This window comes from Serinus canaria, chromosome 1 (genome assembly GCF_022539315.1).
Source record: "Serinus canaria isolate serCan28SL12 chromosome 1, serCan2020, whole genome shotgun sequence".
Taxonomy (NCBI): Eukaryota; Metazoa; Chordata; class Aves; order Passeriformes; family Fringillidae; genus Serinus; species Serinus canaria.
This window is the reverse complement of record NC_066313.1, coordinates 42,911,907-43,033,675: the sequence shown is the minus strand read 5'-3', so window position 1 is coordinate 43,033,675 and position 121,769 is coordinate 42,911,907. Positions and strand designations below refer to the sequence as shown.

Here is a 121,769-nt window from a genome sequence, read left to right as displayed (position 1 = left end):
TTCACAGCCCAGAAGACACGTGGGACCAGGACCCACTTGAGCATGTGCAAAGGTGAAATGCTGACTGCCTTGACATCAGTGGCAGGTCTGCTTCTGCTTTCCACCAAATCCAGTTTCACTCCTGGCTCCCGCCTTGACACAGGAGTCACTGTTCATCCCATGCAGTGTGGCACTGGCAGTGACTCCCACCTTTCCCCCCGGTGCTGACTCACTAACCTTGATTTAACTATCTAGCTGCTGTGCCATGAGGCTGTTACCTATAAATGCACGAAGGGTTTTAGTGCAGGGAAAGTGTGTCCTTACTGGGGATAGTGTGGGGTGTCCACTGCATTTGAAATTCGCTGATTTGCCCCTTCTAGGAATGTTCACAGTTCAGCACGCAGAAGTGTAACTCAGTTCTGCACTGAAAATGTACAATGTACTAAAGGCAAGTCTGTCTAAACATTGTCTCATCCCATGAAGAGGCCAGGGCCAGATTTCTGAGAAGTTTTACTTGTGGAGATCAGCAATGTAGGCAAGACTAAGTGTGTCTTCCAGAACTGTTAAGTATGAAAGCTTTGTAAAATTTTATTTTATCTGCAGCACTTACAGGGACTTGGCAGATTAAGATAGTTTCTGCCCTGCAGTACTGAGTGCCTTTCTCATGGGAGAGAAACAAGCAGTCAAGCATATTTTTTTGGTGCCTCCTTGTGCTCAGGCAGTGCTGTCTCTGCTTTACCTGATGTGTCCATATGGTAAACCAGACTGCTCACTGTCTCTGATGACTGGCAGCCTGTAAAGCAGACTCTCAGGTGTATAATATGAGTAGTACTAAGATTGCTTAGCAGTAATGAGCTGAGGAAGTGCATTAAGTGGTATGGTAATACTAGCTGATAACTCACTTGCCTATGACCAAGAGCACTTTTTGCTAGAAATATGTCTGGCAAGCTTTCTGTTTAGATGCATATTCACCATTTTGTCACTTGAAGAACAGAGAGATACTCCCAAGGGAGCTGAGAGCATCAGCAGTGCAGACACTGCCTGGTCACGGACTCTCCCTCCCTTGGGACAAAGCCGCCCTGCTGTCACCTTCTATCCACTGTCTCTAAAGAATTTCTGGCTGGAGTAGGAGATACAAGTGTTGCTACTCTTGGTCTCTGAAGGCCTTTTTGATGGTGTGGGTACCTCTTGCTGCCACATTGAGCGAGGTAGCTTCACGTGAACTTCTGGAGAAGGCATGAGAGGGGTACCCTCCTCATCCACAGCTATGTCAGGGCACCCTGAAGATTCTGATAGCAATGAAAAGAAGTGTGCTGTGGGAAACTCTCTAACCTGCTCCAGTAAGTGTCTTTCAGTTGTGCTGAAAGCCAAATGAGGAGCATTCCACACACCTCTGTACTGCTGCTGCTGTTCCCAGGGATTTGGCACAGGAACAATCAGCTGAGCTTTAGCAAACATTTTCACTGGGGCTCCACTAATAATGGGCTTTAACTAACACCATCAGTGTTTCCCCACACTGTAGCTGGAATAGGAATGAAGGCAATACATATTGCCTCTCAAGGAAACAGATGTCAGATAGCAAGATCTTAATAGCTCTGACATTTTGATCACTTTTGGCAACTCGATGTGTATCGAGTCTAATTGTCTTTGAGTCTATTTTCAGCAGACAATAGAGTGAGCAGATGCTTATCCAAACACACAAAACTGAAGAGATCTTTCTGAAAAAGATGATCTAGGAAAGACTGTTTTACTTAGAGTTTCATAGTTGAGGAAGACAGGGTATTTGAGGAAGTACACATCTTAGCAGGTGCAGATATGTGGTATTATGCCAGAATTACAGGCATCATTAATTACTGTTGATGCATTAGTAAGACAGTTGCATTGCACCAGCTTTTCTTCATTGAGCAAGGTTTGTTTTAATTTTTAAAGAGAGATTGGTGGTACATAGCAACAAAACACTGCCCTATGTGGGTAGTCACCTCCTTTTCTTTTTTGTGCAGTATGTATATCTTTGAGTCACTAGCAGTCGTACAGTGCCTGTCAGGACTTTGTTTAGTCCCTAGAGAACAGTATTCAATGTGTGGGCTTTTGCCATATTTTTACCTTATTTTTAAGGGAGCACTTATGACAGTGCCTACAGTTGTAGTTGAGGTTCCTGGTGCCATAGACAGTGGCAGACTGACACCAAAGTCACAAAGAACTGCCTGGGTTCACTGTGTTTGCATCACTAATGTAGCCATCTCTAACCTTTTTTGAGCCAGATCTATGTAATTTCAGACATTGTCTCCTGAGGAAAAAAAAAATCAAATTCTTGCCGTTCTTCACCATTTATTTGTCCCATTAAAATATGATAAAATATATTAACCTTTGCATTTCTAAGTAGCGTGAGACATGTTTTTTTAAAGAGTTCCTATGGTTTCTAGGGAATTTTTTTAAAATAGAATGGGCTTCACAAGTTCAGACTCTCAAAAAGACAATACATTTTTTATTGGGAGACATTCTTCTTGTGTTTGCACAGGATCCACCAAAGTGGATCTAAGTGAACAAAAGAGTTCAGTGAATTAATAATAATAAAGTGAAATAAATAAAGTGTAATAAAGTGGAATAAAGTGAAATAAAACCTTTCCTTTACATGTGAGAATATAGATTCTATGTCTATACTCAATTTAATGAAAACTAAAAAGGAAGAGCAAACAGTTGTCACCTATCATATATCTCACTCTCCTGTCTGAGAAGATTAAACTTTCTAAAGGAAGTTGTTTTTCAGCTTTAAAGCATGTTGTGATCTTTTGAGCAGAGACTAAGGGATAATTATGGTTGAACTATCCTGCCCCATAGAAGAGCCTACTGTTTGCTTTGCATGTCTTATGTAGTGGGGTTTGCTGTATAAATTCTGCACAAAATGCAGAAGTAAGCAGCTAAGGAGGTTTTGCCTAAGCAAGCTGACTGTGTTTGGATTTTGGATACTCTAAGGGGAAAGAATCATTTTCATTATGTGATAAAAACCTGTAGCAAGGCAGCCTGGCTGGGATACCAGAAACACACACGGCTGATTCTCTGGAATTTCTACTCCTGTAGTCTTTTAAACTCTGTATTCAATTAAAGTGGTACAGCCCAATGCTTTGAGAGCAAAATTCTTGACCAGAATTATACCAAATAATGTCTGCATTTACATTTGTCTGTGAATGGGACTGTACTAGTGACTGCAGTGTTTTGGGATTTTGTAGCATGGAGAAGGATGCAGTCTGCACCAGCCTCTTGCTGAGGCATACATGAGAATTCTGTGTCTAACTTTCAGGATGCATTTTTAAAATCTCTGCTCTTTACTGTTTACCAGAGTGGAGCCTCTTTCTAGCATGTCTGTGGCTGTAGGTGAGGCTGCAAGTGCCTGCCCTTGGGCTGCCTCCATGCCATTCTCCTTGCAGCAGGCAGCATCAGTCCTTCTGAGCAGCCTGCCAGCACAGGTTGCTCCTGACTCATTCAAGCTGTGGAACTTAATTCAGGTTCAGAACTTCCTTAAGACTAGGAAAGAATTCTTGTCTTCCTGTGTAAGATGAGACCATATAAAATGCCTCAGTAATTTAATTTATAGTTTTGTTTTAGACACCTAGTTATTTTAAACATTACTCCTTCATCCATCCAGGTGGCAAAATAATTCCATTGCTGCCCCATAAGTTGGAGAGAGTGTGGACTGCTTGCTGTCCATGCATAATGGAAAAGCTTAAAAGTATTTGCTTAGATGCTGAAATCTCTTACAGCTAAAGCCATGACCTAGCTTTCTAACAACGTTTTGTGTATCAGGAATTCCTTTTCCCTACAGCTGCTATAGCAAGTCATGCATGACACTGAAATGTGCATTACAAGTTTTTGGGTGTATAGGAGAAGTGCAGTGATCTGCATGTAATTTGGGCAGCTGTCTTTATTTTCTGCTGAAAGAATTCTCTCCGTTGCAACAACGTAAATCCAGTATAACTCCACCACACCGGGGTAGCGCAGATAAGACTTTCTTTGTGTTTAAATGACTGCAGTGAATAAGATCAATTGCCAAAAGAATAGTTCTCTTTTTTTTTTTTTTTTAAGAAAGAAAGATCTGCAAGTTTAGTACATAATGGGCCAAATTAATCTCTGTTGTAAGTGCATTCATTTCAGTGGTGTTGCAGCAGAAATGAATTTAGCCTGAAGCAATTTTACAATAACCCATATATAAGCATGCACAACTAAATGTAATACACTTTAAACAAACTCAGCATTGTCTGGGGCACAGTTGGTCTGCTGAACCTCTGAAGTTAGGAACTAACAATTGTGTGCTGAGTTTGTTTAGACAGTACCATTTTTGTTCAATTGGCTACATCGGTGGTATTTTAGTGACAGCAGGAATGTTCCCTCTAGCTACAAAGTGACATTATGGCTGTCAGACACAATTTTTATGCCTTAACTCTTTTGTTCACTTAGAAATAGTCTTAGAACAAACAGAGAGAAAGAATTAGTTTCACCAGTTCTGAAATATTTCAGTTTAATTCTTTGAGTTATTCCTTTAATTCAAAAGGAGTTGAAATGCCCTTATGGAAGAGACCTCATAAATATAGAAGTAGTCAAGGAGTGTGAAGAGAAAACCAAATCAGATCCAGAAAGTATTAACTCAACTTTCAATAAGTTAATGTGACATTATTTTTCTGTGTTTTCAGGTTTGAATTTTGTGTAGTTTTCAGTTACAAATGTTATGATACAGACATTGCTACAGCTGCTAATTCCCCCAGCCAACAGTGCACACAGTGTTTGCGGAATTGTCTGTTCACGCTCTACTAGAGGAACACAGGGGCTGAATGTTTTAGGCAGTCACTATGTGTCACAGTTGCATAAATACCTTTTGCTTCTTCATGTTTTTGCTACTTTTTACACTATCATCTGCCCTGGACAAGAAGAGTTTGGCTTTATTGTGTTTGTAACCTCTTGACAACCTGTTTTACATTCCTGTTACATCCTCCCTCAGCCTTCCCTTCACCAAACTAAACCCATCTCCTACAATCTCTCTTTGGGACTTCAGGGCCCTGATTCTCTTTACTGACCCTTGCTGCACCTTCTCCAGTTTCTCCACATTCTCCTTGAGCTGAGGGCTGTGAAACTGGACACAGTACTCCAGGTGTGGCCTTGCTGGTGCTCACATAAAATCAAGCAATTTGCCCTCATTTTCCTCATTGAGATGATATTTCCCAGGGCAGCTGCAGCCTAGCAGTGAGCACTCAGAGAGAGATGCTGTGAGCTCTCTACTGGAGCAAGGTTAGATTTCTCATTCATTCACAGGTAGATTTGAAACAGACCTTTAAAAAAAACTTCAGCAGCAAGAGGAGGTCAAAAACAAGTGAGCCCAGAAGAGTGTAAACTTTTCTTTTTTTTTTTTTTTGGTGATGTGATGTGATGTGAAAGCATTGCCAAGTATACACTAGAAGAAGTACCCAACAAATACTCCTGTGGAAAACTGAGTTTTTATAGATGTTTTGTTTCATGGTTAGGGCCAGATTTGGACCTATTTGTGCTGTTCCTAGCAATAATCTTGGTACTTTGAAGAATATAATCTTTTATGCTGTGCATTGTCCATTTTGCTGCATTGTCTGTCTAATGTCCTGCATCTCCTCTTGGGTTCATTGACTGTGTATGGTGGTCACATATCCAGCTGTCATCGTGTCAGATACAAAGATTGAGGTGTAGACTGTGATGGTGAGGTCAAGTCCTGAGCTGCCAATGCTGCTTTTAGCTTGATGGGGTGGGGACAGAGGATGTGGCTGCTGAAGTTCCAGTAGGCCAAGGGTGATTTCCATTTTTACTTAGTTGTCCACTCTAAGAATAATAAGGGCATGCTTATCGCCCTGGATATTTATAGGGTTTCCTACAGCAGCATGGTTTATAAATAACTAGGGATCTCAGGGAAACTGTCAATAGCAGAGAGAAAGGAAGATAGCCTTTCTCAGAGTTTAAAAAGTTGCAGTTTGTGATGATTTTTGTATGATTAGAGCTGCAACCATAGTGTCTGTAGCCCAGCAGATCTCTCCAAGCAACCTGCTCACACTCTTTTTTTTAATACCATGAACTTTTCAGCACCCTGAGACAATCTTGCTCAAGGGTTAGTCTCATCTTTGCAATGCCAGACAATATTTTCTTGCAATTTGCAGCCCTGCTTGCAGTTAGGTTAATGGACTCACTGCACTGACGTGTTTGGACTGAGCTGCATTCCAGCCTCTGCCTCATCATTGGCTTGGCAGATTTTCTCCTGCGTGGCTACTGTGACAAGCTGGAGTTTAGGCAGGAATTAAAGTACTGATGGTTCTTGGGAATTCTCAACAATATTGTCCCACATATTTAGAGCTTGGCTGGGAAATGACCAGGGTGTACTAAAGAGGGCAGATACCTTGGGAATATTCTCTTAAATGGAAAGGACCTGTCTGTCAAGGACAGAGACAACATGCCATAAAGCTTGGGGGACTGCTTTTAGTGGCTGCAGTTGCTAATTATGTAGAAATCCATTAAGGGGAAAAAGAAAATCCATTAAAACCAGGAGATCTCTTGCTGTCCAGAGATTGTGGGAAGTTCTGATACCCCTGGCTGTGGGGTCAGAGTTATTTTGTTGTCCACCTAATGAAATGTCAGAGCCTTCTGGTGACTGGGTTTGTGGGCTCTTTAGCCTTGGTGCTGGTTCTGGGTGCTGGCAGTGGCACTGAGGCCATTGGGCAAACACAGTGTCCTCGATCTGTAAAGAGGACAAAAGATCCCCAGGTGGAAAGCACTGTGGCTTTTGCACTGCTAAACCTTTTTTCCTTGGTGCCTTTACTCCTTGGCATCCTGGAATGAGATGTAGAATCCTGTCCCCATTTCAGGCAGCCCCTGAGGGCAGTGTGGCTGAGGGACTGCTGATGGCTCATGCTGGGGGCAGGCACTGTCCCCATGCTGGGGCTCAGGTGAGTGCCAGCACAAGTAGGGAGGCTGTCATGCAGGGAGTGAACAATCTGGACACGGGCTCTGCACAGCAAGGGCAGAGACTGCTGGGCTGTGTCTGGTGCTGCCTTGGCTTTACCAATGCCATAAGAATGGAGGTGCCCCGAGAGCCAGGGCTGGAGGCTGGTCTGCAGTGACTTTCTGCTCAGCATCTAGCCTCTGTAAAAAGCCTGAGATAATCTGTGAAAAGGTGATGCTTGAACCACCATGCTAAGTAGCAGGAAGTAAAACCCTACTAAGGAAGAGAGGGAAGATGTAGAAGATTGATTGGAACCAACTTCCAGAGGGACTGGAGTCCAGCTTTGTTGGTACAAACTACCTCACCCCCACTTAGGGAATTTGTAAGCACTCCCTGCAGCACTGCTATAGCTTTGGGATCTACATCATCGCTGAAGAATTCATTATTAAATGTAAGGTTCAGAAAAAGGGAGCTTATTTCTCAGTCTTGGCCTTTATTTCTTCAATTTAAAATTTAACCAAACCACATGATATAAAATTGATCCTCATTTTTATACTTACAAAGGAACATTTTAATTTTAGGATTGCTTTATGCAGTACAGAAGGGCTTTTACAGGTTTGGTTCCCCTAAAATTTGGTACTGTGTCATGTGTTAGGAGATTAAAGAAGGGCTCATTTAAGAGAAGCAACCAGTACTGGGGCTGGACTGAGATTCTGTGTGAAGCTGCAAAGGAGCCCTTAGAGGATCACGTCATCACATCCAAGGATGTTCCCAGTCTGCTCAGTCCCTCCAGAGGCAGAGGTCACTGCTCCTGGCTTCACAAGAACAGCTGAAAATGTCACACTGACAGACTTCTTTAGAAACCTTATCAAGGCTATTCTTTTTGGTTCCTGCTGTAACTCTGTGGCTTTCTCCTCCCTTTCCTGTCCACACATACCCAGCAGTCTCATCCCTTTACAATTTTTCCTTTGCCTGCTGCTCTTCTACCTTCACCTTAACAGCTCAGAGCTAGCCCACATCCCCATCTTTATGCTGGTAAGCACCATAGCCATTCCTATTTCTGTCCTTTCTGCCTGACACTCATCCTCACTATTTTGTGATATGTCCATTTCTTCCCCACCTTCTGCAGTCTCTGCAGCACCCAGTTCATGTCTAAAAATGTCACTGTAGGCTGCAACACTCCCCTGTGCTGTCCTTGGTAACTCCTCATTCTTCCAGATAAATATCTCCCCTTTCCATGAATCTTTTGGCCCACTTCTCAGACTATCCTTCCATCAGATATTTTTCCTCATGAAGGATCTTACCAGTCCCTTCAGAATTATTCCCCCAATTTACACCTCCACAACTTCCCCCATTATCAAGCTTGTATTTCTTCCTCCTCTGCTGAGCAGCCAGCAAAAATGTAGTTTGTCTTCTGCTCTCTCCTTCTAGTAACTCCATTTGCACATATGGTCTCCTGTCATCTCCTGCCCTCTCCTGCCCAATTTCTTATTCTTCCTTGCTCCATCTCAGCTCATTCCCTTATGCTGTTTGCCTGTCCTCCAGCTCTTTCCCCATACACAACAAGCTTTAGCACATTCCAGCCTCTAAAAAAAAGAAAACCTTTGGGTCTCTACTTTGATGTCTGCCACCCACCTTCCTGTACTTTGAAGTTCAATCACTGCAGTTCAGAATTTGTTCCTGTAATTTTTTTTTTTTTTTTTTTTGGTCCCACTCTTGCCTTCCTTTCCTCTGTATTTTTCCCTACTGCTAATTCACCACACACATCAAGCTGCCTTTAATGCCCTCTTCCTGGCCCAAGTCTGACATTGTTCCTTCCTGCTTACACTCTTCAGCCCCTCAGGAGCCATTCTGGCTTTGGAATGTTGTCTTCTTTCTTTCTGAAGTTCTTTAGCTTTCGCCTTAACCTCTGTTTACATTGCTGGTAAGTCTTCCACATTTCTGGTAAAAGTCAAGGTTGATTTCTGCTTCTAAATTATCTCCAGCTTCTTGAAATCCCTGCTTTAAATGTGCTCATCAACTTGAAAATATGACTTATTTAGGAAATGAAGAGATTAATTTCATGTAGAAGCAGGTGCTAGTCAGCCTTTTTCTAGAACTAGCCCTCACGTAAATGTGCTTACATATTGATTCAGTTTAATGCTACTGTGAGCCTTCCCTTAGCATAATTTAAGCAGAATTTCATGGGCATTTTCTTGAGACACACTTAAAATATATTTTGAAAGATAACTGTCTTAAAAGGTGTAAACTTGAAAGGTGCTTGGGTTGCACTCTGTAAGGTCAGTCATGAAAAATGAAGCAGGGCCATGCATATTAAGTATCTCACAGATAAACACACGTGATGAAGAGATCCAGACATAGAAAGCTGTTGGGTTCTGAGACAGATTCCAAGGACAAACAGAGCACTTTGCCTGTAAAAATAAATATTTTCTCCTGATAGATTGGCTAGTATCACCTAGACATGGCAGACTAAAAGCGTATTTTCCCTTCTTCATGGCTCAGAAATATTTTTTTTCCTGAATGAAAACTTTCATTAAACACTGAGTCCTTGAATTGACTGTTGTTCTGGTTCTGGTCTTTAAGTTATTTTATTTAATTCTCTAAGCCATCCCTGCATTCTGCTGCAGCCAACAGTGTTGAGACATCTCCATATACTGGAATCTGCTCCCTTCAGGATGCTGATCTGCCTGCAGTAGGAGCCCCGTTGCCCTGAGCCCCTGTTCCACAGTGCCTCTGGCCAGGTTTTATTCTAACTGTAGGTCTTTCTGCATTTTCCCTCTCACTGATGATGGAACAGTATCTTACTGCCTCTGTGGACCAAAAGGGGCAGACTTACAGAATACATCAATGCTTGGCTTGCAAACATTTTGAGCTAGAAAAAAATAACAAATTACTGTCTGTGATATGCACAGGGAACTTGCTTATATTTAATAGTTTTCAGCTACTGACAAAGAATGAAAACTTTTTCCTACAGGGAATTCCAGCTGCTCTCCTCACCAGGATTTCATTCCTCTTTGGTGAGGCAGACAGAGCCCTCTATCCAGCATTTAGCTAGTGGGATGATCTTTTGGCCACTAGTGGCCAACTGAATTTTTCAAGCTCTGCTTTCCAGGCTAAATGCCTAATTTTTACATGTAAGAAATTAAATTCAGTCTGTTAGTGTCAAAGTGCAATTTATCAGTTGTCCATATGTATGCATCAAACATGGATAAGCCCAAAGAGGAGAGCTGAAGGGTTAAATATAAAATGCAGAGTGGTCATGGAGCAGCTATTTTCCCTTCTGTGTGCTGTGTTATCACTATGCTGCTCAGAGGCAGGCGTGAGTGACACAGTGAAGGGGGCCTGGGAAGCATAATCAGCTTCATGTCCCTTTCTCCTGCAAGCTCAGCTGCTCTCTTTAAAGAAAGACTGAAAAGTACAGGACACCAAGCCAGAAAAGCACATTCTGAATATCAGAAATCCAAGTGATTGTTGACTTGACTGAACATTTTTCTGTATGTCTGAGTTCGTGTCCTGTAGTGAGGAATTACAAACTGTTCCGTTTCTGAAGGTTTCTGCTCTGGCTGGATTGCCCTTTTCTAAAAATGATCTCCTGCCAAGACTAGATTCACGCTGCAGGAAAGCTTTGGTGCTCACTGCCCTTCTTATGGAGTAAGTGTAGTACCTTACCTTTTATACTGACTTTCCTCCTAAATGATTCCCCAGCATTTTAGTGCGTTGTACTCAGAGTTAATCCAGCAGCTACGAAGCCTCACTTCTCTTAGCAATGCCTTCATGCTAACCTTGAGGGAATCCTGTCACTGCCCAGTATGTCCCTTACCCCATCTGCAAAAGGGACCCATGGCATTCATCTGCTTTAAGAAGTGCTTTCACTTCTGTAGATGAGATGCTTTATGTTGTACAGAGATACTTTCAGTCATGGGAAAGGATGCTGAACTTTTAAGAACGGACTGTGGTAATTAATATAATCTTTCTTTTATGTGCAAATGTACAATCTTTCAAAAAGGCAAATGTGATTTAGCAAATTAAATATGGTGGGCAAAATACAAGTCTTGCAGGAAACAGTCTATGAAAAAATATTTATTTCTAATCATAACACTGCTGGGTCTGTATATCACTTCATCCCTTACCACAGCTCTGAAAATGTCTGCCATGTGTCTCTAGCTTCACTAATTAGCTAAAGACATCTTGAAGTGTGCCATCTCATTCCATGACAATTAACATAGTCATCTTTCATATGAATTATGTGTCAACAAGTCCCTAAGAAACAAGCCAGGGTTTGTTTAGAGAGAAGACCCAAACTGAGGAAGAATTTGAAGAGCAATGGATGTTCAACATAACAAAGAAAGCACCAAAATGTGGCTGAGGGGGATGGTGCTACATGGCAAAAGGAGCTGAGAGGCAAACTTGTGCTTTTCCACAAGTCCATCCTGAGAAGGAAACTCAGCGTGTTACTGGTTATCTGTCTTAACTATTATTTCATGCACCAGAAAACAGCAAGAAACTTCCCACATTTTGAAAGACCTGGATTTGTCAAGAAGGGAGGCCTTATTTTTGAGGAATCCCTATCTATGTCTGACACAAAATCCAAGCACAATGGCTTCATGAAACTGGGACAACTAACACAGGCAAAAGGAGCTTATGGTCATGTCTGAGGGGATTACTGCTGAAAATGTATTTCAAGATCAATACAACTATTTTTATAATGTTTAATTGATCCTGCATTCTTAGCCTGTCTTTTAGATCCTATTAACACTGTCCCAGAATCTTTCAGTGGGAAAGATTCCTACAGTCAGTTTCAGAAAGCAATTGCAGATGGTCATCTGGTTTTGGAGGATCGCAGAAAGTGGAAAACAAGTGCTTTGGAGTAGTCTTGGGCAAGAACTAGACCTGGGACAGGATGGCACTGGGGGACTGGCACCTCTGGGCTGCGGAGGTGACTCTGTCTAGCCTGCAGCAACAGAAATGGTGCCCAGCTGTTCATCTCCCCAGTCCTGAGCAGATGTTGACAGCTTGTTGACAGCACTAGCAATGAGGTCAAGCACTGAAAGTGCAGCAACACTCAGTCCTTCACTCACCCTCCTCTCTTATGCTGGCCCTTGAGAGGAAGTACTCTGAGCTGGTGTGGGTGGAAGAGGATGCCTCTGGTCTGTTGAAGAAGACTTGAGCATCATCAAATGGCTGTTCCCAGCAGACAGCAACTTTCAGCTTTGACAGAACACTAGAGGGAAAATGGTTAATATAAAGAGAGCTGAAATGTTTTAGTATCTTGTTGGGAAGTTATTTTGGCATTGGATTCAGATGGCAAAATATGTTTCCTTTGATGCTGTGCCACACAGAGGGGGTTGGAGATGATTTGTCCCAGAAGAAATTAGCAGTAGATCCTGCACAGATCTGACTGGTGTGCTGCAGCTACAGGCTGATGTTAAACTAGAGCACCAAGAGAGGCTGAGGGATGCAAGGATGAATAATGCAAAGACCAAGAGATGCAAAGCACTGAAAAGATGCAACGATGAGAGATATAAAGACAGAACAGATGACAAGTTGGATGGCAGCACAGGAGGTTTGGAAGTTATGTTGTGGCTACTGCCCAGAAAAGGAGCTGTTTGTTTCAGCTTCACTTTTGGAGAAAATAAAAAATTATTCAAATGAGATAAAAATTAGGATGTTGTACCATTTTATCATTTTCATGCCTAGATCTCATTTAACACTATTGTGTTTACTACGCCGGCCTCAGGCAGGTTGCAAAATAAATGTCGAAAACTGCTAGAGACAAAGCAAACAACATCATTAGGGCAATTAGCACTGGCTGTCCTGGCATTTGGACATTTGGACTGATTTACTGAAACATCAATACCACAATCTTTTTGTTCATAGTCTGTACACAGGATATCTGCTGCCAGGAAGATACTTTAAGATGGAACAAGTTCTGAGTGTCTCAGAGAAAATAAGTGACGAATAAAAGAAAACTACAATCCACAAGGGTTTTCAGTGAAAATAAATCTGGTCTCCTTTTTCTAAACTGTTGGTATATTTCAACTTCTCAGTTGGCTTTTTTCTGTTTTTTTTTTTTTTTTTTAATACACTCTATGAAAATCCCCAAACAAGTCCCTAAATTAATTTTTGCTTGACAAAGCACACGAGGCCTCACAGAGCTGTTGTAAGGTTTCTCCATCCTGCCCCAGCCTAAGTAGAGGCACCTCAGAGTCACTTCAACAACCCCCACTCAGAAAAAGATGACCCTCTGGTAAGAAAAGAGAGTCAGAATATTGCAAGCAGGCAACTGAGTCTCCAGCCCTGCCATGATCAACAATTTTTTTAATTTAATAATCTATTAAGCTTTTGTGGGGGATCCACTCTCTCAGAGATTTTATTATTGATACCACTAGGTGTGCTTAAGCAAAGAAAAAGAAAAAACAAAAGAAAAAAAAAACCAAGAGAAAAACTTCATCTGCTAGTAGTATTTGAGCTTCAATTAAATTTGCAAGATTTTTATTTGTATAAACCACACAAAGCCAGATAATTTCAGGAAGAATTAATTTAGTGTGAAATGACTCAACATGGCAAAAATGTGTGAGATGCAAAGTCCCTGTTTCTGTTTCTTTTTTCACAAATTATCTGCATGTCCTGTGTGTTTGAAAATCCAGGCATCTGCAAGGTCTTTCTAAAATTATAACACCCCCCTCCCCCCCAGATGCTCCCTTATAGGAAGTTCCAAAATGGGATATAAGCATGAAGAAGGCATGTGTGGAACACTGTCCCAGTAGCCAAGTGTGGAACAGGGTTAGCAGACATTGGTGAATTATCTTTAAGATGGAAAATAGCTTTCCAGATTGATCCAGAAGTCTTAAAGGCTTTCTCACATTTCTGCAAAACTGGGAGCAAACTGAAAAGTTATATGCCAAAGCAGTAAAGCTGCTTTTAAAATACAGCCAAAAGATATGTTTCCACACTCTTGATTTCTTCCGTTGTTTCTCATGCTTTGTATGTATTCACATTGCCAAGAAAATAAAGAATTATTCTGAATTTCAGAAGAACCTTCCTGCTGGAGGCCTGAACAAACTTTCCTGTACTGGGAAAAGTAATTATTCTCTCTAGTTCTGGTCCTGCCTGGCTTTTCCATGTACACAAAGAATAAGTCTGTGTTGTTCTTCTTTTCACATCTCAGAAATACCATAATATCTATCTGATATTTAGGGTTTTGTGTGTCTATAGTCCCATATGGGCTGCTAGGCTGCCACTTCTCTCAGAAAATGGCAAGGAACAATAGTAACCCCTTTCCTGGAAATTCCGTGTGCTTTACTCCTGCCTCCCCAGAGAGTTGATCACATCTGCTCTGGCTCCCAAAGGGCTCACTCAGAAGTCCAGGAATAGCTGACAGTAAAGCCCAGAGCAGTTCATCAAATGCAGAGCATGACTGGACTGGGGGATGGCAAGTAGCTTTCAAAAGGCCCAGCTACACTAGACAAACCTGTTTCAGGCACAAAGATATGAAAGTCTGGTCCTCAGGTGTCTGTCTTACTCCTATAGCCCAAATTCCTGTGTGAAGGGTGGAACACATCCCATCCAGCACTGCTTGCCAAAGTTGCCCCCTGGTTGGCACTCAGCTGGTCCACCCCATTCAATCAGGCTCATCCAGCAGCCAAAGGGAGACAGGGAGATTTCCATACAGTAATTTACTCCTTGGTCCTCTGATTCCCCAGGCCATCACAAACTCTTCATTTCTCCCCTCTTTTCCTCTGGCAAGTGCTTTCCTAACCTAGGGCAGAGATATCAGGGGTTTCCCAGGGTTGGTGAGCCATGGGCAGGAAACCCACCCAGCTCTCTTAAAGGGTATCCTTTGAGAGAAATAGGAGCAATCCTTTTCCAAGGCCATATTTAATGAATAAATAATTCACTTTTCTGGCTCGTTTGTTTGCTTGTTATGGAGTGATTGCAGTTTTAGCGCTTTGCCTTAGTTATGAGGCTCTACAGGCATCATTCCTGCCACTTAAACTGTTCACACTGCTTTTGTTAATCCCTGTTGTGCAAAGGTCAGAGGTTTCAAAGACACTGATATCACACAGTGCCCCCACCCAACATCAGCAGAACAGAGCTGCCAAGAGCAAGCCAGCTGGATGTGAAGGCCATGGTCACTGTAAGGACGTCATGTGAAGCTACCCACAGAGCAGTAAGTGCTTTTCTCTGACAGAGAACCCTGTGCTGAGGCAAAAGGGTGCCAACTGCTGAGTGATCAAGGCAGCCCTTTTTAGTTCCCCATGGAGTATCTGGGTTTGTAAAGTTCTAATCATGTGTAAAACAAAATTTTTGCTCTTGAGGAGGTAATGAGGATAAATCACCAGGTGTCCTCTGACATTTCCCATCCTCCAGCTTCAGAGGGCAACACCTTGCCTTGGTCATTAATTCACCTGGGAACTTTGCAGGAATAAAATGTTGCACACTGATTACCCAATGAAGAACAATCTGTTGTTCTGCTCTAACTTTGAGTTGTTCAGAGAATTTTTTTTGCCCCCGTCTGATCTTCCCTTTAGCTTCTTTAGGCCTTTCCAAATCTGTGTTTTCAAACACAAAAAAATTTCCATGTTGACCATTTAGATGGGACACTGTATTGCAATGTTCTAGCAGTATTGTCTTTAGTTCAGCAGTAAATCATGTAACTCCAGGATATGGGAAACTGTGGACGTGATTTCTGGGAACACAGAGTAGTATTCCTTTCTTGTTGACCTTAATTTCCCTTTCCTTGTAGCAGAGTTGTGTGTAAATGTTTCTGATCTGAAGCCATCTTTTGAACTCCTGTTGCTGTCATCACTATGAAGGAGGCAGAAATCGATGAAGCAGAGAAAGTACTGTGGGCACAGCAATCTGCAGCCACATTCTTCATTCCATCCATGCTTTTTGCAGGCTTGTCCCTCAAGCACAGAATCTTGCACCATGCTCTTGCCAGGCATTGATGAAATAATGGTAGAAAGGGATCTCCATCAAGAAAAAGCCCATATGAAAAAGGCAAATGATACATAGCTGACATGTGAATCATATTTCCTGGCTGCAGAGCTACAGATTTTCTGATGTGCAGCCAGATCCATGTCCATCTTCTTTGTAATTCCTGTTTCACCATAGACATCCTGCCTGCACTTTCCTGTCTCCAGGGAAGACCGTAGCTCTCTTGGATTTCAGAGATTTCATATGCTAACTTGACATAATGATTTCCTCTGTGAATTCTGGCACACATGAATGTTAATTAGTTGCAAACTTTGTAAATATACTCTTTAAAGTATATGATAAGTGTTCTTAAAAGTATTTGATGGTAGTCAGCATAAAAGACATCAAGAACTTCGAGGAAATTTTCCATATTTAATCAACAAAAGAATGATTTTATAGTTGTGGAACTAGAGAAAGGCTCAGACATGGGTTTAGGCTCCAGCTTTGCTGCTGGCTCCCTGTTCAACCTGAGCTGAGCAATTCACTGTCTTTCACTGCAGAATTACTGCTTTTTTCTTTCCTTTTCACTCTCCTGTTTTGTCCTGATTTCTCCTATTAGAAAAGCCTGAACTTTATAATTCTCTTAATGTGCATTTGTAAAGCTTGAATGTGAGAGGATGCTGAGGTGCAGCGGTATTACTCATAATTAGGACTGACTTTGTCAGTCTTATACTTCACTTAACAATAAAGACAGTGCTGCAGAACACCCAGTTATGCTCTGGTATGATTTGGTTTATTTATAGCTCTTCAACAGTTTTGGAATAGCAAGAGTTAGCAGGTGCATGTGAGAAAGAAGAAAGAAAACCTTCTGAGGATGTCTGTCCACCTTGCCTGCTGCAACCAAAAGATCATAGCTTCAAGGGGAAGTAGTGTTTGACCACTTGACAAACTTCTGTGATGAAATGAGTGGCTTGTTAGGAGGGGCACACAGCAGTGGATGTTGCCTCTCTAGACTTTGGTAAGGTTTCCAACACTGTCTGGATCTGCAGACAGTGAGGTGGATGGAAAATTGCCTGACCTGCTCTGGCTGGACCCAGAGGGTGGTGACAAGTGGGAGAAAATCTAGCTGGAGGGAAATAACATGGTGTGACCCAGAGAACAACAGCAGGGTGCACCTTCTTAACACTTCATTAGTGATCTGCATGGTGGAGCAGAGTGTACTCTCAGGTTTGCAGATTACACCAAACTGGAGAAGTGGCTGATAAACCTCTGGTCTTTCTGCCATCCAGAGGAACCTTGACAGGCTGGAGAAACAGGCCAGCAAGAACCTCCTGAAGTTCAACAAGAAGAAGTGCCAAGTACTGGAGCTGGGGAGGGACAAGCCCAGGTGCCAGCATTCACTGGGGACCAGAGAGCTGGAAAGCAGTTTGGGAGAAAAAGACCTGGGGATGCTGGTAGACAGCAGGTTGAACAGGAGCCAGCAGTGGAGCAGCAAGGGATAATTCTGGGCTGCACTGCCAGCAGGTCACAGGAGGGGATCCTTTCCCTACACTCACACCTGGAGTGCTGAGTCCAGTGCTGGGCACCCCAGTGAGACATGAGAGAGACATGCAGGTACTGGAGAAAGTCCAACAAGGGGCCACAAAGATGATGAAGGGATGGAAGCATCTCTTCTGGGAGGGAAGGCTGAGAGAGCTGGGACTTCTCTGCCTGGAGAAGGCTCTAAGGGGTTTTATCAAATAAGGGAAAGTACAAAGCAGATGGAGCCAGAGTCTTCCCAGGAACAAAAGAGGCAACAGGCACAAATTGAAACACAGGAAGTTTTCTCTGAACATTAGGAAACACTTTTTTTTTACTGTGAGGGTGATGGAGCACTGACTCAGGCTGCTGAGAGGGGTTATGAAGTTTCCATCAGGTGGAGATTCTCCACAGTCATCTGGGCATGGTTTTGGGCAAGCAGTTCTAGGTGGCCCTGCTGGAGGAGGGGGTTGAACCAGGTGGTCTCTGGAGGTCACTTCAAACCTTTCTGTGACCCTGTGGTGTAACAGAACAAATCTCTGACAATGCTTATATCATCTATCAGCAAAGATCTTGTAACAGCAAAGCCAGACAACAGGCAGAGCTTTCTTTCACAAACCAAAAATGTAGTCACATGCAAGAAAGGTTAGCGCAGGAATGGTGATATGTTCTTATTTATGAACCTGAAGCTCTGGAAATGGAAGAAACTCTTGCACTTTGTCACTGCAGTGTTGTTCCCCACAAGACACTGCACCATGGTACACCTCTTCCGAACTTAATTCTCCTGGTTCATATACTTCTAAACCATTTCTTACAAAACCATTTTACAGTACAAGTCACAAAGATTTTTTTTGCCACTTTTTGTCTTAATCAATGCACTTTAAACCTGTGAAACCAGTAATGTCCTGGTGCTGAGGTTCCAGTGAAACACAGGGTCATGGGAGGCCAGTCTTGGGGACAATCAGTAGCTTTATAGCAACATTCAGTCAAATCCTGATTATTTGGGAGCAGGGTGAGGAGGTGAGCAGTGCAGATTCCTGCTCCAGAAAGCTGAGGAATCAGGGCTGTGCCGTGCAGAGGGGAGGTGTGACAGCATGGTTTAGGGTGGCAGAAGGCAGAGAAAATCATAGCAATGCTTTTGTGCTTCCAGTCAGGACTTCCCAACAGTTTGAAAGGCCATCCAGAGAGATGCTGCCCCCAGTTTTATTACCAAAGAAGTTTACCTGGCAGCTGAGTATTTGAGTTGAGTGCTTCCCACTGATAGTCCCACTACCCCCTGCCAGGAGCTACTGACCTTTCCTGGTCCTATGAAAACCAGGGAAGAAATAACTGAATTAGTCATGCAAAGCAGGATACGTTCAGCAAACCAGGCCTGTGATCTGGAGCAAAAGATCTGAGGTGGCTGAGCAAACTGGCCTCCACTTTGGTAACCATGTAACCATGATCTCTGAGTGATGACAAGGCCCTGGAATGCCTCACCATGCTCTCTTCAGGTACAATTCTTTTTGGCTGTCTTGAACACCAGAAATATTTTGTAACATATGCACCTAGAATATGGGATGGACAATTGAAGATGTGTCAAAATTGGCAGTATTTTCAGACTTTTCCTCTGATGTTTTGGCATGAAACAAAGTCTATAGCTTAAAACCATTATGTTTAAATAACCATTAGAAATCATTTTAGAACAGAACCGAAGTTAATTTTTTGTACTTATATTTTTTAAAAACACATCTTGAATTAACTTTTAAATTTTCTTTAGCATAATAACCAAGTTTAGTTTTCACTTGAGCTCAGAGAAGCTGGTGGATACTGAGGGCATATCCCCTTTCAGGGAATAAATCTTCATGTCCTGAAAAGACACTTTTTTTAACCAAAACCATCTGGAAATACTTGCACTTATTTTAACTTCACTTTTTCCTAGTTATCTAAAAAGATCACACTGTACTTGCTTAAACAAAACACTGAAAAATGCAGTTGTCATCCATTCTATCCCTCCTGTAGCTGAACACTTTGTTGTTTTATAATAAATGGTGACATTAGTTCATATCATGTGATTAAAAAGGATTCATGGCACATTAGAGCCCATAATCGCAGCCTATAGTCTCATTTTAACATTTCTCACTGGCATATCCTACTTGACCCTGCTTACTGCAGCACTTCTATTATGCTGTCTAAAAGGACAAGAGGCTGAACAGAAACAAAAATGCAGGGGTTACCATTGCTTTCACACTCCCAGCTATGTGTTCAGTGCTGTTATAGCTCTTGATGAATAGAAGAAATCTGGAGTCTGGCCAACGCCGCTCGATAGAAATCTCCACCTTCCAAAAAAAAAGTCCTGATGTGTTTAAAATAAAGTGACCAGATAAACCAGTGAGCAAGAACTTTCTTTCACAGAACTACAGGACACCACTGAAGACAACCTGATTTAATACAGTATCAGCTTCATGCTTTATGCACTATCACTCTTTAGCAGTTTATTTTTGTTCTTGGCACACCAGTAAAGTATGATGAGGATAAATATCAAAAGGTTGAAGGTTTCACATTAGATCTTTCTGTCTAGGTTTGCAATAGGTGATGCAGCATTGATGTACAGCTGAGGAAACAAATCAAGATATAATAAAGCAAAAATGCACCCTTGTGGGTCAATTTTGTTACAGACGAACATGCAAATACTTGTCATGTCTTTATTGAGTGATATGAACAACCAAACCAGACCTTTCTTGGTTTAGCTCTTTCTTTTTGCTGTCTTACAAGAGATCAACATATCAAACCAACATGAAAATAAAAGGTAGGGAGGTGCTGTCTGAAGCTGAGAAAACAGTTTTGCCAGAGCTGAACCGTGGCAGGTGTGTGCTGAGGGCTCCTGGGGAGGGCAGAGGGGCAGGGAGGCTGCTGCTGCTGCTGCTGGAGGGCAGGCAGCTCTCCCTGCTGTGGGACAGGGAAGGATTTCACCTCCAGCCCACAGGAGTGGTGCCACAGCCTATTAGCCTTGTGTTGCACCAAGAGCTCACAGATGGAAATACGGTGAGGAAGCCCAAGCTCAAAAGAGATCCCAGCCTGAGGTTTAGCTTCGACATTTCTGCTTCTCTGCAACTTTCACTTAGTTATCATTATTTGTCATATCCACACTGCTTTGCTATGGGCTCTGATACCCACCCTCTCCATGGCAAGCCTGCTTGAGATGGGGCTGGCTTGGGGCACTGTGGGCACTGTTTTCCTGGTGCCTCAGGGCTGGGGATTTTGTCTTGATTTTTTTTATTTAGCATATTTAGAATAGCCTTACAGCAGCAGGTAGGCTGAGTACCTGGTGTGGCACAGTGTTGAGGCAGCAAACATCCCCCTGCCCTTGCACCCTGCTTCTGGGCATCCATCTGCCCCTTTCTGAGCCACACCTCTGGCTCAGCCAGTTTAACTACTCTGCTGAACCAAATCTTCTCCAGCTTTGCTGAAATTCAGGGGCTCAGTGATGGCCAGTGTCCACCAAATGGCAGTTCCCCTTCCTGAGGGGAAAAAATCCCAATCTATCTGAATCACAGAACTTCATCTTCTTAATTTTAAAACCCCACTCAACAGCCTACTGCTCCTCTCTCAATTGCTCCTGTTTTCTTCTGAAATGAAGAGATAGTCTGTCCTAGTGGCCTCTTCTTCACTTGGCAAAAGCAAGGTAGGTTTATGCTTTCCCCGAATCTCTCATAGCCCTCAAAAAATGTTGTGTACAAACTCCCTTTGAGCACAGAAAAACCACACGAGACATCCCACGGTCCAAAGTATTTTACATCTCCCATGGGGGTCATTGCTCAGGTTTTCAAATTTAAACAAAGTCTTCTCTGCTCATTTTTGCTGAGACTGGTTAACCTGACAGGGACTTTTTTCCCCATTGTTTAACATATTTTTCATTATATCTTCTAAAGTTCATTTTTCAGGACTGCCTTATGGTGGATCTCTTTTAATCTCCCAGAGTGGCTGATGCTATGCTGCCCTTGCACAGTTTTCACAGTTCTCTTTCATCGCAGCTCTCCTCCTGCCTGGATCCAGTCCCTTTGGGCAGTCAGTGCTGCCCCACTTTGCTCCCACCTGGGCCATGGAGCACACGTAGGGTAACACATGAATGGGGTCTGCTGGGAATCAGCATGACCATTCCTGCTGCTGGCAGAGGTTCCCTTCCCGTGGGAAAGGAACCTGCCCACCAAACCCACATCCTTTTGCTGGCTACCACAGAGATCTGCTGTTTCTTCCAGAATCCATCCCTCACTGGTTCTATGTTACTACTGAATCAGCATTTATTCAGCAGAAGTAATAGTTAAAGAGTTAAATGATAATTTCCAGCACTTACAGGGAGGTGCTTACTGTCCTATCCAACCTCCTCATCCTCTGTAGCAGCCAGGTGACCAAGGAGAATTTTGTTACTTTGATTTTCTGGTTTTGATTTTGTTTGCTCACAGCCATGCAGAAAAGCCACAGTGTGGCCAGCTGAGGAAACTCAAGCTCACATGGGCTGTGACAACAACCAGATGAGATATGGCCATCTACACAGGAATAATCCTCCAGCAACCCTCCATGACACTGGTACCAAACAAGTTATATTTCTTTAAAAAGGAGTTTCTGCAGCAGTGGGGGAAGATGATGGAAAACTCTTTAAACTTTAGCACAATAGTGTTTGATCCCTATATCTGTGGTTAATGCTTATTTTTGTACCATATAGTGCTTAGTACAAATGCCAGAGATTAATGTGGCTTTGTATTAACTCCCTACATCTGTGACTAATAAGTCCTGTGCCAGTTACAGCTTCCTTATTTACCTGTATCAGTGATTAGTATGTACTGGCAGAGGACTTAGCTTGGAAAACAAAGATAGTGTGCCAAAGCAAAAAATGATAAGAAAAGTACATCATGACCTGACCACATATTTGAGATACACTTAAGAAGAAAAGATTCTTTAGAAGATCTGGAACTATGAAAAGGAAATTTAGGGAATGGGATGTTCCCAAACAACCACCAATCACCCTCAAGAGACCCCTACTCGTATGCAAATAACTCCACAGATATAATTAGCACATATGGATGTATTCAGGAGATGTAATGAATATGTAAGAGAAATGTAGAGAATTTGTGTTGGTTTCATGACTATAACCTGCTCCATTGGGCTGCTGGGTGTGCACGTGAGGTGGAGTGATCCCCATGCACCCAATGGTCTCCAAGTGGACTTGGTCTCCCAACACCTCTTCTCCTTCCATGCTGAGGGATTCAGTGATGAAATCACTGCTGCTTGGTGGATGTGGGTGGCAGCAGGCTTCCTGCAGTGCTCTGCTGCCTCACTTCATTTCTCTCTTGTCTGTCAAATTAGGAAGAAAAATGTACACTGTAAAATTCCCACCACCCTCCGACTGCTTTTTAATCATATATTTTTGTTTGAATTTATCTGGTTCCACTGGCTTTGCCTTGCCCTGCTTTATCATAGCACATCAATCTGCCTGGAAACCAGCAGCACTGAAAAGAAAGTTCAGGAAAGTAACAGAGTTGAAATTAGATAACCATTGTCTCTATCATTCTTAAATGAAATTGGTCTTTTTCTTGAAATCTCTTGCTTGTTAACAGCACTATGTAATTATTACATCTCATTTCCCTTTAAGATGAAACTCTCTGGGAGCTGCATTGTCCATGTTCCTGAGTTTTCAGAGAGTTCACAAAAATGTGGCTACACCAAGCTTTCATTGTGAGGGGTGTCAGGGATGCTCTGCAGGCTTTGTCGGGCGCTGGCCGTGCGCGCGCCCACGTGACCCTCCCAGACACCTCACACAATGGCATAAAAAGGCTCTCGTCTTGTCAGCAACACCAGCCCTGTCAAAAAAACTTCAAACAATTGTCTTCTGTTGGAAGAGCATTTATTTTACTAAAAGCTCTGATATATCATTTGTCTTTTAAAGCTCTTTTTCCTCAGTGAGAAACAGCAAAGGTTGCACTGTGCTCTGCCTTGCCTCACTTGGAACACTGAACAACTGAAAATTATGATGAAAAGTACTACAAATTGTGGAGCAGCATTATATAAACTACCTGCCTGCTGACATATATTCTTTCTTCTGTGAAGATGACAGACAAACTTCTAACTCAAGACATATGGAAGTCAAACCTGGTGGTGACTACAGCAAACAGTGTTAATGTTCCCTGTTACAGGGAAAAAAGCTGATTTAATTCATACTGTAACTGAGAAACAGAATCACTCTACTATGCCTGCAGATCTATGTACAAAGCTCACGGAAGCCATTGTCACTGCTCTCCTTTCCTGCAGCCACCTCTGACTCAGGACCTCTCAGCAGCAGGTGATCCAGCTTAAAAAGGCTAGGAGACATGCAGCATTTTTGTGTTTAAGAAATACTGTTTGGCATTGGGGGAAAATGTCATTATTACACAAAATGCTTAATTTGAAAATACTATTTTTTGTTAAAAGAAAAAAGCTGATTTGTCTCAGGTGTGTTTTAAGTGCTCAGAATTCACTGACAATTGTGATCCCAGTGGGAGAAACTGCTTAGAATCACAGAATCATGGAATAGTTTGGTTGCTCAGAGCCCCACCTAACCTGACTGTGAATCTTTTCAGCAATGTGCTACCAACCACCTCTCTGGGTAACCTGTTCCTGTGTTTCACCACCCTCATCATAAAAAGCCTTCCTTATATCTAGTCTGAATCTACTCTCTTAAATTAAAAACATTTTCCTTGTCCTATCACTACAGGCTAAAAAAAATTGTTCCCATCTTTCTGGTAAGGCTCCTTACACTCTCCTTAAGAACCTTCTCTTCTCCAGTCTGAGCAACCTCAGCTCTCTCAGTCTTTCCTCAAAGGAGAAGTGGTCCAACCCTGAGCATCTTTGTAGTTCTCCTCTGGGTTTGCTTCAACAGGTCCATGCCTTTCCTGTGCTGAGGATTCCAGAGATGGATACAAACCCAGTTGCTCATGGGCTGAAAATGATGCATGAAAAGATTGGTTTTCTGTGCCTGATCTCCCTGCTGTACCTAAATAAGGTTTTTCTCAGAAGTTGAAATATTGTCCTGATGAAAACTTTGGGTTTTCTTGAATTGGACCCAATTACCAGGTACCTTGCTGGGCATCTTGGGTTAAGTCCTGGGTTAAGTCCTCCCTTTGACCCTGGCAGTTCTTCACCTTTCTTAACCCCAGACAGAGAAACAACAGGACCTTTTACAGAGTCCAAACCATGACTTGCTACAGTCACGGTCTCGATTTCCAGAGCAGAAAAGCTGTTTCAAAGGCCTTCACTCCTGTGTTGGTTACCTGCCTGAGAGAGAAGTTTGGATCTATTGATTCCTCTAGCAACAGTTCAGCAGCGACTGTCATGAACCAGAAATTATGGGCTATAAATGCTCATCTTCAAAACCTTTTCAAAGAAAAAGCAACCCCAGCCCTTAAAGGTTTCCTAGGATGCTCTCTGGTAGCTGCATTTCCCAAACGATACAATTTGGGAAGCTGAATGCTGATTCCCCCTGGGAAGTTGAGAATCACACAAAAAAAGGTTCCAGCAGTTTCCAGAGCTGCATTCAAATGAGCCAGCTTATGCCAAATTCCCTGTCCCTCCCATGCACTGCTGGGATGTGCCAGGAACACCACAGATAGAGGAGCTGGCAGGGTTCTGCCAGAGGCACGAAGATCAGGAGTTCTCAGGCATGACTGGTGCAGCTGCCACTGCTTCACCCCCTGCAACTGGGACATTTCCAGCAGGATGTGGGAATTACTCTGTTAGTGAGAAGGAGCAGCCAAACACCAGAACAAACACTAAACTGGGCTGGTGTTTCCTAGGACAGGCACATCTGGCATCAGCAGCAGCACCTCAGCCCCCAGCCTCCTCCACCAGGCCAAATGCAGCCCCCGTTAGCGCCTCTCTGGTATGTGGAGGATGACAATAGCACTGAAAAATCTCCTTCCTCCTGGTGATTTTCATCTCAGAAGAGGACAGCAGCAAGACACAACTCCCCCTTAACTCAGGCACCTCCTTCCCTATGCTGGTAACAATTGTGCCTTTGGGAAGGCAGAGAATAACTCATAGACAGTCTTGTTTCCCTGAGGCTCTTTTTGCTCTTTTCTCCCTGCCCTGCAGAAATCTGTCCCAAGATGCTGCTGAAAGAGTAGAAGGAGGCAGAACACTTGCTGCTACAAACAAACAAACAAACAAACACAAAATGTCACTTTCTTTAATTTTAAAATAAAAAGAATCTATACAATATTTCTGTGATGGCACAAATTCTGATGCAAAAATACATCCACCCTTACATAGGAGACTTACTTGTGTTCCTCCTCTCTGAGATCCCATCCCAATGGATTTCTGCACAGTAACAAAATACTGTGAAGGAGGCACTGCTCTTCTTGTTGATTTTTATTTCATTTGCTCAACAGTTTGTTCTAACATCCCTTGCTATTCACTCCCTCCCTGCTGAGCTCAAGCAGTCCAAATTGTTCAGCCTTGCTCCAGGAAATCCTTTTCACACCTTTGCTGTGCTCAGGTCCTTAGTAAGTTCAACAACTGCAGCACTAAATCTGGCCCCTGGTTAAAGTGACTGCAGAGACACCAAGGAATTTCAGAATCACAGAACATTCTGAGTTGGAAGGGACCCACAAGGATCATGGAGCCCAGCTCTTATGTGAATGGCCCATACAAAGATCAAACACATGACCTCAGCATTATTAGCACCATCCCTGCTATTGCACACAATTCTCACTTGTTCTGGCAACCTACTGAGACTTATCTCACCCCTGGCCTGTGGCTCCAGAGATTCAGTTGATGTGAGGAGTCACTTTGAACCTCCTCCTCCCTTACTCTGGGGATTTTCCACTTGAAGCTGGAGAAGAGACCACATTGTATCTTGGCGAGACACCAAGGATAAAGATGAGAATATTCTCCCTTGAGGGTGAGGACATTTTTTTCAAAATACTCCAAAATACATGTTGGATGGCCCCTCTGGGGATGAGGTGGAATTTTGTTATAAGAAATACTTTTTGCCTGAAGGTCCTCAGAGATCACTGCTTCAGCAGGAGCTGTCCAAGATACAGGAACATGTGTATGAACAAGTCTGTCCACTGCTAGAGGTGCCTGGGCTGCTATCCTCCAACCAACCTGAACTGAATGGACACACTGGTAGGGAATTCAAAGGCCTTTTCAGTTCTGTCAGCTGACATTAGGGACAAAGACTGCTCTTCCTCCTGTCCTCTTTCAAACTTATCTTTCCTTATTTACTATGTTTTACAGCTTTCACCTTTAATCCCTGTTGGTCACTGATACACAGCCAGAATTCATCAGAGGGGGGAAAAAAGGAACAAAAAAAAGCTTTATTTCTTAAGTTAACAGAAATCAGATTATAAATCTTCCTGTAGTTATTCTTTTTTTTACCACAATAGAATTACTGCATACTAATGTGGATGTCACATATGGGGCTGGAGAAAAGACAAACAGAAGATATTTTAAGATATAATGAGGAGGGAAGATTTTTGGAATTAGTTTTTTTGCAGAGGTGCCAAGGCTGATGATTTTGCTATGATGGTGAGCCCCTTCCTTTGTCTTAGTGACATAGATTTATCCTGAGCTGAAAAGCTCTCTCTTCATTTCCAAGTAGGGTATTTTAAAAAACATTAATTAAAGACTAGAAATGCAAATACTACACATATTGCCTTGCATAATGTGTGCTGAAAGCAGAAATAACCTTCATGACTGGAAGCAATCTCCATGACTTATTCAGCTAACATACTAAGAAATAAAATAATTGTTTATATTTTAAACCAGTAAAGCATTTCCAGTGTTTTGGCACAAATAAAATGTCATCAGTTTAAATTACACAGATGACAAGGATGTTCCTATTCCTGTGCCTAAAAGGAAACAAAGGTTTCATGTTTTATGAACCAGAATTTTAGTATAAAAACAAAAAAGAGTAGGTACTTACAAATACCTAAGCACATCATACATGACACAACCCTCTAATGCTTTGAACACTTCTCTTTTCTGTGACTGTGAACCAGGAACAATTATTTCAATAAATAAATCAACAAATACATAAAGAAAGGAAGAAGATGCTAATAACCCCAGCTCTCCGTGTAGTGGGCAGAAGACCCATCCTTGAGTTCTTCTGAGAGAAGCCAAAGCAGCCTGCTCCTGCCTGGGCAAAGACCTAGCCACCAAAACAAATTTATATACAAACTGAAACCAGGATAACTCATAAGGCATAACTCAAAGAAGGAGCTGATTTAATGTTGGGTTTTGCTCTTTCCAGACCTTTCAAGTCCAACCTATTGCCACTCCTGCTTGGCATCCATGGGCTTTGCCTTCCAAGGCTTTCACCTCCTGCACAGCTGTAGGCACCCAGTGACAGAGGGACACACATTTTTAGTTTCTGTACTTCTGTCGAACTCTCAGTAATTTGGGCCAAGTAAAGATTTAAACCTGGGGAACAATTCTAGGAAGCTTTCAGCTCTCACGTCAGGAAGGTGAACAGCAGCTTTGCCTTGATATTGTCCCCTGCCCCAAGGCAGGGTGGCAGCCAGAAATGCCCCCAGCAAGTGCCACCTCTCCAGGAAATGCCACATCTCAGAGAAAGCAGAACTCAGATCATGTTCACACCTCATTCATACTCACATCACTGGGATTTGAAAACATAGTTGAGTAAGAAATCAAAGTTGAGTTTGATCTTCTCATTTTCTGTCTCTATTTGGTTTTTGTGAACATCTGCAGAAGTTGTTCTGCTCAGAAGTGTTTCCAGGACTGGCACTGACATTGGTTTGGATGGGTAAAACCATGCTTCATGAGGGGATCAGCAGAGTCTGGGCATTCATGGCTCTTCCTAGCTATGACAAACAAGAGGGCTATTCTATGGCTCCTTGCCAGTAGCCACCTCTCACATCCTCCTGCCAGCAACAGAGGAAATGGCTGATGGTGTCCTTGAAGGATTTTTCCAAGAACTCTGTCATCTTCAGAGATTTTCTTCTTTCATTTCACACATCAAGCAAAACAAAACCAAACCAAACACAAATAAAGGAAGGGGGGTGGGGGGGGGAAGCACACTGGAGACAGAAAAACACGTCATGAAATAATCAGCAGAAGTGCTGCAATGCCTCACCAGTACCTGGGACACAGTACAGAGTTAACTGCATCCTTCCCTACTCAAATTATGCACTTGCAAATGTGTCATGCATGACTGCTGCATCAGTAGCCTTATTCCATAAAGATAACCAGTTCTTGGGTGAGGAAACAATTTTCTAGATATATGTATTTGGAAACACTGACACACCAATTTCCTGAAAATAAAACTTGCCAGACTAAAGCCTTTTACATACATACCTACCTCTTTTCCACATCCACCATGTGTGCAGCAATGGCTGAAAAGCTTTGAGCCAGGCTATGCAGGATGTTGTAACAGGTGTCAAAAGCTCAGAAGGCCTCATCAGAAAGTACATCTTAAACCTGCAACTTTTAAACTCTGGTAGTTGTTCAAAGTGGACACAGTCACCCTTTTCTATCCTGTTTCCCCATGTCACAGATATAAAACACCAGCCTGAGTTTCACATCACAGGCCCCATCACATGCTGGTCCCAAGTGCTGTGGCTCATGTGCTGAGGCTTTTGGGTTTCAACACTTCAAATTCAATGCTTCCAAAACGTAACTGACCTTTGGCATTATAATCCAGAGACTCATTTCACCTGTGATGGCCAAACACCCTCTTACATCTCAGTAACTTAAACTCCCACTCTACTTCCTTTGCCACATTCTCAGTCCTGCACATAATGTGTATTATATAATGCACAACATGAGTGCAATTAACTGAAGAGTGGATGTTAATAAAAACTGGAAATTAAAATATTTAACTGCCATTCCTAAGCGTAACAGAAGGGGAAGGTAGAACAGAAAAACTCCCTCCTACATAACAAAACAGGTCAGCAAAAATGGGTATGGGGTGAGTTTTCCTACCACTACTCATGCCTTTTTCTCTTCCAACTCACACGCCACCCTCCTTGTGGGACTGCAAGGTTTATGGACCACCTCTCCTGTGTTCCCCATCTATTTACACAGCCTCTCATAGGACAGTCACAGATACTAAGAAAACAAATTTTGCTGCACTGTAGAGTCCCACTGAGAGTGCTTTCAAGGTAATTAATATTGTAACTATTTCACAACCACAACCTTTTGTTCAATAAAAATCAACTGTTGTAATTTGTGCTTAGTGCCCCAATTACAAAAAGCTGCATGATTCTCACTGACTGAACACAGTCACAGATAAAAAAGATGACTATCAAAATAAATTTATTTTCTGAAAATGGCACGAATTTTTTACTGTTTCTCACACTGAACTATATTTTCTATGTGATTTTATTACTGCTGCCATCTAACTTTCTTAGTGTCTTATGGCCACTACTTCACCTGGAATTTTTCAAAGTTTGATCCGATAGCAAGGAGATGCAGAGCACATGTTGGCACCAATGGAGAAGTTAAGAAAACCCTGCCAGGACTGGAGTGCAGGGCTGTGTGTGGACAGAGGGGTGTAGTCCCCACTCTGCATTTCTGAGGTATTCTCTGCCAGAGCTCACAGGGATGCCCTCAACAGCCAGGGTGACACTACAAACCCTCTTAAGGAGGAAAGTGAGGGCAGGTTTCTTAGACACATCACTACCTGAAAGCTGTGTGTCTGTGTAGAACAGAGCATCATATTTTGTCCTGCACAGCATGTAATTCCTTGACATCAACCTTATTCTACTCCAGCTGCTGAGAGTTTTCCCAAAGGAAAAAAAAAAAAAAAAGCAAGGATTTGCCCTGAACTCCTAATTACTATAAAATTGCATATCTTTATTTTTGCAGAACTAAGGTATTTTATTGCATTTTGCATCACCATTCAAATTTAGGAATAAAATGCATACATCGAACCATGATGCAGGCTTGACTGCAAGATCTCTGCAGTTTACAACGTTCAATCTGAACACATGAACCACTCAAAAAACATTATTGCTGATGATGGAATAGCTCCATCTTCTGGAATAAAAGTTATTTTCTTAACAACCATCTTTACATTTCCAACATGGATCTATATGCAAAAAAGTTTATTTCAAAACCCAACTTGGATATTTTTACTGATGGCAGATGAATCTTGGGTAGAAAATGGAAGGAATTTTACAACAATAATGTGGTTTCTGATAAAATTTAAGAAGTATTAATTATTTCCTCCTGGTGCTGAAAATGCCTAGATTGTTCAACATGCCATACTAAAGACTGACCTTACTATTTAAGAAATAGCTGTAATCTGATTATGAGAACAAGAATTTAAAAGTCTTGCTGAAGACAAAACACTCAACACATATCATTAACTTTCAGCTTCACATTAAAGGTTTGCAGTTTTGCAAAAGTGTTTTTGTCATTAAACACAGTTATAATCAGGGAGCAATTGAAACCTCTGCTGAAGTCCCCAAAGTCTGAACTATAGAGAAGGGGCTGCAAGTGACCCTTACTGCTATTTATCAAAACACTTAAAAGTTATGTTTAAATAAAATATTTCAAATTTCATTGAACACAGGTAATTAGTAATGATCCCCATATGTAAATTTAACTTATGCTCAAGTCAGGTGTTGAAAAAGCAGGAGAGACCAGAACAAAACAATGACTCCAGTTCCTGATTTCATCCCTTTTATGTATCACGGGCATATTCTATGGCTGCTGTTTGAAAAAAAACAGGTGTTAATGAACAAAGTTCTTAAGTATTCACTCACAGAGGGAAATGTGCATTGAAGCTGTTGGTGATCTACTCACTGGTGCTGTGTTGTGTTTCTTGATTTCACAGGAAGGGTAACGCCACCAGAAAGAAATGAAAAATTAAACATGTACATTTCCATCTCCATTTGAAATAGTGGTATATCTAAAATTAATACATACTCACAGACACACCAGAATAGCAGAAATTTAAATGAACTTGTTTAACAAAACAAAGCAACTGAAGCTTTATTTATCTATATAGAAAGATGCATCCTTATGTGCATTCTTTTAAGCTAAGGAAAATGAAAAAGCCATGCAGCCCTTGCAAGAAATAAATCCTCAGGTGGTAATATATATACATAGAAAGTTTCTCCTTTAGTAGCTGATTCCTCTCAACAGATAATTAATGCCATTTAGGAGAGACTTAAGCTTATGAGTTCTTTATAGTAGAATACTCTACTACATTTTTTTCAGTACAACAGCAAAACCATTGCTTGAACCACCATATTGTTTGTATTAGTTAAATAAGAGCAAGTAACAGAACTTAAGCAGTTAAACATGTATCTGGAAATCAGACTACTTAAGTAAAGTAAGCACAAGGAAAGGATATAGAGCAAATGAAAGGATTTTTCTTCAAGAAAAATTATGTTTCGACTTGTTGCAACTTCACATCTCATATGGCTTTTGAATGGAGGCATTAGTTAAAAGAATCTTTCCACCCATAGTCAAGTATTGACTGTATTTAAGTACAGCAATGCAAGGACAAACAAGTTAAAAATTTAGCATACCATATTACTTCATATAATATGGCACAGAACCCCTTTCTATAAGGCTACAAAGGACAAATTTACATTAATATGAGGTACTGGCATTTATGATTGGAAAAGTAAAGATGAAAAAAGGATTATACAGCATTGTCATCAGACATCTCTTTTTTTTCTTTTTTCTTTTTTTTGAGGGGCTTTTTGTTTTAGTTTTCCATTTTACAAAATACGTGTCTTGATGACCACATGCTCTAAGCTTATATTCACTTATTTTTACATATATATTTTATTTGTAGGGGCAATTGAGAGAGAGTCACAAATAATGAAAGGACACTAAGGTTTTAATAAGGGCAACAAAAAAGTGTTTTCACCAGAATAGATTCACATTACAGTACACCAATATTGACAGCATTCTCTTTTGTCTATTTTTGGTACATAAGATGGAATCTCTCTACATAACCTTATAAGGCTTCAGTAACTAAAAAGTAAAAAACCTATTAGTTTACAATTCATTTAAAAATTCTGAAAGACACAGCAAGTTCTAAACTTTAGTAGTGCTACCCATACACAACCATCTGGTTTAAGAAGCCATTAAAAGAGCCTCCTCCAAGGGAGCTTCCAACAGCAGAGTTGTGCAACATGGATGTATCTTACTACGAGGGGAAAAAAAATTACACATGGCACATTCTCATTCATATTTTGCAATGTAAAAAGTTACAAACATACCTAATCAAATAAATAATAAAAAAAAGAATCTGAAATGTGTTTGTTATGTATCCTAAAACCACTACTTAGAATAATGGAGACTTTCACTCACAAACTATTTACATGGTAATACCCGGGTGAGGGTACACACTGCTACAAAACTCATAAAACAAAGGGTAAACTTGAAATGTTTTCCATAGTAAAGGTCTAGCAGCATGACTATATCTAATGCTGTTTGTTGTCTTGACAGTTTTTGGAAGTTTGTTTTAATCTATGTCTTCATCCAGTTCATAATTGTCTTTATCATAAATATCTTTTACTAAAAGAACCCGTACGAGCATATTTTCCAAAGTGTTGCGGTCCAGGGAAGTGGCAGTGTACCAGATGGGGCTCTCTGCCGACACGGAGCACTCTGGCTGCAGATAGAACATGTCTGTCCTCTGGTTCAGATTCTGTGGGCTACCAGGAAGGAAGCACAGGGGGTTAGAAACACAGCCTCACAGGACAAAACAGTACCTTAGCAGCTCCAAAATCTTGCACAAACAAAATTCTAACAGCACCTAGGCAAGTTACTAAAAAAAACCCAAACCAACCAGAACGAAAAGAATAATGGGAAATGTGGGCTTGTTGATAGAAGGAGCCATGCCTGCTCTGGCCCAAAAACAGCCAGTCCCACATCCACAGAGCAAGCATGCAGGAGATCACAGACTCTTCAAAAACCTGCACATCCAGGTCTTGCTAAACCAGAAAGTACTTTCCATGATTTGCAAAGAGGTCCAACACTAACTACACCAGTTACATCAATACGTGGCTACCTCTGAACGTAAAGCCTGGGGTTCCCTTGAAAAGCCAAGGATAGTAGCTCTGAGATGCACAGAAGTGAAAGCAACTAAAATCCCTCCTCCTCCTTTTTTATTTAAAAGGTCGGTTGTTATAAATTTTAATCCCTTAATTCCTTAGCTGCTATATTATGGAATTACATGCAGCTCAGACACATCCTTTAAGACATTAGAGAAGACTTCTTTCAGGAAATCCTAGCAGCTCATCCATTTAGGCAAGTCTCAGAAAAGAATTTTCAACTCTGGATGAGCAAGTGATCACTCAAGCTCCCTCCTTCACAAACACTGCAGACTTCAGGAGTCAACTATATTTCATGTTTCTTCAGTAAAAATAAGGATTTTCACCAGCTCACCTTCCCAAATTGGTTGATAAGATTTCAGGTGATTGTCAGATTGTTTTGCTCTCATGTAAATCAGATTAAGAGTCAGATAAGAAGTAAAATATGGTTCTTTAAAATAGTCTACTAATTTAAATATTTTAACCTGCTCCCTACTTGCTTGAAACAACAGTACTTTACAGGAACAAGCAATCACATAATCAATTAGGTTGGAAAAGAACTCTGGAATTATCGAGTCTAATCTGTGGCCAAATGCCAACCAGACCATGGCACTGAGTGCCACATCCAGTCTTTCCTTGAACATCTCCAGGGATGGTGACTCCAGCACCTCCCTGGGCAGCCCATTCCCATGTCTAATTACCCTTTCTGTGGAAAAATTTCTCCCTAATGTCCAACCTAACCCTCCCCCCCACCAGTTTGAGACAATAATATAGTCTTTCATAGCTGTGAATGAAAGCGTCCTGAAATTTCAGCTACAGCTGTCCACAGGTTGCCAGGTATATTTCAAATAGCTGCCATTACCTAAAAGTTTACAAGAGTTTTTACAGTGTAAAGAATTCCATTAAAATTATTTCAACAAAATTAAGAAGCAGAACCAGGAGAAGCAGTTTTGCTGCTTTAGTTAAAAATGGTGACCAATATCTGCAAGACAGCATGGCTTGAAACCACATCAGAACTGATGCTCCAAATGGGTTTAAGAGCATTCTTTTCCCCAAAATTGAGATGTTCCTCCTAAAGAAAAAAAAATTATGTGGTCTCTCCCCCAGTGACTGTGTAACTCAGTCCAAAAATCCAACTTAGACTTTTTAATGACAAATCCTCTCCAAATCATGAAAGCAGAGAAAGTGAAGGCAAAATGCCCCTGCAACAATCAGGATCAACTGAGTTTTTGAAAAACAGGAGGTGGTGGCATTAACAGACCACAAGCTCCTCTTTACTTTTTTCTCTCTGTAACATCATATGCTTGTACTTCTGCTGATGCTGTGTGTGAGCTCCTTCTTCACCTTTCAGACCGTGATGCCGTTTCCTAACACACATTGAGTCTCATACTTAATTTATTGTCTTGTATACATCAGGTGATTTTATTTCTTTGGTAACACTTGCCCTCATTTCCCTCAGAGTTACACAAAACATTAAAATCAGTCACTTGAAAAGGCATTTCAGTTAAGGAAAAGTACTTTCCAAGAAATCTTGTTTTCAAGCTTCCAAAACACTTAGCTAGTAAATTATTTTTTTAAGAGTTGTCTAAGCTTTTTTTTTAAATGTAATAAATTTTGCTTCCTTCCTTCCTTCCTGCACAATTAATTGTGGAGATTGGAAGGAAACAAGCTAATTCTACATACTGGGTTACTGCCAGTAGTCGTTTTCCTACTACAAAGTATTTCAAACATCCTTCCCTGGGTACTTCAAAAGCATCTACATTTCAGAGTCCTGATAACTCCTAATAAAGCAAATCCATTGTCTTAACCCAGTTCCTAGTGAAGAGGTGGGGACCTCACAAACAAAACCCTCAGTAGCAAACCCCTCCAGAATCCTTGCTGCAGAATTCTCTGCAGAGATATTTGGTATTCCTAGGTAAGAAAATTGAATTGTATTGTTATTCCCAGATGGAGCCCTTGACAATGAACACTGAAGTACTCCACTGCTCCCACACTCAGTGTCCAGATACAGACCTGGAGATTTCATTTAGGTATTTTTTCAGAAGATTTCAATCTGTTCCCTTTGCTTGAGCACATTTCATGTTGCATCAAAGCAGTTTCTTTCTGGACCTAGTTTACTCTAGACCCTTTCTGCATTACCCTGTATCACACTTACCTTTTAGACAGATAGCACTCAAACATTTTCACAGGGCATCTAGCTGGATCAGATGTGTTTTCAATTTGTTCAAATACTGGCACATCATCTTCATGTTTCCTTTTTCCAGTAGTAATTTTATCTTTAAGAAGAAAATCAACAACATCTAAGCTATAACTTGAAGTTATTTTATATTTTTCAGTAAAATTCCCCATAAGCAGCCCACCAAGTACCACAAGGTGGCTCACCACAACTGTGGAAATCTGCAAACTGAAATTGCCACCCACAGCCACAGCAAAGTCACAGCATTTCACATGGAGACCAGTGGGCTCAAATTAACTCAGAGACACTGCAATCCCCATGAACCACACACTCCAATTAGAGTTCTGGGAGCTGAGAGCTGCTAGACTTTGTATGCAAATGCAGAGCTCTGGCTCCTGGCCAGGTGCCCAGATGTCCCTCCTCAGTGCCATGTGGATGCTCCTGCAATACCAATTCTGAACTGCCTTAGTACCTTCATTATCAGCTCTGCACAGGGAAGACACTTGATATCGAAGACAAGCTTTGCTTTCCATTGTTAGAGGATTTTTCTTCCACTGTCTAAAAACAGTGCCAAAAGAAAGTCTTAAATGCTGCTCCACTGTTTTCAGGCCAAAATATTTAGTGTTAAAGTAGAACAGAGTATTCAAAAGAGCAACAGGTGAATGGGATCCTAGCTGTTTAATCCTCCAAAGGTAATCTTCTTCAACTCGAGAGAATATTGATCCTTGGAAAAAAAGAATAGTAGAGAAAATACAATGGATTAGCCCATGAACTGTCAAGGTGGAAAAAAAAATATTTTATTTTTACTGTGAAATGCAACAAAATGATCATGACAGAAGCTGCTGATAAACTTATTTATTTTCATGTCCACACTCCCCAAACCCACCTATTAAAGACACTGAGACAGTCAATGGGAAATCTCAGTACAGGCAATTTCAGAGAGAACACATTTCTGTTTAGTTACAACAGCATTTCGGACATGCAGCTCTCTCACACTATTTCAGAGAAATTAATGTTCAATGAAGTAACCTTAATTCTGTCATAAAAGACATATTTTTAAGTTCATTTTATTCTGCTCAGGTTAAGGCCTCCAAACATTGTACCTTCTTCTTTCTTATTACTAATGGATATCTCACTTGGAAAGCATTCCTGGACCATAACAGGATGTAGGAAGGGCCCAACACAGAGGCTCTCTGGGCTGTACTGAGAGAAGCCAATAGTGAGAAAAGAAAGGAAAGGGTCTGGCAAGGACAAGCCTTCACTCAAGTGAGGATTGTGAAAAAGATGGAAGAAGAACAGCTGCGTCTGCAGTTCAGCACCAATATTGGTCTGCTGGGAAAAATCTGCTTTCTCCATGAACAAAAATGATCCTTCTGAGCAGAAGACTCCCAGCAAAGAGTCCTCCTAATCCAGGTGAGAAATTCCAAAATACATCACTTGTTAGCCCTACCTACATATAGTGCAGCCTGCCTGCTTCCATCTGGGGGAAAAAAAATAAGTTCAGCTCAGGTAAAAACTATAGGTCAAAGAGCTTTTTTTAACTTTCTCTCCTTAAGATGGGTAGTAATTTTTAAGTGAGTAGCAAAAACAACTCTTCTAGCATGGATTACCCAGAAACAAGACAAATAAAAACAGGTACAGTTTTAAATTAAATCTTCGAAGACATGTCTGTAACTCTTCATCAGCTGCTATTGCAATGCATAACATATATATACATATATATATATATATATATATATATATATATATATATATATATGCATGCTTAAGAATACATAACTTTTAAGAGATGAAAACCATACATGAGCAAAAAGAAAATTACCATCTGGAAGTATGCTTGGTTGCCAACTTCGAAGGATTTTATTTAATTCCTGTTCAAAAGTCTGGTAGATGGGATCAATGAATATGTTGTCTTTCCGATTACTCCTATATAAATACTACAGAAAAGAGAGAGACACAGTATTTACAATTCCAGATTAGAACAACTCCTGTGCTACAGGGCTCTTTTTTTCATAACTGTGCAAGTGTTGTACTGAAAAGCAGTATCTAAAAATAAAGCTATGCCATTTTTCCAATATCTAACAGGTAACAGTTACTTCCAATATAATTGTATGTTGTAAATTTATAACTGGATATGAATCATAATTTAATTACAACTAATATTTTTCTCTAAGATTTCCTTTGCGCAACATTGTATCAGTGAATGGGGAGTCATTTAAAAAACCCCTAACCACAAACAACTAATTTATCTTTTCCTACACCTAGGCCTTCAAAAAAAAGCCAAAACCAACTCACATTTAGCAAGTGTCTGCCCTTTTAAATGTGAACTCCAGACAGTGACAAAACCATCTTCAATACAAAAGTGGGAGAAAAAAAACCCACCCATATCTTTGTGGTAATAACATATAGCCATACAAGAAAGATGAGAGGATGGTGCAGGGCACTGGCCTATTCTGCAATCTAATTATCTTACACCTCTTGACCTTACAGACAAAAATTCTTTTGAACCTTTACCAAGAATTAATGGCTGAGGACTACTATTTGACATTATCATCTCTGAGACATTTCTAAGAAAGGGAGGATTGGCTTCTTAAATTTTCTACTCCAGCGTTATCTTTGCAAGAATACGCCTGTTAGTGGATACAATAAAAGTGACAGACAAAAAACACATTTGATTCTGGAAATGACACCTATTTCTGTACCCATGCTTGAAATCACATTAACCTCAACACTTACAGGTGATTATGGTTCAGTACATCCTAGCCTCCTTATCTTTGCACTTAATTTTATAATCAGGGCAAATGAATGAATACACTTCCTAGAGGTTTTCAACAACACTTTCATTTAGATAATTATTTTATATGATAAGTTTAACTAATTCCTCAAAGCACAGTATTCCCTCACATGTGCTTGTTTATACATACACCAGTTTTGATTTCACAAAGCAATTCTAAGTCAGATAATACAGCTCTCTTTAAGCTACATGGCATTCTCCCTTCCATTCCCTGGCACATTTTCCACCACATATTTCTCTCTGGTTTGCATTAAACACTCACACTGAACTCTGGCAGTGAAAATGAAGACTGAAAACTGTTTCAAAACCAATCCACACACAAGCCTGTGAGAACTCAACTAAAAATACTTCTTCCTGGTTCAGAGTGAGTGCTGACTAAACCCTGGCATCTCCAGCAGAAGGCTGAAGTTCCCCTGAGCACTGGCACCCGAGGCTCTATAGAAGGATGACGTTGTGCAGCAGGACAGACTCCAACCTACCACCCCAAACCACTGTGCCCTGCTGCTCTACAAACCCTACAGGGGCAGCATGAGCACAAGCCATTCCCACCTGAGATGAGCTCTACTGTAACTGCAGCGCATGGGAAGGAACCGGATTTGCCTCTGAATCCTACAGTGGAGGACAACAGCCTGAATCACTGTCCACAGCAATTTTGTTTGTCTGACCTTCAGACAGACATCTGCCAGACTCTATCAGACTGCCCAAACAACCCCATTACCAGACATAGAAAAAACAAGAAAGAAACCCCAAACCAAATCCCAGTAATCCCAATTAGGGACAAAAAATGAAGGCCACGATGCAACGAAGGAGCACTGCAGGCCAACACCTTCCTCTAGATGAACCCTCTCCACTAGATGCCTGCCTGACCATGCAGCAGCCTTTATTTCTCAGTGTGACAGCCTTCAGGATCACTAGAGTTACCAAAACCATTACTGAACCACTTCTGTCTGCAAGCAGAACAATTTCAGCTGCAAATTAACCTGAACAGACAAACTGCACCATCTGACTCAGGGACTGGTTTCCTGGAACAGATTTTACAGTGCTTCCTTTAGGAAAAAGCATTTACAAACTTAAAAAAGAAAACAACCAACTTAAGACTTGAAGACTCCTTATTTTATCCATGAGGAAAAGCTCCAAGCTGAGTATTTAGCAACAATGAGTACAGTAATGCTGGTGGAAGGGGAATGTACTTCTTTACTGGCCTATGGTTCCTACATCCTCTTCCTTTGAAAAGAAATTTACTCTAAGACAGCAAAATATTAATGATCATTGGCCCAACTGTATCCTTAAATGGCATCATTTCATCTCCCCTGAGCCTCTTCCAAGTTCAACAAAGCCAATACCTTTGATGCAGTAGCAGACAATTGATTCTCTTTCAGGGTGGGGGCTGTCAGGTGGAAAGGACTAAGCAAATTCTAGAAGGCAATGGAATTTCATTCTGCATTGTGACAACTGCACAGCATTTAGTGTACCACTAGCTTGCTTAAACATGTTTCTTCAGAAGGGTGGTAATATTTACCCCCAAATATTTGCCATTTGCACAGAGATGATGGCTGCAGCCCTTCACAGTTCATGTTTCCGTCCCTTGCTTGCTGTCTGCCTTTGTGAAATGCAAACTCATCAGAACACAGCACATCTTCCTACTGGTCTGGCCAAGAAATCAGGGCTGTTCACAGTGCCTGAATGAAATCCTGGACACAAAGTATAAGCAGTAAAATTACAGTAAAATGTTGCTCCACTAATGTTCCAGCATTGTGTATGTGTATTAGGTCTCATGATAATTGTGGCTGCCACACAAACTATGGTTCTGAAGAGCTGAAAAAAAGATATTTTATACACAACTAGCTTTCATGACTGACAAAATAGACAATGTCAAAGGTACAAAGAGAAAGACTGAAAAAATATTATTTGAGTTCCATTTTTAAACACATACTTCCCTCTGTGTACTGTTTATCTGCTTAAGATGAGTATTTTCAACTCTACAGAAAGGTACAGAGAGACAGTGTATCATGCAAGTGCAGAAGCAGAAAGCTAGCTGAATTTGAAACACACCCTGTAGCAATATTGACTAAAAAGCCAGTGACTAAAATCAATATTTGATTCTCAAGTTTCAACAATGAGGCAAAGGTAGCAACTAACTCCTTATTTTTGCACGCATGCAACACAGGAAAATTACTATTTCACTACTTATTTTTAAAATACTTCAATTTTAAAAATTGTTACTTGATTCAAGTCCTCTGCCTCAAGTATGGAACAGTTTAAGTAGAACTGCAAACCCTGAGAGCAGCTTGCTTTCCACATCATACACATCTTCTATTGCCTTTTAACTTGAATGAAATTTTCTGTGCTCTCAGCTCTGAACACTGCTTATTTTGCCTATGTTTTGCCTTATGTAGCAAAAATTAAGACAGCCCTCTCTGGTTAAAAGACCAGCTGTGGAACAGCTTGTCTAATTACCTAGCAATAGGTTATTGCCTTCACATCCACTACATCCAACCTGACTCCTTCCCATCTTGCTGTGTGTAAGATAGTCAACATAGCAGTCAACATTCCTGCAGTCTATCCTGCCTGGTCACAGTCTGCAACACTCAGTAAATCAGACCCTCCCCAAAAGACACTTAACTGAGGTGGTTTCCTCTATATGCTAAGGAACTGACTTAGTCAAAGGCTTAGAAATCATGCCTTGTTTCATTCTGGTTTCACACTGGACATCTTTAGCAAACAAAATGAAGCATAGCATTTGAGAAGACTATGTAGTTTTTGTCTGGGTTAATTACTTGCTTTAACCCAGCAAGAAGCTTAAAATTATTACAATATACCAACGTGTGTTTGAGCTTTCAGGACGGGTCTGCCAACTCATTTCCTACACAGACAGCTCTCTACAACATAATTACACAGCAACCTGATCACAGCCATGTATTAAGGGTAGCTCCTAGCCAGTAAATCCATGTTATCTCCACTCTTCTACTGAAATGGGTTACAGTCAAATCAGCAGCTCCATTTCCCATCTCTACAGCCTCTACTAACCTCCTGAATTCCAAGACACAGATAATAGATGCTGTCAGGTGCATAGTTCTCTCCATTAGGCCTTCGAATTTCATTGACAAAATGTGTCAACCCATAGTTTAACTCAGCTGAAGTATGTGATAATAGATCTTCCTTTAATTTCACAGACTTTACTGTAAAATAGAGAAGAAATGCTACATTATACAACAGAATTGTCACACAGTGAAGGTGGGATGGGGTACTTTTTGACTGGAAACTGGGAAACTGGCTTGATGTCCTCTCCATTAACCAATGAATGAGACTAAAATGTACTAAGCAGTTAAAATGTTAGGTCTGTATTAAAACAATCAAGGTTCCCACAGTAAAGTCTAGGTAACCAAATGCAGAAACACCTGCTAACAAATGTACTGTCATGCACAGCTCAGGATGACACAGAGGCAGCCCGAGATGCTGAAGTGAAGCCAGTGGTGTAGAGGGCACCTTCAGGGGAAGCAGCAGTTTCCAAAGACCCAAGAGCACAACACAAGGATGCTGAGATGCATGTGCGAGCTGAAGAACAGCAGGACTGGCAGCAATTCCCCTTTTCCCCCACAATACAAATGTGTACAGAGAGGAGAGCTGCAGAAAGAGCAGCTTGGCCCCAGGGGATCAAAGGCCAGCTTGTGCCAGAGCTCCACAGCCAGGTAATGCCAGCCTCAGAGAAGATCTCCTTACAGGACAAAGAGTAGGAGGATGGCTCTCCCTTGCCATTTAGAAGCCCAGAAACAGTGTGAACCCTGAAGTGAGTTAGAATATGAGGAAAAACAGGATGCAAACAAAAAATTAAATGGTTGCAGAAAATCAGAAGAGCCAAGAAGGTGCTGTCCTAGCTTTCATGAGAAGTGTGAGACCCAGCATTTTAAACCAAACAGGAAAAAAAGCTAGGAGAAAAAGAGTTTGGCGACTCTATGGTAAAATAATCTCAGTCATGCTGGAAACATCAAGGACATGAGAAAAATTCAATCAAAAATTCAGCTGAGAATCACACAAGTACGGCAATTTTCCCTAGCAGGTCAGAACGTGGATGGCAGATTTTTGGAAATACTTACTTGATTTCAGCTCCTCTGACTCTGGAAGCTCTTGGTCTAAGCAGCGGGACCTGACCCAGTGCTTCCAGGCGTTTACCCCGTAGGCGTATTTGAACGGAAAGCTGCACTCGGAGTTCTCGGAGCTGTCATCGTGCGCCTGGTACTCCGACACGGCTTTCCTCTTCACGCCCTGCCGTGGCAACACACAGGGTAAGGCCACCAGCAGGGACACCAGCAGGGACACAGACCTGGCACAGCCAGCTGCGGGCCAAAGGGCACATTGAACCTCAGTGCACTCGCAGAACTTCAGCGCGTCCATGCGCAGGGAGCTGAAGATGTGACAGATCTGTGTCACCGGCTCCACGCAAATGAACCCTTTGCCAATAGAAAAGGCAGCACCGGTTCCACATTAAAGCATGCCCAGCAGTGGATATGTGAAAATGTCCAGTGCATAATAGCAAAAGCTATTTTTTTTAATTACTCCAGATTTGACACTAGAAAGACCCATTTATTACTAGAAAGCTTTAGGAGAAGTTGGCTGGTTTTTTTAAAGCTGCAATATCTACTGCAGTTATTGGAACAAAACCATTTCAGCTTTGTGCCAGACATAAAAAATCTATTTCTTGGTAGTGTCCTTCTAAATAAAAGACTATGGCTAATTTGTATCCAATGTCTAAACTAAGATTGACTAAAAATAAAGTCTGGGAAAATTACAAGCAAATATAAAAATTTGTTTTTTATAAACATATATGCTGTTTATTTATAAAGGAAATGCTATGGCTCCCATTATAAACCTTGGTAATGCCAATGTTTTTCCATCTTATTATCAAATTAAACCAAGACACCTTTGTTCAAAGTGGGAGGTAAAATAGCATTGCTAAGAATACAGTAGGCATATACACAGTGGCACATTACATCAACAGTTCTGCCACTGTGAAGCAAAAATAGGATCAGAATTTACAAATCACACTCCTGTCAAATCTAACAGCTATCTGCAACAGGCATACCACTGAAATAATTTTATTACTTGAAATGTATCAATTTATGTCATAAGGATAGGATATTAGGTATGAGTAGACAGTAACACACTGTAAATCATTATCAGAACTAAAAAAAAAAAAAAGGATATTTTTTGCTACATAAATTTTTGTGCTTTTCTTGCTATTTTTAATACCATGAAAAAATTACCTTCTTTTTGGGTCGAGGCCTTGGCTGTTCCTCATATTCTTCACCAAAAACAGGAGGTAATAAAAACTCATTTTCTGTATCCAGCTCCTCAGTTGCTGAAAATACATTAAGAGAAACTTATTTCTAAGTGTCTTTTAAATAACACTGCTTTGAAAAAAAAAACAATTAACTATATTGGTGTGCCTTAATATAAGGTGTCCACAAAGGCACACAAATAAACACAACCAAACGCTGGATTTTGGTAAGAGGAATCAAACCTGTTTTTATATTCAAACTAAGACAAAGCTGTCAAATAGTTTATTTCTAAGTGGGTTTCAGAGTACACAATGCTCAACATTTCAAGTACGATCTGAAGTTGCTAAGCCAGAATTTCTTACTGTAGACTCTTACATAATGTTTTCTGCCCAGGCTGTCTTTGGTATCAAAAATTCTTAGGTATGGTGAGAATGAGCAGCCATGACTGGAAAAAATACAAATTAACTTAGCACATGTAGTTTTGTTCATGTATTTAGATGATTTCTATACATGTTTTGTTATTTCTTGTAACACATCACACTTGATTTGAAACATTAAGAACCAGAAGGCAAACTCCTTCAGTGAAACTGGTTTAGTCTGTATTTATACAAGTGGTGGAAGTCTAGCTCATGATGGATATTACAGATAAGTTTGGTAAGCAGATGTATGGAAATACCTCAAAATACTGTTTATTTAACATTTCAGGGATAGGATTTAGGACTCTATTTCAGGGAGGAATGAGACAAGGTATGAATGGATGTAGTGTTGCAAGTCCCATCTTTATTTACTTTATTGAAGATGGTTCATCCCTCATTTAGCCATCAAAGAATGTTTTCACTCAAAATTGAATGATCTTCTGATAACCTGATTTCATCACCTTATTTCTCATGACAGCTTTCCAGCTGGAGCAGATGAAATAGCATTTACATGCAGAGATTTCAGAACTCTGCCCCAGACTCAAATGCAGTCCTTCTCCTGATACCACAAAGAATCTTATCTCAGAAGCACTTCAGTGTAATCAATGCCTCTTACAGATTGCTGCTGCTTACTACTCCAACTTGCTTATTTCTTTTGTTCTATGGTTTTTCTTTCTCATGTACCCAGCCTCACTTAAAAAGAGGGTTAAAAACCTAGTATGCAGCTGACTAGTAAACTTCCCAAGATTAAGGTCAGCCTAACCCCCTGGCTTTCTCTTTAAATTAGGCATAGAGAAAACTCTGCATCTACTGCAGATAGAAGTAGTCTTCAGCACAAAAGGAGCCTGTCAGCTCCAACAGAACCTGCCCAGGTGAGGTATGAGAGAAGCTATCTAACAGGGACTACAGCCAGAAGCTTTCTTGGATCTTGGATTAACTGGGCTATGGTGTAAGAAAACAGACACTGTTCCCTGCATTCTGTAGAGTGGTAGAAATTGTACTAGATAGCATCAAGAGTTTCTTCCAAGAAAGGTCTCAAAGCAGTGATTTTTTTTTTCCTGCTAATTCAAATAATGTTACTGCTTCAAATATGGACATTACCAAGATATTAAAGGGTAACACAAGTGGTGTGCAGCACGCCAACTTGCATGCCAATTTTCTAACAAACTTGAGTGAGAAGTTGACTCTTTAGTAATTTCTCTAAACCATGAAAATACCTGGAGATTGAAGAATGCATTCATTATGTTTCCACATGCCATCTGAATACTTAAGCCTTCAAAACAACTTTCCTAAATCCATGCTCTAAACAAATGATGCACCCAAGTTCTTTGTGAATGCTTAACTTCCCCTTTTCTTTGCATTGTTTCAAATACTGTATTTAGAAAGATGGAAGAACTAATTCAGAAGTCCCCCATCCATGTCCCCAAAGGCATGGCAAAGTTCTACCTAACAGTCAGTCAGGTGAATCCTGCAATCAAATAAAGCTCCTCTGAAAGGATGATTAAACAAGGTACAAGGGCTGCCCAGAGTGTCACAGTATTTATTAAAATCACAGAAGAATTACCTCTTGGAAAGTCTATTTCAATATCAAGGTCTGGCTCGTATGGAACATCAGGCAAGCTTGTCCGTGACTCTGAGTTTAGGAGATTGGAGTCAACCATCACACCTGTTTAAAAGAAAACATTTCATTATTTGAACCAACACATGGATTAGACAAATGGAGCAGATCTACAATTTTAGAAGCTGAGTTGTTCTAAAACAGATTGTTCTGCTCATCACCATATATTTTCCTGTTCTTGGGATCTGAAATTTATTTTTCCAACCTAATTTCCCTCAAACATAATACATACTTACCAGCCCATTGTTCTTCTCCATGAAGGTGAGTCAGCAAAGCACATGTATAGAAAATCAAATACTGGTGAACCTGGATCATATCAACCAATCCCAGAACTCAAACAATCTTGACAAAACTAACTATTTTCCTACCTGATCCTGTCACAACAGAACAGACTTTCAAGTCTGCTTTTGTAGGATCTGTTTCTCAAATAAGGCATGCAGGCAGGGAGAAACAAAGCTTGAACTCTCTCCAACTTCTGGCAAACACTGATTGCTCCAAATTCAGTCCTCTGTAAGAGCAAGCTCTGATCCCATACATCTGCTCATATAGCTAGCTGTACTTCACAAAAGAGAGCAAGAAACTGAAAATGACAACCTTGCAGTGCTACCAGAAATGTGCAGTTTTAGTAGAAGAATGGCAATAGATCAGAATACAATAAGCCTCCCAGGACTGCAGCACCACTGGCCTCCTACATAACGAGGCACAAATTTATCAACAATCTTTCAGAAATCTGTTGAAAGAGCTTGGAAAAAACCTTCAAAATTTCATCTGAGTGAACACAAATTTTCCTGGAAAGACACAGGAAATACTTGAAGATTTAGGCAAGCAGAGCCAGGAAAGAAGAGCAAAGAGACACGGGCACTGAGAAACTAAAACTACAAAGTATGTGGGACTTTTTGATCTTCAGATATAAATTATTATGAGAATAACGTGTTGGTTGTTGCCCAGTAGTGCTTACTCTAAATCATGGGCTTTTCAGTTTCCCACGTTTTGCCAGAGTGCACCAGAAGCTGAGAGGAAGCATGTCCAGAACAGTAGAGCTGAAGTTTCCAAAGGGGTATCCCACACCACACAATGCTCAGTTTGTAACTGGGGAAATTGGTTGGGAACCACCAATTGCTGCTCAGGAACAGGCTGGGCATGGGTCAGTGGGTGGAGAGCACCTGTATGGTGCATCACTTAGTTTTCTTGTGTTTTATTCCCCTCTCTCCCCTATTTTAATTGCATTTACTAGCACAGTTAGTATTATACTTTATTTTGTTTCAATGATTAAACTGTTCTTGACTCACAAGGCTTACTATTTTCCCAAGTCTCTTCCCCACCAGGCATGAGGTGAGTAAGCAAGTGGCTGTGTGGTACTTAGCTGCCATCTGACAATAAGTACAATACAACTTAATAAAAGACCTCAATGACAGCGCTGTTGTACTCAAACTTTCCCTAAAATAAAAAATCAAACCAAATCCTTCCATTCACACACATCCCCCAGCACTCCAAACAGTCAAAAACTCATCAGGAAACTCACTGGCCACATCAGAAGCTTCAGCTTTTCCAACATGTTCAGGTACCACCCCTGACAAGTTCAGTAGCTCAGCTTCCAGAGGATCAGAGGGCACTTTTCCCCTCAGCTCTTCTATTGCTGCAAGGATTTTCTCAGTGCTATCCAGAGTAGTGGGCAAAAAAACTGGAACTGGCACCTGTGCAGACAGGGAGGCAGAGATAATTAGAAAAGAAAAAATGCCACAACAAAGCAATTAACAACCAAAAAAACTTCTATACTCTTCTGAAAGACAGAGTTGATACACATTAGAAACAAGTCACTCTAGTGTGAGCTAACAAAAAATGCCAACAGGTTAAAAACCCAATATGAAGGAGCTAGGAACAGAAGGGATAGCAGAAAAGGACACAGGGAAAAAAGAAGACAAAAAGCTGGTCAAAGAAAGAACAGGAGGGTCTTTGGAACTTCAAACCTGTCTGACTGTAACCTCAGACTAACAGTTTGGACAAATCAGCATCTTGTTTTAGTGGCTTGTTTTGTCCTGCTCTTTATCCCGCTCTGCCATCCTTTCCCTACACAACCTTTTCAGCTTCCTTACTACAAGAACAAACCTTGCTGTTAAAGGCTTACTCAGCCTATTGAGCAAAAGCAGAAGTATCACTCAGAACTGTTCCTAAAAAGCTCAGTGGCCCAAGATGTTCACACTGGAAGCAGGCAGACAGGTCCTAAAGAACAATCAAGGAATCAAGTGCCACTGTTGGATTCGAATGCTTTCTCAATAAACAGCCCTGCAGCACCCTGCAACCCTTTGGATGGACCAGGAGAACAACCAGCAGCACAAGGTGGTGCCACACATGCATGTGAAGGGATGCCCATTTTAAAATGAAGCTGAAGTCTCACTTACAGGAACAGGAACTGTGGTAGGAATAGGAACATTTTGACTGTACATGTTCATAGGCACCGGAACGTAGACAGGTACAGGAATAGGCACTGGGACATACTCTTTTTTCCACTCATCTTCTATTAAGAGAAAAAGGAAAAAGGCAAATACTGCCAGGTATTTAAATATATTTTACACCTGTCATTTAGTGAGAAAAAAAGTAAGAATATTTGCAATATGTTAAACGACAGTCATAGTTAAGAGAAAGCTGCAATGAAGAAATTAGTTCAAGCACAGTTCAGGAGTTACCTGTCTGACAAGATTTTGCCTGCATATGAGGTTTACAGTACGTGGCTTTTGTCATTGTCAAAGGCTTGCAAAGAACTGCCTTGTTCTTCATTTCTCTGTTAGGTGTTGGAGAAGGTGGTGGAGCTGAGCCCTGCAGACAAGCAAATAAGAGAAGTTGCTGTTGCACCACACTGATTCCAACAAAAAGTTCTTGGCTTAATGTATCTGCTGATACTTTTAATAAATAAGATACCGAAGAGGAAGCTCACAGAAACACAACAAAACAGCACCAATTACTATTCTAAAATTGCAAGCTATTCTACATTCCTAGTACTGAGCTGCCACTGCCAGGATCATAAGAGGAGGGATAGTCCATCTGGCTCGTTTTCCTTTTTTTTTTTTAATTGAAGGTACCTTAATCACTTTTTTAACGTGCTTGTTTAAGTGAAAGCGCCATTTAAACAATTTTATAACATAAAAAATAATTTTAGCTGTAAAAAGAAGAGTTCATTAAGAGCAGCATGAATAAACTTTAGGCTCAAGATCTTCTTGAATTATGCCACAGTCCAAAGATGACTATTTCTGAATGAAAATTCTCTAAACACTTTATTATTACCTAAAGTATGAGCTTCGAGCTCCCCCTGCTGGCTCTGCAACAGTTACTATAAATAACCTGGGAACATCCCAGAATGTTCAGACTGCATCCTTAAGGTCAAGATTACGGTAAAAAACCCTCTTGTTCCAGACATGGCTTTTGTACCCTAGTACCTCTTTTAGAACCTGATTTGAGAAACAAACTCTTAGTTTTATTTGGTCATTTTAAGAAGACTAGCCCCATATGTCCATTTAGAAAGCCCAGTCCCAAGAAAAGCAATATGCCCTACCAGATGTACACTCTCTAAAATATATTTTAAAAATACTGTATCACACATAGCTTTGACATGATCTTTAAATGACTGAATTAACATCATTAAACATAAAATACTAAAAGTTTTCAACATGACAGCTTAGCTTGTCTGATGTCTCTAGTTACCTAAGCAATTGTCTTTTCATATATTTATATTGTCATCAAAAACTTGCACTTTTCCCTTAAATCTAAGATTTAGCTTTAATGCCTATTTGCATTTAAAAGGCAATACTCTCAGACCTTCTATGTGACAAACAAATAAAAAAAAGTTTCAAACAAAATATACTAAGCTAACTGAAAATAATATTAATAGTAGTATTTTTGACAAGCTGAGAAAAACTGAAACTCAGAATGATGAAGGCTGCTGCTCCACTGATGATCCCCACCCTTCCAGACAGCAATCCTGCAAAAGGCTCTGCTTCCCTACTCTGCAGTAAAGTCAATCAGACCTCGAGCACCTGGAGAATTCTTCTCTTGGGAAGGATAAAATTTAAGAACCAATGATTTATTTTCAGCTTTTTAAAGCTGAGCTACCACCTTAATATTCCAACTGGACAGTGAAATTCTCTTCCCTTTGTATACTCAATAAATACACCTAATCAGTTTAAACACACGAATAAGACACACAATGTGTTGATCAACTTTTAAGCAACATTTATATGCAGTTTAGATGTAAAACACATGGTTGATGGTTTAGTTTCCCTGAAGACATTGAAAAGAAAGTATGAATATTTGAAATTTTTATTTCACCTACAGATACGAAAGAGACTAAAAAGCTTCATAAATTGAGCTTAGGATCATTCAAAGACACTAATTTTTGGGTTTTTAATAGCATCCCTCTAATTGACTGGGATCTCACATTTAAGTACATCTATTTATGTTTTGTATATATATATAAAGAGAGAGAGAGACAGAGTCAGAGAGACAGAGTTAGATATAGGAATGTGTTAAATACATGTACTTACTGTCATTTTTGTCCGGGGAGTTTGACAGCCCTGATCTAAAAGTAAAAGGAAACATTTTTAGAATTTTTTTTCCCTTTTTCAAAATCAAAGCAAATTTCAGTGAGCAACTCAAGGTAACACCTGGCACCAATATAACATTAAATCAAGAGAACTCATTAGTAGCATATTGCAGGTGAGACCTGCACACAAGACTTTTCCCTTCATGGACATCTCCCTACTGATTTCCCTCAACACTCCAGTATTGAGCCTTACACAAAGGCAAATGATAAATCAATGCTCTAGTCAGATGTGAATACAGCCTCTTTCAGAAAAGTAAATACCAAAACATTCAAGTATGAAAATGGCTATACAAAGTAGCTGAGCTGGTATAATTGCATTAATTTAAAAGCTGGTTTATTTGAACTTTGCCTGACTTCCCATTTAAACCACACAAACATGTATTCAGTGCCCATGAGCAATTTTACACAGTACCTACTGCCAACAGAAAGGGAAAAAAAGCAATGTATTCCTCCTATCTAGATGCTTTCATTGTTATTTTCATTTCCATTTCACTTATTCTCCTTTAATTCCATTTAAATAATTTCTTTTTTTCATTCCTAGTGCATCTGTTTTCTGTGACCCAAAGGCATTTTGAGAAACGTTTCCACAGAGCAAATAATGACAAACTGGAGCACAACAAAAGAGGAAAACATTTTCTCTTCCCATGATGATACAGCACTAAAATCACACTTAACCCAGAACAGCTCAATGATAACAGCTGCCAACAGCTCTGAGGATAACGCAGAAAAGGATAACACCTAATGCAGTTTATTACCACAAATAAATAATTCCTGCAGCTTTTAATTTTTCATTTGAAGCAAGCTTCTGGCTTGGCACTTGTGTAGCCCTGAAGCAGCACCTACCATAGTGCAGGTTCTCAGGTCCTTTCTGGGTGGCCAGATTGGGCTCGTTCTGCTGACAGTAGAAGCGGAGTAAGCAGTGCTGATCGCAGAAATGCTTCATCTCGCCGCGCCACTGCACCTTCTCTTTGAGGGCTCCTTGAGACTTACAACAGTCACAGCGGACAGCCTTAATGCAAAGGAAGAGTTCCACATTTTTAAACAGGCCTTGGGAAAAAATCATTGCTACATTTTAAAAGGCTACATTTTTAAGAGTATTGAGGATTCAGTACCACTTACACAGTCAAGTCTCGCTCATGAGCAACAGTTAAACTCCCTTCTTTTTCAGCTGTTTACTAGGGGTTAGCACCCAGAATAAATCTGCTTTGCTTTATTAAGTTGTCACTATGTTAAAAAAAAAGAAAAGCTCACTTCTAAAGAGTCATCCAAAAAAGAACTTTGTGCATAAATTTTAATTAATTTCATTGAAGCATTCTGCAGAACAAGAGCAGAAAGTGTTAGGCTCCTTACTGGACTCTATTGAACTGGGACAAACACAAGCCATTTCTTCTACTTCCAAGATCTGGCAGGCTTTTTTTTCGTTTGTTTTAAAGAAGAATCAAAAGTTTTCAAAAGTCACCAAAAGAATCTCTTCCCTAGGTATCAAATCAGCATAAATGTTTTTTATATTTCCATTATTTTAGTAGTTTGGCAACAATTTTAAATTTCAATTCTTTAGTCCATCCAAGTTTCTCTATGATTTTAAACTACAAGTTCTCTCTCAAAAAAAGGAGGACTCCCCCAAAATTTAATTAGCATGTAACTTGGAAACTCAAACATTTAGGTAATATATCTTTCAGGAACCTGCATGTTAATTTAATGAGGCATCACTAAGGCAGACAATGTCTTTCTCCAGAATAGATTCTACGGCATTTCATGTGCCGCACTATAAATTTCTGTCTGAACAGTGGTAGCCTCAATTTCACCTTTTCATGTAAGTAAATATTTGCTTGCACTACAGCTTGCCTCAATATTGTTTGCAACCTCCATCCTAAAGCAGACCTTAAAAAATTAAAAACTTTAAAGATCAGGAATCCAAAGTAAGTCAACCTAATAATACAGCCAGGAGAGGAAGAGGGAAGTTATAATATATGCAACATAAAACATTAATACATAAAACCATACACAACACTGCAGTTATGCACAAGGCTCTGATGGCTTAAAAAAACAAAACAAAACAAAACAAAACGAAGTCCAACTGTAGTTTTTGTGACTCCAATAAAGTATGAACAGGCCAATTAGTTCAAATTTTAAAAACAATCAAAGGTTTTGTTTCTTCTCTGTATTGAACAGTGTAGTACCATCCTCTGGCAGTGTAAGAAATTAAGCTCTCAGGTATAATTTTCAAGTATTTAAAGATGATACATAGAGAGGCTCGTTTCTAACAGTATAACCAGCTTTAAATTGGGAGCACTTAAAGCTGTAGCTTTCAAGATCACCTCACACTAAGATCAGGTGGCCCTGGAAGAGCAGGTATTCCTCTTCCCTCTTCTCTGTGCAGGCAGCAGCAGCAGTGCTTATGCACCTGTAGGGCACACAAGGTCAGAGGCCTTGGAGCACTGCATCATCCCCATCCTCCCTCAATTTTTGTTATATTTGTCACTTGGATTTTCCACTGATGCTGATCCACAGTTCCTTTTGCAGATCACCTCAGTGGGACAAAAGAGCAGATAAGCCTCATTCTTAAAAGGGAGTGAGGAAGAAGATAAAATGTAGAAGTAGATAGAATGTTGCCAATATAGTGTAGATTTAATCAGTTCAGGAAAGCTGTGAATTCACACCTTTAAGGCAGATGCAACTTCCAAAGCCACCAAAAGACTGAAATACCAGTAGGAAAAAAAAAAAAAAAGGGTATCATTCACTCTAAATTTAAATCTCAAACCCACCTAACACTGATTAAGAATGACAGCTGACTCACGTACAGAAAAGCCCATCTATTCTGACCTGCTGCACGCTGCTTGACTATCAAAGCACCACTTTCTGCTCATTTTTCTCTCCTTCAAAGAAAGAAAAAGGGGTCAAATCTTGTCAAATCCAGCAACTACAGCCTTCCTACAGCAGGGCCTGTTGTGACAGGACAGGAAGAAATGGTTTTTAATTGGAGGGTCAACTTAGATTAGATATAAAAAAGGTCAACTTAGATTAGATAGAAGAAGGAAGTTTTTAGAATAAGGGTGAAACACTGGAACATGCTGCCCAGAGAGGTTACAGATAGGTAAACTTTTAAGGTCAGGTTGGATGGGACTCCAAGCAACCTGATCTCATTGAAGAAGTCCCTGCTCGTTGCAGAGGTGTTGGGACTACTCAGCCTTATAAAGTTCCATTCCAACCCAACTATTCTGTGATTCTCTCATTCCTGCAACTGTTCTCTCCCCCTCCTGGTTTCCTTTTTCATTTTAAAAAAGTAAATTATTGTCTCTCCTGGGCTTGGACTAAATTATTTAGGTAAAAAAAAAATTGGTTTGCTTCTGCATGGAAATTACTATTCCTCAGGAAACCCGGGATTCTTTTATAGTGATGCTTCACCTCTCATCTCTACATTGACTACACTTGAATTCTACTGTTTCCATTATTCTGTTTCCAGTCAGTGTTACACACCATTCCATGTACTGAAGTTTCTTGCTGTTTGCTCACCCACTTCCCTGACCAACAAATTTACTGAACGTGAAAATGAATTAAAGATTTTCATGACAAAATTTTATTATTTTTCCTTCCTTCCTTCCCCCTTTTCATTTGTTTTCACCTGGGATAGTGGCACTAAATGTTAACTGAACCTCCAAAATACCTGCCACAAGTCTGCTCATCTCTGTGTTCCAAAAAGCCCATCTCTGCTTGCTGGGCTTGCACTGCACAAGTCCTTTGCCACTCCTAACTGCTTTTTGGTACATTTCTTTCCCATTACTTCAACATGTTCAAATGGGCACGGTGATTAGTATAAATCAGTAATGTTTGCCCCAGATTTGGGTTAAAGAATAAAATGTACATATGTGGGGCTTTTATTTACACTTTTAATTCCTCCATCAGCTGTTCCTAATGTTCCCCAATGGTGTGGACTGCTATTAACTTCACCTAATCTTAGCTGTCTATTCCAGCTTCAATTGCAGTAAATAGGAAGCAAAAGCTGTTCCCAGAGAGTGAGTGAGTATCAAAGAAGATCAGCTATTCTGAAAGAGTACTTACTGGAAGTTGAGATGTCTAACTAGAGAAGGGCTGAATTCCAACAGAAATTCCACAAGGCTGTCTTGCTGTCTTTACCATTTTGATTAATGCTGGCTCTACTTTCAAATTTTACCACTGATGACAATCACTGCTGAGCTCACCAGCCACAGTGATTTTTCTTTGCCTCAGACTGTAGTTCCCCACCTCCTACTCCCTCTTTGCTGCAGAGACCTGACCCCCACTGAATACAGAGTCATCACTGCACATGCTGAGTCTAATCATTTCTCCACCATAGCCTCACATGTCCTGAGAGGCTACAGTGGAGAACTAGACAGTACTTCAGCTGCAGTACTCTCACCAATGTTTCTCAGTGTGTATTTAAAGAAACAGATTTCTGTGCTGTTCTCTGAACTGTACACTCTTTTTCAAGGTAATTTCAACATTCTAATACAGCATCAAATGATTGAAACGGTCATCAAACATCAGGCTACCTAAAGATTTATACTGATGTTTCCCAGGCATTTTCTGAATTAACATCCAAACCATTGCAGGCAAGTTTACAGGAGGAGCTCTAAAAACTTAGGGAGCTAACCTCAAGACATCCACAATTTTGCCTCTTGTCTCAGAGGTGCATGTAACCCAAAGAGTAGAAATTTCCTCAGAATTTGGCACCAACTGCAGCTGTTGTCCAACAAATGACCAGGACTAAAACTGTTCTTTTACATTTCACTGCCTCATAATAGGTTTAAAGGCCTATTATCTAGGTAAGTCTAATGAACTTTTAATACTTCTAAGTTGTTGTGCTTCTACTATTGCTAACTTCTTTGGGCTTTCTGAGAAGAGAATTTTGGCATTCAGGGAATTGCTGCCACAATACTTGATTATTTTAAAAGGTTACAATGTTTTCCAGATAATATTACATGAGAAAGATGTGTTCATAAAAAAAAAGTAGACAAAGAAGATGGAGACAAACACTTGTTTAATGAACACAATGATGGTGTTAAAACATTACTGAGTTATTACTACTTATTTATCTTCATGTATACATTCATTGAAACTCCAAAATAACACTGGACATTGCATAAATGAGACAAAGCTCATACATATGTAACTATTCTTTTAAGAAGCTAACAGACAAAACAGCTAATGAAGTACAAATTCAGAGAATGGTCCTTATCTATTCTGTCTTCCCATGTTTTGATCATTGTCTATTTCAGCTACATAAGAATATTGAGCTAACAGTGCACTACCAAATCTAAGGTATCTGGAGTGACTTCCATCAAGTGGGAAAAGTTATCAGCAAGGATGTAAAGGAATAAAAAAGAGAATTTTAGCAAAAGACACAATTGCCCAAAACCTATTATATTTCCCATGTAATAAATCCAACCTATTTCCCATGTAATAAATCTCAAGCTTTATAAACCAAAACTCAATTGCATTAAGGCTTTAAGAAGCACTTGAAAAACATTACAATTAACAATCCTTCATTGGAACCCTACTTACACTAGCAAGTGTAACATTCAAAAACTAGAAGTATCTAACACATCAACATCATCAAGTATTAAAAGTTACCAGCAAATCTGTTTAAATTCCCTTTTTATGACATCAGATCTAACTTTGCTGTGACACAGTACCAAGAGCATTTATGTAGACTTCATGGGCCAGTTATTATCATATCCCATGAATCAGGATGAGTTTTCAAGTGGTTCTCAAAGCTGAATCACAGCACAAGCTTCCATAGAAGCTTAGGTACATTAAAGTAGTTTGGTATGCACACCTCCAGACTATATTCTTTGCTGAATCATCAAAAGATTTCTAAAGCACACCAAAGATTTCAGTTCTCTACCAAAAGGCACTTTTTTCACAGGGATAAATTTCTTCTCACACCCCAAGTTTTAAGGCATAGAGATAGATTGAATATGACTGTATGAAGTTAATATTTTAGTTAAGAACTTTGCAGCCAAGCTCTGTCACCCTATTTTCATGTGAGACAAAAGAAACACATTGCTGTCTTCAGTAGTTTTCTTTAGGAATGTCAAATAAGACCCTACATACATTACTCAAAATAAAGAATTTACAGTGTGTGGCTGTAACATTTCTGGAACCAGACAAGCCAAAATATCAGATATATCTTCATATTCAGTTCTTTTATGGCAGGTAGATCGTCTTGAATTACAGGACTTGTATCTAGCCCTCTAACATTTCAGGTTTTTTACTGCCTTCCAGGCCGTGTGCAGAGGTTTGGTACAGTGATGAATTTTCTACTCTCTTTTTTGCAATTGCATCCACAATGTAGTTCTTGTTTTGAGATTATCAGTGTAGCTTTCCAGGACGTTCACACCAGAGATCAAATATTTTATCCGTGGCACTAATCGCAGGTTAAACCCAGTCCAATTTCATCTTTTCCTTTCAAAAAATGTAAACAAAAAACCTCTTATTGTGAAGTCTTTGCTGGTGCTTCACAAGGCAGTTAAGCTTCCAGAGACTTAGAAATAGATGCTATCTGTTTGATTTAAACTGTTATTAGAAATCCATTTGGTCTTGCTTTTTCCTTTGGCATCCTTTCCACTGGGAAATACTGAACAATCAAAGCCTCTGCAGTTCAAACTGTGGGAGAAGGGAAAAGGCAAAAAAGGAGGCAAAAACAGGAACAAGAACAACTCTGCTAATGTCAGTGAACTCAAGGTATCCAGCTGCTACTAACAGCGTTTTCAACATTCTGAATACACATTAAAGAAGTTTTGACAAGAAAAATGTGGCATTAACTGAGAAAAAATTGGAATTGTAAAGTAACAATATACATACTAATTTTTTTTTTGTTTTCTGTAACTCAAGACTTCCTTGCCAAACGACTTAATAAAATCAGATGACAGAAATGCTGCTCTAAGATCTACAAAAACTGAAATGATGAAATTAATACATTTGCTTATTCTATAGCAAATGCTTTGCTGAAGTAAGCCATATTTGCTGCACAGTCCTTGAGATATCCTCACATGTGCATTTTTGGTTTTTTTAATTGTGGAGCTCTCGTCAAAAATTCTGAGTTACTTGCCTTGTAGTACCAGTCCTGAAATTTTTTACAGCACTCTTCACTGCAGAAATCTCTCACTACACCATCAAGTTCCTTAGTTGCTCCCTTTTTGCACAGCTGTGAGCAGTAATTACAAGTAACACATCTCAGTCCTAACCGTCTTGCAAAGTCTTGTTTATATAGCAGCTTGCAGCCTGGAAACAGATTTTAAACATTAGGAACAAAGTAACTTTTACAGAGAGATATCACAGTTAAAGAGTTAAAAATTGAAAATTAAATGAACATAACACAGCTAACAACTGGGGCTTCAGACAAGCTCAGGTTGCACAGTAAGACTATATTTCAAGACATTTTTACCCAAATACCTTCCCTACACAACTCTACAGTTTCCTGTGATTCCTGCATCTTTTCCAAAACCCTATGTATGATACATCTTTTCTTATCAGATCCCCAAGTAAACAGTCAGGGAAAAAAACCCCACATAATTTTCTTTTATTATAGACCCATGAAAAGCATTGACTTGGAGTTACACTGCTGAATTACACATTCTCAAAATGCTACTGATCCAGACTATCTACTAAAGAAATACCTATCTTCATGGATCAACTTGATTTTGTTACTACCTTTATTTATATTAATACAACAAACCACTTCAGATAACTCATTAATATTTAAGAACACTAATATGTAAAGATGACCTCAGAACTGAGGGATTTCTTAAAAAATGTAACAATAAAGCAAGCAATGATCAGTAGTGAGAGTTATGCAATGACAGGAAATTACACATGAAATTTGTGAAGAGTTTATATGCAACTAATATTATAATTTTTTTTTTCCACATTGGGGTGGGGTGGAGATGCTGGTTACTTTGGTTTTGGTTGGTCGTTGTTTTGTGTTGGTTTGGTTTTTGGTGGGGTTTTTTTGGAGTGGGGTTTTTTTGTTTTTGGTTTTTTTTCATTTACTATGTAGTCGTAATTTCAAGGTTGCAATAATGACAGCTATATTCTTCCATAATCTGATCCTCCCTCAAGCAAATTAGAAAGACATTCTACCATATTAAATGCATTAAAAGATGAATATTGTAGCTATTATATAGGCTATTTTTAGAATATATTGTATTTAAATGACCTCAAATCCAGCATCTATTCAGCTGATGCCTAAATGTTATACTGTATACCTCCGCAATTGTTCTAATTTTACAGGAGAGAACAAAATAAGATGAGGTAACTCTCTATATCAAACCCTGGAGGGAGAAGATAACTATTACACAGACCTTTAATCTAAGGAACTGCACCTGTTTTTATGATCTACCAAAATCACAGCACCACCAAAGCTGAGAACTCAAGTTTTCCAAGGGTCCACCCTGCTAAGATATATGTATATAATCTAACAGATGCAGACTTCTGTACTTCTGAGAAGTTATGAAACTCAGTATGCAAGATACATGCTGTACTTCCTCTGCCATACAGAATATAAAAATACTATAATGTATTCAGCAATTTCAATTATGTGACTTCTGGTGTTGTCTATTAGGGCAGAATTAATATGTGTGAAACTGAGATATTATTTTTAAATCACTAAAAGCACAAGAATGCAAATGGAAGATGCAGCAGACTGAATCTTCCAAAAACAAAAGGTTATTGAGGAACTTAAACTTGGAATGAAACAAGCTTTGCTAACAAATTAAATTTGTTAGTAATGTCAAAACAAGGCATTTATAGAATATTGTACAAATAAGACACTGTAGGTAATTTGGTTTAAAGTGGTTTTTTTGGGTTTTTTTTTTTTTTTTGCTTGTTCTTTGGGTTTTTCCTTTTAAGTTCTTCAACAACAATAACAGAAATACTAGAACAGATGGAAAGTACCAGAAACCATCCTTAGAGTGCAAATTATTTGGACTTTTAAATACATTACTTTGAAGGAAATAACAATCCTAAAGATAACAGTGTGTGCAAGCTATTAGTTATAAGTACCAATTAAAAGCAAAATTTCTTGCCAGTATTTTTTCCTGCTGGCTGTATCTCTCATTATTGCATGGAGCATCATATTCTTTCCACTTCTTTAAAAATTCCAGAGGTATCTTAGCACCACAATGTATCCTTCTCTTCAGTGGTCTCTCAGAAGAGCCACCCAACGCTGCATCACACTTTCAAAACTACAGACTAGTAGCACTCCTCTACTACCAACCAGGCAACCTATGTCCATCTGGCTAAATAATTTTCAAAAAGGAATGGAAAAAAATAAACATTTTTCTTGGCTGCTGAACTACAGGAAGTAAAGTTGAAGATAATGTGGCTATTTTATTTTAAAAAGTTATCAGGTAAGAAATTCTCCACTCTACAGTCAAACATCTCCCACATCTCTTTAACTCATGGAAAATTATCAGTAAACATTAAGTAAGGGGGGGGGGGGGGGGGGGGGGGGGGGGGAAGTCAAAAATTCCAAAATTCCAGCCCTTAAGACCTAAATGCCTGGGAAACATGGGGGTTTTTTAATAGATCACTGACTGCAGTGCTTCTTGCTGGAGGCCTCTACAGAAATGAAAACCCTGTTCTTATAAAACTTTGGATGCTGACAGTAGATCCTTAGAACCCTGAAACTTGCTAAAGTAGAATCTTTACAAAGTCTTTCTTTTCCAACATCACGAGCAAAATTCTACAGATTTGTCTGAAACTCTTCTTTGTGTTTATAATAGGTAACTTAATCTATGGGGCCTGGGAAATACTGGTTTAGCTTCAAGATCTTGTGACTTCAAAGAAAGAGAAACCAAAATGCCTTTCTGAGGTCCTTGGTAGTCTGCAATCCAAACCATTTTTACTGCATATCATATGCTATGGTTTCAACTGAAAGAGTAAGACTGTTTGTATGGGAAAAGGTATTTGACTTTGGCAAAACAGATTCTAAGCTCAAACAGTTTGGTCTTCTCTTGAACAAGAGAAATCCTGAATCAACATAACAGTAATACCCAGGCTGGCCTTAGAGATGTGACCATAAAGTTGGCTTTGATTTACAGCACACTGAATGAGCAATACAAAAAGCACTGAATGTCTGACCTTTCTAATATAAACATTAAAATCCTAAGGGGTTGTTCAGCCTAACTCCCCTGGGGACTTGGGGTTCATGAGAATAAGCACTGCCAAAAACAGACAGCTGACAGTCCCAACATTTTGAACAAAGAGATCTGATTTTATTCAAGTAAGTTCCTCAAGATTTCTGCTACAACACCAGACCCACCAGTTACAGTGTGATGAGACAAAAACCTCTACTGCTTTAAAGTGCCTTGGAGAGAAAACAGCTCTTACTTTGAAAGAAATTATAAGCACAGGTTATCTGGCTCAAGCTACACCAGCCAATAACTACAGTCTTTAATAAAAAGTTCTAACACCATCCCACAAGCTAGCTGTCTCAGAAAGACCACTAAGGACCATTTTCAGAAGTATCTCCAACTCAAAATCTGAAGCAAAACAAAAACCAAGTAGGTGAGAATTTGCTAACTTAACATATCCTTAGTTAAATGATTAGAATTCCCGCTTCCAAGCAAAACCCAACCCAAAACAGGGCTCTTTCAAGAGCCCTTCATTTTGGTTCCACACATAAATGATTGAGAAAGAAATTATCTGAATACATACAGGAAAAGATTGCTGACAAGACAACACCCAGGCAGTTCCTCAAAACCTTTACCTCAGGGAAGTTCCAAGTTAAGAGAGCTTCCTGTCTCTTGGCAGATGCAAGAACTGCCAGGTTCAGCCCTGCAAGGGCTGCCCGCGACAGAAACCTGCTTCACTTGACTGACTGCAGACTCAGTGTAAGTAAGTACTAAGAACATGGTCTTACTCTACCAGCAGCACCTACCTGAATTACAGGAAGTTCAGTACATTTCTACATCAAGTAGCTGTGTAAAAAGGAATGCTGAATCAGAAATAATCCTGAGTCCTCGACACCAGTCCCTTTTTACCACAGGGACTAATATATTTTCTATAAAGGAATTGTTCCATCCTAAAAGAATTAGGTTTTTACCTCTGAAATGCTGTTCTTACTTAACTATCTTTGTCCTTCAAGTAACATTCAAAACTTGCTTTTCTCTCATCTTGTAATAACTTCAACTGCTACCTGTTCTAGAAAAGAATAACAACAGGCCTTTAGCATCACAAGCTATGTCTTGGAAGATTTCTGGAGCAGTGTTCCATCCAGATTTTTCTGCTCCATCTCCCTCTGTAGTGATTTGTATGCAAAACCTCTTCCATACCCATACTGCTATCACCTGCTGTCTGATTCCTAACAAACATTATTATTTTTAGGAAAACAGATGCAATGTATCCAAATTCTGGGTCCTGCTTGGATTACTGTTAAAGTAGACTCTACCCTCTTCTGTGAGAAGTTGTGTATACCCCTTCCTTCCTTGTCTTCACCTCAGGAACCTTTTATTATTATTCAATCCAACCTTCATACATCTTCAGTTTATCCTAGTATTTTCTGATATTAGGTACTATCTCCTTCCATTCTCCTCCCTCCTACTCCAATCCATTACTCATATTTTGCTTATTCTTAAATCTTTTCAGGTGGATAATTCTTTCACGTTAATAAGAAACATCTTTATAAGCTTTCTTTTTCTCGTGCTCATAATCTCAGCACATTAAATTGCATCACCTCTTATCTGCATCAGTCAATGCTGGCTTTGCTCAAAAAACTACATCAAACCTCTTTAAAAAAAGATACAACAGTGGAATTATCACTGAAGAATGGAAATCTAACAAGGACCGCTGGTGTCAAACAAGGCACAAGATTTCATTTGATATTCTTTACAATGTTACAAATTATCTCTCCACAAAGAAAACCAAAAATTTCAAGACTTGATAAGTGTACAGAAAATTTAAATTACATTACTTGAACACTACCAATGTTCTCCCTCTACAAAGAGAATGGAAGTTAAACAATCTCTTCCAAACCATAGTTATACCTTTCCATTTCTCAGCTATAAGAACACCGTAAGAAATATCAAAATCCAGGTTAAAAAGTTAAAACTGTCCAGTAATTTCAGAAGAGATGCATCACAAGAAGCACTAACTGGAATCTACATCTACACTGAGACTCTTCTACAAGTGGAATAACACAAGAACCAATTGTCCAGCTCTTCCATGTGCATTTGCCTAGGAGATGCAGAACTTGCTTTCTTTCAGCATAGCCAAAAGCCTTCACTTGGTGCTTCTGCAGCAAGGGAGCCTGTTAAGTATCTCCTAAGGGACTTGTCAGTATTGAATATGCTGTCCTTTGCCCTTAATTCATTTCTATAAGCAAAAAATATTATTTTAGGTTTTACACTAACAGAATTTGTTTGGAACAGTCATCTGTGGCTCCAAGATTAAAAACCAGACTGCTTAATCAGCTGACATGGCCTGAACAGTCATGGCCACAACCATGGCGTCTGGGCCATCGGAATTCCCAGGAGACAATTGCCACGGCTCAATGAGATGCCAGGAATGTCCCATTCTAACTTCTGTCCATAGCAGACTAAGGATGTCAGAGTGTCTCAGAATAGCCCAAGCACCTCTAAATGCCTCCAACATTCACTTCCACTTTTCTACTAACCCAGTTTATAGGAAAGGAATATCCTCCAGCAGTAACAACTGACTCTTGCAATTGTGAACGAGCATTTTTACGGATCATGCATTTTGCAGGATTTAAGATGTGTTTTGCTTTTTACTTGTCCCCTTTTGCCAGGATCTCCCAACTCGGCACCCAATAAAGCTTTAAATGAAAGCCACAAGAAAAGTGACAGTTCAGGTTAGAATTTATCTCAGGAAGGACACTGCCAGAAGAAGTGGTCATGAGCAAAACCAAACTAGGCACCGTAGCAAGATCAAATTATTTCAACATGGCAGGCCTCCATCAAGAGCTGTTGAAAGGGACGTACCAGCTCTATGGAACACAAATCCCAGAGTGTGGAAAAGGGTGATTTCATACTGTCATCAAAAATTTCTGTATGCTAGCCCAAATTCTGTACATTTCATTTTCAAAAGCATTATCGGTGCCTCTAAAAAAGATAGTTGCTAATGTAAATCATTAAAAAAAGCTGAGTTTGAACACTTTCTGTAGCTCTCACCTTAAATATAATGAGACCAAACACCAGGAACTAAGAGATTTAAGCAGGGTTGATGGAAACTCCCCTCATCTAGGGGGACACAGCAGCTCAGCACGGCAGGGACAGTGCACCAACTTTCCTCAGCCCATTCACCACAGAAGCCCAGCAACTATAACTAAGTCTCAGCAGCACTTCATACCACACATCAGTTTTTACACATTTTTTTTGCTGTTTCTAATAAGAACAGGAATTCCTATAAATATCAGGTAGTATTCTAATTGATTGTGAAACGCTGGAATGTAAGCACCTCTACAGAACTTAACACACCTGTGTTTAGGCTATCTCAGTATCTGTAATAGTTTCATATAAATCTAAAAATTATTCAACTAAACATTTAATCATATACTTTACCAAACAATCCACTGTGCAGTACTGGTTGGGAAAATCCCACTCTAAAACCTACAATGCTTTAACTGAATATACACCTTTTCTAGAAGAAAGTACAATTACTTAATTTCCTAAATTTATTTTTCCACTTATTGACTCAATGGTATTTTAAGAGGTTATCTCTACTTAGATGAAACATCAGAGATGTTTTCAGAGAAAACTCAATGTCTGCATTGAATTTCATTTGCAGAAACCATAATTCCCTGATATTTACTAGCAGGCTATCAGGGTGATAGAACAGTTGCTAGTTTTTTGTCTTTTATCTGTATTATCCATCTGAAAAGAATTCCCAAGCATGAGATAACTGAGCTACTCCAACAGCCTAGTGACATTCTCCCTCCTAGAAGAAGACAACCAGTGTTGTTTAGGTCAAAGCACTTAGTTCCACTAGAAAGATGAATTAAATAAGTCTACAAATAAAATAAAATTATGGTGATACTCATCATAAAATAGTTTCATTGCTGGATGACCAAAGACTAATTAGTTCTCCCAGACTCTCAGAAGGAATATGTATTACAAAAAAAAAGACAAAAAACCAAAAAACAAAACAAAAAAAAAAAACCCAAACACCACAAAAAAAAAAAACCCCAAAACAAACAAACAAACAAACAAACAAAAAAAACAACAAAAAAAACCCCACAAAAAACCAACCCCCCCCCCCCAAAAAAAAAAAATCCAAAATATCCCAAACCCAGTAATTTGAAGATTTCCTCAGGATTAAAAACTTGTACAGCCTATCCTCAATTGTCACTCATGCAACTACACATACATAAAATCCACAAGCTACTTCTTACTTTAACATACATAATACATATTTAGTTTAGACACAGGTATTTTGGAATGCAGCATTCTAGTGGCAAAACACCAGGACAGCCTCAGCACCAGTGGAACAGATTAAACTCTTTCATCTACTCTGTTCAGGTTGCTCATTCTCCACATAGCATCCAATTTTTGGACAAAAACAGAAAAAGCATTCTATACTCCATGAAGGAAATGAATAACCATCTGCAGCACAAAACCTAAGTCAGTTCTAATCACACCTTATTATAATGGAGGTTTCAGCTATCTCCTGCACATGTTTTGAAGTGTCTCAAGAGAAACATATAAAGAAACAGAACTGAAATAAAATCACACAGAAATACTGATCCAAGAGACTTTAATGTGGGTGCCAGGGTTTATGTATGTAAATATGCATGTATATTATTTTATATATGTATGCCAGGTAAATACATATGTATATGCATACATATATTTGTGCATATATGTGGGTGTGGAAAAACCCTTCAGGTATGAAGAATGGGAACAATGACAACTTCAGTATTCCAGCTGGGCAGCTGTAAGCAGTTAAGGGATATTTGTGGGTGATCCTATATATGGTTTCCCATCAGTTTGCACAAAGATGAACAAGTAAGTACACTTGCAGAAATTTCAACATGTGTTTAATTTCTGATTTTATCAAGGAGCCTTTTATAAACACTTCCCTGAAAATTCCCCACATTTCCCCTTGAGAGTTCAATTTCTTCGAAAAATGCCAGCAACTTTTGTGACTGAGTACCTCTGGCTAGTCCTTCTCAAACTGTGACACATTGTCTTCTGATGAAGAATAATTGCATGCTCAAAAAAAATAATCTGTCTTGCTGAGATTGAACAATGTGCAATATCAAAACTGGGATGGCCTCTACATTCAAAAAACATTTGGTACTTGTACTGATTTTGTTATTTTACAAACAGTTGGACATATATCTGGAAAAAGGCTTTGAAATTAAGGAAAAACCAGTGAAATTTAGGCTCCTGGAAAAGGGGGGAAAAAAAAAATCTATCACATCTGATGATGGAACTTCTATTTGCTGACCTCCAAAAGTCCACCAGAAGTCCTGGCCCTGTCTTTCCCACATCAAATCTAAGCACTATTCATTCTTGGATAGTACTATTTCTGTAGCCATTGATGACAATTGATGGTTTTCCTTCAAAATAAATGGTCAAGGGTTCCTTCAGAATTTCTGTCCAGGTCATTGGTTTATTTGCAAGAGGAACACATACAGCTCTTTGTCACATGCAAGACAAAGCAGACCTCAGCGACAGCTGGCAGGTATACACTGTATTTATTCAAGTTATGACCTACTTAATGGTGCTTTTGACTATCCTCTGTCTATTACTAAGTGGTCAGCAGCAAGCTGATAAACTTTGTCTTTATGGTAACATTTTGCACGTTCACCCTCATAAATAGAGTATTTACCCTGGAGCTGGCAGTCCAGCACCTGCAAACGCAAGACCCACACTAAGACACCTGGCAACAGATTCCCCCCACTTAGTCTCTCTATTTAAACAGAGAGACAGTTTTTATATCTTTTCTTCCTTAAATTTTCCAATAGGAAACACAAGTCCTCACTTCAAGCCTCCTCACACAGAAGTAGTCATGTCATAGGTGGCATTATGAATTCTACTCATTTCATTGTGACAGCCACAAATATTCACAGCAATAGAAACATATATTTTAATCTCCAGAAAAGTATCTTGCTCTTGTTTGAATGTATTCTGTGGAATTGTTTCATTCACAGAAACAATTTCTAGCTAGAGGTTGCTGAGCAATGCACTGATACACTAAGGCTGGGCCTTCGTGTGTCTGTTTTTTACTCTCCAGCTATCACTTTCCAGTCCAGAACACCACACTCCATCCTTCAGAAACAAAAGCCTGCAGAGTCCTGAGCTGTAAGAGAATGGCATGGAGGGAAGATTGCCTTCAGCCCTGCATTCCAACCCTCTCCAGCTTGACAAGATCCTCCTACAAGTAAACTCCCATATCTACTATTTAATCTGCCTGAAAGTAGAAATCTTCCACAGAGGTCTTATCAAATGACATTGGAAGTGTTGTTATAACTAAAGAAAAAATATTCACCATACTTGTGAATAATAGGTCATCCAAACTTGTAGTTAAACCTCTAAGATCATGATTAAATACCAGTATCAAAGGAGAGCTCACCAGAAGTGGAAAGGATAGGTCCTTGTTAAAAATCTATTTTTATATTTCTATTACAACCATGCTTTATGCAACTTAAAAGAGACCTAGACCCACGGAGCTCCCTTTTAGTTTGTTTTATTTTTGAAAATTCAAGTAATTAGTCTAGCAAATTGTAGGGACAGTAATCAACACACAGCAACAAGCATCATTCAAGTTATTGCTTAACCATTCTAAGCCAACATAAAACTCCTACTATTATACTTAATGTAGAAACTGCTAATCAAAGAGAAAGCTTGGAGTTCATCAGTGCAGTTTATGTTGCATATGCACAACTGCATACGTTTTAAAAAAAGAATGTGTAATTTTTTGTGCATATATGTATGTAAGCAATGTGCATAAAGGTGTATATATTTATACACACACACTGAAGAGTGTTACCCTTAATCTAGACTAAGTGGTGAAAAGCTCTAAAAGCAGCTCAGATAAATTAAAAAGTACCTGCACAAACAATAACAGGTACAATCACTTCAATAATAGTAATGAAGAGACTTCTGCTTTAGCCTCAAGTACAACAGAATGAGTTGTAACCTTGAACCTGAACATATAAACAAAGTAAGTAAACTGCAGTAGAACAACAACTAGCAATATCTCAGGAAAAATCAAATACATACATACCTTCACTGCAAAAGGGTCTTTTGATACCAGAAAAATTCACTGTTTCATGGAGCGTTTTCTCTTCCTGACAGTATTCACAGTATGTAACTATGCAGTGCAGTTTCTTATAATCATCAGAACATGCTCTGCTGCAGAACTGATACACTTTGTTCTAAATGCAAAGTTGCAAAGCATCATGAATAAGGTTAATGGATAAAATTCTTAAGGTCAAACTAGTGCAACTTGAAATAATAGCTGCCATTAAGACAACTTACAAAGTAAACTGAAGTGCGAACACATAATTAGAATATGACTTCTAATGATAAAAATTTACAAATCCCAGTTAAACTGACAGCGCTACAAATACTCATAATTCCGCATTAAAACACTGAACAGAAAATATGCCACTCAATCTCAGCATATCCTCTTTAGATACTTCTCTCAGTTCATAAAGAAGTGTAATAATGGTATTTAATATCTAGAATAACTGAAGATGAAAGCAGATTCCAGACTTACAGATGATATGATAAAATATATTTTTAAAATTCCACAGATACTATTTATGAACAAAGACTTCTGCTTTTATTCATACAGAAATTAAATTATATTCTACAGAACCAGGCAGACTTTAACTGAGCTTTTTAAAAGAAACTTCAATACTTTATAAAATAGCTAGAAAACCGTTTAAACTTTTAAACACATTATCATTCTAAGAAAACATCAACATCCCCCTTACCTCCCATTCCAGTACTTCTGGCTTTGAACAGAAAGAACTTTTGCAATAATTACATTTCAACTGAATATCACTGGGAGAGACGAACTGACCATTAGTTGAAGACTGAACACTGAGCGTCTGAAAAACAAATATATAATACATACATCACTAAAAAAGCAAAGTTTCTTGCAAAATGTGGGTTTTTTTCAATTAAGCTTACTATGTTGGAGAATTCAGGAGTTTTATAAATAAACTCAAGAACATTTCTGGCAAAAGCACAGCAGGTTGTTTCTTTACCTTAATTCCTTTTCCCGTGTCATCTCAGATTTCTCAATTTTGAATCATTACCCTTACTTCCACCATCATTACTTTAGGTCATATTTTTCTACCTTACCTTTCTTATGCCTTTTATTTACAGGTTAACACATTTTTTTGTAAAAATAAACAAAAAATATCCCCAAACAGAATGCTTTTGTTAATCACAAAACATATTTTCAGATAAAAACATTTCACAGCTTGTATTGTTTTGGTGACAAAGACCAACAAACAAATGTTTTCAAAGCCAAACCTCACCAAGGCAGATTATCAACATCTTATGTAAGCATACCACTTGAAAATACAACTACTAAAGTAAAAGGCTTTCAGTAAGACACCTCACATCTACTCAGATTAAGACAAAACTAGCTAACAGTCCCAAATAACCTCAATCCCATGGCAGGAAGGTGCAATTACTCACACAACCAGCCCCAAAACAATCCAGGGGTTTAAAACTGAGAAAAATACTAAAGACTGCATGTGTAGGTATGAGAATTTCATTCTGAAACTGAGAAATTTCTTTAATGCATTTCTGCAGCAATCATTAGATAAAAGAACTCAATTATACAGCACCTGTATCTTTCAGTACGTCTTACATGTGCCAACATTATAGCATGTTTTTGCAAATTCCCTGATTAAGCAAGAACTATTGGTGTATTATAGATGTGATGTTCAAGACAAAGATCTGAATCAGCAGGAATCACAGACACTTGGAAAATCCAGGACAACCTGCTTACATCTGTCTTCTCAACAAACTTTCCCACACTATTTACAACAGAACAAATATATTTAAAGACAAATTCTCTTCAGACAGATTTGTTACTATCTCTCCACTGTGTAACAGTGAAAATTCAAAACATTTCTGTTACAGGATACTTTACTTCACACTCATGTTAGTAAGGGTTCACCTACACAGAAAAATAAATTAAAACTACATTGAGACTCATTGCTGATACAAACTCTGATGTGGGCTGGTACTGCTGAGCTCTAGCTGGCAGTGCAAACAGCATCATTTTATGCAGATGCATTAATTCTGTGTCAAGAGTATGCAGACATTAAGTAGTCATGCATATTTTCCCAATCACAGGCAGGACCTGAGACCCAACTGCCAGGCAGCAGGAAGATGACACCTTTACTCAATGGCCCATCAGCCTGTAACAACTTTATATATTTATAACTTCTACAACAACTTTTTTATGATGCCTACACACAATATTATCATATTTCGATTATATCCAATATTACCATTATATCCAGCAAATGTCCCTGTGGCTCAGCAAGGTTTGCTTCACTTTGGCTGCTCTAATTAGCTGAAGACTTGCAAAAACATGAGAGCCACAAAGGCATTTTTAACTGCAAGGTTCAACCTGTGCACTTCTGCATCTGCAGGTGTCCTCACAGAACAAACACCATGCTTGACACATGCTGCTCTGTGCTTTATGGAAGCCCTAGAAGCTCTCATTGAAAATGAAAATAACTCAAGAATCCCCAGCATCTCCAGCTCAGGAATGAAGGAGATGTAAAGAACTAGCAGATGTGACAACTTGTACAGAAACACTGAAGACAGTATAACTCATCTTCATTCCTTCCTCTAAGTGGTCATCAAATGAAAAGCAATCCTTATCTTTCACATCTGTAGTTACCTTTAAATATGGGACCCAAACACCCAATTGTGAGGACTGTGACTTAAAAGTAAAATGTAGTTTTCCGTTATTTTCTGAGGTATGCCACAGTTACCTTCTTTTATTTCTTTCCATTTCTGTTTACTGGGGTAGAAATTGAGACTCACAAAGTCTAGGGGGCTGGTAATTGAAAAATAACATAAAGCTAGAGAAGTGAGAACAAGATTGAGACTATTTAAAATTAGTATTTGTTTTAAAGGAAACTTATGCATAACTATAGATTAAACAAATCTAAGTTATTAAACATTATTACTTCTAAAAAAAAACCCAAAAAAACCAAAATCAATGTTTTTTATCATGAGGTCCTCTGGTTAATTAAATATTTTTCCAGAAAAATCTGTAAAGAACTGAATTCATATTACTGAAAGTTCTAAACCAAGCAGAAGATGGTTTTTAAATCAAATTAATCAAAACATTGTTTTGTATGCCTCTTTAAAGTTTCATTTATTCTGCTTACAATTAAGTACTGCTTCTGCATTATATTTTGAGCCAAGATGACGTGCATGTAGTATTTTCACCATCTTGCTTTACTTCTAACTTACAAGGTACTTAAAGTACCTTCAGGAATTATTTGGGAGCATAATTACACACAAGGAATAATAAAAGAAAAAAAGATGATAAATTCATTAAAATCTATCACCAGTCGCCCTGAACACAAAGCTTTATCTATGCTGTGTTGTACCAAAGACACCTTTGAAGTTAGGTACCTATGTTTGCCCTTTTGAGAGCCTGCCCTGAATAACATGAGCATGGGAAGTACAAGCAAAGCAAGAAAAAACCATTGTAAAGCCCTCTTCAGCCTTCAATGCAACCAGCTCAAAGTGCTCTAAGCTGCCAGCTTAATGATAAACACTAGGCAGGCCCAGCCCAGGATCGTCTGGGAAGGCCACCACAGCAGCACAGCTTCTGCCCTGCCACCGCCATGGCAGCCTGTGTGACAGAGGGTTATCCTTGCTCACAGCAACATGAAATCAAATTGTGGAAACATTTCTGTACATAAGTGTACATGTGGAAGAGCAAGTAGGCAGCCAAACTGAGGTTAGGAGTTTTTTCCAGCTGGGGGAAAAAAAACCCCATATCTTTGAAAGAATCAAGTTGTTCTTAATGCTCATGAGAGAAGCACTTAAGAGAAATCTTCTACATGCTGTCATTCACTAGGGCTGGTCTACTTGCAAAATCAATGGAACTAAATGAAACAGGGAAGGAAACAACCTTTTCCCTCACACTCATGCACATCCAGACCTTCCAGCCTGGGCAGGAAAGGTTTATTTTTATTATTATCAAATTTAGAAGAGTATTTGTCTGTGTGCACACACACGTGTACAAGAGAGATGCAACATATATAGCCAAGAACACTTCCAGGCACCATCACAATGGTGAAAGAGAACAGCATTTGCAAATAACCAGAGAGAGCATCATTCTAAAAACTATTGTACTTGTAATTCTTACCCATACTGGTCCTATGATTGTCCAGATACATCCATAAATTGGAAGCAAAACCCAAACCAACTAAAGCTTGAGCACAAATTTTGCACAGACTTGTGTTTTGCCAGATAGCTTGTACTGTCAGACACTTACACAGCTGCTAACTCTGGGAAGACACTTCTGTTATTGCCTCCACATTCACAATAAATAATCAGTAGTTCATTTTTCCCTTAACAGCAAGATCTTCAACTGACCCAGTAAAAGTAACAGTATCAATACTGGTTTAAACAGTACACCTTGGGAACAGTTCCCTTTTTAACTCTGCATTAATAACCTCCCAGACAGAGTGTGAAAGACAAGATTCAATCCCACTGTTCTACCACCAACTACCAAACAGAACCACCCTCTTTTACTCACTTTCTTACAAGACCAAATGCTCTTACAGGCTGGCTGCTCAAAGGAGATATGGATATGTAGATATGGACATAAACTGTACAACATGCAGCTCAGCTGAATCTTTCCAATATTTCAATCCATTAAAAGAACAAATAGCTAGAAACAAAAGGTTATTTTTAAGACACAATTATAATCAATCCTGAAGTTCTGTAAAACAAACTTACCCATTTGTAAACCAAAAGGACTAGAACACTTGCAGAAGGGAAGAAACACAGGCCTGAGATAGCAATTATTCTGTTTTGTGAAGGATAACCCTTACAGAAAAAAGGCTAGGAAGAGCAGGCAACGCAGGAAAAGGGGATGAATATGAAGCCAGAAAACTAAAATAAGAGTTATCTCCATTAACATTGAAAAATATGGAGCACCATATTAAATTGACAATGTTTTCAATCTAGGTTCAATACCTTACATGTCACTTAGGTACAAGAGTACGCTCAAGGGTACAGTAACAGTTCAGTGCTCACATCATGGTATACCATCCTTTCCACCTAAAGTCTAAATGAACAGAACAAAGAAGCTGTTCTCATACATTGAATTCTAGCCTCATGGTGAATACATTCTATTTTTCTACACAGTGACTATAAAAAAGCTATGAAAAGTTAAAATCCAACAGTGCTGGTAACTGTTAGCAAGTGACAACCTACCCATTCTTGGTCTTTACTGAGAGCTCACAGACAGCAAGGCTATTTCAATTAAACTCCACTACAACCCTGACAGGAGATCTACATGCAGCACTGAGACTGCAACAGAAACATGAGCACAAGGACTCAGTAAGACCACAAACCCACAGCCAGCATTAAATGATCTGGCAGTTCTATTCAATAATGTTGCTTAATGCTGACTTATGTGCAAATCCAAGAAGGCCCAGGTTGAATTTGTCATTCCCTGGCTGCATTTGCTCTGAGAGCTCTTGGGGATGCAATTGATTGTAAAATCACGTACAAAAGAATAGATGTTAGATGAGTTTGCACTAAGTATTACAGTCTGTCATTACATACTAACAATACACAGATATTCTGTTCATCAGTTCCTCTGACAGACACCTACCAAACTGGTAATGATGGAAACACAGAACATGGCTACATGATAGAGGTCCCACCCAGGGTATATTAAAGAAGCACTTAAAAGACCAATTTGCTGTCCAGTTGACAGAAAACAGCAGAGTTCAATAACAAATGGGAAAACCTTGTGTGGGTGTACTTCTTCAACAACACATGAGGAAGCAATTATCCTGCATAAATCTGGGGAAAATGCTTTTACATACAAAAATTGAAACATATTCTTTTAAAATATCCTTTGATCACCAGGAGATTAATGGCTATGACACATTTCACTTATGCTTTAACCTTGATTCATACTGAAAATATGACACTTTCAACAAGCAGAGAAGCCTCATCCAGAGTGCATGTCATTAGCCTTGCAGCCCCCCAGTTTTGGGCCACAATTTAAACAGGTAGTACTGTACATAAATAAAATGAGGCTCTAACCTTTCATTTCAGAAAGAACCACTTTTCTCCATGGCAAACCTTTGTTAGCTCTACATTCAATATGAGAATTTTGTTATTGGGTTTAGTACAAAAGAGGCTAAATTTGTTGATCTTCAATGCAAAACAGCAAGGCTCACATCCAGGAAGAGGCTAAGGTGGTAAAAGGAAGATGAGGAGTGATACAGGTTTGTGCTTTCTGACAATATAAAGCAGAAATTGGTAAGTTTCTATAAGTTTAAGACAGCAGCTAGTGTTATTATGAAACAGCGCTTGGACCAAAGAAAATGTTATAAGCCAGGAGCACACGCTATGTTAATTGTAACTCTCAAGCATGTATACACAAGCAAGTTAGCTTCATTTTCAAACACACAAATATTTAGGAAGGAAAAGATTTAACACAACAGCTAACCTGAAATTTAGCTACACAACTGGAACTGCAAAAGTTGTACAGTTTTCCATCAGGCATTGTGGCTTGATATTGAGGTAAAGCGTTTCGCTTACAAAAGCTGCAAATAATTTCCATACCTAAAAGAAAAACGTAGTTTACAAACAAAATAAACAGAAAATAATAGGAAAAAAAGAGTATTACAGGTGAGCCCCTTTTGGCTTTTCAATGTAGAAAACTAAGATTAGTCTGTTTTCCGGTCATCTTCTACAAGTCACACAAAGCAAAAAAAATTACAGAACTTTAGATAAATACTTTCACTAAAAATCAGCACTAAATATGAAAACACCTTCTTCCATAAAATTCAGTGGAGCATTTTCAACTTTAAGTTGAGATCTGCTTTGCATACTGAAGAACACATGTTTTGAATTAATTACTGGCTAAAAACTTTATCTACAGAATATCTATATGCATTATAACTATCTCCCTTCTTATCCATCTCTTGTTTGACTGGAAAAAAAAAAAATCCAGGGTGGGATTAATATGACAATTCTGAGAATATGAATTCATATGCAAAAAACCTGCACTGTCATCCTGTGACACATCAAAGCACATTATGCTTCAGCATTTTTTTCACAGGAAGCCTTAAGACAGTTGAAAATTCTTTCCAACATCACAAAAGAAGGCCAGTGAGGAAAATTAATCCTCATGGGTCCATTTACTGGTGTTCAGCAGAAGATGTTATGTTTTTTTTTTTAATGAAGTTAAAAACTATGAAGTCACATCTGCAGAGACTAACTGTAAAACAAACGCACCCACCCCCAGTGTTTAAATTTTAAAAAAGTCTACTCTTAGCAGTGATGAAAACCCATCATCCTTTTCACTTACTTTGTGATTTTGCATATTTTGATTTGTGTGTGTTCATGCATACAGTTGAGCAGTATGGCTCCATATATCCATTAGGTCCTATGCACTGAGTCATGTCAAAAAACCTGCACTGAGCTCTGCAGCCAGTACAAGATGTTAATTGGCCACATTTCTAAAACATAAAACAAAGCAAAACAATGCATTAGTTAAAACTATGCTTGGCTTTTAACTTAAATTATAGTCTAAAAAAAAATAAAACAAAAGAAAAGTTTTATTTCTGTCATCTGCTCTCTCATCAGATCCTTCCTATATTAACTCTCCTGATTATCCTCTTAAGAGCATTCAGCACTATGGTTGTGTTTTTTACTCTTGGGAAAAAGCTAGCTAAAAATAACCTTCTGTGTAAAGACACACACATAAACACACACCCTTCAAAAAACTCAAACCAACCAAAACATCCTAATTCCATCCCAAATCCCACCATCTGCAAACTGAACTGTGGTAAGAGTGTGCAATAAGTTGTGCTGAGTTGAAGAGTTTGAGAGAACTCTATTCCTCTCTCCTTGTTGATGGGACAATGATTGTAAAGAAAGGAACAGGAATCTGACATGGCTAATGTGATTCATGGAATGGGTAAGCTTAGAAAGGACACCTTTTGGTCCAACCTCCCTGTTCAAGCAGGGTCTTCCTAAAGCACAGGGCACAGGATTGCATCTCAGATGGTTCATGAATACCTCCAGTGAGGGAGGCTCCATAACTCCTCTGGGCAATCTGTTCCATTGTGCAGTCACCTGCACAGCAAAGTTAGGAAAACAAAGAATAAATAAACTCTGGGGAGAAAAAATTCTATCTCCAGTCCTCCAAGCAGGAGGAACACACTGCAGAGGTTCTATGCTCAACTGTGACTCCATGAACCTGATAAGAGACTCAGTTTTGACATCCCTCAACACAGCAGTCAGTTCATCAGCAGTTTTCCACAGAACGGAACAAATGTTCTATAAAAAGCACAGAAAAAGCTGCACAGAGCAGAAATACCAATGACACAGTCAACATACAAAATCAATAATTCTGATGTGCTACATGTATTACACATGCCAGTGTTAGCCAAATATCTTGAGCACAATAAAACAGGTTTCAGAAAAAATATCGAGACATCTCTGCCCATAGAAATAGCATTACGGTTTTGACAGTGCTGGAGAAAATTCCTCACCAAAAATGATGTGCCTCCTACTAGACAGACTCTCATCTAATTAAATACTAGAAAATTGTCACATAGGCACTTAAGATCTCTTCCCTTCTAAAGAAATTATTTTGGCACTCTCCCTCTTTCCCTATACTCAAGGATGGAAAGGGGAAGCAAAAGCAAAGCATGTTTCATAGGTGCTTCTCTTTGTTCAGAGTGAGAGAAGCTTCAAAGGATATCTTTGCTCTTCTTATTTTTCAGTACCCGAATTTGATAACTAGTTAAATTCAATCTTACAGCTAGAGATGAAATTTTTGCATTTATAATGTCATCTTTCCTATTCTAAGAGCATCCACATAAAAACATACAACTCCACACACGCCCTGACACAAATCGGATGTAGCACCTTGCAGAGTCCAGTAAAATTTCCACTCAACTTCACAATTTCCACATGCTGTTTTGATGAAACCTTTGCTGGGGATTTCTGCCAGAAAGGAGTACCTGTCAAGATACCAAATTCCTACCTAGAAGGTATAAAATACAACTCTAGGATACTTCCTTCCTATTTTAATTATTTTTCCATTTGCCTTTAAACATATTATCAGGACATCATCATCTTTCCAATATTGACAAAATTCACACTTAGTACCAAGACCAAAATGTAGCAGTTACATTGTTCTGTGAGTTATAGCTATTCTGCTGCTATACATTCATCTAATCTGGCAGGCTAATAAACAAAAGCAGGGCATCCAGAAGCCTCTGAGTTATATTACTAATAATACAGGAAGAGACTACAATTTACAAAGGACTTGATTCCTTGGAACATGCTAAATGGACAACCACCATAAAAAAAATCTGCTTGCACAAATGCCTTGGGAGCTCCAGAATAACCCAAAGTGTAAATCTAGAAGCATTGATTCAAATATGCTGGCAAATAACTAAGAGCATTCAGCAATATGATCAGAAAACAACACACAGAGGCAATTGAAGCTTTCACAAGTTCCATATCCAAAAGAGAAATCCAACAGAGGCTACAGTGATTTCAAGAGAAAGCAAGACAAAAGGATAAGTTTTAATAAATGAATTTATAGTAAACTGATCAGAGCATAATCAGAAAAAAAATGTGCCAGTAAACTACGTGTTTTAACAAAAACTCCTTGAAAGCAGAAATAGCTTTTGCTAACCAGCATCTCAAATACCTCATCATTTATGTGATATCAAAAAAGGATCATGCATAGAAAAAACAAGGCAACTGCATGTCAATCACTTCTGTATTTCATACATCTTCTAAATACTGGAGTTGCTTACTAACTTCACCCCATCTCTTTCAGATTTAAAAGCAAGAAAAAATTTTATTTCTATCTAGTAATAAGCTAGCAAACCTAGATCTAGTTTATCAAGACTACAAAGACTAAGAATTTCTAAAACACATACCTACTATGCAGAAGATTCTGTGGGTAGGAGCAAAACTGTAGTAACAAAGCTCTCATTTTATTCTTGTAATAACTAAAAAGAATTATTGAGCATTTCTACATTATTAGAAATTTAAACATATTGTTACATAACTGAAGAAGACAGGGCATAGTGCGAAAAAAAGAAAATTAGAAGGTCCAACCCTTCTTTAAATGTATTGCTCCTAAAATGTTGTAATCATCATCTCCCTCAAGCTACACGTTTTTCTTGCATTTTTATTACTCTTTCCAGCACTCCCTAAACTTCCAAGTTCAAACATTAAAACCATTCAAAAAAAACCCAGGGAGTACCACACTATTATTAAAGAAAGATTAACGCATACCTCGAAGTGTTCAATCAGTGCTAAATATGTGTCTCAAACATTTATTTTTTTAAGAGTCTAACTCAACAACTTCCTCCACTGACAACATTAACAGAGAGCCTCACTATATCTCTAATGGTTTTGAATACCCATAATGCAAACCAAGAATTTTTATTCTGTTCATAAGTGTGAAATTTCCAGATGACACTACCAAGCTTCTCAGCAAACTTACATTTCTACTCTCAAATTCTTCCCAACATAATCTTTTTAATCTCCAAGAATCTGCAGTATTAACTTCATTCTGCAGAAAAAGTAACAGTTGAGAATTCTTTCTCTCAAAGCATCTTTCTAGCTGCCATAAACAAACAGAATATACACTAAAATTAAGGAGAACAAATACAGAGAGTCAAAGAGCATTCTTATGAGGTAAGGATTTTTGGCCTGGAAACAGGATAGCTTAGGAGAATAACGACAGAACCAAAAATGGTATTATGTAAGGCACTATGGATTAACTACTGAGTGTATTTTCTAATATTAACAACTACACGAAATCACATGAATAACAAAAGAAATTTGAAAATAAACAGGAGACATTTCTTCATGTGACAAATAGCAGGTCAGCAGAACCTCTTAGCAAAGAGAGTCATGGATGGAAAAACTGTTTGTATGTGTTCACAAGGAGACTGGGCAAGCACTAATTTAGGAGACTTGCCAAAAATAGCATACAGGAACATCACATAAAGTTCAAGGGATGCCCTGACCTCTAGAGAGTCACAAACTAAGAGAATGCTCAGAGGAAAATATTCTAAGTTCCTGCCCTGATCTTACTCTTCCATGTAAGTCCACTTACATCACTGCAGCAGTTTCAATCCCTGATCAGAACCGTAACAGCTTTCTCAGGTTCTTACTACAGTACATACTTAATTTAATATTTTAACCATCCTCAAGGAAAAGTGGTTGTTTAGAAAAGAAATTAAGGAAAACTTAAAGCTCTATCATTGTTGTTGATATTTCATGGCAGGACACAAAAAGATCTTCACTGGCAGAGGAAAACCAGAACAAAATACCAAAATCTTCACTAGTAACTAAGTAAAAAGGGAACAAATAACACAAAACCTCCTGAGTCTTTGTTGTAAAAATCACTGCTTCCTTCTTTGTTTCAGAAGAAGAAAATTACAGAATCATATAGACTGGAGGAGACCTCCTAAGCTGAAATGCAGCCTTCTGCTCAAAGCAGGCACAGAGGTGTTTGCTCAGGATCTTGTCCAGTCAAATCTGAGCAACTCCAAGGACAAACACTCCCAAAACCCCTCAGGAGGATTTCACCATCCTTACAGGAGAGGAAAAACCAAAACATATGCCCAAAAAAAAACCCCAAAAAACCTGCAAAAACAAAAACAAGAAGAAGAAAAAACCGCACCACCAAAAATGAACCAACCAACCTAAAAAAACCCCACAACAAAAAACAAACCAACTTTTTATTTATCTAAGTAAGTTTCCCCTTGCTTTCAAGTTGTGTCTCTTGCCTTTCTTCCTTCCACTGTGCAACTCTTCTTAAGAGTTCATCTTTGTCTTCCTCTGTCTCCTCCCATTAGATAACCCAGTCCCCTTTATGCTTCTCAGGCTTGAACAAAGTAACCTCTCCTGGGTCCTACTAAATCAGGTACTCCAGCCATCCAAGCATCTTGGTAGCCCCTCCACTGAACTTCCACCAGCATGATAATGCCTTTCATTCTGTAAAATCCAAAACTGCCCACTGTACTCCAGATGCAGTCTCAAGAGCAGAAGGATAGAGGGATGGCCTACAAAGATCACCTCCCCTGTCCTGCTGGCTGTACTTTTGCTAATATCCTTGGAGACACTGAAGAAGTCAAATGCATGAGTTCCTGCAGGACCTGCTCCAGGTGACCCTGTTTGAGCTAGGGGTAGACAAGATGACTTTCAGAGGTCAGGCATTTTAGGAGACAACCCAGGACCCAGCTGGCCATCTTTCCTGCAAGGGCACATCCCAGTTCAGCTTCTCCACTGGGATGCCCAAGTCTTTCTCTCCAAAGCTGCTTTCTGGGCAATTATCTTCCATTTCAGATCAAGTATTAGCATCATCTTGTGCTCCTGCCTCTTGACAAAACATGTAAAGTCAAACTAGCTTCAGCTTCAAGTTTCCTTCAAAGGTGAAATTAACACAAAACCAATCAGCAAGAGAAAGTATCAAGCATTTTCCTCCCATGTGCAAATTCCCATCTACAGCATCCTATGAAAACATGCACAATTTGAGGACTGTAATTTCAAGGAAAATTGAAGTCAAAACACAATAAAATTTGTAAGGAAAACTGTATCAATTACTAAGTACAAACAAGCAAAGCTAATCCAAAAGCAAAATTTCAAGATAATAAAGGCCCAGTGCCCTCTGAGGAAAAGCCTGATGCACAGTAGTCTGACTACACCTCTCCTTTACTACTCCACCTAATTGAGATTACCTAATTTTGGCTAGATCCTATTACATATTTGAACTCTTCCAAAACATAAAGTCTATGGTAGATGAAGAAGCCTGAAAATTCTTCTCATTATATTTGATTCTAAACTCACTCATTCTTTCATGACTTGTTTGTATATCCTTAGACACTTAATTCCAGAAGGTCTAGGTCATGATAGGTATCTCATGACAGATAACAGACATTAAACAATGTGATATGAAAGCTCTTGCAAGTCACTAGTTCTAGATATATTTCAACAATTCCTTCTGTTCACTAGGACAGTGTTCAACTCAAATGGGCAACTACAAAAGCAGCTATCAAAATGCAAGACAAAGCAGATGAATGTGGCATATTCCAGAACTGAAGGAATTGTTTCAATAAAAATACTAATTCCTGGAAATATAATTCACTTAGAAGGTTCCTGAGGAATTTTTATTCTTGCTACTATAAACAACAATGATTTTAGAAGGAATCTTGACCTTCCTTTACATCTTACTGAAAGGATCATGTAGGCTTAAATCTAGAGCTCTTGCTGCATGTACCCTACAAAGAATAAAGAGCAAACTCCAAAATAAATGTCAGACCAATACCATAAGTTCACAGCATATTAGAAGCCTCATTTCTGTTTGTAACTGGGACTAATGAGAGCCTCTGTTGTTCAACCTTCTGGCTGCAACAGTACTTCAATAAAGCTACTACTGCCTTGGATTTAGGCATCTGTGCTAGACACTTATTCTTGACTGAAAGAAAAGCAGTATCATCTGCTTTATCTGCATTGACAAGGCTAAAAGAGCATGATGAAGGACATGCCTGCAGTATAAGAGAGCATGCTTGCTACAGCTTCAGTTGACTGGCCCTCCCATGCAAGGGCCAGTCAACAGAAAATATCAGAACAGCAGCTGATTGCCACAATTGTAGGTAGCCACCCTAAGATTTGCTTCCAGTTAAAGGAAATGCTTTGTAGTTGAAAACTCCACGGAAAAACACATTGTTAAATACTTCTCAATCCAGGCAAACCTCCCTGGTAGCTTTACAGAGTAAGAGGTTTGGAATAGAATTAAGAAAAACACTGCAAAATTCCAGGACAGAAACTTAGTACGCCTGTGTTTAAAGAGAAAAGGAGAAAGAAAACAACATTTTCTGTAAGGAGAAAAGCAGATACATTTGCTACATGGAATTCTTTGATAACTGAGATCCCTCAGAAAGGTAATCAAGAAAATAGCAGCTAAACTATTTCAGATTCATTTGAAAGAATGGAACCTGAGGCAACATGCACGTCTAAGAAAAGAACCAGGTATCAGGAGAATCTGTACCAGCAAAGAAAGAAGACATTGTATAATTTATTTCCTCTTAAAATTCTGCATCCAAATTGTCCCTCCCCCAAGAGTAACAAGTATAAACTCTTCCTCAAAAGCATTTGTCTAAGTCCACAGAGCAAAAAATGAAGCAACTGCTTTTGTGGGCCTTGAAGACCAAGTGACTTAGGTTTACATTCCATCAGCTGAACTCTGCAAACAGCTAGATCGATAACTTGTCCAGTATTTTTCCCTGGCATCCCCAACTGCCAGTGCTCTTTTTGCTGGTTTTGTTCCCACGCTAAAGACACTTGTCCTCCTGTCTCTGAGAAAGGCAGAGCTGAAAACACCTGCCTCAAAAAGCAAGTTACTTCTGAATGTTTCAGCTGCTTCTGTTCTGCCTTTTCTCTCTTCCCCCCAACCCCACCCAGGTAATTAATCCAGTGTATGGATGTGGTTATATCCATCATAACTATGATACCTAGTCATGCCACCTCCTTGCTTCCCCTTTCCAGGAAGCTCCTGGGCTCCTACACGAATCACAGCTCACATCTGACTGTCCTATGTAACCTTCTTCAGAACTCCAAAGCCGTTTTAACATTTCTGATGACTAATCTATTTTTATCTTCTAAAACAGCTACATAATAGTATTCTTAACAGTTTTGATGATCTATATTCAGATGTCTAAGAAATCTGATACCGCAATTTTTACTGAAGAGCACCAAATTCTGCAGTTGGAAGACAGACATTTGAAGAAAAAAAAGGCAAAATAAATGGTACCAGAAAGCAGGAGTGAATAAACAGTAAAAGAAAAGGTAGAACAGGATAGTTTCTAGGACTCAATTTGCATCAGAGATGCAATAAACTTGGGGTCATAAATACCAAGAGGTCTCAAAAAACCTCCCCATATCACTAAGCAGGAAGAAAGAAGAAATTATTATTCCTTGGTTGATAAAGATTTCTGTCTTTGAACCATGTTAGTTGGGAGGAAAAGCATCTAGCTATCTCCATTTGTATAAGTGTGCATAGTATGAGACAACAGTATTATCAGAGATTACTTAATACCAAACAGAGTATTACCTGAACTAAACAGGAGTGATTTACTATATGATGAAGAAACTCCACTATTAAACCACAGTTTGATCTGGCTGAAACCAAAAAACTTCTCTTTAAAAGTGACCAAAATTTTTTTTAGAAGTCAGTATTTCTAACATTTCCATATAAGTAGGCTGTTCAACTCTTAACAATTACTGACTTTGTCCAAAGTACTTACTCTTGAAACAGACACTTGGAAATGAGAGTTTATAAAACAGTAAAAACAGCAGGAAGTGGTAAATTTTGTAGCTCATTGTACTATCAAGATAAAAAGGAAGACAGGAAGGACACTCTGTCTTAACAGCAAAGAAGCACAGAAAAAAACCCCAACACTGCATGGGACAGGACAAAGTGGAAACCCTAGATGCTTCCACTGAAGTGCTAAGTGGCAGGACACTCTATCACAGCATTTGAACCAGCAGATAATACACTTTATGAGGCTAAGTACAAACTCTATGTAAGCAATTAATTGTTAGCTGCAGAACTGACATACATATTATTGTATACAGTGAAGGCTCTTAAAACCCTGCAGAGATAAAACAGACAAGTGAGTTTTAAGAGTTTCACAAAAGCAGTTCCTTGGCAAGGAGCAGAAACTGAACAAGGAAGCACAAATGCCTATTTTCTATTGCTTGTAAGTTAATAGCTTGGGGCCATGGCACAGCCTCGTTATTCCTGAAGCATGTTCACCAGTACATCTTCATCTAATCAAGAAGTAACCAAATGCACTTTTATGCAGTATTGAAAGATTTTTCACTAAATGAAAAGGCACTGCAAGCATCCTCTCCAAATAGAAAAACTCTCATTTGGCATACATTCATTAAGTCCCACTTCAGTCCAGAGCTATCAAAAAGCCTATGAAGAAATAGCTAGAGCTGCTTTCCCACCCACTTCCCCTCCTCCCCCTCCTTTTTGTCAGTAGATGAAGACCGTCACTTTAAGAAGCCCCCAAAGCAAGCAATCCCCAGGTCACATTCAAAGAATTTCAGTTACAGAAGCAAAGTAAAAAAGGGAAAGGAACATTTTTAACTAGGAAGTCATTAAATATTTTCTTGGTAGAATCAAAAGCACCGTGGACTGGATCAGGCAAGAAAGCAAAATATTTTTAAAAGCAGACACAGACATTGCTTTAGCTTAGTTGGAAAGTTCAAAATTAAAAGGTATGGTTGGCTGCACAAGCTAAGCCACAGAAATTCACAGAAACAGTCCACTTGTTTCTCAAAACAAGGCTGTCAAGCCTGTACCAAAATCCAGCAAACCAGGACAAACATGAGAATTACTTTGGAAAGGAAGTTAACTAATTTTGAGGAGACAGAAAACATGCAATAGTAGCAGAAACAAAAATACTGAAGCAACCTGGGTATGTGCTGCATGTGGTTAAAATCTTTCTGACAGGCATATTTGAGGTCACTTTCAATTTACTGCACAGATAATTTTCAAACAAATAATTACTGTAATTTTCTAAAAGCTTCTACTTTTACTTTAACTACAGAAAATATCTGCTTAAAGAAAAAAGGTACCTCAATATCTGTACAATAACAGACAATTTTGGTGTGTTCCTGTAGTGTGGTTTGTTTGGTTTTTTTTCCATTTTGTTTAGGGTCATTCCTGAAGTTCCTCTTGACCCTCTACATGTGAAGAGTCTGAACCTTAGTGTAACAGTCAGAGTGTATAATCTAGCAGTAATCATCATCTTCAAGTTTTAAAATATTTGAGTACTTCCACTGAGAGCTTTGTTTTCACATTTTATCTAAACTGTCACACTTTTTTTTTTTGAGAAATGATTTTATCATTGCTTTATCTTTTTTCACTTGCACTTAGCTGCCTTCACACATGGCTTTTTTATCACAGACATATAACTTGCTCTTGCATAGTGAGAGCATTAGTTATGCCTATTTATTATTCTATAATAATTTTAGAAATTATTATTTCTATTTCATAACTTTTTAATACTAAACAACACCTAAGATCTGCAATCACTCTAAATTTTAGGAAAGAAAAAACAATAATGAACTCTCAGAAAATCAACACTCATAATGCAATACTAAAGATTTTGTATGTCTCATTTTTAAAGCAGGTTCTGAAACTGGTACATAGGAAGGTAAGTGCATCCCTCACCTTGAAAGGTGACTTAGGACATTTGAGAAAAAACCTACTCTCCATCCCAGGAATAACGCTGTAATAACACTTTCTTACTGCCAGGAACAGTCTAAAGCAGAGAAAAGACACACTTTGCAGCAGATGGATTACCTACAGTAATCTAGTTACTTGTCATTTTGAGAGCCACTGTAATTTTAATTACCCACAAGTTTAATTTTTTCATTCCATGAAAAGAAGAGAAAAAGTCCATGATGAGTTATTGAAAAATTATGTGTTCAAATCAGTGTAATATTTATTTTTTAAAATTGTGATTAAGTATATAGATGGATACAAGTAAGAAGGAGTTTTCATTTATTACTACTACAAATGTATAGCAATATTGATAGGTGTATGACATTTACAATATAAACTGCTTAATACAAAGCTCATACCAGTAAGACCTATTTATTTTACAGCTGTTTGTAAGAAAACATTTGCTAAAACTCTTATGTGACACACAATAATTAGTTGTACAACACAATGCTGGAATCAAATAACATTAACTTTTTCTGTATTACTTCTTTCATGAAGTTTATTTCAGTATGCAATAATGACTCTCCCAAAATCTCTCCTTCAGCAGTTCTCCTTTAAAGCAAGGCCTACTAATTTTTAAGGAAACACTGTTATAACTGAACAAAACAACTCATAATTTACCAATTGTGGCCCAGTGGGTTGTCAGTGACATTTTCCAGTCTTTTTAAACTTCTTTTCTAAAACAACAGAACTCCTTGAACATTACTCAGCTCAAAAAACCTAAACAAACTTCAAACCTAAATATTCTATCAACTAAATATTCTACTATGTATTTGTGTCCTGAGCAACTTCAGACACCTATAGCATATACTAGAAGAACTTCCACTTTTATAGTTAGACTTTCATATACTCAGAGAATGACAGAATATCATCCAGTTCCAATCCCCTCTGCCACAGTCAGGGACACCTTCCACTGGACCAGGCTGCTCAGGGCCCCATTCAACCCGGCCTTTGATACTCCCAAGGATAGAACATCCACAGCTTCCCTGGGCAACTTGTTCCAGTGCCTCACTACCTTCTACAGTAACAAATTCTTTCCTTAATATCTAATCTAAACTTACTCTCTTTAAATCTAAACCCATTTCCCCTTATCCCATCACTATGTACTCTTGTAAATAGCCTTGTTTCATCATTCCTCCAAGTTCTCTTCAGTTACTGGAAGCTCACCATTAGGTCATCCTGAAACCTTCTCTTTTTAAGACCGAACAACCCCAACTCCCTTAGTTCTTCCTCACAGGAGAGGCTCTACCCCTCCTTCTGATCATCCTGGTATCTCTCCTCTGTACTCACTCCAACAGGTTCCTGTCCTCCCTGTGCTGGGACCCCAGAGCTGATGCAGCCCTGCAGGTGGGGTCTGAGCAGAGCAGAGGGGCAGAATCCCCTCCCTGGCCCTGCTGCCCACCACTGGATGCATCCTAGGACATGTTTGGCTTTCTGGGCTGTGAGAGCACATGGGCAGCTCATGTCCAGTCTCTCATCCTCCAGCACCCCGAAGTACTTCTCAGTAGGGCTGCTCTCCATCTGTTCATCCCCAGCCTGTGTTGACATTGGGTGCAGCACCTTGCACTTGGTCTTTGTCCTTTATTTGGACTTCTGTGAAGCCTTTGACATGGCTGACATTCCCATGGACTCACTTCAAGCTTGTCCAGTCCCTCTGAATGGCATCCTGTCATTCAGGTGTGTTACCGCACCCCCAGCTTGGTGTAATTTGAAAACTTGCTGTGGATGTACTTGGTGCCTTTGTCTACTCCTTAATGAAGACATGAAATAACACCTGTCCAAATATGGACCCCTGAGGGACACCACTTGTCACCAGTGTTTACCAGGACTCTGAATCATTGACCTCTGGATGCAACCATCCAACCAATTCCTAATCCACCTAACAGTCCACCTGTTGAATCCACCGCTTTCCAATCTGGAGAGAAGGACATTGTGAGGGACAATGTCAAGGGCTTTACAAAAGTCCAGATAAACAACATCTATAGTCCTTCCCTTATCCACTGGTGTAGTTAGTTACTTCATAACAGAAAGCCATCTGGTTGGTCACACAGGTTTTTCCCATAAGAGTTTCTTTTAATAGTACTCCCAACTCCTCACACTTTGTGAATATTTGAAACCTACCAGTTAAGAATTACACTTAATCACCACTCCAAAGCAGATGCACACAAGCACTCAAATTAAGGTTCTCACATACTATTGTAGTTGCACAGTACCACATGTTTTAATCAAGGAATCAAGAACTTGCTTGCATAAAATCTCCTGTCAGAAGTGAATGAACTAAAACAACTTTTCTCGACCTCAAAGGTTCTCACAATAATGCACCAACTTGACACTACTTGTGAAGATCTTTGGTACTGCAAACTGCTCCTCCTCCCCAAATTAAACTAGAACATACAACTTGCTACCTATATTCTTCTCATTCTCAAATACATATCTAAACACAAAATACAACGATTTGTGAACAAATACAGTATATTCTGTCATTAAAGTACAAATTCATCATTTAACCTCAAAATTCCACGTTCATTTCATAATTCCATGTGCAGTGTAAGTAATACTGGTTGTGAGGGATTGTTTCACATTCAAAGTTAATCTCCTGCATTTTTGTTTCTTCAGGAGACAGTAGTCAATGTTTCTTCAAGTCTTTCCACGGCTTCCGGGCATGCCTATGTTTTTAGTAGCTTGAAAACCTATCCTGTCCCTTTTGGTACAGCTGTGGCAAAAAAATAACGCTTATGTTACGTTTCCAGTGAGGCTGTTTACATGTTTCCAGCTTTGCTCTTCACACACAGCACATACACAGGAACAGCCAACCCCAAAATCATCAGAGCTCAGTGTCCAGTGAGAAAATACAAGCAGACATGATGCAACATTAAAGATCTTTACAACACAGCACTGCAATGCCTCTTCTCTTAAACCACTGGTTTCTTACAAATGGGAAGAGATGAAGAATGAGCCCTGAGCAATGTGCAGCACAGCTGCCACTCGCATATTTAAGTGTGTATTTCAAAATCAGAAACATAAATTTCCTAGCAAAAGAGCCCTATCAGAACACTTCCCCTATAACCCCAGAACATACCAAGCAAAAGAATCCAAGAAATAACACCCCCAAAACCCCCCTATTCTATTTCCTCCACAGAAATACTTAATATTTCAGAGGTATCCTATTATACTATAAATACTGTGATTAACATTTAAACCTTCTAGCCAGCATTAGCAGCAGCTCAGAGCTAAGCTGGCTCTGCAAAATATAAAAGACATCAGCATCAGACTTCTTGATTTGGCATTATATTTAAACACAATTACTGCTATCTTAACAGTCTTAAAAATAAATGAAAAACAAACCAAGTAAATAAAATAAAAGCATAAAATTTGACACATGTAAGGACAAAAATAACAATTTTTTTAATCCTGTGCTGTACAATGGAGTTGAGACCTAGTGCAAGTACAGCCAAACTGTAACCACTTAGAGCCTTCTCACAGCGATGACCCATCTGTTATGCTCTGCATACTTTTTAATGCTTCAAAACTGCATCCAAGTGAGCTTTTATATATAAAAAAACCTTGAGGACCAGTAAAGCCTGTGTTGTGCTTGCTATTAATATACTTAAGATACCATCAATAGAAAAAAACCTGAAATTATTAATAAAATTTAATTTCAATTGTACTTTCATTAAGAACAAATACATATCGCTATTACAGCAACATCAAGAAGATAAAGTAGTAAAAGGTCCACTGTAGATAATTTCGTTTCACTGGGATTAATTTAATTTTTTAAGTCTTTGTTACTTATGTCTTCTTAGGAGAAGTAAACCCATGCTATTAGTACCAGGATAAACTTAAAAACAATTACTGCTTCTTTACCTATAAATTCAAGTGAAATAAGTCATTACCTGCTTGTATTCACCAACGCAGTTCTGACAGCAGAACCTTTTCTGCTGACCATCAATAGTAAGGACATTGTTTCCAGCTCCTTTACTGGGCAAGTACTCCCCACAATGCTCACAGCAATTCATTATTAAACCATTTGCCATCCTGTATCTATTGAAGCAATGGTCACTGCACAGCTTATGAGTCATATTTTTAAAGCTAACTTCGTGACGAATCTAAAAAATAAAAATAAAAAGTATTCTATCACTAGACAAGCACAAAGTTGCCTGAAACTAACAGAGCAGCCAGAAGGCTTACATTCAAGTAACCATCTAACTATTTAAAACCTTGCAATGACCATGAATATACAAACAGAAAGGGATCTTTCTGTTGTCATCAACATACTAGGAAAACACTCAGCCTCATCTGCCTTTTAGCCTAGAAGGAAAGACCAGAGGGATGGGTGTGGAAATTGCATATGTGAGCAGAATGCCAATTTATGCAGTTTTTTTAAATGGTCAATTTGCAGCTGAAGAACCTGGCATGTCAAGATTGGCCAGACAATATGCTGTGTAAAGCAGTAGCCTGAACTATGCTGGGCTCACTAATCAAGAGGGCATCAAGAATAAATACATACATTCATGAGAATTTAAAATTACACATATTCTACAGATTTCTAAAACCATCTGCATTACCTTTCAAAACATACAGTAACAAAAAAATAGGCAATACAGTGGGTCTAGACATTTTTTCATCAGCAATTCTTTTATGTGAGATATCTGGGTTATAATTACAAGATTCTATGCCTAATAGAACATATTATCAGCAAAAGGCAGTTCAAGTTTCTGAAACAAGTATCAACCTCTTGGAATACTTTCTTCCTTCAGCTGCTCTTTATGAATATTAAACCTGCATATTTTAATATCTCAAAATACTGAAGATTTTACATTCTCTTCTTTACAGTTTTCTTATTTCAGTATATAAAGTATTAATATGTCATTATTGAGAAAGACAAGAAACAGTCAACCAGACCTCAGTTAGTTTACCACAGATTGTGCATCTTGATTTATTCAAGGCTCCTTTTGAGGGATTCTGTTTATCTTCATAGAAGGATAAACATGATGTACTGCAAAACTCCTGGAAAGACTCACTTGAATCTACTTGAGCAACAATGGTACCTTTCATTGTCGTTATATCTCTGAAATAAAAAAAAAAAAAAATCATGTGCTTAGGTTTTTACTTGTATAAACAGGAACACTTCATGTGTTTGAAGATTCATTCTTCCTTTCAAGGCTTACATTCAAAACATTTTTTCTAGTGTACAGTTGTTAGCCACAGGATGAATACAAAGTTTGATAATATTTTTACAACTACTGTAAGTAAGTCTTTACTGTGTAAACCCCTATGTTTTTCTTTTGCTTTGAGTTATTTTTTCCCATTAAATTAATCTAGAACTAAGCAGTATCAATACACCATTAGATGCTGTTATGGCAAACTCAATTTTTTCAAAAAACTAACAGAGCAAATTTTCATTTTACACAAAAGCTATATATAAGTTTCACATTAAAAATTCAGATTTATAATAAAAAGCATGAAATTGTCTTTGTAGGTACCTCCACCATTTTCAGTATTAATCTCAGGACAGGATGAGAGGAAGAGACAAAGTTGTTTTCTCATATTTCTCAAACTTATAAACAACAAAAAAGCTTAGAACTCTACAACAATCGTGCCTATGAGTTCTGTTATTAAAAATTTACAAAAGTTAATTCCATCATTCTTTTTGAAAGTTCCAAAGCATCTGAGCAGTTCATGCAGCTGTCCATGGAATTGTGCCAATTTAACACCTTAAACCAGAAAACCAACCATCAATAAAAGTAATTTGAAATTGAACCTTTTTCTAACCAAAAAGACTTTCATTGTCCCAAACTAATACACACCACATATTAGAAGAAGTAAGGAGAGGAAGTAAAAGCCTCCTCCTTTGCCTTCTAAGCAAAAAACCCACTAAAATCTAAAACCTATTATTGACACATAGGAAATGCTATTGGGCAGAATGTATAAAAACTATTATTGTGCACATCTGGATCACCAGTTGGAAAACACACACCCCACACACTCATACCTATAAATTTCAACACCAAGATGAGTAAACCACCACTAGGAAATCTGGGAGAAGGTGTGTTTCCCTAGACAGTTCCTTGAAAATTAACTTGTACAGCTCTGATACCAACACTTGCAAGCTTGCCTTCTTCCATCAAGGGGAAGTCAGCTGAGTTTGGCTTGCCCTTTGGAGAACTATTAAGATTTGTGTCAGGGAGTGTCATCATTCCTGTTCTGCAAAACAAAGGCAGAGCTTCTGCCTTGGGGAGCTTACTATTTATGTAGTAACAGAAGAGTTCAGAGGAATGCAAGAAAAAGGATTTATAATAAAATACCTAAGAATTTTGACTTTTCCTGTTGGGTTATACAAAGGAACAGTGCCACAGAAGAACAATTTAGTGTTAGAAATAAGGTGTTTTCCTCATCATTCAAAAATAAAGCCTCTTCATTCAGGGCAGTTTTGTACGTAGCCTCTTGCAATATATAGCTTAATTATCTCTAAAGTGGCAAAGGAGCATGGATTTAGCCATGATTTCAGTCAGAGAACTTTGTCTAATCTTCAACTTTATAGATCATGCAGCTAACTGAATATGGTAGTCACCAGATTATGTCTAAAAAAAAACCCAAAATAGTGTATAAACACATAACATGCCAATAGGAAGAACAAGCATTACTTTTAACTAGCCCTGTAGAGGGAAGGGTTCAGAGAATTTGAGCTTTTAATACAGATTTAAAAAAAAACCTAGAATATCTTACATTTTTTAGATTTTTCAGGGTATCATAGTATGAGTATGCAGGATATTAATGTTTTCTATAGCTTATTTTTACTGAGTGCCAAGGAGAAAAAAGACCAATAGCTTGCATCTGAATACTAGCCGTTAATCCAGCACAGTGGACAGTAATGGAAAAGGATTTTTTACTTGTTTAAATCTGTGACTGATTGAACTCTCAAGAGCACACACTAACAAAGGCAGTCTTTATTGGAAGCCTTCTTTAGTTCAGCAAAAATTCATCCTTTAACTAGTGTCACTGCAGCATGTACCAGACTGAGAATATGAAAAAGGGCAAAAAGCTCAGTAAAAAGTACACTGAAAGTAAAAGATAGTACAGCCAGTCTATACACTTAATACTACAATAACACAATTACAGAAGGCTTCTCTCCAGCAATTTCAAGTCTGGCAAATGAGGAAGAACTGCCAGTCAAACCTAATCAGTAATTTAAAATAAGCCACTTCCAGCTATGCTTTAGTACCACCCACTCACGGTATCTTCAGCAACAAAATTGCCAGTTGCCCCACTTATGGGAAAAACCTAAGGCTTTTCCTATCTCCCTATGACCAGGAGTGGAAGAACTTCCAAGTTTCTTCCAGCTTCTTGCAAGTCATGACTTTCTCATGCTTTTAAAGTCCCTTGATTTCACATCTTCATCTGTCAAAATTAGTGCTTTCTGTGCAACACATGGTCCACTTTTTTCACAAAGGACATCATATATGAAGTATATCCTTTCACAAAGTATGCCACAATTTAGACACCTTATTTAAAAAAACCCCAAAATTGGCTATTTTTAGTGTACTGGCTTTCAATAAAACAATATCCCATACTCTGAATTCAAAAGCTGGTATTATTTTGTTAGACTCAGAGAATTCAACATTTCCAAACACTAAAGCAACACTATATAAAGCATTTATATAATCAGATTTTATATCATTAATGGAGCAATTCTCATGCACATGTAAGAATCTTAATAGTACTGAATGTAGGTGCTAGAGTAAAACAAAATAAAAAACTCACTTTCTGCACATGACACAAAGTTTCTTTGGAGTGGGTTTGTGTGAAAATGATGAGAGGCAGGTAGTGGAGCAGAAAAGGTGAGCTGATCCTTTCCGCTGATACGCAGTCTGTCCCTTTTGTAAAGGCTTTTTGCAGTTTGCACATGTGACTTTAACCTGCTTAGAAGGCTGTTGCTGGGGAGAAGGCTGGAAAATTTGCTTAGGAAGGGATGCTACAGGTGACAAGGAATCCACACCTGGTTGCTTCTGATTCCTAGGAAAGGAAGCTGACTGGGATATCCAAGAATCTTCAAGACAAAAAACCCAAACATAAAAGTAAATGAAGAGACACATATATATGTACAGAATAGTATTCACAGACATATCATCATAAAATCATTTTTCTGTGGGAATAACCAGAGAAGAAAGATATTTTAATTTCAGGTTTCATGTAAAAAATCCTGTTTGGTACCACTCTCCATTGCTACAAAGCTTCAGAACAAGAACAAATTTTCAGGATGATCCCATCCTATATCTAGTGACAAATTTTGCAGATTTCGATTCACTTGCACTGAGTTTGCAAGCTGGCAATCTTATATTCAGACAAACAAAAATGCAATTAAAAAACAAGAGACCAACACGCAACACAGAATTTCTAAACCAATGTTTGAGATAAATTCTGCAAATTTAGATCCAAAATTTTCATTAGCTGTTTTGTTCTAAAGCTTTAACAAGCATAATGTTTTCTAGGGTGGCAAACCCTAGAACTGGCTCCTTGTCCAGCCAGTAGCCAGAGAATTATACTGTATAGCAGTGAACTTCCAAAGTCATGAGAGATATGACTTCCTCAATAGAAATCAATGAACCTAGAAAATAATATTTTGTTAAGTTCTGGCAGTACACAGATCCACGTCCCCATGTTTCAGACTCCACTAGTTTTCTATCTGTATTTTTTGGAAAATAAACTACCATGGAACAAAGTTATCATTGCCCAATCTTTTGTAGCATAAGTAACTCATATAGCAAGAATGTTAACAAAACATTTTTTCGGAAAAAAATACATCTATAAACACCATATGTTAAATTACGTGCTCCGTATCTTTGTCTGGGGCAGAACATAAAGTTTTGGGGGAGAAAAGTTCCCCCAACAAAATGTAATTTCTAGGCTTTTCTCTGGAATTTAAGCTTTAATTTAAAGTGATTATCATCAGAATTTAGAAATGTTTTTCTGAAGATTACCACTAGTAGTACATTCCTTAAGCATGAATTAAAACTGAAAAAAACAATTTTGCATGATAAAAAACTTTTGCACAAATTTTCAATAGTGCGCCAGTTATACTGAACACTGTGACAGCCCTTGGAACTTAGCTAGCCTTGAATGTTTTACTGGAGTGACTCAAAGTATTTCTGCAGTGTTAATACAACTAATACCCAAACGTAAGACAGATGATTTTAAATTTTATAATTTCAGGTAACAAAAACATTAACTTACAGACAAGACCAACTGCCCATACCTTTTTCTTAAGGGACATTATTATGGACCAAAATCATTCATTAAATAAAAGGAACCCTTTTCTCCTATTTTCTGCATTTCTTTCTTTCCCCCAAGGATTCTATTAACAACATATTCTGATGCATAGCTTTAAAATCCATTTAGGGACAAAGTTCCAAGAACACTTGTTAGTACAAGAAACAACATTCATTACTCAGCAGGTAAAAGAGTATTTTTTGGTGTGACTTTTTAGCGGACAAGGATGTCCTACTACTCTAGAAGGTAGAAATTTACCTGTTTTAGTGCTTGAGAGTTAACAGAAGAGCTGGAATGAAAAGGTGAAGGAAAAAGGACACAAAACAAAACACATTTGTCTTAAAAGCATTAAAGGTGCTTACCTTTGAAGGAATGCTAATATCATTACTGACAAACTAAGACAAGCTACCAGAGTTCTTAGAATTAAAATTAAGTGCCCTCTGCAAACTTTTCTACACTTCTACTACTTCAAATATCAAATATACTATTATCCTGGCAGCACCTTAACACCTCAAAACATTCTTTTCTTTTAGATTTCAAGTGAAAGCACATTGCCTCTCTTATAAGGAATGCACAGCATATGCAATGGAGCTACATCTGCTTGTAATTCCAGTAGTGCTCAACTGCCAGTCATGAAAACTCGAGTTTGCCACTCATTTCAGTTTGAAACGTTCAACATGACTAATACCTAATTAAGGTGGGTAATACTAACTCTTTAAGGGTATTTAAATTATTCCTTATTTTCTTAAGGCCTCAGCCTCCCTCAATATTTTGTTGCGTTTTTCCTTCCATAAACATACAAGAAGAACATCTGAAGATCTTGACTTTTTCTTTTTTACTTTTTCCATATCCCAGCTTCATAGATATCCATTTTATATTATGCCTTTTCTTCACATCTCACTTCTCAGCCATGATACCTCCTTTGTTTTAAGTTCTCTGTAAAGAATCTGCAAAATCCAATTTTCATGTCCTTGAACCCAGGTGTATCACACTTCCTTAGTTAATTCCTGGTGAGTTTTCATACCTCACTGCCTTATGTATTCATCCTTCAGGTTCCTACCTGCAATTCTGTAATGGCCAAGTTTATGAGACTATACAGTGTCATGTTCAACCACATCTTACTGCTATGGCTTTTCAGGTTGCTCCCCTTCTTTCTCACTCATTCCTGCTCTAAAGCCCTATAAAATTATCCTTTCCTGTCATTTATACCTTTTTTTTACAGAGTCATATGTTTGCAAAAATTTAGTTTTTTTAAAAGCTGAAAAGAATGTGCCAGTACATCTTAGGGCAGAGGTAGGGAAGAAGAGAGTACTGAAGTTTTACACAGGCATGCAGCTTTTGAAACACACTGAGCTACATACAGTTGGATTAAAACCTGGTTCACATCAGGGCAATTGTAAACTATATCCTCAATTTACTAGGTGTTAGCTCTTTCTCTGGAGCATTTCTGAAGCACAAAAACTAGATTCCATTGAGAGAAACAAAACCTAAGTTCCACTCCAAAGCACATCTACATAGACTTCATCTACCTGGACCTCTCCAAAGACCTTTGATATGGTTCCCCACAATGCTCTTGCTGCTGAATTGGAGATATATATATCTGACAGACGGAATTGGCTGGATGACTGCACCCCAAGAATTACAGTTCACGGTTTAATGTCCAAGTGGAAACCAGCAACAAGCAGCGTCCCTCAAGGGTCTGTACTGGGACTGCTATTATTTAGGTTTTTTTCAACAACACAGAGAGTGAGATTAAGCAGAGTGGCAGCAGGTTTACTGGGAACACCAAGCTGGGTGTTGCGATTGATAAGCCAGAGGGGACGGTATGCTATCCAGAGGGATCTTGACAGCCTGGAAGAATGAGCCCATGGAAAACTCAGATCTCAACAAGGCCAAGTGCAAGGTCAGCCAGGGCAATCTTCAATACCAATACAAACTGGGGACTGAATGGATTGAGGGCAGCCCTGTGGAGGAGGACTGTAGGGGACTGGTAGATGGAAAACTGGCCATGAGTCAGCAACCTGTGCTTACAGACCAAAAAGTCACTTTTATCCTGTTCTGTGGAGATTCTGTCCCTCTGCTCGGCTGAGAGCCCACCTGCAAAATACTGCATCTAGCTCTGAGGTCCCCTGTACAAGACAGAAATGGGCCTGTTAAAGCAAGCACAGAACAGGGTTACAACAAGTGACAGAAGGCTTGAACACCTCTCCTGTGAAGAAAAGCAAACAGTTGGGAGTTGTTCTGTCTGAAGAAGAGAAGGCTGGAGAGACCATATTGCAGTCTTTCAACAAATAAAGCAGGGTTACAGAAAAAGATGCAGAAAAGATTTGCTAACAAGACCTGTAGTAACAGGACGAGAGGAAGTACCTTTAAATCGAAAGAGGGCAGATTTATACTGATCATGAGACAGAACCGACAGAATTCTTTCACAATAAAGCTGGCAAGACACAGGAACAGGTTATCCAGAGAAGCTATCAACGCCCCATCCATGAGTGTTCCAGATCAGGCTGGACGGAGCTTTGAGCAACCTCATCCAGTGAAAGATGTCCCTACCACAGCAAGGTGGCTGGATGAGCTGATCTTTAAATGCCCTTTCCAATCCAAACCATTCTATTATGGGCACTCCAATGCCTATTGGGGACATCAGACTCTAAATTATTGTGTAGGACAGAAGTGTCTCTGTTATGCACCTACTACTTCATATAGAGAAGAGCAAGGAAAATAGACTAACACTGATCCAGAAGAAATCTTCCAAACCACATATATAATCACAGAATCATTTGGGTTAGAGAAGATGCCTAGGGTCATCAAATCCAACCATTAACACAGCACTCCCACTAAACCATGTCCCTGAGAGCCACACCTACACCCCTTTTAAATATCTCTGGGCTGGAGATCACTTTCTTGGGCAGCCTGTTCCAATACTTAATAATCCTTTTGGTGAAGACATGTTTCCTAATTTATTATGCCACTAAGCCTGTTTTATTCTAGTCACAGATAAGGTAGTGATGGGCATGAAGGGAATCAAGATCTTTCATACATATTAAGCTAAAAGACTAAGCAGTGCCACTGGCAAAGATACTTAAATCAAAAATTCTATAATCAATTTATTTAATGACTTATTTTCAGCCTTTAAGGAAAAATTCAAAATTGCAACTTACCAGGATTATGATGAGTCACAGATTCTCCATTTTGAAATACATCTCCAGCCACATTCATTCTACCAGGATTGAAAGGTCCTACACCAGTCTTGGTCTGTGAAGTCAAAGATGGGGTGTATGTTTGCAAATTAACACCAAAATTATCTGACTGCAGTCCGTTAGATACATCTCCCAAGCTGGCATTGTGCAGTGACGTTACATGTGTAATCATTAGGTTCATGTCACGCCCGTCACCATCATTTTCTAAATGACCGACACTGACAGATCTCATAGCACCTCTTTCTAATGTAGTAACATTAGCAATCTGAATTTCTGAGTCTGGTTCTGTGGTTATACCACTATTACCTATCCCTGAATTTACCTTACTTCTTGAAAAACTGGAAGGTGAGAATTCCATTTCGTTGGTTCTATTTTTACACTCTGGAAGTCTTCGTTCATTAAAACTGGAAGCATTCTTCTCCTGTCCTTGATTTGTTTCAATGTCTTCTTCATCATCAATAATAATAGTTTCACTTATACTCCCCTTTCGAGAATTTAAGTCCTTTGGAGAAGGAAGCATTTTGCAATCATTTCCTTTAAGTTCTTCATTTTTAGACGATGTAAATGCAGCGTTCCTTTGGTCTGCTACCAGCGATGTAGAATTTTGTGGAGGTTGTATAGGTTCGATAAAAACTACATCATCATCATCTTCTATAGGCGAGTTTTGGAATTTGTTAGGTCTAGAAACTAAAGAACTTGGTGGCCCTCCAAATGTATTTCCTACATTTGCAAGACCTGCTGCCATGGTGGTATTCCCTAGCAGACTAGGAGTATTTTCAGACAAGTCTAATCCTCCCAGAGGACTCGTGTCCATTCCAGATCTGCTGTTTGAAGAAAAACATAAAGCAAGAAAAGAACACATCCAACTTCAGAGTAAGACACTACTTTCCAGTAACAGTTCTTAAAAATAACTACTGAATTAATAGTTCCAGATTTTATTTTCTTCCAGCGATAATATGAAGGAAAATTAAGTTTTCCTATGCTCTTTTTTGAATGTCTTAACATCCATTTACTTTCTAATCCTATACTAGCAAAAAATATGCAATCGCTACACATCACAATGTTTTATCAATACATTTACACACAGGAAACAGAATTTTCAGTGCTATTTATTAAATGATCCCGATCTCTCAGTCCCGTTCCCACCCCATATATGCAAGCAATTATCTTCTAACACTGCATTTGCTAGACTGCAAAGCAAGATCAAGAGTTAGGCACACAGAAAGAAAAAGTGAATTCCTATTAAATTTTGGCCCTATTAGAAATACCACGAGATGACTGAAACAAAAAAGTAAGGAAGAGATATATAGGAAACCCCTGCATGTGAGAAAAATAGATACGTTATTGAGCACCAGAAAGTGGACAGCAACCTCTCATTTGTAGCCACTACAGACTGGCAGCTCATTTGAAGTCCTGCCTTATTACCTCATGCTCCTACAACATTCAGTGACTTGGTCTTATTTCTTTTAAGAGCAAGCAGTGTTTATTCAGGCTACTTCCCAACAGCTACTTTGCCTGGGGAGATCTGTTTGCTTTTAGTAATTGTTTGGGGAATCTGTTCTTCATAAATGTCAATTCAACCATGAATTAAAAAATGTAAAAGTAATCCTGGATATAATCAAAGCTAAAAGACCTAAGACGGCTCTAAAAGACATCTGTACAAAAGATCAGTAAGTTAAACCAATCTTGATATAATACTACAAGAAAAATACAGACATAATGATAATTTGGGTATGTCTTGGAGTAAACACTGATCTATGACATCACTGAGTTTGTGGGGAAGGTTAGAAGCAGTTATCTGTGCTTTTTTATAAAATCTTTATTACAGGAAGGTAAATACAACAAGTAGAAATATCCTGCTCATCTATACTTACCCATCCAGAAATCCACCGCAATCTGTTTACCTTAATAAGTTGCTCCAAGCACTTTTATTTTCTTTCCTGTGGGGAAACTGCTCTTGTACCAACTTGCTGCCTTTCACAAAAGTACTGTGGTCTGAAACAGGGTTAAAAAAATATTAGCTACCCAAAACTATTTCCTCATCTCAAACATCATCTGCCAACTATGTTCCTTACACCAACCTTCTTCTAAATTTCCAGTTTAAGTTCAAACCTGATTTTCAGCACTATGATCCTACAGTAAGTGAGAATGTGAGTCTGTTCAATCCCTGCTGTGAATACAGCAGCAACAGTACTGTCTTGAGACTTTCTATTCTGTCACATGACACTCTCAGAAGGCTTTATAGAGGGAAAAATAAGCAGTGTTTGGTAAGAGACAGACATACATAACTGCAATTGAGTAATCAAACATTAGAATTAAGAAGTATATCTGTAACAGAATATAAGAAAATAAATGATCCAAGTAAACCAAGCAGTTGAGAAAAAAAAAAATCTTAGCAGCTACATTTCCTTCATTTTTATCATGTCAACCTCCTGGCTACCTGTAGCAGAATGCACTAAGCTAAAATTAAAATATAAAAGGAAAACTACAGGACATAAAATCAGGCCTACAAATGCAATATAAACCTCACACTGCTAATATTTTTCAACTTGTATATATGCACTGCAGTGATACTTAGCACAGATTCAGGCATCCATAGACTGTATTAACACATGTGATCACTCACAAGAGACTGAAAATGTTCAAAGTTCAAGCATCTATTTATTCTTCAGGCTTTGTAACACTCATTAGGTTTTCCAGATTTGGCAGGATTTTTAAAAGAGAGAGCATCAACTTGTGTAGTTATCTACTGTTTGAGGACAGCCCTTAAAACCCCTGACAGTAAAAATGCCCAGAGGAATAAAGCTCAGATATTCTTCTACACATTTACACTATTCGAGCCCTGCTGACCATTAACTGAGCAGGAGCAGAGAGGGCAGGACAAGGACCAAACAGTAAAGCTGTAAACCAGATTAATCCTAGAGGAGGCAGGCGACCACCTTTTAATTCCTTCCTATGTTAGCCTCACAGACAAATGCCATTATGTAATAGCATTTGAACCACAACAAAGGGAACACTGAATTGGAATGAAAGAAGGTTTCTTACCAAAAAAATTGTATTATCAACGTAGTTGGCATGTACATCCCTGGAAATCAGTCAGTTACACTGAAGGCTAATTTAATCCAATATTCTCTTTCACTTTTACTTTTTCCTCTAGGGCTGAATAATTTAAAGTTAGATTTCTCTGCATCTCAGATTTTGCTGAAAATAATTAATTTAATTTTTTAACTTTCACATGTTTATTCTAATATTTTCTTTTTCTACAAGGACAAAAGCATCACAAGCACATAAAGCTTCTAATAAAGTTTCAAATATACTCAAACAGATGTGAGCAGGGAAAAAATGAGACTATGCCAAGACTACACCCCAGTCCTGACTCAAAACCTTTCTGATTCCCATTTTCACAAATCCTTAGTAGAAAGACAGACTTGGGCTGTATTACATATCATGCACATAATATGTAGTAAAGTTAAGACTCAAAACACCTAACTTTTTGCCTAAATCTATTTACTTTCTCCACAAAGCTCTTAGGTTTTAATGAGTTATACTGCTAAGTATTAAAAAAGTAAAATTTGCGTTTAACTACTAGTGCAAAGTCATAAGCAAAATCTGCATATATTTCCCTGCAAATAGCTCCTCTCAACAACAAAGTTACCCGTAAAATGAGATAGCTTGTTTTCTGAAAGTAGGAACAGCAAGGAGAAACATAAAAACCATGTAGGCAATGTCAGTCAGTACTTCTAAATGAAGACCTACCCCAAAAAAAGTGACTTAGCAAAAAAAAAAAAGTTTAGAATGGAAAACTGGGGAAAAACTCACACCTCAAAACACGCAACAGCAAAAGATGCTTTACAATACAAATACAATTACTAGAAACCCACGAGATTCATTAGACTGATCACTGGACAAATTTCTAAGATTTGGGAGGAAAAAACTAAACTGAAACAGAAAAAACCCCAACCAACTAACAAAACGAACCCCCAACAAAACCCATGAACAAACACCTCAAACAAAAAATCCCAACCAACCAACAACAACAAGAAAACATCCAACAAAATAGTGAGACCTAGTTTGCAGAAAATGCATGTTCAACACTGCTGAAAAACAAGCTCAAGGCTTTGTGGTGGTACATAGACACCAAAATCACATCTGTACAGAAAAAGAAGCACTACCAATATTTAAGAGCCCTTCCTGAACCAGGCCTTGTGTGTCCCTCTTAATTTAAGCTACATCACTCACCTATTAAAAGTCTTCGCACTGAAATCAATTACGATCCCATTGCTTTGTTCAAGGCTTAACTTCTGGAAGAAATAAGAGACAAAATGTAGGCACTTCTTTAGAATGATGACAACTACTACAGCTCTTAAGACAGTTAAGTAATACCTGTAGGGTCAACTCCACTGATGAATGATAAGAGAGTTAAAGTTATGAATTGCAGAAACCCAGGTGAGGTGTATGAGTAGCTCAAAAAAAAAAAAAAATCAAGTCTGCTTTAACAAAGCAGAAACTGGAATTTAAATGCCTTTACCAAGTGCCATTAATACCATGTGGAATGAAGGTGACAGAAGATCAAAGTCACAGTTATGTACGCTTGGAGCAAAAACACAAAAATCAAGATGAGTCACTGAAATCTGGCTACAACTGCAGTTCCTCCAAAACCAGGACATTGGAAACAGACATCCAAAGTAGGACCACCATGTACATATGCTTCCCTATCAATGCTCTACGCCTAAAAACAAAAAAGAAAACTTGAAAGAGTACTTTGGAAATAATGCATAACTGAGATATCTTCAGAGGTGAACAGATAAACAAAATTTAGGAGACAGTATCCTAAGACACAAATATTGGAACAAAAAGAAAGAGAATTATTTGCCTCAGCAAAAGAATACTACTTTCTGCCAGGAAAGCACAGTATCATAACTTAATTATTTACCTCAAGAGGTACTGAGCTACTTTTCAATTCCACATCCCAAGCAGAAGAAACAGCCCATTAATGGTATACTACCAATCACTTCCACTCAACAGTGACACCATAGGTGAGATAATGAGCATGAGACTGCAAAGTACTCTCATTCCCATTATCTCACTATGGTGAGATAATTACTCACCACAACAATTTAACTACTGTTTTAACTACTTTTAACTACTGTTGTGCAAACTAGGGTAGGGGGGGAAGTAAAATCAGCCTACCACCGATTGATGGGAAAAGTTTTTACAACTCGGTCAACTTCAACCACCCAGAGAACTCACTGAAGAAAAAGCAAATCTTAGTGTAACTCAGGGCCACGCAACATAGTTCAAGGTGTAATTATCCAGACAGCACTCCAGGAAAGCATATTTAAATCCCATGGGGAATAAAAAAAAATTAAAATACAAAAAACCTCATTACTTCAACATCTGGCTTCAGAAAGAACAACCTCGGTGGGAGGAAAAGAAATGGAACAGCTAGAACAAAAAGCTTGAAGGCATGAAGGCCACTTAAAAACCTCACTGTATTATGCATACAACCAGCCCAAAAAGACTCTAGAAACCCAATAGAGACTACTATCAGGAAGTCTCTGACCTCCAAAAGTGCTGGAATTGTACTGGGGGAATGTTTTATCTATATTTCATACACCTTTTGGTTAGAAACAGACTACTGACCTATGTCAGAGAAACTGTTTGTCTAAAATCCCAATTCTCGTCAATTGTACAATCAGTAAAATTTTCCTGAATTAAAAGAGTATCCAAGAAGCCTGAACCAGAAAAGAGAATAAATTCTTTGCACTGATGTTCAGTAAGGAAAAAGATCAGGGAAGATCACATCTAAGCGCTCTTTCTACGGGTCAGGTCAGAGGAAAAATGTTGCATCAAAGTGCTAACACAAGAGGATTTTAGAACAAATCACCAGGGCCATGTAAAAGTCACTTAAGATTTCTAAAGGCAGTCAGCAATTTTTTATTTCAGTATCTGCAACCAATTACTTAAGCAGAAGGCAAGAACAATTACTCAGACTACAGTCCTATCTCTATCACTAAATAAATTGATAGAAACTACAGCTGAATATATAGACACACACAAAAAACAAAACCAAAAAACATAGGGGAGGGGAGTAGTACAAATTTTGCAATGAAAAGGTAATATCTCACAGGACTACTGCCAAAATATATTGAAGGGTTCACATACTTTTTGACCAATCCTTATTAAACTGGTATATCCCACTAAGTCTTCCAAAAGGCATTCAAACACTGTACTTAGTGAAGACTGCTGTGGATCTATAATAAAGATTTTGAGAAGATGCTCCCTGGGGGAATTTGCAATTATTTAAAGAGAAAAATATCATGTGTTGCTCGTTGTTACAACAATAAAGACAAGTTACCGCAGGGTTTCCAAAATAAAATGACACAGATCAACATATATAAGTCAGACAAGGAGATAGTGACTCCCAAAATGAGTGCTTCCTAATCATATAAACTTATTCACAGCAGCTGAAAACACAAACTGATTGTAAAGCACTGTGGCAGGAAAAATCACTAGTGATAAATGCAAGGTAATGAACGGGGGGGAAAGAATACCCATAATTTGAGATCCCACTTGCAACCCTCTCACTCTTTTCAAATTAAAGCTACTCAATCATCAACAACCAAAGGGGGGGGGGGGGGAAAGAAACGAATAAAACAAAGCACATTTGTTACTACAAAACAAACACATTTCACCATCATCTTGCTTATCATGAGATGTTCAGATCACTCACTTTTCAGAGAAAGGGAAAAACACATGAGTTACATGAACAATTTATACTCATGGAAAATACTTCTCTTTGAAACGAAAACAACTCAAGGAAGATCCTAAATCTGAAAGAATAAAAAAAATATACAGATAATGAAGAGCAGCCCAGTGTTTTGCAAGAACAAAAAGGTGCTAAATAAAATCATTAAGAAGCTTTAATAATCTATTGTGCATGAAAACATTTTGTTAATTGGGAGAGTCACTGCTGTAGAAGGCTACAGAGGTTAGAAATGCAACCAGTTTAAACAGGGATTGGATAAACATGAAATAAATGCACTGATGACTTAAAACACAGTGGTTCAAAGGAAACTACAAAATTCTTGGCCAGCCAACTGAAAACCAGAATACAACTGCAGAAAAATCAGCCTTTAACTGAAAAGCTTCTATTCCTATACATCCCTGTTACAAACAAATTACCCAACTGTCTACTTGCCTAGTACAGCAATTACCCTAACATAGGAGAGTAATAACCATCTTCTTACATACAAAAGAAATATCACTTGCCTCACAGAAACTCTACCATTTACCCAAAAAAAATTACATTTCAGCCTATGGCTCTGAAGCTGACTTCAGCTGAGGAAAGGGTGTCAACATTTTGGTATGAGCTTAGAGACTTACTGAACATGTCCCCAGTGTTCTGTGAGGCTATCCAGTTCTAATGGTCACTTCCTGACCCTGACATTCGTTTGATCATAGTATCAATTAATTCCTTAATTCTGCTAGTTTCTGAAGTTCCTTTCCTTATTAGAGAGAATCACTTATCACTTGACTTTCCTTATGTCTGATGATCACAAGCTCAGTACAGACTATCTGCAAAGCAGCTATCAAGAAGCTCTCTAGCTTAATGAAATGCTACATCTCAGGGACACTCATTCCCTACACAGCCAGATGCAACCCACACAGCCACAGCTTTCTTGGGGTATGAATTATCAACCTACTGGCTGACTGAATGTACACCACAGTTCACCCCAAATATAAAGTAAACCACTCTAATTAAAATCACCTACAAGTAGCACTTTTTCACTGCAATTGAAGCAAACTTGTAATCCAACTATATCCACATATAAGAAGTGAAAAGTGCTACAAAAACACAAGTAGCCCAGAATTTTTAAAGGGTTGTAATTTAAGCTAGTTTTAAGATAAATCTGCATGCCACTACTACAGTGTCCTTTTGTGCATAGTAAATTATAAATACTGTGTATGGCGAGACTCCTACCTATGTGAATACAACTCCAAGTTAGATATAAAGCAGTTGCAGGGTCCTTCTGAGTCACCAGATATAAAACTCTTACCACAGGCAACCACATAAGCAGTTTTGGTTTGTGGTTTTTTTCCTCTTTATATCCTTCCTCAGGGGTATTCAGACATTAGCCTTAGCTTTTTCTGTTCATATATGCCTTGGATACATGGTAGCTCTGATTTACTGTTAACTTTTACACCTCTAACAAAAGTTTTAACACTTCTGAAGGTCTGCCTAGTTACCAGGTCCACAGTCTCATCGCTAAGCTATCACGTGGCACAGCTGTTTCTGCAACCACAGAGTTTCCTGCTGAAATCCTTTCCAGCCAGATCACTTCCCCAAATGAAAAATTTCTGTGCAAGAACACTACAGCTGTGCCTGAACCTATCAAGGTTGGTGCCACAGCTCTGAACTTCAGCACAGAGATCATTTCAGCAGACGGGATAGTCATGACAAGCTGATGGCTACAGACAGAAACGCTCTACCCTGACAGCAACTACTACGTAAAGGAATCCAACATGCATGTGCTCGCTTTAATACAGCAAGCAGTGACAGGCTGAACATTAAAACAGGTCAGGCTGATTTTTTCAACATGTATATCCACTGGCCACATTGAGTTGAGTATCTGAAGCAAACAAGCCTTTAAGCAAGCCTCAGTCATTACATTATTGCCACAATGACTCAACTATTTCATCTGCCAGTTTCACACATAAATCATGGTAATGAGTTCCACAGGAATACTCCCATATTTTGGGCTAACCTCAAGTGCAAGTATTCACAACACTAAAACAAGAGTCTTAAATTACTATACAAGCTCATGAAAGTGTCTGAATAATATTTAACACAAACCCATCAATGTATTTATATTGCTGGTGTTTTAGAACATAGGCAAAAGCTTTCAGGAACAGGATACTAAGTTTAGGTTCACTAATGTAATTTACCTGTTTATCTGTACCATCATTACAACAGCCTGGTATATCTCATTACTGCAGTTTCGAGACAGCACTTCAGAATTTATTTTCCAGTAGGTTTGGAGCTGCTTCAAATTTCATTCTTTCCTCTGATTTTTGTATGGATTGAAAAAATTAGCTTACTAAAAGTCATGATGCAAGACTCAAAATGTGTTTGTCATGCAGATTTCAGAGAATTCAACAAAAAAAGCAAGACCTAAAAGACCTGTAATCCAGCAGAGACAGTAACTAAGAACAGTAAAAGGGCAAGATCTACTTAGAAGCAAGTCAGTAAATTTTAGTTTTATTCACAAGACTAAACATTTAAACACAGCTAAAGCTTACCAAAAGCATGTAAACTTTGATATCTTCTGAGCATCTTAACTGAACTGCAGCCACCACTGTTGAATGTGAATGATGACATCTGTTTTCCAACTGATGCTTCCAGGAATATTTGAATACTTTTGCTTAACACAGCTTCTTCCTTGAGTCTTCCTACTCAATGAACGCTAAGAAATGCTTCCTTGCATGCACAAACAGACTCAAAATACAGAGTCAACCTCAAACTTAATTCTGTGAAGGGGCATCCAAAACAAGCACCAGTAATTCTCAAGACTACTCATCAAAGAATGAGCAGCACTTGGCATAGGTATTACTGGCAAATCAAAATCATACAGTTGACCAACACTGTTTTAGGGCAGCGACACTGACATTGGTCTCCTCCTTATCCACACACCTTCTATGAATTTCATGGCTGTTTAATCTTGGAAACACACTGATCAGCAAGAACACAGCACCATTTCTAGCCTTAAAAACCATTACGCGTAATGTGGTAGACAGCAAATTTTATCTACTACTCAAGCAGCAAGATGCTGCTTAAGGATGTCCTTTATTATAAATGGAATAGAAAGGTAAAACAAGACAGAAAGACAAAGGACCCACAATAAAATGCTTATCTATTACTTATATCCAAATGTGTGTCTATTTCCCAAAAAAGAAAATAGGCAACACTAGACCACAGCAACAAACTTCAAAGATGGCTAAGTGGAAAGGGAATAGAGAAACAGCAGAGAAACACTATACCAAAGATATTAAAACAGGAAAAGGACAAGTAAAATCCTCAAAAAAAGGAAGTGGCATTAATACAGCATGAGAAGAGTCAAGTCGTCATTTGATGGATCTTAACTTTAAAAAATGCAACACTTAATAGGAAAACACTTAATAGGAAAAACAAATACTGAATGACTAGATCAGAAACAGACCCAGAACGGTAAATTTAATTTAGATGTCAGGCCTGGGCACTAGAACACAGGTCATTGGTGTCAGTGGGTCACAGCACACAATTCAAAAACATGCCTTCCTCTTGCTCCACATGGAACAATGAAGATTAACTGATAATTTAAATCTATATAGTCCCTAGCTATTGCTAGCATTAAAAAAAAAAAAATGGTATACACAAATAGCACACAATCTTTCAAATTTGTCATGTTACAAAAAATTGTATGTACAGTCAATCATATAGAAATCAACCAAATGTGAACAAGCAACTAGAGATTGGAAAGAACAGAAATCTCAAGAGCAAGAATTTCCCAATGTCTGATTATCTTAGCTATGCACAATTGTTACCCCTGTTGCTACTTATGCCTATTACCTGCCATTCTACCAAAAGGCATCTGAGATGTCTTTTGTCTTCTCTCTATTTTCCCACTAATTAGTTGAAGACAGCAGTAACCGGTCCCTCCAACATTCTCTTTAGACTGAACACACCCCTCTTTCTCAGCTTTTCCTTCTCTGTTATGTGTTCAATCACCCTAGTCTTACACTGAGCTTACTCCAAAATATCGCTATCTTTATTAGGACACAGTCTAACCAAAACCAGACTAAACACTGTAGATGGGTTCTCCCAGTATAAGACAGTGCGGAACAATCACTTTCTTTAAACTGCTGGCTACCACCTTGCTTATTTCAGTCCAGTGTGCTGCTTACATTCATCCTGCTAGGGTGTACTATTCATGTTTAACTTGCTGTTCACCAGACTAGCCAAAGCTGTCTTCTATCCTATTAGTGCCCAGACTGTACTATTCCCAAACATTCTGGAAATGAAGATACTTTTTAACTAACAATACAGACTTTTAACACTATTCTTCATTAGTGCTTCTTCTTAATTGGTTGGGATTTTTAAATTCATTTTATTTTTAACTAGCATTCAGTCTACATTCATATATGTATAACCCATGAACAAGTAGCTCTGTATGGGCAACTAGTATCCACCATGCCTAATGGCACACCACTTCTCAGTGCCTTACTGCACAAATCTTTTTGACTAATACTTCTTAAATACTTTATTTTTGCATATGCTTAGCAAGACAAAAAACTGTCATGCCAAAATCTGTAAATGAACAAGTTCACAGACAGACCATTTTCACTGCCTTTAGCATAACTAACATCAGCTAATAGCCTCAAACAGATTTTTCATCCCCGAGAAATAATCAAGTATTGGCTAACAACCTAGTATTTTGGGCCTGGTATGGACAAGCTTCTTCAACACAATTTACTTGCAGTGATTAGTATTCAATGCATCAAGTAATTCAGAACAAAGAAAACTGAATTTAAAAGACTAAGTGAATATGCTGTGTGTAGGAGGGAAACCCATGTAGACTAATACAAAGCAAACAGACAATGAAGCTACAGTGTAACAAAGGAAAGAAAAACTTATCACCACAAACAAAATGAGAAAAAGAAGCGGGAGAAAATCAAACTAAAAAGCCAGCCACAAAACAGTTTAAGTTCTATATGAGGTAAGGTTGACAGGAAATGGAATCCAAGGCAAGAATAGATCTGGTCAGCAAGGCAAGTATGATAGGTTTTCACAGCTGCACTGGCTGGCTGGCTGCAAGCTACATTATGCAATCAAGACTCCAGGTTATCCAACTGTTTTAAAGTGTAAAAGGTAGTATTATTTTTATATAAGATGCATACAGTATTCTTTAAGGCCACAGTTCCACAACTACAAACCACATCCAGTCCTGGACAGGACTACTGTGGTTTTGAATTCCTACTCCTTTCCCCTTTCTCCGTAGCTATTTAAGGATTCTAACAGCAAGGCCATCATGGGAGCTAAGACGGTAGGAAGTGGAAACACAAAAAAACAAGAGCAAGTCCTCTACACCTACACAGATGCTCACTCCCAAATTTCATTGTGATGATTTATGGTCCTAAACTGATTCCCAAAATTACAAACATAAAACAATCCAAAAAGCCAGAAAAGGCTGATATTGGTACAAACAGGAAAGGACAATGACAAACCTAAGTTAGTTTGGTTTAAATGGTCATACAGCCAAGGATATATACATTAAATTTAAACCCATGAAAAATATACAAAGTAGTATTTATTTTAAACCATTATTTCATCTTTTGGATCCAAGTATGTCACTGGAAGTATGGTCTGAGCCAAAAAAAAAAAAAAACCCACAAATTATTAAGTTTCCTAGCAGGGAGCTTTTCAAATCTTCTATAAACTTTTGTCTGAAAAGAAGAAAGTGATGCCTCAATAAGCTATTCCACTTTCTAGTTCTTGTACCTGCTGAAAGGCTACAGACTGTTCCCTCTTTGATTTCGTACAGCTTAGGCAATAACTGACACTCAGAAATTCAGCCTTTAACACTGGAGATGGAAAGGGAGATGAAGGAAATTACCTAACATTATTGGGCGCACCATCTTTCCTGGATCAGAATTAAGTCACTATAATCTATTCTCTTTTATTTGAGGAATAGACTGAGTTTCTGAAGTCTGTTAATAGAAAGTATGTTTTCCACTCCTTAAGTAATTCTTGTGCACCTTCTCCAAACTTTATGGTTCTTCTGAATTACTAAAAAAAACCTGAATTTAGTTCAGATCAGTACTGTACTATACACACTATTAGTCAGGCCATCTCAGTATTTCTATTTGTTAATTCTTTGGATAGTAGTATACATAACGATGGTCAAACACAGTGACAAGGGCAAATATCCAACTTTTGCTTCTGGTAAAAAACAAACCACCTTTGTTGTGCTCTCCATTTTCCTTCATTTCTAAATTGGGATTTCTTTTTTTTATTACATGGATTACTAAGAACTTCTTACTTGGCCTCTCTAGATACTACTTGGCTTCCTTAACAAAGCATCACCTACCAGAACAAAACACCATTTCCTGAATTTACTTTTTTTTTTTTAAAACATAACCACCCTTACAAGAAAAACTACTGCTAGTACTAATAATTGTTATAATAAACAAAATCCCAAATATGCACATGTGCAAGCACTAGGTATAAACTCAAAAGATGTCTGCCAGCTGGTAAATTCTGCCAGCTTAATAAGAATTCTTAAACATTTATAGATTGGTACAATTAACAACAATCAATTGTTGCTCAAACAAAACTAAGACATTATCTCAGGTATAACAGAACACTAGGTCTTCTTCCCTTTTCCATACACACACAGGAAAAAAAAAAAAAAAAAAAAAAAAAAAAAAAAAAAAAAAAAAAAAAAAAAAAAAAAAAAAAAACAACACCAATACCACACCCATATATCACAACTGTTATCACAGACTCCCAGGAGCCAAAGCTGTAGACCACATCATGCTAGCCACTATGCAAACACAGAGTAAAACTGTTCAAAGAGCAAACAATCTAAACATAAGGGGCAACAGATGGAGAGAGACAAAAATGAGAATACAAGGAAACAGCACCACCATAAACAATGGTTACAATTATTTCTTGTTCTAAAGATGGTGTGTTTGAGTCCCAGGGTGACAGGAAAGGTGGTGGTGGGGGTTTGTTTTCAGTAGGCTTTATTTCCTAAAGTCAGATTCTTTTGCATTAACAAGTTGCAACTGGCTTGCTTGTAAGGGCGCACGCAAAGAATGTCTCCAAACATGAGGAGCATCACAGGAGAATGAATGAAATTGTTTAACTGCCCATGATGCCACTTCCTAAACAGCTCTTACAACCTCATTAACAACAAAAAACAGATAGTACCCTTCACAGTTAAATCCCAACATCAGAAGTAAAACCTGTTGGTTTTACCACTATAAAACGCAAAAGGCAAAAAGACTGGACAGCCAAAAGAGAAGTCCAGGAAAGCACTCTGGTATAGGGATTCTGAGTACATATCAACAGAGCAGGATCATTCTTATCACATCTATTAAGCAAAACTGTTACCACACAATACAGAGATCAAAACATGATCTTGTACTCATGTGCTTTTTTTAACACAACTGAATAACAAACACCTAACTGCTGATTAACAGTTAAGACACCACTTAATATGTGGGAGAAATCTACAGTCTTTGTTAGAAGAGTGTGTGCTATGTCTAAAACCAGGGCCAGAACCAAAGATCTCATGACACTGCTGTCTACAAGAAACAGCACGGAGAGTTTTCCTTTGCAAGAGTAGCCTCAGCTAAAGGTCAGACATCCACAAGGAAGTCAAAAGCACACACAGAGATTTCGCTAGTTTAGAGGGCAGCAAGTCTGGAAGAGAGAGACTTGAAGGTCATCCATACAGGCACGACAGCTGAATTTATGAATGAGATGAATAAAATGACTTTTAGAGAAATGTGATGTAGTACTAGGAATAAATACCAAGCTGGAAAGATCTTACAAAGATCTAAGGAAAAGGAACTCCAAAAAGAAGTAAGGTGCTCACCAAAGTTACTTTCAAGGAGAGAAGAAAACAAAAAACAAAAGAAAAAACCCCCCACATTTGCATTATGAGTTAATTCAAATGAATTAACTCTTTTTATGCTTGCACTGCACAGAAAAGCCTAAGGAAAGGTAAAAAGCCAGCACACTTCCAAAAAAAGCCTGCAGGAGGAAAACAAAGATGTCCATGTTTCTTGGACTGACTGTGAGCTGTAAGCAGCCCTCAATTAGTGAAATTTGGCATAACCCATACAATTCTATGTGCATGATTTTCTATCTTCTTCAATATTATCTTTCGCAGCAAAACATTAGAGGAAACTAAATGTAGAAACCAACACAAACATAACACAAACACTTCCATAATGCCACTCATCTGTCCTAATGATCTGGCCCATCAGTAGCTCTGGTTCAAACATCTAAGCAGCTATTGTCCCCATCAGTGCCTAAGTGGCAGCATGTGCCCAAGCATACATGGCTACTGTACAAACTATTCCATGGGGGAAAGGTAGAACTGAGATGACATCTTTCTAAGCATGTGTTGGGAGTAAAACTGATGAGCAGAGACTATGCCTGAACAGACTTCTGTACAGCACTAGGTGCACAAATGTCACTATTACAGCATTTGGAAGCTACGGTGATGCTAACTGGAGGATTCTGATAGTCTGATAAGGTTAAAGAAGCTGTACAATAATACTTTTAAATAAAGTAACATATTACACGTTATATTTTTTAGAGAGCCAAACACATAGTTTTGCACAACAGCAAGCACCATTAAGTAGTCTCATCTCAGACAAACTTAAAAAACCCAAACAAACCAAACCAAAGTCCTCATGCGCTACTGACACTCAGCATGGCTGGCTACAGCACTGACAATGCCCGAGTGTTTCAAACCAGTATTGCAGCTATTCTGCTAACATCAATGACCACTTGCTTCTGCACCTCACCTGTGTCATGAGTCCCTGCTATCCCTACAAGATTATTCTCTTAATAGCTGATGGTGAGAAAGGGGCAGAGAAAGAAGTTATAGTAAAGCTAATCCCAAAAATTTAGCGAACATGGACAAAAATTTAGCATTTAAGCATGGCAACAAACTTAATATTAAGTACAAATGCCCTCTGAATTCAAGAGCAATTTGAAAAAATATGTTGGTGGCAATCTTGTCACTAGAACACAAATATTAACAATCTCTGTAGATTTACTTATGTTGGACTAACAAAATCCATACTATAACCATTGATTGAAACAATTTTCTTCTGATAGCAAACCGGAGCAAGAAAACAACTTTCATCATTGACATGTCCATTCCAAGAGATAGTCCAGGTGAAGGGACAAGAAACCCTCAGTGGAACCTGACCATAAAGGACAGTCACTGACCTCATCTACTACAACTGTTGATGTTCTTATACATACACACATATAATCAAACCCTTTGTGTGTGTGTCTTATTGGACTCTAGTGCCATTGAGTTCCACAGAATACATACAGAATTCCTAACTTCTGGAAGTTCATGGAAAAGAAAAGTTTTCAACTGTCAAAATCATATAAGTATAAACAAGTGGCATTGAAATCATAGAATCATTTAGATTGAAAAACACACTTAAGATCAAGTCCAACCATTAAACTGGCATCACCATGTTCACCACTAAATGATGTCCCTGCATTTCACACTTACACATCTTCTAATTACTTTCAGGGATGGCAACTCCACCACTTTCTTGGGCAGCATGCTTCTATGCTTGACAACCCTTTCAGTGAAAAAAATTTCTCAAACATCCAATCTAAACCTCCCCAGCGCAACTCGAGGCCATCATATCCTGGCACTTGTTACCTGGGAGAAGAGGCTGACCCCCACTTGGCTGCACCCTCCTTTCAGGCAGTTGCAGAGAGTGATGAGGTCCCCCCAGAGCCTCCTTGTCTCCAGGCTGAACACCCCCAGCTCCCTCAGCTGCTCCTCACAGGACTTGTGCTCCAGACCCTTCCCCAGCTCCGTTGCCCTTCCCTGGACACGCTCCAGCCCCTCAATGTCTCTCTTGCAGTGAGGGGCCCAGAACTGAGCACAGGATTGGAGCTGTGGCCTCAGCAGTGCTGAGCACAGGGGGACGGTCACTGCCCTGCTCCTGCTGGCCACACCCTGGCTGATCCAGGCCAGGAAGCCATCGGCCTTCTGGGCCACCTGGGCACACACAGGACTATATTCAATCGAGCCAACCACAGCAGCAATGAATGATGCCTAACCATCTGAGTAGGGGGTAAGGGATGGAGATTCACAGGACAGCAAAGATGCAAAGCTTGTCCGTGCATTACAAACCAGAGAAACACCTGAGAATAGTCACATATGAATCAGCACTTCTCTCCCAAAACAGGTGACAGGATAAATAGTCCCAATAAAGTGCATTTACACCAATACACACAGCATGGGCAACACAGGAGGGCTGGGATAATTCATTGTGCAGCTGGAAAACTATGATATAAAAATCAATATAGTGTAAGTCCTAACTGAAAAGGCCATAACACGCAACTGCATTCCAGAAGTCTCAAACTTCTTCCTTCTACCAAAAATTTTGCTTAGAAGTACAAAACACTATCTGACAAACTTGCCAATCTTGGTACAAAATGAAGATGATAAATAGTAGTATCTAAATTAAGTAAATTGTTCATACATCAAGTTGGCATGTACGGCCAGCCATAAAAGCCAGCAGCACATAGGGCAAGCTATAAATATGGAATACAAGCTAAGCTTCATCTGAACTTTAATATGTAAGCAAGCAACCCAGTTAGCCACAAGAGCATTCAACTACTAAGATTAAACCACTGAAACAAAGTTAAGAAGAAGTTGAAAAGAAAACACTTTTAGCTCTGGAGTTGAACACAATTTCAGTGGACACAAAACTCCACTGCAACATAGGGGGCTTTTAAGGCCCTCATGAGGCAAGTATTACCTCAAATGTCTCACATTGAACACCTGAGTAGTCTTTTGAACTCTTGTGAACTTCAAATTCCAATCCATTTCCACAAATTAGTTGAGTTCATTCTTAATTGTGATGGAAAAATAAACAGTTCTCCATGATCAGTGAATTTTCCGTTAGCAACAATTCTTGATACAAGTTCTTAACAGAACCCCCCATACTGCTTTGTTGCAGGGTACATCAATTGAGTGCAAACTCCATGTGACAGAACTTCAGTAATTCTGTACTTAGTCCTCAACACCAAAATGAAAACTTCTCAAACACCACAAGACGATTCATGATTCTGCAGGACCAAAAAAACCAAAACTCAAACCAAACAACCCCACCAAAAATCTGAAAGACATTTTACCACCTTTGTACCACATCCCTCTGTACATACTTGAACAAGCTCTACAAAAGACAGAGAAACTTGCTCCCATTTTTTCACTGCCACTTTGACATTCTTGCTGATGCAAATCCCTCTTAGCATGTTATTACAGGGTAAGCAACAGTGGAATGCAATCATATATTTGAAGTCAAAGAGGATTAATAACAACAATATAAAGCCAATTTAGTAGATAATAAAGTGAATTTATTGCTCTAATTAAGAGAGACTTCTATTAAAACAAGTTACTTAGTTTAACCACCAAATAACATGGCTGATGAGTTCGGTTTCTAGAGATGACCTTGCAGCACTAAGCACCAAACACATTCCCTCCCAGAACAGCATGGTCCTATTACATGCCATAAGAAGGCTGTACCACCATCCTCACAGCTGGAGGAGGACCATGTGCTGCCTACCAGGATGCTTTTTTGCAAGACATTTACTAAGGCTTACTGAATCTTAGCTATATGGCTGCTCTTGGCAGTATTCTCATCTTTTCATAAGCAGCCACACAAAGCTGCTATAATTTTTGCCGAACCAGCTCCAGTGCACAACAGTCCCCCTCCTTCCAAAGCATCATTTGCCTTGATTGCTCCTAGAAGTAACTTTTTTTGACATGAAGGATCATCAGAAAAAACAGAACAGCTGTTAGACTGGATGCATAATGAATGAATCAGAAGTAAAATTAGATGGTAGCCTTGCATCCAAGGTATGGTAAAGAGTTAAAAAAATTACTATTAAAAATTTTAATCTGCTGTAGCAAGTCAAGGGTTGGAACAGATGACTTTATTAAAGATAAATGCCATGTAAACTCTTACAAGTCTTGGATGTGATCCATAACTTTAGATACCTAGAATAAGTACAGATCTGATATCCTCATCCTGAGCAGTGAGGTTTTGCAACGAACCACTCATTCTTTGTATACGGAAGCCACCAAAAAGTGACAAAGAAAGTTGCAAGCTCTGCGAATCTGGAAAATCTACCACGTAAAACAGCAAGGGACAGAAACAGTGGGGGAGGTAAAAAAAATAAGATACGAGTGGGGAAGACCGCAACACCTGAATCCGTGCTGTACCCAAGCGAGGGACCCAGAAGGCAAGAGAGGCGCTGCCTTTTTGTTTTGTTCTCGGGCTGCACGTTCCCAGCGGAGCCGCCGCGCTGCCCGCCGGCGCCTCTGGCGGCGCAGCCCGCGCACCGCGCCCGGGCCCGCCGCGGCAGCTCCGAGCCTCCCGTGCGCTCGCAGCCTCGCTCGTCCTTCGCTGCGCTACTTGGCCACTTCGGAATCCACCACGCACCCAAAAAACAGCCCCAGTATTAACAAGGGCAGAAACTAGAGTCAAGTTACGTCCCAGCCGTACCCACAGGGATTGGCAACAAGCCTCCCTTACCCAACCTAACACCCAACAGAGATGAAAATCTGCTCTCAAAATCCCACACAAACAAAACACCAAAAATGCTCGCTATTGGGAACCTGTGGGTTTCCCCAGTGTCCTCCAGCTTCCTGGGGAAGGGACAAAGCAGATGGCTCACAAGCCCAGCCAAGAAACCCAACAAAACCACCCCAACAAATCTACGGGTGTAGAGAACCATCTGAATGCACAAAGAGACGATGGAGCTTCTCCATCGCAAACTGCTGGGTGATTTTAAAGCTCCCTTGCCTCTTCTTAGCTTCGAGATGATACGCGAGACACGTGATTCGAGCAATGGGGGGGGGGGGAGAAAATTCAAGATGGCTGAAGGTGTCTTGTCACGGATTTTCATATACGCTCCAGAACTCTAGAGGGCACCCGAAATATGCCCTCCTCCTCCTCCTCCCTCCCGAGCCGGGTAACGTGAGCAGCGGCAGCAGCCCGTCGTCTGCCTGCCGGAGTTGGTATTGCAGGAGCGATGTCTGCAGCAGCAGCGCCCACTCCGCGAGGAGGAGCCGCCTCACAGCCATTACTGGGGCTTCGCCCCAGGGCAGCAGCTACTTAACCCAGGAATTTCCCCACCCAACCCTGGAGGGACCTCATTTCACCCCTGCCCCCGGAGAATACGGGCCGGGGGGAATGGCTGAAGCCCGCTGGTCTAGCCAAGGCAGAAACAGATACACAAATAGCACTCACAATGGAGCTCCCTCTCCTTGTTGGTCGCTGCCAAGGCTGCACCAAACTGGGCTGGAGCCTAAGGGAAAGACACGGGGTTAACACGGGGCAGCGAGGATCGGGCAGCGCCCCAAGGGAGCGTTTCCATCGCCTGGCCAGGGCAGGTACTGCCTGCATCACTCACCACTTCCCCTTAATCCCAATCTTTCAAATAAATAAATAAATATATAAACAAACAAATGCACTGCCCTCGCCGGGGGCGGTGGGGTACACCTCACGGCACACCCACGCAGCTTGTCCCCGCTGAAGGAAGGAGGGACAAGGAGCCCTCTCCGAGCGCCGCCATACCGGGGGCTTTTACCACGAGTGTGGGGGACAGGGACAGCGGTGGCAGCCACGGCGGGGAACAGCGAGTGCTACCTGCGAACTTGCCTTATCAGCCCTGAACCGGCGACCGGAGGGGCCGCGGGGCCCTCAGCGGCGCGGCACGGCCCCGACGCCCGGCGAGCGCCGGCGCCCCCCGCCCGCTCGCGCGGCAGTTGCCCCTGGTCTCGGGTTTGCCCCCCTGCAGTCGGCCAGCAGCATTACCGCCTCCTGTCCGCCATTAGAGGGACCCAGCCGAACAATACGGGAGGGGAGCCGCGGAGCGTCGGGCAGGGGAGGGGAGAGGAGGGGAGGGAGGTACCCGCGGGGGGGCTGCGAGGGCGGTGGGTGGGGGAGGCACCGGGGCAGAACAACAGCGGAGGGCCAGGCGGGGAAGGGAAGGAGAGAGTTAAACTAGGAGGCGCTAGAGCAAACCCGGCCCTTCCCCCAAATACCCCTGCCCCCCCCTTCGGGGCTGCCCCCAGGCACCCCCCATTTTTCCCCACCGACCCCCTCCGTGGCGCGATGGTTATGCGCGGGACTGCCCCCGGTGCCGCCCGCACCCCTACCGCCAGAGGTGGCGGCGCGGTAGCGACACCGCGGGGTACTTCGGCCGGGTAGCTGGGAGGCACGGCGGCTGCTTTCCCATCCCCGCCCTGGGGGCAGCTGAGCGCCGCCAGCCCCCCGCCAGCCCGCCCCAGTGAGGCGCAGCGCCCCGCGCCCCCGCCTTACCCGGCTCCCCTCCGCCTGCGGGCACGAACCCCCCCGCGGGGGACGCACGCACTCTGCGCTACTCCGCCGGCGCCTCAACTCTAACTCGGTCCAGTCCCGGGTGAAGCGCAGCTGCTGGCGAAGGGGAGGAGGAACCGGACCAAGGGAGCTCGGGGAGATCCGCCTCCCTGCCCCGGCATTGGCTTTCCCAGAGGGCGGGCTCTGGCGCTGGGCTAGCCGAGTGGGTGCGCCGCCCATCCATCAGAGCCGCCCGCAGCCGGTTGACCCTATAAACTGCCAATCTTCCTCCTGGCCATGCTTGAGGTTCTTCCCACTTTGATCCATCAGGTTTGAGGAACCCGGATCGTTGCCCACCGACCGGCTCGTTACCCGTGCCCCAGGGTTGCGCTGTCGCTTCCCGCGCCGCTCTTTGACAGCGGCAACTTGCAGAAGTTCTCGGTGCCGCCGAGCCGGCTGTGCCCCGCCGGCCGCGGGCAGGGTGCGCTGGCCGTCCCGGCCGTGCGCTCGGTCCCTGCGGGCACCACCGCTCCGGCCGTGGAGCGCGGGCTCGCCTCTCCCGCTCCGTCCCCCGCCGCCGAGCCGTAGGGCTTTGCAGTGCTTATCCGAAGGGTCTCACTCCGCTCTTTCCCTCCCCTCACTAGGGTTTTGAACCTGGGGCCATTCCCATGGTGGACGGAGCATGGGTAATGGAAACGTTCCCAGAGGGAAAAGGGAGTTCACGTCTCCTAGGGAGGGCGCCTGACCCGCGTCCCCGCAGCCTGCCCCACCGAGCAGCGCCTCCTCAGCCAAGGACGCCTTGCTGCCTCAGCCCGCCGCGGGGGAGGGCGCCATATCAGCCGCCGACATGGCTCCTGGAGGAGATGGTAGTGGTGGTGGTGTTGGTGGTGGCAGTGGTGGTGGCGTCCTCCATTTTGTCGGAAGCCGCTACGGGCAGCTTGGTGCCAATTCGAACCAACGTGAGGCGCAGCGGGACGTCCATTTGAACAGCCTCCGTCAGGCTTCCCCGCGGGAAAAAGACGCGGGTGCCCCCGGCACTGCCGCGGGGTGGGGACGAGTGCTCCGGCCAGGCGCCGAGAGCCAACTCTCCGCCCGCCCTTCGCCAAAATGGAGGATGCGCGCTTCCCTTGCGCGGCTCCTTCCCTCGCGCTGCCCATGGCACCAGCGCCCGCTCCTTCGAGGACCGGGAGAGCGCAGCCGCCCGTCTGGCGCGCTGGTCCTGCTCTGCTCCATTCACCCATCCTCCTCTGCCCAGAAGAGGGAGAGAGAGAGCGCAATACCCGCCCTGCCTCCTCTAGCCGGGATCAATCCTTGTCAACCACGCGGAGCAGCGTCCCCGGGGAGAGAGAGGCTCTTGTGTGCGCAAGGCGCTGGTTTCCAGCGGCTGGCGCCATTTCTAGTCGGGAGCTGGAGCCTCCGCGGGCTCAGCCTGAGGGACAGCCTTCCTCACGGGCGGCGCAGGAGTCATTGAAGGGATGTCGCCCCTGTCTCAATAAACCTTTGATGGGTTTGCCTAATAATTTTCATGTGTGGGAGAGACGAGAAATTTTCTATCATCCATTGTCACAACAATACATCTAGTTTCTTCCCAATGGTAACACCCAGAGACACAGGCTCCAGTCAACTACTCAAGCCAAAAGCTTATCCAGCATTGTTACTCTGTGTTGTTGGGTGGAATTAATGTGGGTTTGGGGTTTTTTGTTCAAAATATACTGCTCATCAGATGAAGCTTGGAAGGGCTCCTTGGTGGAGGGACAGAGTTCCCTCAGGGCTGGCAGCAGCTTGCTCATGCCTGCAAAAAAATATGTGAGCTGATGGCAAAACAGCTCTAATACAACCACTGCCAAGGAAGAAAGTGCCATGTCTGCATGCATCATCACCCATTTTGAAGGTATCAGAGTTGCCCTATAAATTGATATATATTTGATCTGCAGTATCACACTACCAAACTAATTATGTAACCAGAAAGCTGTTGAAATTTCGACATTGAATCCCATTCACTCCATCAAGTCTGCTGCCTCCTGACCATCTTCATCATTAGCGTGGAATATATTCTAGGTTGGTAAAATTCAATTCCTCCCTATTACATATTTGCCAACATTTCTAGTCGTCGTGTGTCTCAGGAAAATATCTTTTGTTCTACAACAGTGTTTATCCATAAGCATTTAAGTTCTCGTGGAGTTCAGAAAGAAATTCAGGAAGGCTTAAGCACTAAGAACGGATGGTGGATGGTAGAAAACAAGTGTTTTTCTAACTAAGAACACATGAAAAGAAACCTATCACTCTTAGTATTCTGGAGTACTAAAAGTAACTGGAGAATACTTTGCATCTTACCACTGCCATAGCAAGAGACATTGGCTAACCGTGTTATCTAGGACTATTACATAGCAATAGAACTTTTCATTAATGTTTTAGATTATACAGCTCAAACAAAATTTAATGGTTTTGCTTGCACTTTTGGAACTATATGAAATGTTTTTATATATTAGAGTTAATTATTCCAGAGAACTGTTGTCCCCCTATAGACATGTAACCTTAGTTATAAATTCATATGTTGAAATATAGCCAAAAATAATTAAATACACCATGATTTTTCCTTTAATTTTTCAACTGACATCAGGAAAAAGGACGAAAAGTTTAGGCAATGATGTAAATTCCTCTTCTTCTATAGAAACATGTATAATTCAGATTACTTTTAAGAACAACTCCTATAGAGTAATTCTTTTTATGGTTTCAAAGAGTTAGCGTTATCTCAAACTCTTTCAGCAAAATCTCTTTATGAACACCAGAGAACTGAAGCATATATATATTTATAGGTTTCACACCATTTCTTTCATGGACAGGCCTGATGTCAGTAACCTTACTAGAAAATGTCAAACGTACTGGCTGGGAGTAGATAAATTCAACAAAGTTGAGCCCACAGTTTGTTTATCAACTTATAAGAAGAATTACATTCTTCTCTCTGTCATGGAGGACTATTTTCTCAAAAAACTTTCAACTTATTTGAACTGAGAAGGAGTAACCTAATATATTTTGGAAGGTTTATGTTTGAGCAGAAATCTTAAAAGCACTTACCAAGACAACCTTCAAGTGATGCATATTGTATTGTAATAACAGGATGAATATAGTTTAAAGCCACTTCTTAGAACAATTTTTTTTCCCCCTTACCATTTCTTCCAGTGTTTCTCTTTCTTTTCTGTACTTAATCTCACCTCTTTATCTATTTATCCTCAGTCCCTCTTGACCATCACAAAGAAGAAAGATGTGAACAACCTGTATAGATTGATGGAACATGTGTTCTCATAGTCATGGCATAGTAGAATTCTGGTCTACTAGTGTTTGCTCACTACAACTTCAA

The 121,769-nt window shown here is 39.5% G+C and overlaps 1 protein-coding gene across 11 annotated transcripts; it reads right to left on the bottom strand.

Moving 5' to 3' along the window:
- Window positions 1-25,545: 25,545 nt before the first annotated feature.
- ZMYM2 (zinc finger MYM-type containing 2) lies at window positions 25,546-118,582 on the bottom strand. 11 transcript variants are annotated; one of them, XM_050970434.1, is made up of 26 exons: window positions 118,415-118,582; window positions 117,341-117,398; window positions 101,507-101,568; window positions 99,142-99,262; window positions 97,229-98,091; window positions 92,562-92,847; window positions 89,703-89,868; window positions 88,694-88,906; window positions 74,829-74,979; window positions 73,965-74,080; window positions 68,212-68,328; window positions 67,497-67,647; window positions 57,358-57,530; window positions 51,111-51,276; window positions 50,209-50,243; window positions 48,358-48,487; window positions 48,073-48,218; window positions 47,196-47,367; window positions 45,620-45,721; window positions 43,625-43,719; window positions 42,458-42,626; window positions 41,391-41,542; window positions 37,392-37,506; window positions 36,042-36,293; window positions 35,549-35,669; window positions 25,546-33,015 (listed from the first exon to the last, which is right to left on the bottom strand). In XM_050970434.1, the coding sequence occupies exons 5-26, from the start codon at window positions 98,079-98,081 to the stop codon at window positions 32,823-32,825; spliced, it is 4,074 nt and encodes a 1,357-aa protein (XP_050826391.1). In that variant the 5' UTR covers window positions 98,082-98,091; window positions 99,142-99,262; window positions 101,507-101,568; window positions 117,341-117,398; window positions 118,415-118,582; the 3' UTR covers window positions 25,546-32,822. The 11 variants fall into 11 exon arrangements, with proteins under 11 accessions (XP_050826391.1, XP_050826419.1, XP_030090027.1 ...); XM_050970462.1 differs by lacking the exon at window positions 117,341-117,398 and having other exon boundaries at window positions 97,229-97,322; window positions 97,590-98,091; window positions 118,415-118,581; XM_030234167.2 differs by lacking the exon at window positions 117,341-117,398 and having other exon boundaries at window positions 48,073-48,188; window positions 97,229-97,322; window positions 97,590-98,091; window positions 118,415-118,580.
- Window positions 118,583-121,769: the final 3,187 nt, after the last annotated feature.

Bases quoted from the DNA above. Each gene is read 5' to 3' on its own strand.
- ZMYM2 (XM_050970434.1), bottom strand. From the start codon at position 98,081: ATGGACACGAGTCCTCTGGGAGGATTAGACTTGTCTGAAAATACTCCT. The intron at 50,244-51,110 runs GTAGGTGCTGCT...TTTTACTTTTAG, and splicing joins ACCTGAGAACCTGCACTATG to ATCAGGGCTGTCAAACTCCC. The intron at 35,670-36,041 runs GTACTAAGGCAG...TTCTTCTTAAAG, and splicing joins GTGCAGAGCTGATAATGAAG to ATAAAATTACTACTGGAAAA.